The sequence below is a fragment of the Cygnus olor genome, chromosome 8 (assembly GCF_009769625.2).
Source record: "Cygnus olor isolate bCygOlo1 chromosome 8, bCygOlo1.pri.v2, whole genome shotgun sequence".
NCBI classification, from domain to species: domain Eukaryota; kingdom Metazoa; phylum Chordata; class Aves; order Anseriformes; family Anatidae; genus Cygnus; species Cygnus olor.
The window spans coordinates 17,690,327-17,816,539 of NC_049176.1; the positions used below are offsets into that span (position 1 = coordinate 17,690,327).

At 46.2% G+C, this 126,213-nt stretch overlaps 4 protein-coding genes and 1 long non-coding RNA gene across 16 annotated transcripts; 4 read left to right on the top strand and 1 right to left on the bottom strand.

The window, feature by feature from the left end:
• Positions 1-1,512: 1,512 nt before the first annotated feature.
• Positions 1,513-4,105, bottom strand: CCN1 (cellular communication network factor 1). The gene is made up of 5 exons (XM_040565525.1): positions 3,876-4,105; positions 3,562-3,778; positions 2,878-3,225; positions 2,539-2,741; positions 1,513-2,429 (listed from the first exon to the last, which is right to left on the bottom strand). The coding sequence occupies exons 1-5, from the start codon at positions 3,933-3,935 to the stop codon at positions 2,130-2,132; spliced, it is 1,128 nt and encodes a 375-aa protein (XP_040421459.1). The 5' UTR covers positions 3,936-4,105; the 3' UTR covers positions 1,513-2,129.
• A 397-nt stretch (positions 4,106-4,502) lies between these two features.
• Positions 4,503-96,127, top strand: DDAH1 (dimethylarginine dimethylaminohydrolase 1). 5 transcript variants are annotated; one of them, XM_040565529.1, is made up of 9 exons: positions 60,421-61,473; positions 61,965-62,249; positions 62,331-62,396; positions 65,300-65,380; positions 78,020-78,119; positions 79,281-79,354; positions 79,942-80,061; positions 90,988-91,131; positions 91,590-96,127. In XM_040565529.1, the coding sequence occupies exons 5-9, from the start codon at positions 78,029-78,031 to the stop codon at positions 91,704-91,706; spliced, it is 546 nt and encodes a 181-aa protein (XP_040421463.1). In that variant the 5' UTR covers positions 60,421-61,473; positions 61,965-62,249; positions 62,331-62,396; positions 65,300-65,380; positions 78,020-78,028; the 3' UTR covers positions 91,707-96,127. The 5 variants fall into 5 exon arrangements, with proteins under 5 accessions (XP_040421465.1, XP_040421462.1, XP_040421461.1 ...); XM_040565527.1 differs by lacking the exons at positions 60,421-61,473; positions 61,965-62,249; positions 62,331-62,396; positions 65,300-65,380 and adding an exon at positions 41,482-41,854 and having other exon boundaries at positions 91,590-91,753; positions 92,934-96,127; XM_040565531.1 differs by lacking the exons at positions 60,421-61,473; positions 61,965-62,249; positions 62,331-62,396; positions 65,300-65,380 and adding an exon at positions 4,503-5,089.
• LOC121073957 lies at positions 68,559-75,431 on the top strand. Of its 4 annotated transcripts, XR_005822028.1 has the most exons (3): positions 70,633-72,384; positions 72,502-72,609; positions 74,088-75,431. It is a non-coding gene; the product is annotated as an uncharacterized LOC121073957 (long non-coding RNA). The 4 variants fall into 4 exon arrangements; XR_005822030.1 differs by lacking the exons at positions 70,633-72,384; positions 72,502-72,609 and adding an exon at positions 68,559-68,600; XR_005822029.1 differs by lacking the exons at positions 70,633-72,384; positions 72,502-72,609 and adding an exon at positions 70,507-70,613.
• Positions 96,128-98,234: 2,107 nt separating the features above from the next.
• On the top strand, positions 98,235-106,452 carry BCL10 (BCL10 immune signaling adaptor). 4 transcript variants are annotated; one of them, XM_040565534.1, is made up of 4 exons: positions 98,235-98,371; positions 102,616-102,904; positions 104,009-104,407; positions 105,213-106,452. In XM_040565534.1, the coding sequence occupies exons 1-3, from the start codon at positions 98,288-98,290 to the stop codon at positions 104,371-104,373; spliced, it is 738 nt and encodes a 245-aa protein (XP_040421468.1). In that variant the 5' UTR covers positions 98,235-98,287; the 3' UTR covers positions 104,374-104,407; positions 105,213-106,452. The 4 variants fall into 4 exon arrangements, with proteins under 4 accessions (XP_040421468.1, XP_040421467.1, XP_040421469.1 ...); XM_040565533.1 differs by having other exon boundaries at positions 104,009-106,452; XM_040565535.1 differs by lacking the exon at positions 98,235-98,371 and adding an exon at positions 100,244-100,491 and having other exon boundaries at positions 104,009-106,452.
• Positions 106,453-107,205: 753 nt separating this feature from the next.
• On the top strand, positions 107,206-121,988 carry C8H1orf52 (chromosome 8 C1orf52 homolog). 2 transcript variants are annotated; one of them, XM_040565279.1, is made up of 4 exons: positions 107,206-107,521; positions 107,609-107,816; positions 109,492-109,568; positions 121,486-121,988. In XM_040565279.1, exons 1-4 carry the CDS (start codon positions 107,258-107,260, stop codon positions 121,528-121,530), a joined length of 594 nt encoding a protein of 197 aa, XP_040421213.1. In that variant the 5' UTR covers positions 107,206-107,257; the 3' UTR covers positions 121,531-121,988. The 2 variants fall into 2 exon arrangements, with proteins under 2 accessions (XP_040421213.1, XP_040421214.1); XM_040565280.1 differs by lacking the exon at positions 121,486-121,988 and adding an exon at positions 115,767-116,438 and having other exon boundaries at positions 107,208-107,521.
• Positions 121,989-126,213: the final 4,225 nt, after the last annotated feature.

The following is a 126,213-nucleotide window of genomic DNA, read 5'->3' on the forward strand; positions in this document are numbered from 1 at the left end:
AATTTTTAGGAGAGCTGAGTTAGGTTTCTTTAAAGTGGGTGTCATTCAGGTATAGTTGAAAGTGGAGGTGGCCAAGAACGAGCAGGCAGCTCCGCTGTGTCTGGGAACCGTGTGTTCTTACTCTCCGTGCAGTAACCCGACATGCAGACCCGGTGATTCCTCGTTGAGAGGTTGATGTAATGAAGTGTTCGGTGCTAGATGTAAGTCAAAACCAAACAAAAGCGCTTCATTGCGTTTTACACTTTTACTGTCAACAAATGTTGTACAGACAAGTTTAGGTACAGCTAAGACTGGTGGCCAGGTGGTAAATTCCAAAACAGCTGAAGTTTTGAATGCCTTCGGGGAGAGAACTTGACTGAGCAGAAGAGAGACAGCTGTAATTTTTCAGGCAAAGCATTAGGTGCCAGAGATGAGCTTCTGAGATATTTGGCCATCTATTTTACTGAAATATTTATGTCTAATCAAATGAAAAGTGAACTCTTAACCACTTGCGTGTCAAACCGCATGGTGGTGGATGACAGTACTACCAGTCTAAAACCTCACAATCGGTCTCTGCTTTTTCTGAGAAGTACTTTTCTCACTAAAGACTACAGGAAGGCTTCTTGGCAGAGAACTAACCGGTGATGATGAGAAAAAAAAGTGTTGCAGGTTTCTTTTCAGCCTTATCTGTAGTGCAGCTTTATACTAACCAGCATACTACAAATGTTCCATGCAGCTTTCTCAGTTCCTCCTCTAGGTCATTTTTGAAATGCCATTTTCTTAACGCATGCCAGCTAGCTCTCTTAGGGCCCCCTGGGTTTGCTAAATGTCATCCACATCCCTAAAGTGTAGTTACATATTTGAAAAGTGGGAAGGGGAGGCAAGGAAGAGAAAAGATTGGCTGCTTTGCCTTTTACTCTATTGGAAAAGTACTTGAAATTCCTCACATTCTTCTTCTGTTAACAGTATGTTTACTTTTCATCACTGGGTTATTAGGATTAACAAAAGTCATTGCTTCAAGCTCATTTAATTTGAATTTAGTGAAAGCAAACTACCTCCTGCAGACTGTAGGAAACATTCTTCTTCCAGAGAACTCTATTAATTTGCAAAAAGCAGCCACCAAAAAAATGTGAGACCTGATGACCACTTCCACCCCAGTGCTCTACATCGCTGTGCACATACTGCATTCTAATGAAGTGCCTTATGTTGCAAATTCCAGGACAGTTTGAATAATCTGACACTCTAATTAACATTTCAGTCTCTCCATCAAACATGGGCTTTCACTGCCAGGAAACTTTTTCTGCACATGCTTTCTAGAGCATGGGGGGGGGCAGAGTGTATATACCACTTCAATATATCATTTACCCCATGAATTAGACTCAGCTTACTGGAGTTCATGGCTGCATCTGCGGGAGAGCTTGCTTTAGTTTCCAGAGAATCTTGGTTCCTGGGATTCTAAGTGTTCACAGAAAGGTCTTGGCTTTGCTGTAGTTAAAGCTGTTGCCTCTTCAAATGCTCTACGGAGAGTAGTTAGGTAAATATTTCTTTATTAAATGATTAATTCCATAAATAAATTCTTTTAATTCATTGAATATAAAATTAAAATCATTTACAACTTATTCCAGTATTACAGGGTCTGGAAGGGGTTAAAAAAAGAAAAAAGCTACAGTTCGATAAATAAAATACTCAGCTTTAAAACAACTGATTTCTGTTTGCCATTAAACTACAGTTGGTACATAATAGCTGCCACTGTGAACACCTCACAAGTGCCCACCTCAGGAAGGAATGTAACTTCCAACTTGGTTGGGAAAGGGGGGGAAAAGAGAGAGGGAGGGGGGAAAAGCATAGTGTTAAATCGAACAGGATAGGAAGAAGGTTTTCATAACCGGAACAAAACATTTCTCAGATCACTTACAAACAGAAAACAGTATATACGATAAGGTGCTCCAAAAAGAAGCAGTGAAGTTGCTCCAGTACTATGAAGCTTTAAGTATGCTTAAATCTCTGTCCATTAGTGTCCAGTTGCACAGTGCACTCTTGTAACATCTCAATGTTGCCCTCCAATGGGCAAGGCACCACTTCCATCAAAGGTCCTTTCTCCATGGCTGGTTACTTCAGAACTCTGTTTAGCATCCCACCCCCACCACAGCTTAGTCCCGAAATTTGTGAATGTCATTGACCAGTCTGTAGTAGGGGTAAGCTTCGTTCGCATGCGGACAGTTGTAGTTGCATCGGCAGGACTGGATCATCATGACGCTCTTGGTGAAGGTTTCTCCATCATCGCAGCGGAACCTGATCTTGACAGTCCTGGTCTGCTGGGGCGTACAGCACCTGCCATCCACGCAGGAGCCGCAGTACTTGGGGCGGTACTTCTTCACGCTGGAACATCCAGCGTAAGTGAACTTCACTGGGGATGGGGACTTCTTAGTCTTGGTACATTTTTTCCCTTTCTGTAAAGAGAAGGCAATAATATTGTTAGTGGGAGATTCTTGTCCAGCTTTTCCCCTCCATCCAAACCGGTTTGGAAAGAAGAGGAGCACCACAGGAGTCTGTATTTACCTTTAGGGAGGCATAGCTTGGCTGGCCACATGGCCTCACTTCGCATATCCTGGTCTCTTTGATGAGCTTGCAGTCAGGATTATCATTGGTAACCCTCGTGGAGATGCCGGTTCCGCATGTCTTGGAGCACTGGGACCAGGAAGTTGTTTGCACAATGCATTTGGGATTCTCAAAAGCTCGGCTTTGTGGCTCGGATCCAAACACTGGAAAAGAAAAGGAGGGCTCAGACTTAGGTGCGTCTTCCCACTGGGTTTCTTTCTTTCCACTGGGGTCTAAAGAGCCACATAGCTTTCCTCCCCACCTTAACTGTCACCGTTACACAGGCTAGCCCATACTCACCAGGTAGCATCTTCAGGCCTCCCTTCACGATGGCAATTAGCTCGTTGTTCCTGGTCAGTTCGCCTTCAGAAGCGTCCAGACCAAACTCTTTGCTGAAGAAACCCTCCAGCTCATCCAGCGCATCCTTGCTCTCATCGCAGACCCACTCTTCGCAGCACTGCCCAGGGACTTTGACCAGCCTGGGGCTGGGGCAGCCCAGGTTAGGAAGGGAGAGCTCTTGCGGGCAGAGCGGGATGCAGCCCACAGCTCCATCTATGCACGTACACTGGTGTTTACAGTTCGGCTGGAAGCTCTCGCCGTTCTGGTAGATTTTGGAGTTATATTCACACGGTCTCCCCTCGGACTGTGCTGTAGAGAGCAACGAGAGAGAGGAGAGGGAGTCAGAGGTGGGAGTCGCTCCTTTAAACGCACGCGTTTGCTGCCCTGTGAATTCGGTTCGCGGTAAAGCTCCCTACAATCCCCAGGAGACACGGGGCCAGAACAATAACTTAGTCAGGAATCACTTTTCCTTATGTGCTTTTAGCGGAGCCCAGACATACTGAATCGCATTCCAGACTGCTGAAGTCATGTGCCTTTCTGCCAAGCTACCAACAACAAAGCATAACCATACAAGGACTCAAAATTACTAAACTCCGGCGCTCCGGGGAGCACCGCTCGGCCGGGGGAGACGGCGGCGGCCCTTACCTCTGCAGATGCCCTTGGTCGCGACGGGGCTGGCGCCGAAGTTGCACTCCAGCCCCTTGGTGTGGTCGCAGGGCTGCGTCCGGCTGCAGTCCTCGTTGAGCTGCTTGGCGCAGACCTTGCAGCAGCCGCAGCCGTCCGGCACCAGCCCCACGCCGGGGGCGCACTGCGGCACGGCGGCCGGGCACTGGCAGACGGCGGGGCAGGGCGAGCCGAGAGCCTGCGGAGCGGAGATAGCGGGGGCCGGTCAGCGCCGGGGCTACCGAGCCGCGAGCCGAGAGCCGCGAGCCGAGCCGAGCCTCCCTCCCCGGACTTACCAGGCGGGCCAGGCACAGGAGGGCGGCCGCCAGAGCGGGGCGGGTGCCCGCGGAGCCCATGTCGAGCGGCGGTGGCGTCGGGCGCTGAGGGGAGGCTGCCGGCGGCGGGAGGCTGCGAGCGCGGAGCGGGGCCGGCGCGGTCTGAGGCGGCGGCGGGGCGCGGGCCGCCTTATATAGGGCGCGGGGCCGCCGCGTGCGCCGCGCCGCTGACGTCGCGCGTTCCGGGCCGCGGCCGCGGCCAGCGCTCGCGGCATCCCAGGAATGCGCCTGGCGCGCGCCGCGCGGCCGCCCCGCCCCGCCCCGCCCCTCCCGCCCCGCCCCGCCCCGGCCGCAGGGGGGGGCCCCGCGCCCGCACGGCACCGGCACCCCCGGCACCCCCCGGCCCCCGGCACCCGCCGCCTCCGCCGGGCCGGGCCGGGCCGCGAGCCCGCTGCTGGGGCGGCCTTTCTCCTGGCGGCCCTGAGCGCTTCCAGCTGGGAGCGGGCACCCGACGTAACAATATTGCCTTATTTGGTAGAGCAGTAGCCCGCATTTTTCGCATTTTTCTGCTCTGTTATCCAGCCACAAAGCATTCTTGACAGCTTCAGAGGCTGTTAAATATAGCCCTCGCTTCTGTTCCCAGGGCAGGAAATTCTTTGGAATTCCTGTTTTTCACGCAATCTGTCCATCATGATTTAGGAGCGCTGTGCCGGAGGAGCCAACTGGCGCAGCGCTGCCGCTCGCTGCTCGATTGAAAAAAGCCCAGCGCCGTGTGCGACCCGGCGGCGGTACCGCCAGCCCCATTCCTGGGATGCTTCCTGGCAAATGAGATTACTGTGCCCAACACAACTTTGGGGTGGGCTTGGGGGGATTTTTAATTTTTTTTTCCTCACTTCTTCTTTTTTTTTTTTTTTCTTGTTTGCCTTCAACGATGGAAGGTGGAGGAGCAGACGCAGAGGAGGGGAGAAACTGCAAAAAACCCTCGGGAGCGCAGAAAAGCAGAAGGGGAGGGGGAGGCAGGGGAGAGGGAGGGGATGCGGAGAGGAGGGGGACCCGGTTAACCTGCCCGCCTAGCGCTGCCAGGCACCGAGCCTGTGCCTGCTGCTCCCAGCGAGGGGCACGCAGCGAGGGGCTCCAGCAGCACCCCAGCACCTCGCCGCCGGGCTCTCTCCGCTGCCGGCAGGGTTACGGCCAGGACGGCTTCACGGCGACGGACGGACGGTGCACATGGCTGGGTAAGTGCTGGGCAAGGGCTGCTCCCGGCGCTCAGCCCGCCGAGGGGCTGGGGGCTGGCGTGCGCGCACGCCCGTGCGATTTGTTTTGCTTTGTATTTTAATACCAGCAGGAATAATAAGGCAGCCTTGTTGGACCTTGCCGGAGCCGCAGAAAAGGGGGGCTCGTTGTTGTCTTGGGAGCGCTGCTCCTGGGCTTGGCTTTGGCCGGAGGAGTGCGGCGGGGGGACTCGGGCTGCCAGGGAGGCGAGGGTGACACAAGAGGGGTCCCACACAATGGGGGCCCCTGTCCTCGGCTGCACCGCACCCTGATGGCGGGCTCCCACAGACATGCACCGAGCTGCTGCGCCTCTCCCAGGCGCATCCTTTCTGAGCGGGGGGCTGGTGAGGCAGCCCCTGTGTCATCCTCACACAGAAAACACCCAGCGCGGTGTCCCCAGTGCCCTGGTACCCCAGCCTGGCCTCCTGCTGCCAGACAGCCTCTCCCCACTGGGGAAGCCTCCACAGAGGCCTGGGCTGCCCCAACACGCAGCGGCCAGGCCCAGGCCCTGAGCTGGCTGGCCCAGGCCAGGCCTGCAGAGCCTGCCGCTGGCAAAAGGGCTGGTGCCCTGTGGGTGCTTTCCCCCACAGCTGAGTCTTGTTGTGCTTTTCTCTCCAGATTAGATCCCCGCAGTTATTTCGGGTGGTTTGGTGGCTTGTGAAAGGTGGCAGGAGAAAAGCTTCAGGCCCGCTTTGCCCTCAGAGGGCGGCACTGGGTTTCTGCTTCCTTCGTACACCTCCAAACTTGACTGGAAAGGATGATAGTTGAAAGGGAAATCTGGTCTTTAATTATATGCAGCTATCTCCTGAGAATGCCAATATGTACCAATTAGCGCCATTACTGGCGACAGGAATCACTTTATGTGTCCATGAAGAATTGGACAGAGACAGCCGGCGAACTCAGGCGGCTGCCAGTAATGGCGGTAACGACTTTCCAGCCCCACCGAACTGGCCAGGCTCCAGCTGTGACGAGGAGGAGCTGCTTGGTCCTGCTTCCAGCCTCTGAGCTATCCAGTGCTCCAGGCTTCCCTTGGTCTGGTAGGTGTGTGTGTGCTACGGCACTTTAGTTTTACAAAGTCGAACGTTGGCTCGTAGGTGGAGCGCCTGACCGGTCCTTTTTTTTCAAGGTGACATTGTGGCGGTGGCATTGTGATCAGGAGGAATGATTTTGTCGTTCAGCACGTTTTTGCTAGTGACAATTTTGAAAATGTTAGAGCAGAAAGAGCTACCACACCAACGTGTGGTTAAATTGGACAGTTTTGCTTTTCAGGGATTTATGCAAACACTTGTTTGTTTAATTACATCTAATTTAAGGACACGTACCAAGCGTTTTGCTTTGATCTATGACTTTCACAACATTCAGCAAATGCCGCAGGAACAGTTGATGAATGGCGCCTTTTCTCGTTTGGTTTCATGTCTTACCACACATTCACACAACTTTGATGGGAAACTGTAACCGAACCTGCATTTGCTCAGAAAAGGTCACTTCGAAAGCTTTGAAGCACCTTTTAACAAACCTGTCCTGAATTTCAAGTAGTTGACAACGCTCGAGATCAGCTGCGTTTCTCTGGAGCTCAGGTTAGACTGTGAACCTTTCATACGCTTCCACTGCACACATTTCCCTGTCATAAACTGTGACCCCGAGTTTACGTTCCAGGCTGTGCCTATGTCTTGTGGATGGACGTCAGGAAACAGGAAAAAGTTTGGAGTATCTTTCTTTCTTGAGGTTGTATTCAGTATAACATCAAGTTCCAGACCTTTGTTGTCCTAAGGGAACTGGGAAGTGTTCCCAGCTTTATGTAATGAAGGGTATTTTACTGTCTCCTAACTTTTTGTGCCATAGGCAATAATAGCTGTTTGTAAGGTAAAGTCTGCTGAGAGCTTGGCTAATGCAAGGCAGGAATTTGAAACAGTTGGCTTATACACCAGGTATTACAGATTTATTGAGTACACACTGTCATCTCCGCAGGCCTTTATTTCTCCAGGAAAAGGAATTTCCAGAGAGACAAATCAAGAAAAAAAAAATAACTGAATGGTTTATCTTCCTTCTACACTGTTTTCCACAGCTATGTGTAGGGACTCCAGAGCAGCGTAAGGGGATGTATAGGACAGATATTCCTCCGAGAGTTGCTATGTCCAGTGGCAGTAGGTATCCAGCACTGAACTAGGGAACATCAAAAGTTTACAATCGTGTGGATTCTGGGGAAGGTTCTTACTAAAAGCAGCATATAGCCCTTTTTGTACTTTTATTTCCTCTTCCCCATTCTCTTTTTCCTTTGCCCATCCTTTGCTGTGCATTTCTTCCATCTCTCCTTCTCCTTCTTCTCCTTTTCCCTGTTCCAGTCTTTTTCCCTGTGGCCTTTCCTCTTCTAATGTTTACCTACCTTAGGTTGGGCCTCTCCTGCAGCCCCTGCCAGGCCGCCGGTTCCTGCTGCACTAAATCAGTTCTTCCAGTCAATGGCTCCTCTCAGTGACTCACAGGAGGTGCAAATCCAGTGGGGCAAATTAAGCATACCAACACACAGGCAGAGTAACCAGAAGACTTCAGCAGCTAAAATTCAAGTGGGTTCAGATTTTTTTTTCTTGCTTTGATTTGCTCGGAGTTTATGCTGAATTCTTTCAGTATGGCATTTCCTATTTGTTTTCTTCCTCTTCCCTGCTACCTTCCCTTTAGCTATGCTCATGCCTGCCAGTTTTTGTATAGTATGTGCCTTGCCTGTGTTTTCTAATACTTGTGGGTTTGTGCTTTGCAATAGTTGTGCCGAGGCACTTTGCTTTGTAGGTGCACTGATTCTTCCTCTGGCTGCTCTCAAGGTATTGCGAAGGTTCTGCTTCTGTGAAAGTGGAAAGGGAACTTGTGAGTCTCCTGAGCCTGCAGGGGAACCAAAGAAGTTAAATTTGCAGTAGTATTCAGTTGTGCTCATTGCTGCTTCAGCTCGTGAACTGCACCCCATGTAGGTATAAGGGACATAACATCATAACAGAGGCGAGAAGCATCCCTGCTGATGGTCAGTGTGTTCCCATTGAACCTCTGACTGGTAATACATACTGAACGGCTTCTCACCCAAAGCTTGGATGCAGAAAGGCAAGGCAGTTACAGTCATCTTCTGCTTAGTTCCTGCTGTCCATTCAGAGAACCGAGAGCTCTTTGTCGCTGCCGCTCAAGGAGCTCACATTCAGTTTATTTTAGCACTAGCTACTGCTGCACTACTGGGAAGTTCAGTTTTCTCAGTGAGGCAGGTGGATTACTTAGTATGTATTAACCCACTCTCACGTGCATATGCTTCAACATTCCGGTACACTCAGAAGATAGAATTTGCAATCAGGCCCATCCCTGTATCTGAAGTTTGCAGTGAAAAGGCTGTTGGGGGGCTTTGGCGTAAGCTCAACACAAAAAGACCATCAGGTGGTCCTGGCTAGCACCTGGCTGCGCATGAATTCCAAGTCACGCCTATCGTCTTGTGATGCAGCGATTCAACTTGAAATGTAGGCTGAAATCTCTCTTTATGTATCATAGAAAAATCCTTTTCACAGCTGCATTTTGTGAATTTCGCTGAAGGAAGCTGAGGCATCAGGAGCGTGCACAGGTTCTTTCTCAGCATCACAACACTTGCGGGCTGCAGCCCGTAATGGTTTTCAGCTGCTGTCTGCCTCAGCCTACATCATAGCTACACCTTGGGGACAGCTGCCTTCTGCATTATCTGCATGTGGAACTCTGGCCCAGAACGCATGCTCCTCAGTGCATTCAGATTTGTTTTTACATTTCTGCATTTAAAAGACCTGGCAAACTTCTTTCCCAAAAGGCGTTTTGTTGTGTTATAGTTGTTAATCAAAGTTCTGTTTCCTTAAGGTTAGTCTGAATAAAAACTGGCAGAACCTTCTGCCTTCGTTCTGGTGCTTTCACTCCCTCTCTCCTGCTAATGACCTGAGGAAATGTTTTCTTGTCACTGGTACGGGGACATTCAAAGGGCTTGCCTGGCCTTTGGTTTTAAGAACGCATTTTTTGTAGGTTTTTAGTTGTTGTTGTTTGGTTTTGTGAAAAAAATAGCGTTTCTGTTTCTTTGCACACATGTAGAAGGGAAGGCCTGATCTTGCAAGATACTGAAGATGCTTTGCCACACAGTGAATTCTGTCAGTTTTCAGGCTAGCTGCTGTAAATGTCACAGGATTAATTGCAGAATAGTGCCGAATCCCCTGAGGTGCCCGTTGGCTTTGTCCAGAATCATTACTCATTCTCTGCTACATACACAAGGTTATTAAAACACGGTGAGACCGTAGCTGTGTTTGCTGCGTTACTGTTTATTTCCATTCTGCTCTCTCCAGGCTCTTACCCTTCGCCTACCAGTCTGTTACTGTGAGCACCTTTCAGTGGCAGCTAGCTGTGTTCTTTTCTTCTCCTGTGTGCGTTTGTCTTGTGACACCCAGGAGCTAGCTGAGAGAAGGAAGCCAGCCCAGGGCTGCCCTGCTGGAGATCAGCTGCGTGCACTGCTCTCTGGCTTGTGCCCCTCACTTCTAGTCAGTGATAGTGGAGTGCAAAAAATCAATGGCAGACAAATAAGTAGACACGATGTCATCCTTGCAGATAGGGAGGACTTGCAGACAGCCAACAGATCATGTATGTGCTTTGAGAATGTTTCTGGAGACAGAGTTATGGTCCAGGAATGTGCAAATGACTGCCCATCCCAGTCCTACGTGTCTGCGATTCAGGAGAAGTGCTAAACCATCTCTAGACTTGAGTAGCATCCAAATCTAAAAGATGTGTCTTGCTCTATTGAACTGGTTGGGGGGATTTTTTCTTGGGGAGTGAAGAAGAAACGATTTGAATGGAATCCCTTCCTCAATTTATCTCTGCCGGAGACTAAAGGGAAGCTGGAGGGAGCCGGCTGGCAAGACCAGGTGGGCAGCCCGGCGAGAGGCTGCCGTGTTGCACCGGGTCCTCGCGTGGCTCCCTCCAGCAGCCAGCGCCGTGCAGCCCGCCGCTGAGCGCGACCCGTGGGGAGAGGACATCTCTTTGAGTCAGCCAGGAAGCGTGGCTGCTGCCCACTGTTTTCCCAGGGACTGGTGTCCTCAGGAAGTACGGGGTTAGCAGGGCTATCAGCAGACCGCTGTGGTGCGGAGACTTTTTTACGATTGCATTAACGTATCTTTTCCTGTTGTTGTGCAGAAATTATGACTCCTAGTGTCAGTGTTGAGATGAAAGCAGAAACCCTTCCGCGTGGAGCAGGCATTAAAAGCTAGCTGTTATGTTAATCATAAACAAAAAAGTGCTGATTGGCAGCTATGTACTTTCAGAGATGTTTGCTCCTCATTTCTTTTAACTCTTTGCACTCTTCTGCTTCGTATTGTACTCAGCTACCTGCATGTTGATCACTGTCCTCTCCTGCTGCCTAACCGGGGGTCCGATTCTGAAACTCCCACGGACTCAACTTTTAATGGGACTCTTTGAGAACAATGTGGAGCAGCGTGGGTCTTTCAGGTGAGCACTGTGTAATAACACAATGTTTGTCAGCAGTTGTGAGAGGAGAGCCTCTGCTTGGAAGGACTGGGCTTTTTCAGGATGTACCTGTACCATTTTATAACAGTGCCATGTCAAAATAAAAATCAGAGATTAAAAGTGCACCCTCCTTGTGCTGCTAAAAACACTTTTAGATTATACATGCTGAAAACAGTAAATATTTAATGTACACGTTTACTTTTCCTGGTTTATGCGGAGCTCCCTGGGTCTGACAGAGAAGCTAGACAGATCTGTTTATAGCGAGCTCCCCGGGCTGGCACAATGCTGCAGTGTTTGGTCTGCGAGCACCACAGGGGGATGTTTAAAAAAATAAAAGCCTTCCATTTACATTGGGGGAAAAAATCCTGAGAATGCTTCTATTAATATTAACTGGTGTAAAACCCCAAATTCTACATTTCAGGCCTTAAATATTTCAAAAATAGAGGACTAGATTGTGGTCAGTGAGGATGTGGGGTAAGAAGCTTTCCCTCGCTTACATAGCCAGCGAAGGAGGAGGTCAGGATGGAGAACAGAGTTATTATAGAAATGCTCCCGATGAAGGGCCGGTGTGGGACGAGGAAGAAGAGCTCAGGAGCGAGCCACGCTGTGCCACCCCCGCTCCTGATAGCGGGTGCGGATGGACGCGTGCACAAGCATACGGTGCCTTTGGTTTTGTGCAGGGTGGCAGGTGAGCACCCACCGTGCGCGTAGGCTGCTGGCCAGGATGCTAAGAAATACGCTCCCAGATTCAGGATTTCTTGAAGACTTGCTTTGGTTTCGACTGAGGTCTTACCTGAGCACTAGCTTCCCATCTCAGTTATACCGACATCAAACCTGATTTGTCTGATCAAAGTTAATGGCATTAATTAGCACACATTAATTAACTTAAAGAGCTGACACTGGAGTTTCTGGAGAGCTCCCAAGGACTGGGGGACTGCATCAGTGTCTCTCTCATTTCCTCTGAAGTTATCTCAGCTAAGAAGTGAGTCCATTTTGATAGTCTGATTAAACAGCTGGCTGATTTGTAACTCTTGTGAGAGATTAAGGTAACATTTAAAAAGAGATTCTTGGAGTGTCTGGCTAGTTTCTCAGGGAAATCTTCTGTTGAAGAAAAGTAGAGTTAGGGAATGGGAGTCTGCATTGCGGTGGGCTAAGCACTGTGTGATTACGTAGAGCCGCCTATATATATGTGTATAAATGTAATAGTCATCTCAGCACGTGTATAAAGCTGGGAGGCGCGGTGGGATTGTCTTGCTTTCCCACCAGCCACACCAGCAGAGGGGCACGTTTCCCAGCCACATGCAGCCCCCTGTCCTGCTGACACGAAGGGCCAGGCCGCGGGGAGCAACCTAGGCAAGGCGGCAGCTGCTCAGCGCCCCAGCACGGGTACCCTGCCTGGTCTGCAAGCTCCTCCTCTGACAAGTGCTAGGCAGGGTCTGGTTTTTCATCCTCCCCCAGGCTAAGTATCACTGTTTTCTGTCACTAGTCTTGTGGAAAGCCCGCACGTCCTTTAAGAGGTGCTGCTGGGCTGGGTGGTGCAGGGACGTGGCCCTTCCCTCATGGCAGAAGAACGGATGTAAGAGAAGCAGCTGGGATGGATCCGGGGAGCAGTTGTCGCCGTGACCACAGGCAGCAGCTGAGGTCGGCACAGAAAGCACCGGCAGGGCTCTGCCTGAGGGGCTGCAGCCCAGAAACCGGTGTCTGGGCATAGGCGGCGTGGAACCGGCTGAGATGAGGGAATGAAACTGAGGAGGGCCTTGCAAGGAGGGGTGGGTGACTGCCCAGTAAGGGATGAAGGCAGGGAAGAGCCCAAGGTCGACCAGAGCAAACCTAGAGGTTTGCTGGTGTGAGGCTGCCATACTTACTTGGTCTTCGGCATGGGAGAAATGGCAACAGTGGGAGAGAGCAGGCTGGCCGGTGTCCTTTGGAGGGGTGGCGCAGAAGCAGGAGGGACTCTTGAATGTGACGGGCTGAAGGAGCCACCGTCAAGGAAGAAGCTGCTGGGAAGTTCTTACAGTCCAGAGGAGGACAGATACGGACGGGGCAGTACGGCAGGTGAAGCATTGTCTGGGTTGGACTCCGCTCATCAGTGGGAAGGAGGTGTTTGCTGGGCAGACTGGCCATATCCTGCCCTGGAATTGCCCAGCCACGGACCACGTCGGTGGACCCCTCGTGAAGCTGGGGTACCAAGAGGAGGAAACCTATGCCAAGCGCTGGTGTTACAGCTGCAGCACTGTGGGCTGTTGCCCATCCAGAGGGAGAAGTGGTGGAATAATGCAACTCCTTCTTCACACACCGAGTTAGAGGCCACGTTTCGGTATGGCCTGCTTGCACCTCCTCATTGTGCCTTAGCTGTGAGCAGGGATCCACACAAAACCAGCGCTCCTAGACCCATACTGAGATTCATTGATTCCAGAAGCAGCCCTGGCCTGAGGCACCCCGCGCTGCTGCGGCTGCTCCCCAGTGCCCTGTTCCACCGCTTTTATGACCTCCCCTTTGCTGCTGGAGTGGCACACAGGTCTGCAGCAAAACAAAGAAGCCAGCCCAGGTCTCCAGGGGGTGGAAACCCAGCACATTAACCCACTGTGTGACCTGGCAAGGGCTTGTGACTCTGGATTTTATGGCAGGATACCTGTGCCCGAGTATTGCACATTTAGGAGCGAACACAGTTGCTGCACAGTCAGCTCCTGAAGGGCAGCTGGCATAATGACAGTAGGCTTAAAAAATGAATGAATTGTCAGCTTCAGTCTGGATGTCACCATCATTTTAATGCTAATGTGCTTTTTCCTCAGCCAGCCTCCTGCCTGAATGTGAAGCACAGAAACATCGCAGTATTTATGGGATTTTAACTAGGTTAGTTACAAACCTATAAAGCAAAGAAAGAGACAGTTCATCCAGTACTGGGGAGGGGAGTGTTAAAAATGCCACCTCAGATAAAATATTATGGGAGTTGAGTAACTGTAAATAAGAACCTTGCCTATGAAATAGCTTCTTATGTGAGCTTGGGATGAGGGCCAAGAGAATGTCTAGGGCTTGGGGAAATTTATTAGCCCAGATCAACAGGATTTCTGGGACTCGGGAGATGGGGTGGCAAAGAATTTGCCTGCTGGAGTCTGCACTTCCTCCATTCATGCCTACAGCAGGAGTTTTACTTATAAAACTTTCAAGATGGCTCATTTGCATTTTTTGAATTTTCTTGGTTCTCATTAGCAGTTGCAGTTCTGGCCTGGGACTTGGGAGAGCTGGGTTCAAGCTCTGGGTTTCACAGCCTGCCAGTGTGGTCCTGGGCAAGACAGGCATCCCTCTCTGCTTGAATGCCCCATCTGTAGAGAGGAGACAAATTCTGTGTCCTGATTCACAGGGATGGCGTGGGGGCGTGCTAAAGACCGGGAGGCATTCAGATGCCTGAAGTAGGGGTGAGAGGACTGTGGATGCTTACTCACGGATGGCAAGAGCGTGTGCGGAGCAGCCACAGCACATGGGGTAATGACCTCTGTGGGAGGAATGGCATTTTGGGGACGACGGGTCTTCCCTTTCATCCCAGTCATTTCGTCTAATTGGTCACAGCAGGGATTCTCCCTGCTCATAGACTGCTCTGTTTTATACCCTCTGCCAGTGCAAGCCACCTGTCTGACAGTGTTGTTAGTGTCCAGAAGATGTTAGGGTCATCTTGGCTATGTGTTTGCTTAAATAAAGGGCGTGTGCACATCAGTAGCACGCATCCTGGGGACCCACCGCCTCTTGTCTCCCCTTTTCGTCTCCCTTATTCCCACTGTCACCCTTCTGGTGTCCCAGCCTGGCTTCCTTATTCCTTACTTGTATTCAGCTTTCTGTCTGGGTTCTTCTAGCTCGTGTCTCCCCTTCTGCATTCACTTCGGTATTTCTTTCTCGACCTCTTTTCTCACTTTCACGGTTTGTCCCTGTTTTATTTTTCGTGTCTTGTTTTTTGGAATTTGTCCTTAGCCTCTCCTATGTATTTCCCTTTTCCTCTCTCATGTTCCAAGAGATTTTTAGTAAACAATATCTGTATCCTATTCTGACTCACTCTCCACTGGTAGTGGAAAGATTTGATCACGCAAGCAATGCAAAGATCTTCCATTTGGGTGTGCAGGGCAGGTCAGGACGACCTCGCTTCTGCTGGCAAGTGAAGAGCCACAGGGTCTAATTCCTCAGTCAATGCTTATTTGCCAATGTATCTCACAGACGGTTAAGACTGTTCGGTCGTTCTTAGGACACACAGCAGCAGACACACATATATTCCTTGGCTGTGGAGCCTGTGTGCATTAGGGGTGTGCTGCATTGTGCCGTGTGTCATCACACTCCCATATGATCGCCGCGAGTAGCACATCGGTGGCTGTTGGTAATGTACTTAGCCAAAGTGTGGGAAAACTCTCAGACTTGAACTTAGCTTTGTATTTCCATGCCATATGAAACTCTTTGAGTGTTTGTCCTTCCCTTCACGTGGCTGCTGTCTGCTCTTGTATTGCATTGACATATGTGAAACGTATTCTGTCCCCTTTTTAATATGCTGCTTACAGTATAAATGCAAAAGCAGACAGTGCTTCTGAAGAGAAACAAATGTAGTTGTGGTTGTTGTTATAAATAGTGCAAAGGATTTAGAAGCTGTTTAATCTTTCAGGCAAGAATCACAAGAGTGCTGTGTAATATGATCTTAAAGCTCTCATATTTAGCATTGAAGTCTTCCTAGTTGAGATGGGCCAAGTTCACTCATTACAGTTTGGCTTCAGTGCAGGATGAGGATGCTCTTCTCTTCATGGGAATGAGGCTTAACCTCCAAAAATGTGGTATGCTAGATGATGTGCCCAACCTGTACATGCATTTAGTGCAGTTATTCAGGCAAGTCAGGAATTTGCAAGCGCAACTGGCCCTTTTGCATGAAGAACTGTGGTATTTCAACACACAAATTTTTGAGGTTGGTTCCTAAAATCAGTACTGCATTTTTCCTCTGCTGGAATGAAATACAAATATTTATTTATTGACAGAGCTGGAGCTGATCGTTTTCCCTGTCCAGGTCTGAGTTGTCTGTTCCATCAGATGAAAACAAGTAGTATTCTGACTTCTTTTGAAAATGCGTTTGTTCATAACTGGCTTAAAAACAATTAGTGCCTGCTCTTTGCCAGCCCTGGTAAAGTGCTATATGTGTGTGTGTGTGTATATGTATATCAAAAGGGGCTGAACGCCCAGAAATTCTCTTGGCAGCCCTGCTGTCTGGTTAGAAAAGGAAGTGAGCTACGAAATTTGAACATTCAGTTCTGAGACTTGAAAGCTTTCTGGATTTTATTACTGACTCAACAGGGTTTTCATTATGCATGTGGCCAAGAGGAGAGGTTTACGCAAGAGGAACATATTGTAGTTGAATATGTTTGTAATTTTACACATTGTTAAATAATTGAGATAACTAGATGTCTCCTAAATGAACAAAATAAATGAAGTGTTAGCAGCACTGTCACTGTGGCACAGACAAGGAAATACAAAAGAATGGCTTGCCCCCCATCTGAAGGCTGATTTCCAGTGCAGAGGGGTCCTGATCCAGATGCTGACTGACATTTTGCTGTAGATGTGAATGGGAGCCAACTTTCTCTGAGCATATCTGGAAGTCTCTTGCTGCCTTTCAGTCTCTTCTACTCCAGAAACTTTCATCTACAGCTTGATTTTTTTTGTGTGTGATTTTTTTTTTCTGCTTTTTAGTAACAGTGCTATTTAAACAGCAGTTTGAGGCTAAGCTTTTTTTCTGCTCTCATTTTCATGTTAGTTTTAGGAAGGAAAATATTTCAAGAAGCAGATTATCATGCAAGGAGAGAAGGTGTTGGGTGCGTGGACTAAGCTGTAAATGCAGGTGGAGGCTCTGGCCCTATGTCCTGGTTGCCTCCTTCAGCAGGGAACGTGCTCCGTCAGGTCGCACCCCGTGTCATGCAGCTCCGCCACAAACCAGCACCAGTGCTTGAAGTCACAGCAAAGTCAATCCTGTCCCACAGACAACATGCCCCTAGCTAATTTTGTACTTGTTCATGTGGAGGGTATTTATTCTTCGTTGTCTTAAAAAGGTATTTATATTTAAACCTCTGTGGTCACTGGTGCCACACAGTCTCAGGGTATGTGTTCTCTTGAAACTACTGTGAGTGGGAAATGCTATCCATGTATTCCTCTGCATTTTGCACATGGGAAACCATGGCAGAGCGAAAGTTCAAGATCATTGGATCATTCAAGTTGGAAGGGACGTCAGGAGGTTTTCTTATTAAATGCAGTTTTTAAAGTCACTTTGGCCTGTTGGTTCCCCCTATGGTTTTTGAATCCATCAGATCGATTTCAACCCAGCATAAACACAAGGGATTTGTTTCAGAGAGATGAAATCACGGGCAGAGTCCAGGAAGGTGAGCAGCTGTGGAGCTGAGGGAGGCCCTGCCAGTGCCCCGGGAGATGCTGCTGCCCAAGCACAGCTCCACCTGGGTGCTGGGGAGCCCCTGCAGGAGAGGCGCAGAGCACCCCTACTGGAGAAAGCACCTGCTTGGAGCTCCTGTGCTCCTGGGACACTGGAAAGCCCAACCACAGAACATGGGTCTGTAGGAAATACGGTTTCATGAGTCCCACTGCTGACAGAAGTTGTTAGCTGCTCTACCAGGGCTTCCAAGCGTTTGCTTTTGGTCAGACGGAAAGTGGACGGATGTCTGCCCTGAGTCACCCTGAGCTTCCACTTCCCGAGGGCCTGGATGGGTCACGGGGCTGTGCCACCCAGCTGAGCCCAGCCTGCCCCTCATGCAGCCCCGGCTCCCATGCTGCAAAATCCAGCTGGATATTTTGTGCTTTTGCTGGAGATCTTACTGACCAGGAGAAATGTGGCGTTATAACAGGGCTGCGCTGGTTTGTTGTTCATGTCTCCTCCACAGAAGGAACAAGCCAGAGAGGATGTTTTAAACGTAGCTCCTGGTCAGGGCGGTGTGGGGAGCGCTAGAAGCCAGGGATGGTCTGGCAGCAAAATAATTTCCCCTTTTAAAACCACTGAATAGCCCTTGTTTCTCCACGCTGCAGCGGGTTAGCCGGGCCGTGCAGCCCGGGCTCAGAGACGTGGCCTGATCCTGGCAGCGCTGGGTCCGCGCTTACCACAGCCGCCTGTCGGCATCGGAGGAGGCCTCACGGTGAAACACCCCCCTTTTTAAGAAAGTAAAAAATAATAAAATTAAAAAAATAGCCTGTCAGGATCATTGCTGGGGAAAAATTGCGTGAGTGCTCGAGCAGCTGCTGTTCAATGCGCAGTAAGGTTCGAAGTGCCGCCGGTACGAACATACACACTGTTTGAGGATTTCGTGGAGCCAACCGTGCTGCCAGGCCTTGCTGCACGGCCTGCATCACACTGCACCCTGCCCGGCCCCAGGTAGCTCAGCAGCGCCCAGACACGGAGTTGTCTGAATATGGGACATCTCTCCAAAGCTGTGCTCGAGTGAGATCACCTAGCGAGGAGCCAAGCTGCTCCTCTGGCCCGCAGATCAGCAGGTGGGAGTCTCCCGGCCTCCCTAAACACGGCGTCACTCCACAGCCGCGTTTCTGCTGCGGGGAGCTGCCACCTACACCCGTGGTGCAGGGGGTCCCTGGGGACAGGGCGTTTCAGGAAGCAGGCACTGGGTGCAAGCAGGGCAGCGGGCGAGCGTCAGGGCAAGGATGACTCGAAGGAATCCACAGAGCTGGGAGGAACTGGGCTGAAATGCCAGCTCAGTCCTGCCGCGCTCCCTCCCCACCTTCCTTCCTCCCTCCCCTGTCAATGGGCTCCTTCTTGCACCGGAGGGGAAGGCAGCGCTTCTATATGGAGTCCAGCCTGTTAAAAATAAAATGATTAGGGAGAGCTTTACCTCGGCTGAGCCCACCTGTCAGTGCTGGAAGCTTTATTATCATATTTTCCAACATCTTCCCAGTGTTTTTCTCTCCTGTGTTGCTGTACACAGAGGCAGAGGAAACTTGCCTGTGCAGAGGAAAAAGTGAAGCAGACTTTCTCAAATGTTCATAAACAGCCTGAAAAAGCTTTACACATTGACCTCTCTCCATTTTAGTCATCAGAGGTCTTATTTACAACTGTAGCTTGCTTAAAAAACCAAACCAACCACAAGCACCATAGACCCTGCACCTTCTGTAAATACTGGTCATCTGTCTACCTGAAGAAAAATCCCCAAAGAAAATTAACTTCTAAATCATATTTTGTTTTCTTTGTTTTTAATTATTTCTTTAAATGTGCATATTGTCCTTTGGAGAAGATGGCACCGTTTAAAAATGCCAGAGGAGTGTAACAGCTGGACTAGCACACTGTGCGTGTTGCCTGGCCTCGTTCCATGATGCTCATAAATATTTGAACCCTTTGCTACATTAATCCAGTATTCCTTCACGGCAAAGCTATTAGCCTAGAAGGGCTTCAGCCATCTGAGACCCCGTGTGATAGGTTTGATGCTTCATGTAAGGATTGTAGGGTTTGATTTTTTACTTATTTTTGGCAAATGGGGGCAAGTGGAGGTGAAGGAAGCGGTGCTGCAGTGCCGGCATAGCGTTAGGTAACCGCCTCTCCTTGGCAGAGGCTCGCAGTGCTCTCCTCTCGGCCATTGCCAACGGCACTTGATATTTCTTGTTTACTTCCACTGTTTGAAGGCAAAAATTGAAACAATTTCACTGGGGAGGACTAAGGCAGGGTAAGGTGGGAGCCTAGGGCAGGACACAGGCCTCTGATGGGCACTTCAATGGCATGGCAGGGAGGGTTACACAGCCTCAGCGTGATTTAGAGCAGGCTAAGGCTGCTCTCAGTTATTCAGGCTATTAACAAATCCTAGGAGGTACCATCCCGGCATTTGGGGTCCAGCCAAAGCCGCCTCCTGTCCAATGTGTTGCTGGCACATCCCCTGCCCGACCACAGTGTAGGGGCCCCTGTGGCAGAGCATCGGTCCCGGGCTGGCCACACCAGCTCGTCCCTGAAACCCCCTGGTGGGGAGAAGGACACGTGTGTCCTCTGGAACAGATTTGTTCCAGTTGGAGGAAACAAAAAAGGTCAGAAGCCACATGGAAACGGAAATGTAGCATCTCTTAAAAAAAAAAAAAAAGGTACAAGGGTGAGGTGATCACAACATGTTTGTAATCATCAGTCACACTGAAAAAATCCATAGTTGGAGGCCCAGAGCAGAATTATATGCAAGTGTTTTACTTCATTAGGAAAATCAACATCTAATCCATGTGGGAAATTGTAAACTTAGTTTCCACAGAAGTCCTGTTTTTTTATTTATTTATTAGTTTGTTTGTTTGCCATCATACACATTGTTTTAGTTAAATAAAAGTATTTAAGTTAAAATATGACGCAGAAGATTCAGGGTGCCATTTTATAAACAATGGGCTGCAAGTTGTCAAAAAAAAAATAAAAAGGCAAGTCTGGCACACGCTGAATCCATTCCTTTCTGTGGAGGAAGAAAAATAATAATTTTTTTTTCCCATACAACTGAACTCTTTCACAATCTGCATTGCTCAAAGATGGAGTAATTGCCCTGAGCAGCAGGGCTGTTGGTTTGAGACCTCGCCCTCCCCTCGGCAGGCTCCTACGGTCCCCTCACCTTCGCACGAATGGCTCCGGGAGCAGCGTCTGCCCGGGAAAGGAGCCCCTCATGCCAGGCTGGGTCTGTGGCTCTGGCTGTGCAGGCAGTGCGTGAGGCACGGGGTCTGTGCCCTCGCCTGGGTGGCAGCATGCAGCTGAGGGGCGAGTGTCCCGTGGGGCTGCCGCAGAGGGCACCACGGGGTGGCCGCAAAGCTCCCGGTGACCCCGCGGTGATGCGCTGGGCTAGCAGCAGTCTTGACTGAATCCTGATACGGGGCTAACCAGTTTTCCCTCCCAAATAGTAGTGGGCAGCATCTCAAACACATGGAGTGCTTTTCCATTTGGGTGAGGTAGACTGCTCATGATGCTCTTTTGGCTGGAGGTTGCGTACATGCCTCAGATGCCTAAAATTAGTTGTTTTACAGCATTACTGATTACAGACTCAAGATGGTGATACAAACAGTACAAAGTTTGGCTCTTATCTTTCTGGCTCATGTTGGCTGACAAGTTAATCTTAAAATAGCAATTATCTAATGGGGAAAATCCCACAGATCTAGGCAAGGGGATTATAAAAATAGCCACTGTCACTTCTAAGATTCCCAAAGTCATTTTTGGACTTTGCTCTTGCTAAGTGTCATGGACATATACCTGTTATCAAACGAAGGAGGAAAAGGCTGGCAAGAATTTCCTTTTAATCTGCCTGGCATCAGTAAATATCTGCAGGTCAGCAAAAGATGTATTTTTAGTTGTAACCACATGAAGCAAGAAAGCCTACGCTTGCCCTGTATTTTTCCATGAAAGAGGTGAAGTAATTCAGGGTTTGTGAATAGATCACTGTTCATGGACCTTCTTTTTTGACCCTGATTCCCTTTATATAACAGTCTTCTGTTCTTCCTGTGGATATGTGTTTTTGCCGGAAAGTTATTTTTGGAGTGATGGTGTATAATTGATGTTAAAACATGCAATAAGGCTTTTATACATATTCTGTATATGCTCACGCTTACTTTATGTAATTGCCACCAAAATTCATCCCATTTGCTTTCAATTTTCTTTCCATGTTTATATCTGCTTTTGTTTCCTTCCTATTACAAAGTTTTTTTATTAAGCCACATGATTGGAAAGCAAGGATTCACTGTCCAATTCAGATTCTAGGACTGCAATAATATCTATTCTTTTAGTGCAAAAGAATTGATGTCTTAATAAGTGAATTGTCATATTACATCATCTACATTGGCTTGCTCTTTTTTTTGGGGGGGGGGGAATGCTAGTGGGCTATTTTAGCATATTTATGTGTTCTCAGAAAGGCAACATAATGAATGTATATTTAGGACTTACGCTGTTTCCCATTAAACCCAAGAGGGGAGGGGTAGAGCAGGGAAAGAGAATTTTTTTGTACTCAGTTTGTGGTGACCTAAATCTGGCCTTCCTACAAATAAAGACCAGCAATCCCAATCTTAAAATACCTATGTACTGTACAGCTGAAACTTGACCAGATAGTGACTTCATAGCATGATGCCACATTGTTATTATGTAAGAGTGCTCTGACTATCTGAGTTCCAAGACACTTTCAAAATCTAGGAGTGAAAATACTTTCTGTCAGAAGGATGGAGACACTGAAAACTTCTGTTGGGCGGGTGATGTTGAATAAGGAGTGGGCGTTTTTGCACCTTTTCTCTACTTTGCAAAATAATCCAATAAGGCCAGTTTTGCTTAGGGAACACGTATAAGGTGTGTTCTTGCAAAGGTTCTTCTTCCTTACTGTAAATTGTACCCACACAGGGATGGCTGCCACTGTTATCACATGCTCCTGAAATCTTTCTTAGGCATTCAGTCAGGTTTGCCTGGTGTTTTGGAGGTGTTAAGCATGTAGGTTTTCTAAACTCAATATAGGCCTGATCCTGGAAATGAAATGCATGGAAGGCTCCGTCTTGCTCCTAGTCAGAGGATTGCCTCATTTGAATAAAATTAGGTTCAGTAACGCACAGTTGAAAAAGCCCTCAAAGCTTAGGGCGTAGGTGACTCAGCCTGGGGGTGGATTGTGCTGGGGCTCACGTTGGTTTTCTTTAAGGAGTATTTTTATCCTTATTTTGTTTCACAATTCATGAGCTTTTTTGTGAATGAGATAATCTGTTATTTTCAAAACTACAACTAGGTACTTTTTAGAGTGCTGATTTTATGCCATTTTTGGTACCAATTATGTCTTTCCTGTAACCCATTCCAAGGTCTGAACAGATACTCTTGAACATGTGGTAAAGTAATTTTGTCTCTGAAGTGTATATAGATCATCGCAGACTGCATCCCAGAGCAGGTGTCCATGGATGGGGATGACCATTTTCCATCTGTTTGTTTTATTCTCTGGCTTATTTGTCACTTTTAAGTGATTACTTCAGTGACAGAACTCCCAAAGTATGCATTACTGAATTTCTATTTCAGCCGGAAAGCAAGATGATAGCTCTTTGGCACGCACACAGCTAAGGGAAGAAAAATATGAACAAAGCGAGGCTTTTAGTTCCGGTATCTCTGCGATTTTTTGTAAAATAGCCTTGTAAGGCTTAGTAAGGAGCCTCTACTAAGGCAGGCTCAGCTGTGAAGCCGTGAGGTGAGATGCGAAGTGGGAAGAGGGGCCAGGAGAGGGAGGGCCAGGTCGGCGTTTGCCCCTGACGAGCCCATCAAGGCCCGGGCTGGGGGCTCGAGGACGGCCGGGTGCTTTGTGGGGCTGCAGGAAGGGCAGCCGAGGGGCTCGCCCCGGCCGGAGGAGCATGTACCGGGGGAGGAAGGGGGGTTGCGAAAAACTCAAGGGAGGGCAGTGAGTGCTGGCTCAGACACCCCTCGGTTCAGCCCGACGTGTGCATTCAACTGGACACACGTAATTGTATTACTGAGCGCTGCTTCGGGCTTGGCTACCGGTACTGGGTCAGTTAATAGCATAAGCTTTGTAATGTATAAAGCCTATATTTATTCCCCTGCTCAGTTCTATTCAACTATAAATATTCCACAGCGTTACATAAATCCCATCGGAAGCTGAAGTGCTGCTATAAAAACACGGTGTTATCAGGGGCACACCCCGATCCCTTGTCCCTAAAGGCATCTGGTGCTCCCAGGGCATCGGTAAGAACGAAGCAAGTGACCAAAACAAGCCTGTATCAGGTTTAAGGAGCGAGCTCTGGATGAAGTGTGACACATCCCTGAAATTACCGGGCTGCGGGTTAAGACAAGCCCAGGCAGGCCACCGGGCTGGCCGCTCAGTGCTGCATTTCCAGCGTGTGTGCTAGGGCCGGGAGATCAAACGGCCGGGGGCTGGAAAGGGGCCACTCTTATTTTTAGGGCCCTGACTCAGCCTGGCCTGGAGCGGTGATGGCAGGAGGTGCCGCTCAGGGCCGTGGCCACAGCTGGTTTTGGACCAGGAGCAGAGCAGCCGAGAGGGGCACCAACTCGCCCTCTGTCCCAGCGCATCTCTTGCACCCGGGGTGGCGGTGCCGGTGTCACAGAGCACCGGGTGCCGGTGTCACAGAGCAGCAGGAGCTGCCGGTCTCTGCCCCCCCACCTGTGACTTCGTGCTGTACATCTGCTTACGGAGGTGTGTTTTTTATAAATCTTAGAATTTGGAAATCACAGTATAAAGGTCAGCCCCTGTCCAGCCACCTTCTGTGTGAGCCTCTCCAGTGCCCCGATGCAGCCCCAGAGCTGACGGTGATCCCCTGAGGTGGGAAGGAAGGAGCCAGGCCAGGACCTGGGCCTGGTGGCACACATCCAGAGCAGCCACATCCCACACTTCTGCTGGCAGAGCAGGGAAACGAAGAAGCTGTGTTCCTGGCACACTGCATGCTCTGAACGGATGGCACTGAGAGAAAATTCACCCAGAAAGGTGTTTGCACAAAACACCTCCAAGCCTTTCAGGCATTTTTTTGAGGTGGGGACAGGAAGGCATTGGGGGAAAAACTGTGGGTTGGAAATGTATTTCCAACTATTTTTAAAGTAAACAAATTCCTTTTGAAGTTGTGGGCTTGTTGCATAAATTGTGCATTTGACAGAGTAAGTGGTGGGATGTTATGGTAATTACTAATGTCCCTTGAATATTTGGTTAACCACTGTATGTAATCCCACATGCAGTAGCCTTTCCAGGGAGAATTTAGATTTACCCTTTGGGCAGGATTAACTGTTAGTCTCTTGTTTCAGCATCTTTTCAATTATTTGATTCCAGCACAAGGAGTTTTCCATTTTGGGGGGAAAAAAAAAGAAAAAAGAAAAAAAAAAAAGTTGTCCTTTGGACGTCTGACTTTTTGAAAAGAGAAGAAAAAAGTTCCATTCTGTACCTGGGCACGATGAGCTGTGAGGCGACTGCTTGGGCCCAGGGGAGGAGCAGTGGGAAGTCTGTCCAAATGCTGGAGACCCCAGCTCTGTCGCAGAAATTGATTTTATTTCTCTCCTTCCTGGATCCAGTGAAACATACAGAAAATACATTAGTGTAAGTCTGAACTCTGTGTTTCAGGTCAGATTCTTGCAGAGATATTAACATTTGAGAAGATACGCATCCCTAATCCTCTTCTCTGACTGGTATCCGAAACGCCCGCACCGCCCCACCCTGCCCCCAGATTTTTTTCTTCAGCCTGTTATTTTATCCTCCCCTTCCTTGTAAGCTCTTCCTGGCAAAGTCTCCCTTGATTTACACCCTGGAGCGTGCACACACCCGGCGGCATAGCATCACGGCAGGAAGGTGACCCGCAACCTCTCAGCTCAGTTTTCTCTGCGGGGAATGACACATCCTTGGGCTATCACTTTGCGAGCTAGAAGAATTGCCAAGCAGTACAGGATCTCTGTTCTGTCTTGTCACTTACCTTCATTCATCAGATACTTCTGAGAAGGGTGAATCCTTCCAACCCAAACAGTGTCTAGACAGATGGACACTGCTGGGCCGAGAAAGACTTCCTTCCCTAGGCAGGAAATTCTTCAAGCGTGTGTTTAAAGCCTTGTTGTCTTCCGTGGGATTTCAGCATGAGCTTGGAGATAGAAGCATATGCAACTAGTTGATCTCCTAAATCGGAGGGTTTTGTACGTGTATTGAGTACAAAGGTACACCTGTGCTTTCAGAGGAATTTCTAGTCTGGGTCAGATTGCCTGGATAGGGTCTGTAAGTGGTATCAGCACCTCTCTGCCTAGCTGTACAGCATGCTTTCATAAATTTTATTTGTATCCAGTTGTTATCCATTTTCAGCTCATTTTTATGTGGTTGGGATGCTCGTCTTGTTCGTCATTACTGTGACAGGGCATGTCTTACCGTTCCTCTAGCCAGAGCTCCACGGTGGTGTGGTTTGTGTGGGCTTGGAGCACTCTTTGAATCCTGCCTCGCTCACTTTCCTACCGCTGATGCTTCCCTTTCCTGATTTCCATCGTTGTGGTAGTTTCTCATATACGCGCTCAGGCGTCACTGGCACTGCTCTGATACCAGAGTAGAAAGCAGACTCTGTAATTGCTATCTTTGATACCTTCTGTTTTAAAGATATTAACTGCAAATAAAATAACACATCACAGCCAACAAGAAATTTCTTACCCACAGAAATCCTTATAAGCAAGTTAAAGTAAGATCTTAGCTCATTGGAGTACAATTTGAAGCTTAGGAAAATGTCAGATGTTAAGCCTTTGTGCTCTTCTGTATAAAATAAGTCTGGGTCTGGTTTCCAAAAATGACATTAAATACAAATTAAATACATATTTCACTAGAGATGGGCCTTTTTATAACTCGCAAAAGTTAAAAGGACAAACTTTGGCCAGCTCTCAAATGTAGAAACCATAACAATAGCTGCGGTGCCTTTTTGGATGTAGGAATGGGATAGCAGCATGGCATGAGTCATTTTATTATTTAGATCTATGCAATAGAAATCCAGTAGCATAAATATTTTACAGTATGTATAATTTCTTGATTCATCTTCCATCTTTAGCTCACATGCAGTCTGCTAGCTTTGGCCTTTTAAGTTATTTACTACTAATCACACTGTAGAATAAACTGGGCATAGGAATTTTGTAGATCTTAATCCACATCAGTAAGCATTTATCAAATACTAGAAACAAACGTTGCAAATTCCATTCATTTTCATCCTGTTTGGCAATAGAAATGGCCTTCCCCGTGGTAAATTGGCACTGCCCAGGGATTTGCTGGGTGCTCTAAGGGAAATTCTCTTATTGATGACAGCCCAAGTTTCCTGGCCAGGGATCTTAACAATCCAAACTTAAGCAAGACCAAAAGCTGACTATTTCCAACAGGACTGGGGACAGGGAGTGGGGGACAGCAGCTTCGAGGTCTGGGCAGCGGTGCAGAGTGGGGTCATCGTGCACCGGGTGAGCAGGGCAGCTGCGGGCACTGGCTTTTCCCCTCCTCAGATCCCCGGTGTGCAGGTCCGTCCCGCCAGCCCTGCCTTCCCCTGCCAGCCCTGGCTGCAAGCCGGTGGGAGAAGGGTTAAGTTGTATCGCAGTGTGACATAACGTCCCGAGAAGCTATTGCAAATAACTGGGTATTACTTTGTTTGCATTGCGAGCGGTCTGGTGAGAGTGAGTTTGACGAGGGATTTAAAAGAGAAGCAGCAGTAAGCTGAGCAGAATTAGCAAAACATTTCCTTATGGAGATGTGGCAGAAGAAAGAGAAGAAAACATTGCTCTGGGAGAGCCTGAAAGGAGCATCAGGGATGTGTATGTAAGAGCAGTATCAGAGTCTGAAGGGACCAGGGATGGGTTTTTAAAGGAAGGGCAAGGGGCAGATCTGTGGGTGGTAGAAACATTGATCCTGAAGTCAGAGGGACCTAGGACGGCTCCCGCCAGCTTTGGGTTGCTCTGAGAAGCCCAAACTTGGCGAAGAACTGTGTGGAGGTCCAGTTTTGATGGATCCTTGAGTCAGACGGCTTCAAAAGCAATGCTTTAGCAGGCTGTAGGGGTGGCTGAGTGCCGGGTTGGCAGGAGGGGCACTGTACTTGCAGCCCAGTGCAGATGGCCAGGTCAGCCCGGACTTGTCAGGAAAGTTGTAGAGAAAGAAACGTCAGAGGCTCGACGCATTTTGGGAGGACGGAAGGAGTAAGGAAACGAAGGCACCAGAGGTTATGGGATGCTGAAGGCTTGCATGGAAGGAGGGGCGGTGGCACTGCTGACATGGATGGGGCAGGAGGAAGGGGCTTCGGAGGAAGGTGAGGATTGAGTCTGTCCTACTGCGAGTCCTGCGCAAAGTCAAACGCCAGATCGAGGGCTGCTCTTCACTCCTGCCACCTTGGTGGGGAACCCCCCAGGACACAGAGATCTCTGTGAGGACCGGCATAGCTGCTGGTGCTGGCGGGGGAGGGAGGAGGACAGTACGCAGGGATGTGGGCAGCCCCAGGGGCTGCTGCTGCAGCCAAGAGCGTTGGTGCTGCTTCCCACTGCCTCCAGAGCAAGCTTTCTGCAGCGGTTGTTGGTTTCTGGCTGTCAAGTTAAAGCATCAGCTCCAAGGCCAGTCATAAATCTTAAAATATATTACAGCTCTTAAGAGGAAGCAACCCTGTGCCACTCTTTCTAAATATTTCTAACTTATTTCCATAAAAATGACAACTTTACAGTAAACCGTTGGGGTTCGGGCACATCGTAAAGGAATTGGTCTCACCTAAACTGGTGTGCACAAAACCCAGCTGCGAAGGAGCTACACCTTTTGGAACAGACATCCCTTTTGTTTAATATGAGACGGTCACATACGTATGCCAGCACCAGGCTTACAGGCTCCTTGTCAGACAGTATGTTGAGCACCCAGACACTCAAAAGTTAGGAAGACTCAACAGAAAATAATGCAACAATTTCTAAGCAATTCTTAATTCCGGGTTGGGTGAAGTAGGCTCATTTACATTTAAATACCATAAGCTGCTGGAAGAGTTTGAACTTTTCATTATGTTTGGAAGAGAGCTTTTGCTTTTTTTCTGTATCTCATCTTATTCTCTTATTTACAGCTGGCTCTTGTCTTTTCGCTGCAAGGCTTCTCATTCATGAGCTGATCCTTTGCGTGAGGTGCACTGGATGATTCTGTGTCTTTCCTAAGCTGGCCTTCTGTTTCAAAAGTCCTAGACTTTTCTGTAAGCTCCTGCACCAAGCTATAGCCGTGAAAAGTACCCCAGATGTTCCTAAACCTTTTCAAGAGCTTCTCATCACTTTTTCCTGTTTTGCTACCATTTGTTGTAGATTAGAGTAGCATTTTGTGGGTGGAGTGTTTATCAAGGTGGTTCATTTGTGATACGTTAATTCAAGTTGCTATTTGGGTTTGCCAGGATGATTTTGTGTAACAGGTTTTTGTTATAAAAAACATAGCTGACCTTTAAAGTCCAAAGGCCGTATTTATGAATGACTCATCTGCCCTCAGAGAGGCTGAAGATTACAGTATGCAAACAAAAGATGAAACATACTTCTCCCATGTAACTTCTTGAGAAAGCAGTATTTGCCTATGGCATTCACCAAGGGAGCTTTCCCTTTGTGTGCAGGATGAAAATGGGGCAGGCTACAATAAAAGGCATTGTTGGTCCCAGCATGCAAAGAATGATGATCCAAGAACCAAAATAATAGAAAAGTGTTGGGAGGGAATTTAGTTCCCAAACATGTCAGGATAGCTTCAGGCTTACTCAAGTTTTGATTCAAGCTTCTCATTCTTCTTAAATTCTTTCCAGGCCAAAATGAATTAAATAGTTGCTAATCCTCAATCATGCAGTGTTTCGCTGGGATCAGTGTCTGAGGACGGCCTCGCCGGGCAGCGATTTCAGGCTCCGATTCCTCAGTGACAGCAGACCCTGGGGAATCGCGTAGTATGTACTTTTGTGCCGTGATTATGATCTGTCCCTTCAAATTCCACCGCTAAGTTCTCTGCAGGAGAGGCCTTCGTGCTGTTTGTCCTGGAGAGCATCTGTCATGATAGTCAGCAATATGACAAAGTTTTGCACCCGACGTGTGTAATGGGGTATAAGCTATCGCCTTTACGGAGCTGGTTTCCAGACTAGAATGTTGCCTGACAGCTGCGCTTACGAAGCATTGAAATTAGGAGAGGAAAACCGGTCTTGCTGTGCCGTACCTAGACAGATAGTGCCATCCCCAGACTTAACACAACTACATAAACGTATAAATTGTCCTTTTTTTTTCTCTTGCTATCAGGATGTTGTCCAGTTGAAATGATAACTCTATTAACAATGAAATAACAAGGATAACAGTAAAACCTTTCCACATAGGACTTTTTTCCCCCTAAACTTCTTTGTAAAAATAACGTCTCCTAAGAAGTTCAGAACATGTCTTTTTCTCCTCTTGGTTATCCCTAGTGAAAACCCATAGGGTCTGATGCCAGACAGGAATTTGCGGTAGCAGCTCAGTGTAATAACTCTGTAATTTATGTCCTACGGCCCTATCAAATATCATTACAAACCATGTTCCTAGTGCTGCAAATTACACAGCATTCACCAGTGTGGGAGATGGCATGTTGCCTATTGTGAGAGATGATCCCACACCTAGAAGTGACTGGCAGCTTTTATAAAATAGCCAAGCATCCCTTTTGTGCCTGGCTGGTGAAGGACAGATGGTCTTTTTCTTCTTCAAGGAGAATTCCCATCAGGCTTTATTTGCAATAGTTAATGTGCATATGAATCATTTGTAGTAAAGGAGAATGAATATAGTATTTATTTGCAAACTAAAATGCATCTAGATGAAGTGAAATTATTAACTATTTCTTGTACCAAAAGTAGTTCTGGTTGTTCAATGTTTATTTTTTCTCTGACAATGGAGATAATTTTCATTATCTCTAAGGCACCCCTGTGTTTGTCTGGCAGCATAAAGCCATTTATACCTGCCTCTGAGGCCTCACTGCCCTTCCAGAGTGGTGCAGCAGACACTGAGGATAATGAGAAAAAAAGGCATAGGATAAGTTAATATCCTTAAATGTTTGTAATAGTCAGCCTTCCTCCTCCTGGGAAGTTCATATGTAGATTGGAACGGCCCAAGGGGAATGACTGATTCCCTTTTACCCTTTCTTGTCTCTTCTTACCTTTGATGTATCCGGTAGCTTATTTGTTCTTTGGTGAATAAAGTTGAACCCTGTTCAGCTAATCTTGTGGATTAATAAAAATAATCTAGCCTCTGTGCAAACACAAGGTGATTTATACAGCACAATGACTTGAGCATTGTGGTCTTGAGCTGTCAGGCTAAGTGGGATGGTATTTTATCTTTGACTTTTTAGAGCTTTTAGAGCCCTTGCTCTTGGCTCCACAGGTACTTAATGGGTGTTCCCACTTTAATTCGTAATAAAGTGATAATCATGATGATAAAAGAAGAGTCCTGAGCTTTTAGTGGCTTTTCTTTTCAGTGTGCTTTGCACAGCTTCACTAATTGCATTAGATTCAGATCTGAATTATTGAAGGCTTCTGAAAACAAAAAAAAAACATGTTTTGGTCAAGGACAATTAGGAGGCGTTCCTGGAAACTGTTTGCACCACTCAAGTTCAGCTGTCCATTAGGTACTATTATTTATACAGTACGAAAATGTGCCAGGAAAATTAAAGAGATTTTAAAGAATTTTTTTCTGTATTGTTCCTAACAAGAGAAGTAAAATCTGCTCTTTCCTGTTAGAATCCCAACCTGCCTCGGCTCACAAAGGCTGTATGAACAAAGTAATGCCAAAATACATAAAAGACAGGGCTTCGTTTCCAAGAGAACCAGGCAGGTCCCTGGATGTCACAACGGAAGAGCTCGCCGCTCGCCTTTGAGTGCTCTGCGCGGTGTGTGCAGCTGATGCCGCGCCGTCCTGGAAAGCTGCTCACCTGCTCACGCGGACGAGCGGGCAAAGGAGGCACCCGCAGGTGCTCTGCATGCACAGTCCCGCACGCAGATGCAGCCTCACTTTTAAGCCATCGTTTTATCTCCGCACCGGCCTGTGCTGCTTTTCACTGCTTGTAAATGCTGCTCTGAAGGGGCTTGCAGTGCAGAGCCCGGGCGGTGAGAGGGACGGCTAAAGACAATCCGAGGTAGTTCGGTGCAATAAAACAAGTGGCTGGTGAATGAGCAGGCAGGAGAGCAATTCTTCATGGAAATTCAGTAGGAGGTGAAAAACAGTAAAAATGGAGTGGGAGAGATAAGACGTTGCCTGGATGGGCCTTGTGAAAATCCCGTGTGGTGGCTGCCTGGCCTCTGCAGGGGGGCTGGAGGCAATCGTGGAGCATCCACTGGCCTTTGGGTGGACCGCTCACTGGTGGAGCCAGGTGCAAGCAAGGATATATTTAGATAGATAGATTGATATTAAAGAAAAAAAAATCAGTGCTAGCAACAGCAGCAGGTATGACTGTAATGACCTTAATGAATGTGGCCCAAGGGATGTTTCAGGTAGAAGGAGATACGTGAAATTTCTTGTGTGTGTAATTAGGACACTTGGCAGCTGGGTGAGCTTTAATTGCCATCCAAAGCTCCCGATCTTGCCAAAGAATGAAGAGAGCTATTGATTTCCATCTGGACACACAATTTACTTCTTAGTGCTCATCAGCCCGATGTGTATCTTCATTCTCTGTCACTGCTGTGTGCAAGCTAAAGCTGCTTTCATCTGCAGATTTCAGGTGGGGGTTCAGCTGAATATGTGGATAGAATTGCAAGGAGTTAATTGTAAAATAGCCTTTCTAACCACACTACCAGTACACGATGTGCTGTCAGCTTTGGAGAATCTCCACGTCTCTATGTCCTTAGATAAAGCATCTCATTGCTGTAGTGTCCAGTTGCTTCCCAAAAATAAAATGGGCACAGAAAGATCCTTCTTCTCTCTGGTTAACAAGAGCAAGGCACTGTTTATTTTATGACGTGTGTTTGTTTATAAATGTGGTGTTACTGAGTGGAGGACTAGACAAAAGAAGTGGATTGTGCATTTCACTTTGAAGACACTAATGCCCATAGTCAACATGATCCCTTTTGTGGGTGACTTCCAAATTTCATGGGCTAAATGCCACATTTTTGCCCTGTAGTTGACAGTTTCATTGTTCCAGGGGAGCACAGCTGGTGCAGGTTGCGATCTTGAAACAGAGATATGAGAAAACTCATATGCAGACACAAAGTGTAGCAATTTAACTTGGAAAAAAAATAGGGGGAATGTTGCAGGAAAAGGTTGAGAAGGGAGCAGGAGGTAGAATTGCCTTTGCAAAGCTACTGAAAATACAGATTTGCTGTGATTTACAATTCAATCTGCAAATAGCATCATTATGCACAGTTTCAGATAACTAATCCAGCATTGTACGTGTAATGGAGATTGGTGTGCCTGTGCTGGGTGAATGTGTGTATGGCTTTCTGAAATTAAAAAAAAAATACAGGTTGGAATAATGAATTCCCTTCTGTTGAGGAACTGATAATTAGTAAAATGCTACATATTCAGCAGATACGCCTTACACATACAAGGAATTCCATCGTATAGCGCCCCAGGCAATTGTGCTCTATACAGTAAAAATAATCACGGTCAATAGTAAAAATTGTTAGACGTACCCGATTCTAGCAAAATGACTTTGCCCGTGTTTTCATCTGAAGTGACTTTACTGGAACAACTCTTCTCCTGACAGCAATGATAAGGCAGAATCAGCCTCCAGATATCTAAATACCGAGGAAGTGTGCCAAAGTTAAGTGATGGTTTAGAACTTAAGATGAAAGTGATACTTGACTAATACCTAAAAAGGAATCGTCTAAAAGTAATATTGTGTAATAAGAGTTTTTATGTTTTAAATTTATCTTTTTTCTGACTTACCAGGAAAGAAATGCCTACCTTGGATTAGTACAGTCATTCACTAGTAATATCTCACTTTTTTGTGTGTTTGTCTTTGTTTAAGAAAGATTTAATCTGAAGCAGTAGGGAAAAAATCATTTCCAAATTCAAACATTCTAGGAGACAATGATTTATTTACATTTGACTTTAATCCCATTAAAATAGCCTGTAGTGGAAAGCAAACCTTGTACACGGACAAGATAGTGGAGGTAAAAAAAGGCAAGTTTTAGATCCATACTTGCCAACTTTAGAATAGGAAAATGATGCATTTTCTGTTGGTTAGTTAGATCTTGAATTTCATCTTGTCCTATTAGAGTATTTTTAAATCATGATGTCACTTCTGCTTTACTTTCATGTATATATATCTCCCTTTCTAATCAGGAGATGACAGTATGCACAGCACAAGTAATCTGGTACCTCAGACAGCTGTTAAAATACAACAGCTATTGATACATCTCCTTTGTTATTCAGTGTTGGATCATAGCCTCATTTTATACTCAAAGTAGTTCTACTGTTTGTAACAAAATACTTCCCACATGACACTGTCTTGTCATCTTCACTGTTTCTAGTGAGATTTTGAGAAATGACTCATGGTGTGGTGTGTCCTACTTAGGATACTTCAGATGTTGCTTTTACCGAAGCGCTTTCCCAGGCCCTTGACTTTCAGGTCTTGAAAGAAGAGAACCCAGAAGTGTAAATGCCTGAAGTAATTGGTTATTTTTAAAGATAGGTCTTTCTCTTGTGAAAAATATCTAAAAGAATGCTTTTCCCTCTGCTATTAAAAAGATGTTTTAAATTGCTTTATACAGTTCCACTCCTGCTATTTAATGCATCTGTGGAAGTGAGCAGAGAATTATACTTTAGGTCTATATATCCTGTGAAACTACGACCATAATCATTAAATAATTATATTTTATTTAGATGCACAATAAAATTCCTTCCATTCCCACTTAATGTGCTCATTACCATATGGTATTTCTTCTCTGATCCTGTATGGATTAAGAATATGAGCATTTTGTGGTACTAGTCTAGATATATTTATAGCAGTAAGGAGTAGAACTGGCAAAATACACAAAGTATACTTTTCTGTTGCTGCTTTCGGAGAAATCAATATGAGAGCTAACTGCTTTCAGTGCTGCCTTTGTCTTTGCAGTTATGTTGTGAAAGGCATAACTGGTCCTCTACACTTCATTTCACAAACATTTCGAACAGACCTGAATTTATGTGGTCAGCAAAGCTATTGGCAAGCATACTCAGTATGTGAACTGATTTCTTCTAGTTGTTTATTAAGACAACATTTATTCCTTTCAAATAATGTGGCTGGCAATGTTTGTATGTCTGCCTAAAATTTTAATGGTTGAATTTCTGTAAAATACTGAATTGCTATCAAATGTAAAAGGATAGAAATTCTGAAATATCGAGAGATCAGGCCAAAATGTGAGCAGCAGTACAGAATATTTGCAGCACGTTAATTTACATGTTATCAGAAGTCCTCAGGATTTGGGGGAAAAAAAGAGTTGTAATCATCAGTTTCAAGACATCATTAAGAAAAGGTGAATGAGATCTTTAACTGGTGTACCTGCTTGTTCTTTGGAATACGCTGAGGTGCAAATCTTCAGTTTGGGTTGTGCTGATCTGTGGGATAATTCAGATGGACCCTACAAAACCATCTTCATGAAGGTCAGTAAGAACGCAGCTACTCAGCAGTGCTCTGGTTGTAGACTGTCCGTGCAAACTGCTTGCAGGACAAGCGAGCAGGAAACATTTACTCAAGCGATGTGCATAAGGAGAAACGATCCTAGTACTGAACACGGCGAGATGGTTTCTGATCTGGTTACTGCCATTTGGAAAGATCTTGAAGTTCGGTAGGTGCTTCAGCTCAGCACTTCCTCAGAATCAGACATTAGGTGGTGTCAAGGGTGCCTCAACTCCTGCTGCTCTGTCAGTTTATTGCCTGAAGCCAGTGCTCCCAGCGCTGCCTCCAGACCCAGCTGTGTGCCGTGGCTCTGCTTGCCAGGGAACTTGTGCGCAGTGGTCGTTACATCCTTTTCTGAACTGCACCTTAACTGTTCCATCTCTCCATTTTCAGCTGGTGCATTAGAGGTATCCAGAAACCTCAAAATTAAGTAATAAAGAACAACACAAATTAAAATGGAACAAGCTGATCACCCAGTATCTCGTCAAGTCTTCCAACCAGTGTCACTCCCCTGTTTACTACCTGCTTCCTGTGGAAACACTACAGATTGTTATGGTTTGGAGGGGCAAACAGCTATTGAATATTTGTGTTTGAAGAAGAAAAGATTCTTTTATGTCTATTCTGTGACGGATTACAGCAATGCTTATTGCCATAAGCCTGGATACATTAATACTGAAGCTAATCCGTGCATCTTTTCATGTTTTGTAGCTTAACTCTGACACTTAGGACAGTATATTAATAAACTCTGTAAAAAAGCATATTGGAAACCTTTTACCTTCTCAGTTTAATTTGTGATGTATTAACCTGTTTGTCTCTAACACTAATCTTAGTGCCAAAGGAGCTGGCAAAAGACCTGCTTGTCCTTTGCAGGCATGCCAGAGAAACCACAAAGTTGTTGACTTATGTGAATACATTTACATATATGGATGTATATATAGGTGTGTGTGTTTATATATACCAACACATTTTCTTTCTTGAGGATACAAAAGCTAATTCCACTTTACCATCTTCATGTGAATATACAATTTCATAGTTGCATTTGCAAGTTTTTGACCAAATCAACACCAAAAATGTACCAAGCATTTACAAACCGAGGTAAAAGATGCCAACGTGACAAGAAAGGCTGGGAATTCATTCTCAGGCAGCTGGCCACTGGAAGGAATAAGAAATGCAAACTAAGAAAAGCAAGAAATGGTACAGCCAAATGTCATTGCATCTTACTGCTGAGCTTGCAAGGGCTTTTCAGGCAATGAAATGGAAGGACAGCTTGCCACACCTGCGGGGTGCTGCCAGCTGGTCAGCTGGCTCCATAGAAAAGGCAAATGGAGACTTAGGGTAAACATTAAAAAGCCACTCAAGTCACTTTGTAAAGGGCTTGGGTCCTTTAGAAAATATTAACCTGGATCAATCAGCATTTTTAGGCTCTTGGGTTTTTAGGGATTAGAGATATATTTTTGCTGGAGAACTGACGGAAAGAAAAAACAGCATGTGCATCACCCCTGTCATATCGTTGCTTCCCTGTTTCAGCAGCTATGACTTACCGAAGAGTTCATCCCACCTCTGGCAGCCTTTTTGTGCTGCCCTTCCCAGCCCATGGGGGCACCTGCAGCGCTGCTCAGGCAGCCACCCCACAGCAGGCATTTTGGGATTTGTGAGACACACTGAAAATTAGCTGCGTAAGTGCGAATGGCATGAGCCATCCCTCTTTCTACTGCTGGAGATATTCCCTTGCCAAGCTGATAAAAAGCATACTTTATTAAAAATGCCATCTGATACCAGGAAAAAGTCTTATTGTCTAATTTTCCCAGGGTAGCCACAATGAGAACAAATTACAAAGCACTTACGCTAGCCCTGTCTCCTCTTTCTGGCTGGCATAGTATTTCTGGCGTATTGCTGGGAAGTATATCCATCAGGGAAACAAATGGTGTCTTCCTATTCCTTTCTGTAAGAGAGATGTCAAATATTGTAATTCAGCACAAATTCCCACAAATTACTAGTCTTGCTTTTTAGTGCCTGTTGTCTGAAACTGTGGTACCTAACCCAGGCTTTATTTATTTATTTATCTATTAATTGAACAAGAGACTTTCCCCCTACAGAGGAAGGATGGCAGAAGTGCATGTAAGGCATGGTGCAGGTGAGGAAACGTGAGCACGGCACATGAACAGAACTGAGCAGCTCCCTCCCGAACGATCTGTTTGCTCAGCCGAGTAGCTGATCCTGGTGGTACTAGTGCAACCTATTGTAACAAAACACGTGGGAAGGCTATAAATGCTAAGAATGCCCTGAGCCTCTGAGTTTTGTCCAGGCTCTTTGGTGCCGTGTGTCCTGGCAACAATGCTGCCAAAGCTGACTTTTAAAGAATCACCCTTTGACAGCATTGTCCCCCAACAACTGCTTAGCTGTCAGCTCAGGGAAATTCCTCCTTCTCCAGAGTATGCGAAATGCCAGCTGAGAACAGGCCCGGTTCATCAGCCCATACCAGACAAAACAAATATTGTGTTTCTCCTGAACCAGCTATATATAGAATTAATCTGACCGTGGTAAGGCTGTGAGATAGCTCGGGTTCAGCTCAGGCGAGGGAAAACGCTGCTCCCCGCACGCTGGCAGATGCACTGCTGCTTTACACCATCCAGAGAGATTGGTCCCTCTTCCAAGAGCAGCCTGTTACACAGAGAGCTAAGTCTGTTCAGCATTTGGAAAACATAAAAGGCTCTGGAGTTTGTCCATGTGCTGGGGCAAAGTTAAGAGAGGTGATACGTTGCCTAAGGCGCCCGGCCACTTACTTAGTACAAATACTGTTCAATGGACTCATGATGTTGTTTTGCATTACAGTACCAGAGCCGAAGTTGAAAATTAGTCATCTAGGCTTTTTAAGCCCTTTGAATGACTTTTCATGTATCCAAAGGATGATTAAAATAATATTTTCTTTTTTATGGCTGTAAGACCCAATCCTGTACCTTTGCTAAGAGAATGAAAGACCCTTGGGTCATAACGGGAGCTTTTCCTGCAAAGTGTCTGCCCCTGTTCATAATGGTGTTTGGCTAGGAAGTAATTGCACGGGTCTTGTACTGAGGTGAGGAATCCCTTAAACTTGTACTCCTTTTAAAAAGTGGAACTCGGCGTCTCTCCATCTCTCTGGTACAGCTTCAACCACCACAGCGGGAAGTGCTGATGTCTGAGGGGCTCGGCGGCCTTCTAGTCCGGGGTCTTCAATGTCTTGAGTTTCAGGTGGCTCTTAGTTATGGTGTGCGAGGTTGTCATTAAGGCTGTAGACCCAGAGATGTCTTTGCAGCCTTCTGACACGTCCGAGCAATCAGCCCAAATCCAAATTCTCTGTTGTCATTGTCCCACAAACTGTTCAACAGCAGTGAAAAAAAGTATCAGTCATTTCCAGCGTAAAAATGATAAGAGAAGCCCAGGAATGGAAAAGACCTCCTGTCATCCATCCTTCTTCCCCAGCTCGAGCTTTCTGCTCCTGACAGATACATTTTTAACTTCTTAAGAACAGCTGGTATGGCAGCTGCACATTGTTCCCAGGCAATCTTTTCCTCTGCTCCTTATTGTTAGAAAGTTTTCCGTACTTTTCCTTGCAGTAATCTAAGTCCCATGCTTGTCTCCAACCTTGTGGGTAAGGAGGACAAATTATTCCCTTCGTCTTTGCAGCAGCTTTTCACGGAGCTGCAGGCTGTTCTCAAGTCACGGCTGTAAAAAAATCTTATCAATATGCTGCTGGAGATTTTGTCAAATGGATGAAATTTTGCTCTGTTTATTGATGACTTTTCTGTCATAACTTTTAAGCCATATCTTCTTTTTCGATATCTAATGCTTTCTCCTGCAAGTGAATGCGCTGTTCACATGTGCTTCCTCAAGTACATTTTGCAAGGCAATTTTCTTTTCACTGTCATTGCCAGCAGATGACTCTGTGTAGTGTCAGTCAAAAAAAAAAAAAAAAAGGATTCGCATTCTTTTCTATATTTTCTGTATAAAGTGTTTTCTCCTTTCTACATACAGCTTTCTATGATAGTGCTTGAGTGGTCTGCGTTATGTCTTCTGTTACCAGCACGGTTTTCTCCTTTTGCCTGAATTCCATAAGGTGACACAGCTTTTTTCTTGCTGGGAGGCAGCTTTGTTCTTTAACAGCAGTTGCTCCAGCAGGACAAAATTACCAGGAAAATACTGGCTATACAGCAAGGCAGACGAGAAATACTATGTAGATGACTGTAGCTGACCCATTTTGTATTATTGCCTATGATGAATTTTAACATAACTCCTGCAGGACTGTGTGAACACATTCCCTTATGTAACACTAATTTGTGAGCAAACTGATATTTTGTTAATCTTATTACAAATACGCAGTTTTGCTCTGACTGCATCTGTTCCTAGATTGCTGATGGTGCCTTTCTGTTCAACATAAATAATTGAACAATCACAATCAGCAAACAGTTCGTCATTTGTATGTACACTGCACCTTTTATAAATTGGTGGAGCTAGACAGGGCTTTGTCTTTCTACTGTGGTAATTATTTCTGCATAACCTTGTCTAAATAGGTAACGTTTTATGTTTCCAAAGCACGTTACATTCTCTGCATGCCGCTGCCCGTGAAGAGATTCTCCTTTCTCCAGCCCCGTCCCCCACAAGAGGAAGGCACGCCGGAGATGCTGGCTGTGGTGCTTGGCCAGCTCCCGCGGGCCACCTCAGGTCATCCGGTCAGTGGCAATGCCTCCAGGGCAAACTGCACTGTCCTATCGTATAATATGCAGCCAAGATGAGTGCGTGGCATCTCTCAGTGAGATTTAAAAATTGTCAGAGCATATAAATTCGTAAGGTATTTATGAAAGTCAAAAAATCTGTATTGACTGGAACTTTCCGATTGAACGGCTGCAGGAACAAGTCTTTTCAATACTTTTTCAGATAGGAACTGGCAATTTTTTAAATTGCGGAAAGATAGTAGCATTTCTTCTTCCAGCTAAAAGTTGTGCTAACAAAAAATAAATAAATAAATAAATAAAATGAAGACTGACAATGGCCAAATCCCAAATCTGTAAGGTGTAAAAATCAGCCTTAATGATTGTGGAATGACCACATGTTATATATACTCTATGAGCTATTGAATACTGTATACCAGAAATGGTATAGTACCATTTGTAGTTGTTTCTCAATAATTTAAATTGTCGTAAATGATAGCAGCTCAATTGCCTGACCATTTGTTTAAGGAGAATAATATTTGCACATGATTCAATGAATCACAGTTATTCAAATAACTGCGCCTATGCACGTTAAGTAAAGGCAGCCGATACAGTGTATTTGGAGAACGTGTGAAAAATGCAGATGAAAATCTAGTCAGCTGCCATTTTAGAAACACTCTTGATATTTCCTTCATGTTACTACTCATAAATCATATCCCCAAAAGATGAAATGTGCTTGTGTCCACGACAGCACAACCAAGGCAGGTGCCCGGGTTTTCTCTGAGCACCAGAAGGGAGCAGGGAGCCGTGTGCTGGGGGAGTTCAGTGATCAGAGGGACACCCGAAACAGCCTCGCCAGGAAAAGAACAGCTGGAAGGCAAATTCATGTTCCTCCTCTCTTCCCATCTGCTCTGGTGAGGAGAGACTTCGAGGTACCCGGGAGGGCACCTCCCTTAGCGCGAGGCCTGGCGCGGAGCCGAATCCGCTCCCTGCCTGCGAGCCAGAGGTGCGCGACTGGAGGGGCCGGGGAGGGCTGGGCCTCCTGCAGGGTGACCTCACGTCAGGATGAAGCCTGGGGAAAATCCAACGGGGGGAAGTAAGGGCTTCTTTTTAGGTGAAATGATGGAAAGTCCTCATTGATTCAGTCTCCAAGGCAGAAATGGAGCAGAACACTGGTTTCCCTACCACCCTGCAGAGGTGGAGACTTTGATACCTTAAGGGAAGGGAAGAAGGTGGACAAGCTGTCCCAATGAATGGTCCCATAGGAAGGCATGAAGAGTGATTTGGTTTTATTTCCTCTGGATTGTATCTGGAACTGCCTTCCTTCACGGGAGGTTCTCCATTTGGCTTTATGGATCAATCTCCCAGCCACCTGCCCAGTCCCAGGGAAACAACAGGCAGGAGCGGACAGACAGCGCGGCACTTGGGCGTGACAGAGCAGCAAGCGGCCTTTCTGGGCCGAGCCTGGCTGAACGTAGAGGCGCAGGGAGATGCAGGAGTTTGGGCATGGTCGGTGTAACTCCGTGGTTGGAAGAGCACTGCACGCCTGGAGCTTGGGTTACAGGAATGACCTTGTACCCAAGTAGCTCCCCGAACTGCTTGGAACAGTCAGCGGGCGCCTTGTGTCGGACTTGAACAGGCTGAGGGGCAATCAGCCTTTTGGCCCTCGGGCTGGTGCAGACACGGCACCGCCCCGATGCCGGGACGGCCGCGGTGAGGGGCAGAGCTCGAGGTCCATCTCCCACACGCCGGGCGTCGCCCAGCCGGCCTTGGGGGTTACAGGCCGGGCACGGACCCCCCAGCGGGCGGGAGGGCGCGGGGCCGCCGCGGGGCCGTGCGGTGGGGCCGGCCCCCGGCCCCCGGCCCCGGCCCCCGGCCCCGGCCCGGCCCCGGCCCCGGCCCTGGCCCTCGCGGGGCCGCCTCACGGCGGGGCGCGGCCTCGCCCCCAGCCCCACCCGGGCCGGGCGGGTCCCAGGTAAGCGGCGCCCGGCGGGGGGCGGCCAATGGCGGGGCGCGGCCGCCGCCGCCAGCCAATGGCAGCGCGCTCGGCGGCGGCCCCATGGCGCCGTGCCCGCTGGGCAGCCAATGGGGCGCGGCCGGGCCGCGGGCGGCGCTTTATCAGCGGCAGGGCCGGCGGCGCGGAGCCGGTCGCGGCGGTCCCGGTGCCGGCGGCGGTCCCGGCGCGCGTCCCCGTGCCGCGGCCCCGCGCAGCATGGCCGGGCTGGGCGGCGGCCCCGGCGCCTTCGGGCGCTGCACGCACGCCGTGGTGCGGGCGCTGCCCGAGTCGCTGTGCCGCCAGGCGCTGCGCAGCGCCGCCGGCCCCGAGGTGGACTTCGCCCGCGCCGAGCGGGAGCACCAGCTGTACGTGGGCGTGCTGCGGGGCAAGCTGGGGCTGCGGGTGCTCGAGCTGCCGGCGGACGAGAGCCTGCCCGACTGCGTCTTCGTGGAGGACGCGGCCGTGGTGTGCGAGGAGACGGCGCTGCTCACCCGCCCGGGCGCGCCCAGCCGCAGGAAGGAGGTAGGGGCCGGCACCGCCTGCGCGACCCCCGGCCCCCCGGCTCCGGCCCGCAGGTGCCCGGCCGGGCTCGGCCCTTCCCTTCCGCCGCCGCCCGGGGGTCGCTGCCGCGGCGCGGCTCGGCCCCGGCCCCGGCCGCCGAGCGCGGCGCTTCGCGGAGCTGCCGCCGGTGGTCTCGGCCCCGGCCTCTGCCCCGGCCGGGCGCGGGAGGTGCGGGGCGGGGCGGGGGCTGCAGCCGGGCTCCGGGTGCTCGCGGGGCGCCTGCCGGGCGCGGTCCGGGCGGGTGGCCGAGTGCAGCCCGGCTGCCGCATCCTCGGGGGGCGAGGAACCTTTCACCCGCAGCCTGGAGCTGCGGGGCTGCCCAGCTGGCCGCTCGCCTTCCCGCAGGTGTGTCCCGATGCAGCCCTCTCCTGTCTCGCAGTGCCCGTCCTCCCCAGGGACAGGACTCGCCCCGTCATCCCCGGGCACCTGCTGCTGCCCATTGTCAGTGAGTGCCCCTGGCCTGGCTGGCAAGTACAGCGGGGAGTGGTCTCCGTGGCCTTGGCATCCGTAGTATGGGTATGGTGCCCTCAGTCTAGTAATAAGGCTCACTTGAGTGTTGTCTGACAGTGAGACCCAGATGGCTCACAGCTCTCGCACGCATGCACCTCCATGTGCATACACACGTGTGTGCGCTGCTTCAAGTGCATCCCAGTCCTCTTCGAGGCAGCAGCACCAGAGCGAAGCTTCCAGCAGTGGCTGTTGCTCAGCTGGAGCCCAGCTGAGCTTTCTGTGGCCGTATCCCGTGAGTCACTGGTGTGTGTCGCCATGTGTGCTCCAGTGGCCTGCAGGAGAAACGCCTCTGTCACTGACTGTGGGCTTTGCAAGTAGACAGGAGTCTGTGTGTGGAGGTGGGGGTCAGCTCTGGGTGGATGTGCTTAGAAGGAGCCTGGGAAGCAAGGGGTGGTGGCTTATGTTACCCACCTGGTGACAATTGGTGGCACTGGCAGGAGGTGGGAGACACGAGTTGCCACCAGCTGAAAGTAAAAGGTGGTATTTCTTTGCCTACTTTGAGGTCTCAGATTATGCAAACGCACAGTGAACATGAAGAGATGAGATACGGCAGAAGAACTGAATGCGATAATGGCTGTAACTGTTTGCTCTATTTGAGGTGCCATACGGAAATGAAAAAGCATGAAACAAGGAAGCAAAGGATGTGGGATACTTGCTTCTTTGTTTAAAAAACCCCAAGTTATGTCTTCCTCTTCATTCCTTCCTCTTTGTTCTCCTCCCTTCAGTGTTACTAGCTATTCTGGTTCCACGAAGGTAGTGGATGAAGATGCATAACCCAAGGCTGCAGGGGTAGTGAGGGGGAGTTAGTGATGCTTGAAGCTGCTTGGCCCTTGAGTGAAATAATGTTGAGTGCAAGTACCTGATGGCATTAGCCATCTCCTGAGGGTTAACAGCAGCAAATGAAGTTCCATGAGTTGTATCCTGCTTATTATAAGAATCAGTCAGGTAAAACAGTCTGTTTTCTACCCCATTAACAAAAAACAAGACATGACATTTACTTACGTAATTCTAAATATGTTAAATTGTTTTAAATCATAATTAGAAGTTGCTCCCCAGCATCCACAAAATAATTAAAAAGGATTGTGCTGGAGAGGATGCATATGGTAACAATTTATCATTGAATTATGTAGTGTATTGTCAGAGGGTAATACAAAGTTTGTTCTGTTTATATTCCTTTTTGCTGGGCTAGGTTTCTTATTGATCAGCAGCAACTACTTTGCATGAAGTAGTAACTCAGACATGATTTGAAATAAAGCCTGAACATGGTAAACTCTTAGCAGAAGCAGCGGAGCAGATTTACTTCTTTCCGTGGATGACTTGTCCAGGCAGAGTCACAAATCAACATGACAGGAAGCTTTGAAGCACAATTTGAAACTTATTAGTTTCCTTGAATGAAGGGGCAATCACTCCCATGAGCTTTCAATGAATTAAAAAACAAGCTATAAATATCCTTCAGCTCCTCAGTACCTACATGGAGGTTATCAAGAGCACGGAGCCAGGCTGTTCACTTGTGTGGCAGGAGGACAGGAGACAACAGGCTTCGGTGGAAGCAGTATGTTTTAATGGGGTATAAGGAGGCTTCTCGCAGTGAGGGCAGCTGAGCAGTGAAACGGGGGCCTGGAGAAGCTGTGCAGTCATCTGTGGAGGCTTTCAAGACCTGACCGGATAAAGCCCTGAGTGACCCGGTCTGTTCTCATAGCTGGCCCTGTTTTGAGAGGGAGGACAGACTAGAAACCTCCTGAGGTCCCCTCCGACTTGAATTACTCTGGGGGTGAAGCCTGTTGTAGGTTAGGATACTTGGAGACGGGCATTGTCAGTTAACGGTCATGAAATGACCTGGTCTGCCTGCCCAGGACGTGGACAGTCACTAGATCTGGATGGCTCATGGTCTGATAGATCCACTGCCAGAAGGACAAGGCCCTGCGAAACCAGTTTTCTTATGCTGTCTCTGGAGGACTTTGCTCCTAGCCCAGCTGGCCTGGCCAGCCCGGTACAAACATGACCGGGGCTCATACTGTCAGCAGGCTCGCAGAGGAGGGAAGGCGGCGGCTGCGGTCCACGTGCAGTACGGGTTTCTCAGAGCGCAGTCTTGCTCTCTTTATGTAACACAGGCGTAACCCCATGAGTACTTCAGCAGTGCGGCTGGCGCTCGGCTTAACCCAGTTAACGCGAGGGCCTTGCGCTGAGCACGCGCTGTGGCCGTGCCTCCTGTGAGGCCTGGAGCTGCTGCGCTGGGCACGGCCTGCTCGCCTCGGCCCTGACCTGCAGGGCTGCAGGGCGCTGCTTCTGTGAAGTGTTAATGGAGGAGGGCTTGTGTCCAGGCAGCTTGCCGGGAGGCCTGTGGTGGGCCAGGTGCTGAAGCCCCGTCAGGACGAGGGGAAGATGAAGGGCCTGGGGGCTGCTGAGGTGGGGCCTGGCTGAACACAGCTGGAGCTGCTCAGCCCTCCCATCTGGCAGGCAGCTCATCAGGAGGCACTATCTCTGTCCTCCTGCACTTCATGTTACTGAAAACCGTAATGCAATATTTAAGAACTGTTGCAGCGTGTTCTTTCGCTGACTAGACTCCTTATTAAGAAGGCTTGTTATCAATTACTGCTACGCTGTGCGTAGCAGGCACAGTTCTGCAGCAGTCTTTAATAGCACTGACTGAGCTTCCAGGCTGTATAGATACTAGTGGTTCCCCTTCCAGCACCGTTGGATTCTTTACTGGTTGTCTGCCTGGAACAAAACCCAACAAAAACCCCAACCCACAGATTATTTGTTCTTGCTCCAAGTTATTGTAGGGAGGAAAAAGAGTTGAATTAAACTTGGTCATGTTCAGTCAGTACTGGGAATCAGACCAATATTTTTTTAGTAAAGTAGAAAAATTGGTCATGCATTTAATGATTTCTTTGCAAGAGGCAGGGGCTTATTCCAAGGCATTATGTTTGTGTTATCAACTTCTGAACTTATTTTAAAATTCATAGTTTCTGGAGAGTTTTGGATTTAGTAGAAATGTGAAAGCGTTTAAAGTAAGCCAGAAGTAGATACCTAATGCGGATAAGCTGGTGTTTTGTTTAGCTGTGTGCAGTCACCAGTGCACTTAATGTTCAAGTTGAGTAACTCTAATGGAAATGTTGTGATCACTGATCAGGTTCCAGCACCTTTTGTTCCAGCAGCGTGTTCTCAATTGCTTATTCCTCTAGTATAAACGCTTCACGTCACCTTCTGAACACACCAGGGTTAGATGCGGAGAAGAGCGCTGATCAGCACATTGCTCGTACTGCATAAGTTGTCTTAATGTGCTTGGGATAGCACAAACAGTGCTTCCACCATTTCTGTGCTTATGCAGGCAGATGGAAATCCAAAAGCTCAGCGAAATATAGCCCCCGCTAACCTAGCCTCTTCTTTTCAGCTGCTGCATTGGGAAGGGAGAATGGCTGGGGAAGCTTCAGGGTCTGCTGCAGAAGAGATCACTGAGTGATTCTTCCTTCAGAAGTCAAGAGGAAATGTCAATCCAAGAGCCCTCTTTCTTCCCCCCAAAACCCATTGGGGACCAGTCTGTGGGGCTGCATTCCTGCAGCATGGGGAGGGAAGACAGGCAATGAGGATGGGGTGAATAACAAGGGAATGTGCTTATCATGTGCTATCTTCTCAACAGGGTTTGGAAGAACCTCCCAGTTGCCCCTTGAGCATCTCTGGGTTCTTCCTGAATCTGCTCACCGGGTGGCAGGGCCCTGTGCGCAGCCGTGGTCCTGCCAAGCTCCCCACAGTGCTGGGCCATGTAACCTGCTGCTCAGCACCAAGCAGCCCCCTGCACAGCCACCTCGTCCTGCTCGGTGTGCTCCCGTGGGGCTGCATGGAGAGGTCATCCTGGAGCTCGTGCGTGCGCTGGGCTGTGGACCTGGCTGCAGCCTGGTGCTGCCAGGAATGGTTCGTGGGCTGGGTGGCCGATACCTCTGAGAAAGCAGAAAGCAAACAGGTGAGGAGTTGCCTGCATAGGCAGGTCTGGTTGTAGTGCAGCTGCCAAATGACAGACATCTCGTCTGTTCCATCTGTAGACCTCAGTAGTTCTATAGGATAATGTCTGTTGCAAAGTAATAGAAAAGCTTGGCTCTAGAGAAATGTTTCAAGGCTCTGCTAGCTCCTGAACCTAATTAGGCTATGGGGGATTTATTTTATAGCACATGCTAGGATGCAAGAGCCTGTATTTGCTGACTAATCACTTAAACCAGCATCTTTCTGCACAACTGGCAGAGACCTGTCTCATTTCCTTGGAGGATTAGCACTTGCTGATTGTTAGAGAGGCAAGAGATTTAAAAAAAAAAAAAAAACACCAACTTTAATTCATAGTTCTGTAAATTGTCATAGCAGATTCTGGAGGTCTTGTTCAGTTGCACTGGCTCCTTTGCGTGCACTTACTGTGCTTCACCCATGATGTTACTGATTAATGTTCTGCCTAGAAAGCTTGGGAGGGAGTCTCAGGGGTTACCCCTCTGTCATTGCTTAGTGTTTAAACCAGCTGGTGAGTAAACAGGGGCAAAAGCTTTGAGGATTGACAAAACAATTAGAAATGGTGTTAGGCACCTTTCTGCCCTCAGGCTGTGTTGTTTTTTTCTTGAATGCCTTTCCCATTTTATGCTGAAGCATACACAAGCTCCTTTGGCCTATTCCTTTCAGTGTTTGCATTCTAACTTCAAAATCAGAAGTGCAAAAGATACTGTCGATGGTTGTCACTGCTATCTGCAGCTGTGCTGAAAACAAGTCAAGAAGTCCCAGTCAGATGTAGGATAAGATGGTTGAGATGGATGCATACCTGGGCTGTGCTCGTCTTTTGCAGAGATGCTGTGTTCTCAATGCTCTCCACGCATAATTGATGGAGCCAAGTGCAATGATCTTCCCCAAAGTGTGTGCCATGTGGAGGTGTGTGCTGGGGCCTGTGCTGAGGGAAAGCAGCTTTTTCCAGGAGCAAACAGGTGCTGCCCATTGTGGGGTACAGAAGGCAACCAAGTGGCTCTCAGAATCTACATCAGTGCTTCCTGCAATTGGTTTCATTAGCTGTCATTTCAGTGTTTCGGTGTTAGTGTGTAAAATAACTGGAAAGCACCCAGCGGAGAAGTTTTGTCTTGAACAGTGTGCAGCTTTCCTCTTAAAGAGTACTTGAAGTGAGATTTAAAAAATCACTGACAGCATCAGACCTGTATCAGGAGCCTATGTAATTGTAGTCTCAGACACATGGAAGGAATGTTTTAGCCTCTTCAAGCAGCCTGCTTCAGAAGCAGGTTGTATTTGTTTCTGTGACTCTGTTCCTCCTATCTCTTTGCAGCTGGAGTGTTGCCTTGTGGTTTGGGTATGTTCTGCTTTGGTCTCAGAGTTCGTTGCTGATGTAGCTCTGACCCGACATTAATAGGGCTGACACTTCAGGCAGATGGGTCATGCCAAGAACTACATTCTTTGATTTTTCAATTTTGCTGCTGTAATCACAGATTTAATGAAAATATTAGGAAGCAGCTTCTAGTCAGATCAATATAAGTGGACTGTATTCATTATAATTGCTTTCTATCTATAGAACTGTAAAACCATCTTTAAGGATGGTCTAGGAAAAACCATCTTTAAGGATGGTCTAGGAGCAAGTTGAGTTCAATGCTCTTCTACCAGAGGCAATGTTTAGACTTTAATAAATTGCTACATCAAGTTTCTCAGCAATATCTGAGTTGCTGACCAAAAGATTCAAAACAAAAAGGCAGAAGCCAAATTAAATGTCTGCTTTTAATATCCTGTGAACACCAATTATTATTTTGCAAGCCTGATGTCAGCTTTTGTACCTTTTTAATCACCGCTTCTTTAGCTGTGATAAATAGTCCTTGGTGAGCTTATGGTTCAGTGCAAATGCTAAGTGGTTAAAGGTTCCAAATAACCTTAAGCATTTCCGTAAGGAAGTGAAAAGAGCCTTTTCTACTGTTCTGACTTATCCATATGGCTCGGAGCTACCCTGCTTCTTTCCCAAGAGATTCCTGCCCGACTGTCAGGTTGAAGCTAAATCTTTCTCTTTGGCAGCTGCCTTACTTAAAAGCGTCATAAAAATTGGTTTAACTCAGTCACTGCTGGAATCTTGTTTTGGAGTATAAATGCGGGTTCCTGACATCCCCAGTTGCTTGATGGATACATTTTTAACCTCACACTCCCTACAGTCCCACAGCACCCTGTGTACCCTGCCAAGGCGAGGGTTTGTACGTGGGCTGCAGCGCTGCCTTGCTCGCGGTGCGATCCGACAGCACCATCTGAGTGCCGAGTGGGATGCAGAGGAGCTGCTGTGCTCTGCTTCTGCCTGCTGGCTTCTGAGACGCTTCGGTGTGGGGAGCGAGGTCCCCAGCTGAGCTTCCCGAGCTGTACCAGTAGCACAGGCAGCAGCTGCTCCCAGCGCTGTGCCAGGACACATGCACAGGAAGAAGTGTGTCTAGGTTTCCCCCTTCTGCTTCTTGCATGCTTCCAGTTGCAAATTCAGCTCTGGTCTGCTGGTAATACGTGTGTGGAGTGCCTGTCCCACAGGTCAGATAGGTAGGTGCCTGTCTGTCACTTTGACCAAGTTTGTGAAACTTTTGGCTATTGTAAAATATACTTACGGCTGATTGAGGAGCATACACGTGGCGAAGGTAAGGCCCTCTGGTTTGGTCAGATGGGATTTGGGGAGAGTTAGTAACAGGTGCAGTTGTCCTTAATGAACTCAGTGCCTCCAGTTGTCTCTCTTGGTGAGGGCACCAGAGCGTGCAGCATGTCGACAAGCACTACTGGTGTAAACACTGACCTTTTTAATTAAAGCAAGCACACTCGGGCTTGCATTTCTGCCAATACTGTTCTTCTGCCCTTGCTGGTTTCCCAGGAGTGATTCTGGAGAGGCGAGTCTGGTACTCAACCTTGGCTGCAGGCACAGCAGGACTGCGCTGAGGATACTATAGGAGGTGACCATACAGCAAGCTTTAACTTGCATTACTCTGTTCTATTGAGCATTTGGTGAGATTAGTGGTACAAATTAATCCAAGAAAGTGGTGTCTGTGCTTCTGCATTGCTCAGTTTTCAGAGGATTTCTTGTCTGTCTTAATTCTCCTGGTAAACAGTGCTGGATGAAGAACGGAGGCTAGACTAGTAAATGTCTGACCTGAAACACAAGTCGCCTATACAGATACAGAGCAGGAGTCTCCATTGCCCAGAAGTCATCCCGGTGCATAGGCAGCTGTGTACAAGCCCTTGTTTTTGGAAGGCCTGCGGAGGTTAGTGCCTGCAGAGAACGTGCTCCTATCAAAAAGTAATTACCATGGTCAGTAACTACTGATCAATTTTTGCTCAAACACCCTATTTTTACACAGGAGCACACCTCTCTTCAGTCAAGGCTTATGCTGTAAGAGTTTCACCCTGGTGTCTGATCTGGCCAGTGGTAAGAACTGGTCAGTCACTGCTCTAAAGCGAGGTGAGTGATGTGCTCACAGCATCGGGTCACGGTATCTTTTTCGCTGCCTTTCTTTCTAGTAGTAGTAGCAGTACCTTCTTTTAAGGAAGTGTTTTATGGCTCAGATGTATCTGAGTCAGGCCTTGCTTCCATCTAAAGCAGCTGATAGCACACAATTCGGCTGCGTCAGGTGATGTATTCTTTCTGTTACTTCGCACTGATAGCAAAACCAAACAAGTACATCAAAAATAGCTTGTTTGAGACTTGCAGAATTCATTTTAATTTCAGTAGACATTCAATGCTTGGCACTGTCTTTAAAAAAAAAAATTGTGCTAATTTGTTTCTGGAAGGGCTGTATGTGTTAATAGTAAAGGAGCTGGCTCTCTGCCTGCTTCTGAATGCCAGCTGAAGTTCTCTGGCAAAACCAAATCGTCTGTCTCAGCTCAGTCCCAGCTGGCCACTGCAGCAAGCTGAAACAAGGCCTGCCACAGAATTGGGAACTAGGAGCAGAGTTGTGATATCTTTCTGGATTTCTTTCCTTTTATCTGTAAAGAGGCTTAACCTAAGAGTTGTCATGGAAGCTGGATGCTGTATGTTTCTTCCCACACCCCATGGGGGGATGTTTCAGGACAAGAGCCCTGCATATACCGATGTCCCTGCATTTCCGTGTAGTTGGTGTCCTTTGAGTTGCAGGCCAGCAGCCACGGTGAGGTCATCTCCTTCCAAGCTCTTATGTTCAGCTAACTAGAAAGGTGAGTGTTTTAGAGAGGGAGCCCGGTTTTGGCCTGCTGTCCAGAAGTAGCAAGCTGTTGTTTTAAGAGCACTTTAGATGTTTAGTAGTAATCCAGGTTATGCCTCTTTGTAAAGATGAGATGTTTACCAGTCCTTCAGGAGTTCGTTTTGCAAACAATTTGAGTGATTTGGAGCATTTCATCTACCCAGATGGCTGAGTGTCTGACATCACTGTGCTTGAAACAGTCAAGGTGGTGGCTCTCAAGCACCTCGTGTTCTTCCAGCGCTGACCGCACAGAGGAGCGGAGCTGTGGCTATTGCTAGCCACTAGGTTTCCCTGAGGCTTAACGCTAGTTTGTGGCTCACTTTACGTTAAAAGCCTCTGAAAGCCTCTGATGGGAATACTAATGCCTGTGCTGACAAAATGTGGTAGTTAGAGCTGAAGTAAGCAGTGCTGTTGAGAGGCAAATAGAAACTGCTTAAAGATACCGCTGGAGGAGGATATGAGTTAGATAACTATTTCTAGGCTTCCTTGACTGCAGGGCTCTGTATTAGGATGTTCCCTTCTGAATGCGCATTTCTAAAACTTTTTTTAAAATACTGTATACCTCCAGTATTGCTGAAAGGCCACTTTTTGGACAGGATTTAGATTAATTATCCACCTGGATAAGAAATGCTGTGTGATGTTCTGGTTACCCATCCTGGAAACGCAGCATAAGCAGAAAAGGTAGGGGTGGATGAGAAGACCTTGCTGCGGTACAGGACTGCTTTTGTGTCGAGTGGGGCTAATTAGATAAATGCTTTCATCTTAAAAAGCTATTCTGGGGAGGGGAGAAATAGGAGAGTTCTATAATATCTCAAATGGTACAGAGAAAATGAACTGGGAATGATAAAACAACCTGATGACATCCAGAGAAATACCCAGGCAGCAGACTTGAGCAGAAGGAAGTACTTTGTCATGCAATGCACAACTGAGCTGTCAAGTTCATTGCCAGGACGTTGTGGGGTCCAAAAGTGCAGCTGGGTGTAAATTAACAAAAGAGATCCATCAATAGCTGTTCAACACTTTGATCCAGATGCAATATCTGGCTTTGGAAATGTGTACACTGCCTCTTACAATATAAGCTGAGGAAAATTATACCGGAGACAGAATCACTCTATACTTGTCCTTTCTTTTATTGTTTCCTTAAGCTGCCAGTTCTGCTGGAATCAGGCTACTTGGATATCCAGGTCCCTGTGACCCACTTAAGCAGCTGATGTATTATGAATAAGCTGTAATACTGATAGCTGTTTAGCAGCCTCATAATGAGTCGCTCGCTGTTATCCCGAAGGTCACAAGTGGTTCAAGGGGTGCAGTTTGGGACACACTTCTCCACTGCTGCCCTGTGTGAATCCTGCGGTCATCTTGCCAGTGTTTCTGTCCTGTGGGGCTGTGGGAACCTGTGTTCAGGCTTAGGGTGTCAGGTGGTGCTAGGTGGGCTGTTGTAGCACACACGTGGATGATCTGAGGTCAGGTGTTAACTTTTTGTCTTCTCTGCCTCTATCCATATCCGTCCTAGCACAGGTACTAGAAAATGGAATGATTCCACTATTAAGGCAGGCTGAGATATTTTATGTCAACAGTATAAAAGGATTTTTTTCTTCCCCCTACCAAGTCAGATTAACCCTAAGAAACAGTGCATACTTTGTAATGCAGAGATCTCTCATTGGGAAATGTTGTTTCTAGCTTTTCCACATCAGCTGTGAAAACATATTGCCATCCAAGCTCTGCAAAATCTTTCTTAGAAAGGCCTAGCAATGAATACTTGGCATACAGAGGTTTGATGTATTGAGAGCCAGGCTTAGTGTTGTGAAAGAGTGTGTCCTTGAGGAGGCTTGGCAAAAAGGTGCTGTGGGGAGGGTGGTCTCCCCTGGGCTTTGAGGTCAATATTGTCATGGGGGAGCTGATGGCAGCTGATAATCTGCCACTGTTGGCTGTGGAGATCATGGTCAGGCTTTCCTGAATAGCATGATACACATAGTGAGCCTGAAAACATCAGCGTTGGTGGTAGGAAGTTCTTTCTCAGAGCACAAGGAGCCTTTTGGAAAAGGTGTTGCTCTTTTCTGCACTTATACCCCTGCTTTACAGGTAATCAAATTTTTAAACATCTGCAAAGCAGAATTGATCTTATGCCTGCAAACAGCAGTCACAGGAACATTTTCAGGTAGGTCTGATGAATGGCAGAGTGCCAGGAGTGGCATCCATCTTGTTATCTGAGATAATGCCCTTTCTGACAGCAGAGCATCGAGCTTGGCCTGCAAAGCCTCCTGCTTGGCCTGCTCCCAGCTGTGAGCCCTTTCCACAGAAACCTGGTGCGGACCCACGGCCTCAGTGGTGGGGCCCTCAGATGTGGGCTGCGTGAGCCTGGGACCTGGTGGTGTGTACCCAGGCCCTTCTGGGCAGGAGGAAAGCCGGAGGCTGCATCCCTGTCTGCTTCAGTGCCACTCGTTCGGCTGCAGTGTGCTCCCTGGGGCTTGTCTGGCCTGGTAGCTGGAGCTTCCCTTCAGCCCCTACTGCCATGGTGCTGTGCAAAGGCCATGCAGGAGACTGACGAGTAGCAAAAATAAATGCCAGGGAATATGAAACTAGTATGAAGAAGAGTGCTGCTATCCAGGCTCTGACAAAGACAGTGAGTTTGTGGTACAAGTGGGGAAAATACTGTCCTGACTGTCCTGTTCCATTAGTAGTGCGCAGCTCAGGTTGGGGCAAGCGTGTCCTCTCCCTCCATGGGTTTTCTGGTTAATGATTCAGCTTTGATATTTGCCAGACATGGCTTTATATTTCTCATTTCTTCTTACATAAGGGAGTTTTGGCATGAATCTCAGCAGCCACCAGAAACTGCAGAAAGCTTCTGAGCAGTTGAAATGCTATCGTGCTTGATTTTTTTTGGGACTAAAGGCACTGCTTGTAGTTTTGGACCAGGCTTCTGATTTTAACTGAGTTCTGCTTTGAGTTTCTTCACCCTCTCTACAAGATTGCTGCACCCAACCAGAGGCCTAACAGGAGCCCATAAAGGTCTGCCAGCCCTTCCAATGGGCAGCAATACTCCCAAAACTTCTTAAGAAATGTGTTTGTATTGCTTGGGGATGGAATGTAAACAAAGAGCTGTTAATAAAACAGTGTGTAAGGTCTTACTGAGATTGTGTAAATACAAAGTCTGTGGCTAGAAATAGCTCTGGTTTGCATTCCTGAAAGCAAATTCACCTACATTGGCTGCACGTGAGGTGCTGTGCTGCTAACAAACCCAACCTCTTGGGGCAGCATGAGAGGCAACTTTAATTTTATTACCTTACAAGTTGCATATTGACAGTCACTTTAAATATGAGTGCACAGAACAGAGCACAGCCTCAGTATCAGCAGGAGGGATCTGGGGTGGGAAGCGGCCCCCCTGTGCCCACCACAGTGTGAGGCTGACCGAGCGTGGGGGCTGCTGCGGCCTGTTGCCAGGGTGGCTTTGGGAGCTGGGGGTAGGCCTCGCCCACGGCTTCAGCCCAGGGTAAAGACAGGCAATTGGTGTTCAAATGTAATATTAGCATTCAAGGAAGGGAACTCTCGGATTTTAAGGCCTGTCTTATGTCTGTGACGCAAGCTTGTAGGTAGTGAGGGCTCAATCCTGCAAGGTGCAGTGCTTAACACGGAGCCTGTAATCGTTCTCCTTAGCTTAAAGCACTTAAACTTTCTTGTGCTGTCTGCTTACTTACCCTCTCTCTGAGCTGATCTCATGATCGTGTTTTTCTGTAGTGGAAAGTCTGATGTAATGTAACATTTGTCAAAATGACATGGCTTTAGCTTGAAAGTTTCTTAGCCTGAAATGTTGACTAGGAGATTTTAGGCTATAGCACAGTGCCTGCAAGTGTGGTTAATAACACAACAGAGCTTGGAATACTAATGTTAAATGCTGTGTGTAGTAATATTTAATATATCCTGTGAGTTTTATGAACAAGCTAAATCCATATGTAGCACACATCTTTAAACGCTCAGTCTGTGTCATGCTTTCTGTGTGCTCCTCCGGGGATGGGGAAAGCCGTCTCTTTGTTGGTGATGCATAAAGCACCTGACACATCTCCCCTGAGTGTTGGCTGCTTTAGTAATCAGCCTTTCTGTAGGTCTGTCCCTTCATGCCGAGTAGAGAACAGACGCAGTTGTGTAGCTTTTGAGGGAGTGCTCCAGAGCCCAGAGGGGTTGGGGGTGAGGAGGCTGCTGCTGTAAGCCCCAGCTCTCCTTCAGGAGGAGCAGAGCTCACCTCATGCTGTCTGGTGCGAGGCATTACCTCCGCCCCTGCACAGGCACCGAGTAGGTGATAACTCTCACAGATGAGATCAGCGGCAGGGTCTTTTTAAAAGTGTTTAAACATGCCTGGATAACAGCTCATGCTGTGCTGAGTGTCCTCTGACCCCTGGCCAAAGCCTGGGATGGGAAGTCCAGGCGCAGCATCTCTGAAAGGCAGGGCTCTTCGCTTCTGAGCCTAAATGGGATTTAGGAGCCCAGCCCAGCTGTAGGAGCTTGTACTGAGAAGTTTTGGCTCCAGTTTCTAAACCGCCCCTTAAAACTTGATCTGCCAGTATGCTGGGAGCATGTTGCCACAAAGGGACCCTCTCCGGTGTCCAGCGTGACCATTACATTGGGCCAGCAGCATGGGCGTATGTTCAGGCTGTCCTGCAAGGTGAGACCTGACATGAGGAAAGATGTCTGTGGGCATCTGTATGTGGTCTGAACTCTGCATTTCCAGCAAGGCTTTACCCAAGCCTTGAATGACCCAGTCAGTCAGTGGGAACTGTATTGACCCAGCAGTGATGCTTAGAAAGATGCTTCCTGAAGTACAGATGTGGGCTGCAACAGCCTGCAAGTATCCAAAGTATTTACTGTGAGATTAGTCACTGAGAAATGGTGTTGTCCAAGTGGAGTGCAGGCTTGCACAGTTATTTGGTGAAAGAGCTCTTCAGTCCCTCATGGGTTGCACTTCTTAGGACTTAGGAACATCTATCTCTGGGTCTTGCTTGAGGCTCCTACGCAGTTTTCACCAACTAGGTCATCTCAATCAAAGCACTTGCTGGAAATACCCAAGGACTTGTGGAAACACAATTTATTGTGCTGGGAGGGAGGGTCATTCATTTGTTCTTTCCATAACACTTGCGTCTTTGTACTAAACTGCCATGATGTCCCACTGTGATGGTGTCTTACCAAGCTGGTTTCTGGGAAACACATTTTTGGTGATACCTTCAGCACTGTAACTTCCAACTCGGTTCATCTCAGTGGAAGCCACCCAGACACCCACTGCAGCAGAGAGAAGAGCCAAGTTATTTTAAAATTCTGAAAATTAAGGTTTTTTTCACTTGCATTCCAGGGTCTTGGCCTGAAGAAGGAATGGGAGTGCCAAAATACCGCGAGAGTGTCTGTTGTTGCAGTACGTCTGGCTGAACCAGAAGCAGGAAATTCTTGTGAGAGCCTGTCTCATGAGATTGCCAGCCAGCTCCGAGGCTGGCCCTGTTGCTAGCTATTAGTGCAAAATGGTGAGGTGGGGATGTAGCTGAGAAGGAAATAGCTGAAGATGGGCAAAATGGCTAATTAGAAATGATGGCAGTGTGTATGGGGGGAGGCAATGGTTTTCTTTGTAAAAGCAATGAATAAATGAAGGAAACTTGCATCATGTCCCTTGCTCCAGTGGAGGAGGACATGGGGAAGCTCTCTTTGCAGTTTGAGAGCTCCTCCGCTGGAGCTGGTCTGGCACTGCTCTTCCTTGGGGCCTCTGTCTGGTTCAAAGGGGGCCAAACCCAGCACTTCGGTTCACGACACTTTTCGAACTTGTAGGTCAGGAATTTTTCCTTCACCTGGGCTAGACTCTGCTCTAAAACTTTCCGCACTGTCGTGTGCGGAGCTGCCTGGGCGGAAGCTGAGATGCCGGCACTGGAGGGAGGGAGCCGAGCTTTAACCTCCGTCCAGCAGACTTATTCCACCTTGGCTCCATTTCAAGACAACTTTAAAAGCTGTATCCAGCCTATGCTGCCGTTTTTGGCATTATTGCTCCTGGTGGAGCTGTAATGGTGGGGAACTTTAAAGGAAAAGGACATAATGGAAACTGATTAGAAAAGTGGGGAAAGTCTTGGGGTGCAATAAAGCCTTGCCCAAAGAAGGGAAGGGGACAAGGGGAGGCCTTAAAAGGCATGCATTCGATCACAGCAGGGCAGGAAATAGCTTTAGGAGAGTTTTTCTTTGGTCCATTCATAACCTGGTTTGTACCTCATTAACTTTCTGTTAGTGCATTTTTTCTTCTAAGATCCAGGGTAGTTTATTCCCACTGAAGTCAATGTGAGGAGTCATTCAGTGCCAAGTGCAATCTCTCCTGCAGATTAAACAAGAGAAGCTCCCAGCATTGCTTTCATCCGAAAGAGATGAGAAGTGTGTTGAGGATGTGCTGATGCTGCATGCTTTATTTACTCCATCTCCATGGAGCTACAATAAGCTTCCTGGAGGTGCTTTTCTAAGGCTCTTGCACCTTTTTTCTGTAATACATTGAATGTGCAAGTGACAACCCCTGTGAAACCAGTTGCAAAGTTGCTACTGGCTCCATTAAGCCTGTTAGGCTGCTAGAAACTACTGATATGAAGGAATCTCTATAAAAGCTGCATGGATTAAAAAGATGCCTGTTTAAGATTCTGAAGATTTTCTTCTGTTTCAGATATTCCCTGCTTACCTCAAATTCATTTTGCGAACTGTTGTTCTGCAGTGCTGAAATTAGATTCCAGGTAGTTTAAACTGTTTTGTTATATCCCTTAGGAAAGACAGCTGGGGTTTTGTCTTGCTGATGAAGCCTGATTTGAATGACTTTACTCATCAAGTCCATTTAAAGATTCATTATGTTCTATATAGTCCAACAGTAAAAATACAGAAGTATCCCATGGGCAGCCAACTGCTGAAAGGGAGGAATTAGTTACAGGAGATAGGGTAAGATGATGTGGGATTAAAATGCAGCAAGCAAGATTCTGGTTTGATACTGGTGAAAAATGAGAGGGATGGTAAGGGATTAGAATAGGCTGTGTGGGAGTCTGGGGCATCCAGCCCTGGATGGCAGGGGAGGTGAGCATCTGGGCTGAGCTCGTCCTGCCTGCACCTCTTCCTGTGCTCTGCAGCCCTCTCCTTCTAAGAAGGCTTGCCATAGACAGCACAACAGATAGAGGATGGGCTCTTGCAACCTTCTGGGTGGTCAGCAGTGCAGTGGGTCTGTGTCCCTAGTGAGCAAACAGCAACCCAGAAGATGGGAAATCCATGAAACAGCGCACGAGGTCTGAGGTGGTGGTGCTGGTCTTACCCCAGCTGCCATGGGCTGCCCAGATCCTGTGGAGTGACGGTAGGCACCGAGCCAGGAGGACGGGTACCGGCTAGTCCAGGGCTGTGGGCAGGTCCCTGAAACTCAGGGAGAATTAAAACTAGGCAGCTGTAGTTGGGAAGGTGCTGAATGTTGTCCAGATTGGACATATCTACCAGGTTATATTAAGGACCACTTGCTTAGCTTTTATGGAGCGCGCAGTCACCATGAAATACGCTGAAAAATGAAGATGCCTTATGTACTTAGTTTGGCTTTGGAACACAACTGTGTTAAGCTGTTTCTCCAGTAGACATTCAGCAGCAAACACTTCCAAAGAGCTGCTGCAAAACACTACTGCCGGGGTCCTTGGGGAAGGTCAGCTCTGGGCTGGAGGAGAAACACATCATGCAATTCCCCAGGTGGCACAGGAGTGCCCCAGGAGCATCCATGCAGACCGAGTTGTAGCTCCAACTTCTGTTTCCTCATCGAGTCGTGTATTCATTTTTTTATCTTGTTTCGGTTTTGCTTGAAACGAGGATGGGATTTGATGGGTTCTACTTCTATTTGTATGAATAGGGGATCTTTTCACTATAAATCAGACAGAAATTCGAGGCAAATCTCAGGAGTCTGGAAAACATTCCAGGCTAAACTTAAAGCATTTCTGTACTCTTTCTGAAGTGCTTGTTTATCTTGTTTGCTCTTCTCAAGAGAACATCTGAAATGAACAAATAAGCTGCCTGAACGTCTGGCATCTCAGGTCAGAGTTGCAAGGAGCCCGCTGAAAGTTGCTGCTTGTTTTTTCAGGTCTGAGTTCTTCCTGTCTAAGTTCAGTTTTTGCTTAATCAGGTAGGATTTTCTGTACCCAGAGCAATTAAGTGGTGGGCACGGGTCCTTCTCCAGCATTTCCCTTCTCAGGGCTGAGGTGTGCTCTGAGCAGTCCTGGCTCTTGTCCTGCTGTGGCTGTGGTGGTGCCTGGCCCCTTTCGGGCAGGGCTGTGCCGTCTGCCCGTGGTGGGCAGCGAAACCCTGTGCTGCAGAGGTGAAGGGAGGAATCGTGAACTCCTGCAAGAGCGCTTGAAAGCCGTTGTTCAAGTGTTTGGTGATTCCACTCGAGGTTTCAGTTGCAAGCGAGAACAGATGTGTAATGTATTCAGCCTGAGACTCCAGGGGTGGCTGTCAGAGCTCCTTTGTTGAGTGCTCCCACGCGTTGGGGTATACCCACACGTGAGACTTGTTAGGCTGATTTGTCATTTAACAATTAGCATTTAACCCCAGCGGGTGGCTAGGTGCTGCAGGCAGTGGCTCCTGGCACCGCGTGCCGTTGCTTGTGCCTGGATGCGTTTACAAATGTAAATACTGCAGGGCCTGGTTCTGCTGTCCTGTCATGTTAGCAGTGTTCCTTAGAAATCCTCCCGTGGAGGGGCAATACGTGCTCCGCTAGGTTTGAGTTCCCTTTGCAGGAAAGCTCGCCGCACCAGCGTTCATCCATGTAAATCCCCTGTGCCATACAATGGAATAAAACATATTTTGGGTTTAGCTTTGCTTCCTGGTGGATCCCAAGGTGCAGAGCAGCTGTTGTACCTGCCTTCTCTGGCAGAGCTGAAGGGTGTGCCCAGCTTCCAAGGGGGCGTTAGGATCATGGAACGTCTGCTGCTGTTGCTTGAGATTCCTGTTTCAGGAAATACAGAAAGTGAGGGAATTTTATTTAGATTGCAAGGGTTGTATTTCAACCGAAGATGTGAATTTTTAGTAAGAATATCACATACATGTACAGATGTGTGTGTGCCCTTAATATGGAACTATATCATAAGTTGCATACTCCTTTTATAAAGGTTACTAGTTCATTGGGAATGATGCTGCAGTTTTTTATTACTGCGGGGAACAGCTCTTACATGGTAATGCCTGCTGAGGGTTGGTTGAGTTCATCCCCGAGAAACATTTCCAGTCTCAATCTAACCAGCTTTTAAACCTGGCCCCCCAGAGGCAGAAAGCAGAGCTAAATCATGACATTAGCAAACGCTCTGAAACAGCATGGTGTGTTTGCTGCCCACCTTTCTCTTTCATCCTTCTCCCTGACTCTATTCCAGGACATCTTGTGGAAAAAGGAAAAGCAGTTTCCTTCAGAACTGGCTGTTTTTTTCTTCCCGTAGACCTCCCCCCCTCAAGTTAAATGGGCAAACATAGTATGCGGTATTTCTGCTGCAGAGTTAAATATTGATGAAGATTAAGATGCATTAAATGACTGAGGAAATTCATGGGACAGGAAGAAAAACAAACAAAACCCAGAAAATTAAAGAATGTTCAAGTGTATGAATAGCTCTTTCTCTCTCCACCTTCTGCGTGACTTCCAATGAAACGTTTCAGCATCTTGATGCGAATGTTCCAGCTTCCCGGAGCCGGGGACAAGGAAGTGCTGTACGGCAACAGCTATGGGGGGGAAAATGTTCTGTGCTGTGTTGCTCTTGGACTTCCTCGGAGTATTTTTGTTCCAGATGTTAAACTGTTATTTTTTCAGAAGCCTTGCAGAATTGCCAGAACGCTGGATTTTTTTTGAAGGATTTTCCGAACCCCAGCTGATTATCACAACACACAAGAATCCAAACTCGGTCTTGGCTTCGCGGTGCTCCAGCAGCTGCAGAAAATCTGGGGGAAGGCGCAGGTTCACGGCGCTGTCACCGGCTGCCCTTGTACGGTCACAGCGGGAGCGCGCAGCCCTGCTCCCCTGCCTCCTGCGATGTGGGATTCGTGTCAGGCTGTGAGCCACGTGCCCCCTTCCAGAGCACCCCAGGCAGGGGCACTGCAGCAGCGTGCTCCAAGGCTGCAGTGGGGCAGCTCAGGGTGGAAAAATTACTTCCATCTGCCTTCGTTCCAGCAAAGGGTAGCTTGCTCTGAGGCAAAATCAGCCCCTAGCATGTTTTGTTTCTAGATGCAATGATATTTTTTTAGCCCGTGGTACATGGTGATGCTGGCGGTGCAGGCAGATCGAGCGCTGCTGCTCCCCACCAGAGTGCCAGTGCCCCGGCTCTTCTGCGGCCCCGCTGCTCGCATTCTTCTGAGCCCTTTGATCTAATCCTTGTGGAAGCAGATGGAAAAAACTTCTGGGCTCTGGTTTGTCTATTGAGTGCTGTCCTACTGACTTTCAGTGAGACGTTCTCTCTACAAAAGAAATAACTGTAGAAGCACCTTCTGTTTTGTACCTGCTCCTCTCTTTATCTGCCTGATTTTTGTCCTTGTACGCTTACAGGAACTCTCAGCTATGGCACCTTTGCACTTAATGCATCTCCCCAACACTTGCTGCACCTCCCCTGCTGCCTTTGCTGTGCTCTGAAGGCTGACAGCCCTGTACAGGCAGAAGCCTGCAGCCACCCTAGTGTTAAGGCAGCAGGGAGCTCTGTGCTCAAATTCCTTCCCCTGACCACAGCCTCCTCCTAGAGGCGAAGTCTGCCAGCCGGCCTGGGTGCTCTGCTCTCCTCTGCCAAAGAAAGCTGCGTATTTTGCCAAGCTCATCTGCTTTACCTGGAAGAGGGCGGCTGCTGCTGGCAGAGCAAGAGCCGTGGGCAGCTGAGGCAGACGGTGAGTGGGCTGGTGTGCTGCAGCTGGTGGTTCTGCCCTGGGTCCCGGGCTGAAGCCTGGTCGGTAAGGACCGTTGTGGCGGTTCCCTGAGTGGCATGGGGGCACCACGCTGCTGCTGTGCCTGGGCTGAGCTGAGGGCTGGTGCCCCACCGGGTGCTGGGCTGCTACCCCATGGCAGCAGAGAGCGGGAGGGCTGGAGGATGGGACCCACTGAACAGGTGGAGGAGAAAGGAGGCTAAGAGATGCCTCTCTTTGTATAGGGTGTCTCTTCAGTTGGTACGAAGTGGGTGGCAGGAAAAGCTGTGCTCACTAATCGTGGCTGGAGCAGGAGGGGAAGGGGCTGTGACTTACCCTCTGTGCCTTGGTGCTCTTGCAGTGTGGGACTGATCCCAACAGTGCTCTTCCTGTGTTGTTTGTTCTTCATAATATTTCATAAAGATTTCTTTGAGTTTGTTCTTGTGTATTACAATTTCCACATGGTGTGTATACAGGAAACTCTTCTAAAGCAAGAGATGAAGTGTGGAGTAAAACCGGGCAGTGAAGGCAGAAGTTTGGCTGGAGAAATACAAACAGCCTCCTCTTCGCAGGAGCAATCCTCCCGAGGAATTGAGCTGGATCCTTGACCATGCTTTGTGAGTGGTAAAGCAAATGCAGCAGTGCCTCAAGACTGCCATTGGCACCCCTGTGCCACCTCCTGCTGCTCCGGTGGGGCTGGCAGGTTGCACGGGTCTCTGAATATGCGAGGCAATGCTGGGTCTGCAGCAGCAGGCATGAGGGTAAGCCCGTCTCTTAATCGGCGAGATTCTGGATAAGAACCTGGAGGACACTAACGGGGGTTGTTTCTCTTCCCGTTTTAGAACAACAGGAACGGAAATAGCAGCTCCCTGTTCACACTGATGGATTTTAGTGGTTCTCTTTGAAAGGTACCATTATTCCAATTAAGCAGAAATAACCCGAGAAGTATTGGTTATCATAAAATCAAGATGTTACAGTTCAATTGTATTTCCAGACTCCGACAAGCTGCTGGAATGCATGCAGTTTAACTTTCCTCTATGATATAATAGTTTAAAAGAGATCAGGGTACATTTTACCATAGTGTCTAGCAATGTGCGTTTATTCAGACTTTTGGCAGGCAGTTCTGCACACTCTTGCTAAAACTGTGAATCATCCATTGTTGGCCGATTGCACTCCAGTTGCTAAGAGATCTGTCAAGTGCATACTGAGGCTTAATTCTACATTTGCTCTAAGAAGGGCTGAATGTATTAAATTGGAACATGTCACATCCTTCCTAAACAAGTAATTAAGGCACTGCTATGAGCCTGTCTGAGGGAGAGAAGAGAAGGAGCTGGGAACAGCTGGAAGATGTAACTTGGGCTGGGGTTGGTCCCCTCTGTCTGGGAACGCGAGGCTTACTGCATGCTGAGTTTTCACAACTTGATGCAGAGTGGAAATGGAAAGAGAGGAGGGAGATATTTAAAAAGAAATTGCAAAATGACTTGTTTTTCAGTGTCCTTATATAAACCTCTTAAAATGATCTAATGCTATTTCACGAAGTGTAATTTTCAGTAATGGAAAGACAAGACGTCAGTGCTTCCCGGGCTGCCTTGCCCCCTGCCCCTCCCAGGCGAGCTCCCTCTTGGTGCTGCTGCTCCTCCCCGCTTGCCCAGGGCCTGCTGCGGGCACGGGGCGGTTCGATGGCAGGCCAGGCCCTGTAACATCCCTGCTTGCCAGCAGAAGTGCCAAGTAAGAGGTGCTGTCAGGTACCTGCAACCACCTCACCCATCCAAAATAACCTCAAGGAGGCCTTTTACTACCCACAAAGAGAAGATTGATCTGCTTGGTAGCACAGCCTAGCACATCATCTGTTTCTGTGAGCACACGTCTGCCTGTGTGTGGATGTGGGGCAGTGATTAAAAAAACTGTGAAAGAAAAAAGTTCCTTAGTTGAGACATTTGGACTCATCTGTTCCTCAGTTACCTCCTGGGCACTGGCAGCAGTCTGAAAGGAGCACCTGCCTTGCTCGGCACCTTCCTCCCCCTCACTGGGCGGGGAGGAGATGGTGCCCAGTCAGTCTGCCCATCATGGCTTGTCACTGTGCAGGCACACGGTGGGCTTCTGGTTCCAGCCTCTTGTCCAGCATTTTCTCCCAGACCGGGCAGCCTGCCGCAAGTTACCTGAGCGATGGGTTGCCTTCCTTTTAAACATTTCCTTGTGTAGGTCTTTGTGAACACCGCTGAAGCCCTCTTTTAATCTACTCCAGTCAGCAAAATAGACTGAGCTCTGACAACCCTGCTTTGTCTGAGGCTTCTGAAATGGCGCCCTCCTCCCCAGCCCTTGGTGCTGGCTGCTGCCACTCCCAGTGCAGGGACGCGGCCCTGGGCAGCGGCGGTGGCACCGTGGGCACTGGGCTGGCTGGGTTCTGCTGCTCCTGGGGGTGCCCCTGCCTGTCTGTCCAAAGGCCCCTCAGTCCCGGGGTCGTGGCGAGAGGCCCCATACAGGTGATGATTCTCTGCCATGGCTTAAGTTGCAGATTGAAGATGACCCCAGCTGCTGGCCTGAGGTGCCGCAGGGCTGCATGCATGGGCTGTCCCTACCTGCTGCCACCTCCCTGCTTGTGGCCTGGTTTGTGTGCTGCTTTGTGCTCCTGTGCTCTGAGCAGTGCTGGCTTCCTGCTCCTCGTGTGCTACTTGTGTAACCACTCACCAGTGGGCTTCCTTTTGAAACACACCTGTTCTGCAAGGATTTCCACTAGCATGACATCTTGAGACTAATATGAAAAAACTTTATTTGTATACCTACAGCTGCACCCAGTCTTAGACATCTCAACCTGACATTCAGCACCGTCATTCCTATTGACTGGAGTTATCCTCTCACCTAAAACTGTACCAAACTAGGCAGGATTGATTTTATGTGAACACACGCTGATTGGTATCAGTTATTGTAACCTCCTGCAATTCCCTGTTACTCCCCTGTCAGTCACTTTGCAGTTTGTTCTGGCATCACCATTAGGCCATGAACACCGCGCAACTCCTCTTCAGACAGAGATCACCCTGACCTGCTGTTTTAAAAATGACTTTCAATATCTGCTATTTAATGTCCTCCTGGGTTACAGCTGGATCAAAAGTGACTCTCCATGAAACAATCTGAATATTTAACTGACTTTTTCCAAAACACAGAGCAAAAATATTTATTTAATGCTCTATCTTTGTGTGAATATTGAAAAATTCACCTTTCCAGCTAGTAATGAATCGGCACCACTGTTGCTGTTCCTGTTGTTCCTCAGATAGAGAAGCAAAGCTGAAAAAATGTTCTGAATCTTGATTCTGCTGTCCAGAAGCTTTCACCAGGCCTTTTGCTTTCATAAGTTCCCGTAATTCCTGATATATTGCACTGTAACTTATTTCTTACAATTGTTTTGGCTTTTTTAACTGACTTTAATTTTTCCTCTACGCTGGCTATAAATATCCATTATGTTTGCTTCTTAATCTTGCATGGTGCTCTTTCTCACATGTGCGTGCAGGCTTTCTGGACATTTAGTGACATTTTCATAAAACTGCTCCTGAGCGTGCTTATTTCTAGCATGCGGATTTGCTGCTTAATGATTTGTCTTACGACTATTTCAGCTTTGAGAAAATCATGCTTGCAAACATTACTCATTGTGTAGCTGCTTTTGCTTATTAGAGACATCTTGTCTATGAAATCTGTCACTTGTTCAGTGGATTTTACCTTCATCACTTTCTATGTAACTGGAAGAGCATGGAGTATTACCCATATTTGGAACAAAATAACAGGCTTTATAAACTAATATCCGCTAACTGTGCATTAGGTTTGTCAGGAACACCATCTTCCTGGTCACTGTGATGAGTGATCTCTGGAGGAGAAGCTGTGTTTCCCCCCCCTAGCTGAAGTGAGTATTGAAAAGATGTGGTGCATTCCAGCATGTTGCAGACATGCTTGATGCCTTCACTTTCTTTTTAACCTGTTAATCTGCTGAAGCTCAAGATAAATAAGCCAAAGAGAAGATCGTATTCTTCCTGCTCTGACCCTCCGGACTGTATGCGTTTCTGCAGCTTTTTCTCTCTGCTGTTGTGTAACTACACTTAAAACTCATCACCAACCAAAATGGGTAGGAAAACAGGCTTCCTACCTTTCTCTTCAAGCACTTACTGCTCGCAGGACATCAAAAGCATTCAGCAGTAGATGGAGACGAGTTTTAAAAACACTTGCTAACATCTACAAATTATATAGCTGTTATCTAAGTTTCCACTTTACTGTTTCACCCATGTATCTGTAAGCATGTGTGATGTGGAGATTCACCAGCAGCAGAAGCCCCTTGTACTGTGGAAGGTAAAACATTTGCCATGTCACACATGCTCCTCTGGTTCTTCCTGAAAGTAACCCGGTGATGGTGAGAAGTGAATGAGGAACTCTCGAGCAGTTTAGCTTCTTGGTGGTATGTAATGAGCAAGTGTTGGGGCATCTTCATTTTCTCTGGCAGGAGGTGCACTAAGGGCTTGATGCAGCAGTCACGCACAATCATTGTTAGGCCAGGCGATCCCAGCAATTCCCAAATGCTTGCCCTGTGATGCAGGCACTATTTCCCTCCTCCCAATCCAGGCCATGTGTGCATCCAGGGCTGCAGTTCTTGATGGGCTTAGCTGCCCAACGCAGCAGCGATATTCTCCCCTGGGACAGCAGCTGCTCCCAGCCCCATGGCTGAAACCAGAAATACCCCCTGAGGAAACATGCTCTTCAGCTCCTCCGTGACACATGAGCACATGAAATGGTTTTCATTTAACTCTTGTGAATGACCCTGCTCCAGCACGAAGCTTGCTTTTTGTTTGCTCCAGGTCCTGCAGGTACGTGTGGGCTCTGGCATCGCCGTTGTCTCGGCGTGCTGCAGTTACAAGCTGTTGGGTTACTGCCGCACCTCAGGCGGTTTTGATAACAGCTGGTGAGGTAATCGTTTCCATTTTGTTATGATTTTATAAATTTCAGCCTTTCCCTTTATTTCTAACCAGCGGCGAGTTTATGTAGTGCTGCGTGGGGAAAGGAAAAGCCATCAGGCAGTGTGCTGCATCATCACCTCCTGGCTGTTACTCCAGCAGATGTGCTCCCCCTCGCACCCGAGCCTGGACAGGGGCTGTTCCTGCCTCAGGTCTTCATGCAGCGGTGGGCTCGAGTCGATCTCGTGGCACAGTCATAGCCCCGAGCAGGGGACGTGTCGGGGGGCTGAGGTGGTTGGAGGACAGGACTGAGATGTGCTGGCACCCAAACATTTGGGAATATCCTGGTCACTCAGCAAAAAAGGAGGTTTGGATGCTGTGAAACGTGGGCACGTGCTGCCTCAGGTACAGGGGGTATAATAAGGAAATGTGGGTCATCAAATTTAATTAGCCCTGTACAATCTGGCTATGAGTAGTTCTTTCTAGATCTGCTCCTCCTTCAAAGTAGCTCTTATTAAATAATACCTTAGCTTAAACCCTAATTTCTAATGTGCATTTAAAAGCCTGCACAGAGAGATTTCCCTTCCCGAAGTAACTGCAAGACAAAGTGGTAGGATGTCTAGGGAGCTGCATCTCCTGCAAAGTGCACCATGAATGGAATTGTTAAGTACGTGAAGGGAGACAGCTTTGCAAAGCACATCTCTTTCTAAAGGAGCACGAGGTGTGGTGGTTTCCCTGCATTTAAAATCCATTTGCATTTTATATTTGTACAAAGCCAAGTCCATACAGCAGCACAGTGCAGCAGTAATCCAGTTGCAGGCATGTCAAAGAAATTATTCCCATCAAAACCACAACAGCCCCCTCCCCCATTTCCCTGCTCTTTCTAGCAGAACGTGGCATTTAGCACCATTAAAAGAATATGGTCTTGCTTGGTGGGGAAAGGAGCACCTGTTAGTGCCTGGAAAGTGGCTTCCTTATAGGAATGCTGATATTTGCGTTCCTGCAGTGATTGTACAAAATATTAAGGACAGCTTGAAGGGGGTTCTGACCTCGCTGGGGTCAGGGTTTCACCCTGCCACCTGCCCAGGGTTTGTGTCCCACGTTCAGGTCTGACCATCCCAGTTCCCACCCCTGGCAGATCCGCGTGGGCTTACGCTGGTGGTGCTGGCAGGGGTCCGGGCAGCGTCATCCTCTGAGACTTGAAACCGGAATGACTCGGGCTTACAATCAGCTGCTGCCGTGAGCGTCCCGTGGTGCGGCTCTGTGCCCGCAGCCTTCCCGAGCAAAGGCCTCAGGAAGGCCGGGGGCACGGCGTAAGCGCGCTGGTTTGGAGGTGTGACCCCTGTCTTGTGCGTGTAACCTTCACATAGCCTTTGTTACAAAATGATGCAGTCTGCGTGCGCGTGTTGGTGCTTTTAAACCAGCCCCTGCCCGCGGGCTGTACAGCTCGGCCCTGCAGGTGGCCACAGGGGGCCCTTAGCGCGATGCCCCCCTCGCGGAGGTGCGGGGTGCGGAGCAGTGCCCGTGGGGCAGCCCAGGGCAGCACCGTGCCTGTGGGGAGCACCAACGGCAACTCGGGGAGCCCCGGGCTCTTCCCACGCTGCTGTCAGCCTGCCAGGCAGCACCCGGCGGGCTCGCGGGGAAGGGGGTGTGTGTATGCACGGCTTCCTACCTCGTAAGTGCGTGCAGTTGGGGAGAGAACGCACCAACCGCTGTGTTTCCTCGCGTGCTCTTTGCTTCTGTGCTCACTGCTCTATTCTCGTCTCCTCTTGTTGCTGGCAGCCTGTAAAAGCAGCTCGTGTGAGCCGGGCTCTTCCTCCGCCTCGGTCGGGTTGAGTTGAATGTGTTGTAGCCAGAGATGGGCAGTTACTTACGCTTGCTGCGAATTTTCTTCTAGAGCCTAAGCATTTGTTAAAACCCGTCAGCGTTGTATTAGACCACTTCAGGTTATTTTCAGGTTGAAGCGTCACAGCTAGCGCTGTGATGGCCCATTTGTTCAGCGGATCACTTCTAGTTTACTTACTGGTACCGAGGTACATCGATTTTTGACTACTCTGACTGTTGTTATGTCTTTGAGGATTTAATTCCGTTTTACGTGTTTCAGCAAATTTCTGTATTCCTTCTTGGATGACACTTCTCAGGCAGCAGAACCTTCCTGGAACTCTCTGGGGAAGGAAAATGGTCAGAACTCACATTTTCTGCTGTTATTGTGGTTATCTGTCTACACACTTCAGGGCACTCTTGCAGGATGTGTTAGCGCAGCTAAAATAAGACCGTCAAGTCAACTTCAGTAAAAGTATGAATGAAACCTATTATTAGAGGGGGAAAAACACTGGGTTAGTATAACCTCTGCCCGTGGGGCCCTCGTTATAAAATAACAAGGGAGCAACCGGATGTTTCTCAGTGAAAGGTCAGTTATTGAGTGAATTCAATGCGAGCAAAAATATTCTCTTTGCCTGGGGCGATGGTCATTGCTCCTCCTGGGCTGGCTCCAGGGGACTCTGCTTCTCCTCGCTGCCATCCGCAGCACGTGGACCTGCCAGTGTCCACTGGGTCTTCTCTGTGGCTCCCCACCAGACAGGTGAGGTAGGGCCAGATCTTCCTGAAGATCCTCTGCCATTCGTGCAGCTGAAGTCCTCGGAGTGCTCGGTGCCTGCCTCGTCCGGGTGGCGGGAAGAGGATTTGGATCTGGCTGGGAACAACTGCTCCAGGGCCCTGCTGGGACAGAGCTGGGTGGGAGCCACCTCTCAGCAGGGTAACATTAGCTAGTATAAAGGGAAACTTCTAAACCCTCTTCTGAGAAGGAGGTTGACATGCTTTTAGAAGTTACAAAATTTGGAGTCCTCTTGGCAAAATGACACGCACCCAGCAAGATCAGAAGGCAGTCTGCCCACGTCTTGACAATTAACTGTTAGGAATCTCAGCAAAATCTGTTCTAGTGCAAAATAAACACCCTTGGAGTTGTTTTTCTTTTCTTTTTTTTTTTAAGTCTTTTATATTTATTTTGGTTGTTAAAACTAAGATTCGGTGAAGAGAGGAGGAAATGAGTTGCCGAAATGAAAATGCAGACGAGCAAACCTGACGGGGCACTTGGGAGCCCCAGAGGCCATTCCTCTGCAGGAAGCCCCAGCAGTATTTACTACTGCATCCAAACTGGGAGCACCTCATTCAAGAAGTTACTATATGTATGTAATATATATTGTCCTGGTTGAGGCGTAATTATTTTTCACTTCTTTAGTGTAGATTTTCCTTTGAAAAGAGTTCCCTACCTTAAAATAAGTGGAATATTATCCTTGCCAGAGATCTTTCAGCCTCTTTAGAATAGGGCATTTAGATGGCTTGGGACAAAGCAAGCATGGTGAATGCTCGGTGTCAAGTCATGAACAAATGGCACAGAAACATTAGTACAGTACAGAGTGAAACCTGACAACTCGCCGTTAAAGGAAAGGAATGCTACTGTATGGTTCGATTGTGATCAACTTATCTTCAAGTGGGTTTATTAGCAATTTAATGGAATATTGGTTATTCAAGAGCCATAATAGCCCTGGCTGAAATGTCCCTTCTGCTCGGTTTTCCCATACCCTGTGGAATGAGCAGAATGTGACAGTCGAGCTTTCAACAGCCTTCATGAATTTTAAATACTTTTCAGCTGTGAAATGGGGCACATGGCGTGTGGTCAACAGTGGACAAGAAGCTGGCAGCCGCTGTGGGTATTATGGGATATTGAGTGTCTGGGAGATAATGAATGCTTGGCTTATCCAGGTGCATTCTTGGCCCACTGTGCATGTCCAGGCAGAGTGGAAGATATGTCTCTGTCCAACCTTTAACAATTGATCATTTTGTAATTGTAAGCAGAAAGTATTTAGAACGTTACTTTCTCAGCATGCCTGTGTACGACTTAAATTTCATGTCATCATCTTTATCCAGCAAAATCTTCGCTGCTTTTCTGTGGCAATGCTGCTTAAACTTTTCCACTAACCTGATTTTATGCTTAGTAGATCTTAGCGAGCCTTTTTTTCTAGTGACTTTAAATCTCCATCTTTTTAAGCATTCTTTTTTTTTTTGCTGTCAACAATTTATACTCGACTGAAATTATTTTCACTCGCTGTGGGTTGAAATTTCAGCCTTTTTCTAGTAAGTAAGCAGATCGCTGGCTCCTGTCTTGTGGGAAATGGTGTCCCTACATTTCAAAGGGTAAGTGTTGTAAGAGAAAGGGGAAAGCCAGGTGTCCTTTACTACTGGTGAGCTATGTAGAGTTGTTCTCATGTGCTTCAGTTCTCCTTAGCTGTTAAAACATGACACGCTTCAAGGACATCCCATTTAGCGGTGTTTTAACTGTGTGTATAAGTCTAACTACAATGAATTTGTTGCAGATCAGTTGAATAATAGTGGTCGAGGGTAGAGTTTTTCCACTGTGTGTTTCATCTCTTGTCTATGTAGCAATTTGAAGGATTTTTGGTCACTTTACATCTACATAAATCTATTTCTATAGGCATCACGAAAAACAGTGTAAAACAATCAAGTCCCAAATGGATTTTTAGTAAAGTTTTAAAATCATAAAATATCAGTGAAGATAGAATATCCAGACTATTGTTTGTTTATTATTATCAGTTCATCCTGTTGCAGTTTCTCTGCCGCAGCGTGGGCATGAGATTAGATGATGCCTGCTGCACTGGTGAAAGGTTGCATTTGTGTGTGTGTGGGCGTGCGAGCAGATGTGGCCCCAGCATTTGGGGCACCTGCAGGAGGAGGTTGCCACAGGACCTCCTGAGATGTGCCGGGTTGGAGCTCTCCTGATGTACAGCTGAGGAGACTTCAGTGACATGAAGCCCTGGAGGCCACCTTCTACTTTCTGCTCCTCCTCCATGAGCTGGCCCCTCCCGGTGCCTTCCATGGTCCAGTTCTTTGGATATTTCCTCTTCCCTGGCCATTCCTAGTCATGCTGTGCTTAACCTGATCTCAGGGTGCTCTAAGGGCGATGGACATTGAGCACCAGGTACATCAGTTCTAGGTACACAGTTTGAGACTATTTTAGTAGTAGTGGATTTGGATCCATAATAAGCAGTGTGTGGGCAATAATGAATGGGGTAATTATCCGTGTGGCCCTTTCTGAACCCCGTGGATCAGGAACTACCTAAACCCTGCCAAAAGCTGTACCTGTACCTGGTGGGCTTTGTGTATTGGGAACAATGGACAAGATTTTCTGCTCGAGGACATAGCTTGGGAATACCTCCGTGTTCCTTCTTGTCCCCACTGTGGCTTTGTCCGTGTGAGGAGAAGTGGTCACGGGTGAGGGAGGGGAAGGAGCCCACGTGCAGGCCTGGCCCCACAGCTCCACGTTGCTAGGGCACTGAAGGGGCAGGGTTCACTAAAACCCCTGAAAAGGGAAAGCCCTGAAAAGGGTTTTCTGGGTGTTCTGAAGCAGCGCCGTGTTGTCCACACACAGCGATGTGCGGTCTGGTTTGGGCACGTTGTGCTCTGAGGGCTCTGAACTGAGCAGTTTGGGTGGGTTCGGTAAGGGTGCCTCAGGCACACGTACCCCGTGTCACCCCGTAACGTGGTGCCAAGCGGCTAGCTGCAGGTCTTCACCTCGCCTTCCCTTCCTGAAAGAGGAGGGGGTAGACACAAAGGCCCTGCGTGGGTGGAAAGGGCAATGAATCGCTTGCCAAGGCAGACTGCAGTCCTTCAGCTGGCACGGGAGGCGATGGCAGGTACAGGGCAGCCTTACCAGGCTGTGCTGGAGCCTGTTTGCTGGGACGGAGCTGATGTTACTTGTCTTGCACATAACTCTTCTGTGATTTGATCTGCTTCGAAGAGCAGCTCTGGAGCGTCTTGTTCTTCCACTGCTTCCCGGCTGACGTCTCAAAGCCAGGGCCTTTTCTGGTGTCAACAGAGCTGGAAACAGGAGTCAGAGACTCTGCCATAACCCACATCCCACTGATTTGTGAGATCAATACGCACTAGGGTGTGCATCTGACCTATTTAAAGCAAGAAAATAACCAGTACTGGGTTATTCTTAAAAAAAAAAAAAAAAAAAAAAACCACTCAAAACTGTTACAATGCTGCTTTATTTTCTTTGAAGCCTCTGGAAGCCCAGAATGGCAGTGCTGATCATCAGGGGGAGACAGACTTTCCTCATGTCCAAACAGCAGATTCAGACAGGCGAGGATCTGGATCAAGACCAGCACTCGTATCTGGTTTTGCAAAACTGAAGTCTACCCTTCCCTGGCCCCGGATTTGTCCCTCTCTATTTATAGTCCTCACTCAGAGCCTTGCTGAAAAATGCATTATATATTGACAGTGGCACTTCGTGAACTCGGAACTAATGGCTCCAGAAATAGTCACCTCAGAGATATCATAGCCCAAATTTTGCATATATTGAGTCTGACATTTGCTTTGCATGGCTATAAGTGACAGTTTAAAGCACAATGAAGTGGAGACTGAAATCCAATAATTGTGATTTACCGTGCTGAAGAAATTGGTGGTGGATGTAAAATTTCAGGAGACAATGCAGTAGTGTTTCTTGGGCTGCGAGTCCTTTTTGTTAGGGCTGCGGTCTCCAGAGAACCGAGCTGTTAGCACTTAAAGCTGAACTCTGCTGTTTCAGAAACCTAATTTAATCTCTGGTTCATTGGATCATCTTCTGTTTTCTGAATCTCTTTGCATCCTTTCATTTGAAATGGATCTGCAGACATCTCTCTTTCACTGAGAGCTCGGAGACAAATGCAGACGGGTAATTGCAGTCATTAAGGAACGCTTCATTTGGTACCACGCACAGCTTCTGCCCAGATCCAGCTGTGCCCCTGCACCCAGTGGCATTTCAGAGCCTCAGGGATGCGCTGCCTAAGTCCCAGCACCCAGCCCAGGTGTTAGCCAGGCATCTTTTCTGCTGGCCTCTTTGCTGGGATGAGCCATGGTTCGTAGCGGAGTGCTCAATGCTGGCTTCAGGCCCCTCTTGCAAAATCATTTCCTTGTTTCCACTGTCCTTCAAAAAGATCATTTCCTTCTTATTGTCAATAACATAAATCTCATAATGTGGTTAGCGCACAGAATACCAGTAAATAATTAAGGAAACAGCCTCTGTTTGGAGTGCATCAAATAGTAATATAGAGAAGGAAAAATCCCAGCACATCAGTTACAGTAATTGGTGGAACCAGCAGTCCGGCGGGTAATGAGCTCCATTTGTAAAGCACGAGGAAATTAGATTCTTATAAATGTCAAGCGCAGTTATTGTCCTCTTTCCTTGAAACAGAACTGAGCTGGCTGAAGTCCATTGTCTCTCCATCAGCTTTGTTATGGATTAGACACATCCCGTCTCACACCAGGAATGTGCTTATTAGAAAAAATATCACTACACAAAGCATACAAGCTTTAACACTCATCTGATGTACTAATGGCTACATTTACAATAAAACCCAATATTGTGTTACAAACCTTAAGCTGACCTGAGATAATACGATACAGGAATCTTAAGCGATACAGATGAGTGTTTTCTTTGTGCGATACAATTCTGACTACCTGGGGTTTTATTTTTCAAATAAAGGAGATAAAGTGAGGGAAGGTGACTTTTCTTTTTGGCTATTTCGAAAAAAAAATAAATGATAATTCTTCCTCATAGTGAATACGCTTGTAGTCAGTTCATGTCTAAACGCTTAATGTATTTTACAGCTGTCTCCTGGGTAACGTGGCTTTACAGAAGACTTTGTCCGTCTACCTTTCTTCAGTTCTTTCCTGGGAAAAAAAGCAAGAGGTGGTTATGCATTCAAAATCAAAGCTAGCTCCGTGACTTAGTCTTTAATTCATTGTAAAATCCCACCAATATGCATTAAGACTTCATGCTTCAGAAAAACTGGGCTCGGTTGCTTTGGGAGAACAAAACACAAGGAGGATAGAGGGCTCTGTACGAACCAGTTTCCTGCATCCCTATTTTTAACTTTTCACTTGAGGATAATGATCGCTTGTCCCTCATCAGCTAGAGATGGCACCTCGTGTTCTCTCTGCGCAGGAGCTGCACTGAGAAGTGACACAGTCCTTCCTCATTTGGGAATGCTTTCACGAAGGCTCAAGGATGGAGCCAAGCTCTTGATTCCCTTTTGCAATAGTGAGATACAGACTCAAGTAACTTGCATGGACTTTACCACCTATTAACCCCGTCGCTGAGTGATGCAGGTCATGTGTCTTTGGTGGCGAGCACTTACACTGAACATGCTGTATTGGAGAGCCTGCTGGGGACTGCAGCGTTGCTTTGAAGATGTCAGTGTGGTGGGGGTGATGCAAGTCTGCGCTCTCCCCGTGCATGAAACTCAACTATATGCGAAAGCAGAAGGGCTGGTCATTTTTGGTTTTGTTTTTCCAGAATCCTGTATTTACAAATCCTCTTTTCCCAATAGTCTTTTTGATAATGCTAAGTCTTCCCTCTGATCTTCTGTGTCTCAGTTTGTGCTCCTTCTTCCATTTCTGCTTCTACTGAATGAAGCTCCTGGTGTTGTTCACATAAAAAACCAACAGTAACTTGAGACTTCTTTTTATTTTATGTAAGCTGCGGATATTGAATGAGATTCCTAGCACATGTCACCAGACGTGTGAACAGCACTTTCCAATTAAAACTCTAGGAAATTCTACTGGTTGCTTAAAAACCCCACAAAATAGAGAATCATAAACTTGAATTCATAAACACCCATGATGGGAAAAAGATCCAGCTATTTACATGGCAGTCATTTTATTTATTTAAATTTGGTTTTGTAAGTTAAAATGAGCACAGCCCGGGAGAAAAACATCTTGAGCATTTTATGTGTATCTGCAAGGCTTGGAACAATCACAGAGCAAATTAAACTGGTTTTCAGTGATTTTGGACAACTTACAGATGTGATAACTTTCCTTAATGTCTGTGCCACAGCTGCATCAACCCCTGCAAATTAAATAAAGAAACAATTCGAGGCATCTCTGACGTAGCCTGGTGGTTAAATTGTAATCAGCACCTGGTAATTAAAACGCACATGGCTGAAATGACAACTCTGAAGTCAGTATTTACCTTTCACTGTCCTCATTAGCTGGGCCCTTTGCTTAATTGGTGCTCTAGCAGAAGGGCTCCGAGCCCGTGCTGGCGCAGGGCCTGGGTGCTGCTGCCTGCCCCGGGGAGCTGTGGACACGCTCCGGCCTCGTTGCCTGCAGCCACCTCCCCGCTCACCTCTGCGAGGTGACTGCTGGCGTCGGGGCTGCTTCTCAGGGCAGTGCAAGTGTTCGCATCGCTGCAGTGCTCAGGTCAAATTCCCACCTGCCAGGGGGAGCCCAGGTGGAGCCCTGGTCTCAGATGCACCCACCCTGGGTCTTTTGTACCCCCTTGCCTAGTCAAGATGTGTGCTGCTTTGCTCTCCTCGTTAATCTGTCTCCTTCTGAACATTAAATGTGTTAAAACAATGGACACGAGCTTTCTGCCAGCCTGCCTTGCACCAAGGCTCATCCAGCCTGTTCCCCCTCTCTGTAGATTGCACAGACGTTGCCCCTCTCAGATGCCTTTCTGTGGCAAAGGGGAACTTCTGCTTTTGGCTCTCGCTGCAGAAGGGAGGTAGGGCAGGTCTGTGCTCCTTAATGCCCGGCGTAGTTGTGTGCGAGGGTATCCTCGTGCCCAGCCTTTAGTTGGCTGGTCCGCTTTGCTCTGGCACAACGCAGCCAGTTTGCGTGCTCTTGGCCTGGGAGCCTTCCTGTAGCATGGCACAACTGTATTATCCCCTGTATTATCCTTTCTTCTTTGGGGGTCTTACGGTTCGTAAGCACCAGCATGGTACACACAGCTGGGCTTCACAGGCAAAAGAAATCTTGGTATCAGAGAGCACACGGATGCTAAGAAAGGTTGCAGGTTTTGTACAACAGACAGTTTTCCAATTGTAACTCAGCTGCTTCCCATTGGTTTTTAAAATACCACATGGGTCTAGTCCTCCTCTTAAACCTAATTTTAAAGATCACTGGAGATGGAGCAGCAGGACCAAGAAAGGTGAAGCTTGCTGCTATGCCTGGAGACTCGAGTGCAAAGATGAAGTCATTCTAGCATCAAGTGAAAGACAGGATCAAAAAGAAACATTAGTAGCTGTAAAGGATGTGCCTCAGGCTCGCTCCAGACTGCGTGACAAAGCAGGGAGGACAAGTCCCTCGCTCTGGGGAAGCTCCTGGGTGCAGCTCTGTGTTGCCGTTTAACCTGTGAGCGTGCTGCAGGTGGCGCAGAGACCTGCCTTCATCCCACTCAGCCTCAAACCGAGCCTCGTGCTTCAGCAGTGTGCTTGTGCTTTGTCTGTAAAGTGACTGGACAGTGCGAATGGGCTGGAGGAAGAGGTACCTGCAAAGAGCACATCAGATCTTTGGTAAGATGCCGACCCCGGTGCATCCCTTACGTCCCTACGTCAGCTGCCTGGCAATCCCTGCAGACCAGCCTGCTCTGCCTGCGCTTCGGGGCTGGTGGGGCGACACAGGTGCCACATGTCTGAGTCATGGAAAATGAGCAGCAAAAGTGGGCTTAGGTGGACTGTGGCTGCCCCTTCCCTTATTCCCTGAAGTCAGCACTGCTCTTACAAAGGCCCGACAGCCGTGCAACGTGCTGCAATTGCTCTAAGACTGCTTTCCCTGCTGTGACAGGCGTGGCTGGGGCGCCCAAGTCGCAGTGCTGCCAGCATTGCCACTGTTGGTGCATGGTGCTGCAGGACAGCTACTGTGTCACCTATTTTAGCTTCCCGTGTTTCGTCTAGAAATGCTTAATGTATCGTGTTAAAAAGGTAAAGGACATACAAAAATCAGCGCTGTCTAACAGGCCCTCGCTGCATCTTCCACATGTTAATGCGCTGGTTAACCACAGCGAGGAGGTTTCGCTGAGCACGGAGGTGCTGCTGTGCGGGACCAGAGTTTGCACGTTCCTGTGGATGAGGCAATATTCACGTTGATATTTTGCCAGGCGTAGTCATAAGCTTTGGTGAGCTGTTGGTTGTGTGTGGGCGCTTCTTTTGGATTACAGGGCACCAAGACAATGGTGCTTGAACATAACGCGCGTTAACCCCTCTTACGGGTGGCCAAAGACATGACACTGTGGGAGCAGCTTCTGCACGCAGCATCCTTAGCAGCCCTCATGGGACAGAAGAAACACGGGAAAGCTGAACTCCCCAGTTCTGTTACGGACACCAGTCAGTGGGAAAAGGGCTGGGGCAGCCCTGGGTTTCCTGCCACGCACACGGCCTCGCAGCGAGCAGCCGCACGGACAACAGGCAGAAATGAGAGATGCACAGAGACACACCGAAATGACAGGTCTTGCAGTTCTCTAGTGTGGTAGCTTAGAAATGCAGAGGGAACTAGTTCTCAGGAAAGCTGGAAAACTATAGAGAAAATGGACACTTAATGATTTCAGTCTTTTTCTCTGACTGAAGGGAGGTTGACACAAGGACACAAGGGGCTCTGCTGTCCATCTTGCTCTTGGTGTGTTAAAGAGCTTTGATTTTTATTAAAGACACGCATTTCAGGTAGGGTTTGAGTTGTGTTTGTTTTTTGTGGTTTTGTTTTGTTTTTTTAAGTTTTTTAGTGATACAGACAAAGTCTGATCTAAACACCTTTTTCTTACACAGGTTGAAGCCATGAAGAGAGTACTAGAAAGTCTTAACCTCAATATAGTAGAGATGGTCGACGAAAACGCGACCTTGGATGGCGGAGACGTCTTATTTACAGGTACAGTGGTAGTAAATTTGCTGTTTAAATATTCCAGCTGCCTAGAAGACAGCATGTTATCTGTTGTCTGCATAACAAAATGTTGTTCACGTGGCTTGTTAAATCAGTTGTTTGCTAAATGACACACAGGTAGCTGAGAGATTAATTTTCAGTGCAACCCTCAATGTCCTGCCTAATGTCTGAGTAAATGAAGTAGCAGTACACACAGTACAAAGAGCAGTACTGTGCATACAAATCTTATTTTAGCTTGTAAAATGCCAATAAGAAAAATGCTTTCAATAGTCAGCTGCCTGCAGTTGTTTCATATTTCTTATTACAAGCAGCTATGCTCACACAGACTCATTTTCAGGAATTGTGAGGGCTTGATGCAGACAATTGTCACTGGTTCAACGAATCAAATACAAAAAGTGCATTTTAGTTTATGCAGAAAGTGGCGGAGTTGCCTGCCAGATGTCATGTGCTAGACAACTTATATGCATGGTTGACTTCAAGGATGAAGATCCTGACAGTGTTTTTTGTGTCATTAAGCCCATTAGGCATTTTCTCACATCAGCTGCGTGTACGCTTGCTCCCCACCTGCGCTGAATGAGCCTGTTCATTTTGATCAGCATCACAGCAGACTGGCTGCTTGCCTTAGCTCACAGAGGGGAAGGAAGGGTCTCAGAAGAGGCAGGCCAAGAAGGAAGGCCTTTCTAACGCAGCGCAGATCCAGCACCGATTGATTTCCTCTGGAGCTTGAGGGTGCCAGCATCTGCAGAGCTGCCTTGAGACCAGAGGAAATCTCAAAGGGAGGGGGAAATGGTCAATCAGCACTGTACTAATCCAGCCCAGCTGCTCTCTTTCCTGAGTCAATGACCATTGCAGGGCTTTAGGAGAGGAAGCTATTTATGCTTCTAGCAAAACACATCTTCTGGAAAAAGATAATTGCTTTAAATTATCAGCTCACGATTGCAGGTTGCATACGTTTAAGCTGAATTTTCAGTTTTACTATTCAAGTTAAGAAGAGAAAGATAGGAACTTATATTAAAGATTGCCTCAAAATGTCTCTAAAGTTGGCCTGGTTTTGAAATCTGCTTGTTTGACAGAAGAGCTGATGTGATTTTTTTTTTTCAGCTTAAAAAAAAAACTGTAATTGTTTTGTCCTTCATTTTTTCATTCCAGGCAGAGAATTTTTTGTGGGTCTTTCCAAGCGGACAAATCAACGTGGTGCAGAAATTCTGGCTGACACGTTTAAGGTTTGTAAATTCATTCATGCCACAGGAAATACAAACTATCATCCGCTGGATCAGTTGAAAAATTATACTGGGCAAGACACTTGTCATACTCTTAAGTGCTTTGTTTAGAATTTCTTTTTAAAAAATGCAGAAGTTAATGAAAAGGTTTGAATGTCCTTTAAAGAGACAGATGATGAAGTTAGATCTGAAGTGTGGGATCACTGCATAAAAGTAATTTGGAGAGTGGGAAGCTGTTATTATCTGAGAGGATATTGACATGTTCTTAATGTTCTCATGTATCAGCACCATGTTCTTAATGCTCGTCCCTGGAGAGTTTTTATGTACATACTGTTTAATTACGTATTCTAATGCATTGCTTTACAGTTGCAACAATAGTATTATGAAACATGTTCTGGATTTTACTCCAGTGCATAAGACACGCTGGTCCAGAGGGGTATGTTGTACTTAAACAGTTGACAATGTGCCCTGGGATATGTTGCTATTGTTAATTTGCAGAGAGTACAATTAATTATGGAATGTCTCAATATAATTATGGAAATAGGACAAATTAAAAACAATTATAGCAACCATTCTTTGATCCCGTACAGGATTATGCTGTCTCCACAGTCCCTGTTCATGATTCTTTGCACCTGAAGAGTTTTTGCAGCATGGCTGGACCAAACCTGATTGCTATTGGATCAAGTGAAGCTGCACAGAAAGCCCTCAAGGTAAAGCACGTAAGAAAATTTTCTTTAACCAGCAAACTTGGTTTGTTTGTTTTTAATCACTGCTCAAGGTTGCTGGAATTTTAAAATAGATATAGATCAGTGAAATAGGAAATCAGTACATGTTTATATCAGGTAAGAGAACAGTGACATTAATTTAGCTTAAGCTATCTACATTAATTTATAAAATGGAATACACAGGTTATTATTTACAGTTTTGTTGATTGAATGTGACAGGTTGGTGATAGGAGGGAGGAAAGAGATACTATCAAGGCAGTAGGAGATGCTTGAGCAACCTGGTCTAGTGGAAGGTGTCCCTGCCTGTGGCTGGGGGTTGGAACTGGAGCTTTAAGGTTCCACCCAACTCAAACCATTCTGTGATTCTGTATTTACTTCAGATGTTGCTGTGAGAACATGTGGCTTTTAAAATTGCCAGAAGAGAAGTAAAAGGTTTGGCTTGAAGGAGGAGGGAAAGGGGCATGGTCCCTGTTGTAAAGGTGGCCTGTGTGTACATTTTTTCAGTGTAGGATTTCTGGATAAAATCAGTACGTAACTCCAGCCACAGGGACTTGGGTGCAGGACTCCCCATCCCTCCATCAGGTGGCTGCAGAGTCAGGTTCCTTTCTGCTCACTTTTTCCTCTCTGCTCACATCAGGCTTTCGTAGCAGGATGGCTTCAGCAGAAAGGGAGTTGTCATCCGAGCCTTGTCATTCATGGAGTCTCTGAACACTTCCCTTTAAAGGAGGAGGGGTGGGTTTGAGCCTTCAAGGGGGCCTTGTGAATCTGGGTCTCTTTGCTGGCAGACTTGCTTACCTGTTAGGTTTTGCCAAAGCCTCCTTGATGCGATGTGATCACTAACGCATGGAGGAAGCCAGCTAAAGATGGGGAAGGGTAGAGATAGCTCTACTTAACTATAGTGAGAAAGCCCTCTGAAGTCCTTTCAGTTTAAATGCAGCTTATCTCTCTTGCTCTGATTATAAAGCATAAATTATTTGAAGGAACAGCACTGCTATGGGTGCCCATGGCTACTGATCTGTATCTGCTACATGCAGTACATTTACTATGGATGTAATAAATAACTCTGAAATCTTGTTCCGAAAGAGCTTTGGAACCCGTCCTGCATGTCTTGAACACCTTCTTGGCTTCAGCAAGCTAGCGACACCAACTTTAAAACGTGACACTGACTTAAAAATGTCCTTAATTGTCTGCAAGATGGAGGCCTGTTCTCATTCTTAGTGCCATGCAGAGATATTTCCTTTCACATTTGCTCTTCAGGTTTATATAGATCCTCTTCGTGGGCATAATCCCAAGACTTTACATTTCCCAACAGGATCATTTATTCTATCAGAGCTCAGCAGAGATTTGTTGTTTGTTTGTTTCTTTTCCATCTTGTGATAGTTCAAGATTTAAAATGTCTCGGTGCCCAGCTGATATAAAACCAATGTTTCAAATCTGCTCAGGATCTCCCCTGCTGGACGCTGCTTGAATTATGGAGGGGAAAATGCAATCCTGGCTGCCTTAGATTTGTAGCCTGACAGCCATGGAGGGAATAGGGTAGCACCCTAACTGCTTTGATGAGCATAAGCTTAGGGGAGCTGTGAAACAGGAGGATGGTCCCTTGGTTTCCTACACGGCTCAGAGTGGCTGTAAGTCTGCTCGTTCATTTAAATGACCTCAGGAAGTTACTGTCTCATTAGAAATCACTGCGTGCAGCTCTAGGAGTGTGTTCCCAGCCACATCGCCCTCTGCTCTCCCCTGAGGAACTTATGACAAATGGCTTTGGTTGAAAAGGTCTGATGTTCCTGATGCCGTGAGATTGATTTAGTCTGGGATGGAAAGTGCCCTGTGTCTTTCCCAGTGAAATATGCACTATCCCAAATATTCAGGCTCAGACTCAAAATGCCTCGTGAGCTGCAGCCTGATGAAGTTTGCAGATATCCAGACAACCATACTCTTGTGTAGAGTGTTTATAAACATGAGCAAAATTCAAGTACAATACTGGTTACTCAGAGCTGCAATTTGAACTTGAGCCAGGACTAATCTGAGAACTCATCAGTGTGATTAAAGCCTTTTGCACAGCTCGGCTAATCGTGTTGCAGTGCATAACTTCAGCTATTGTAGCCAAACATATTTTTTGTATAAGCTGATTAAATGATGCTGATAACTAGCCGTCAAATAGAGCAGATACCACCATTAATCAAGGCGCAGTGAAAAGCGGATACATTTTGAAGAGAGCACCCTAAATAACAAGGTAACCTAGCAGTTTGTTGTTTAAAAGAAAATCAATTATGTCAGTTTTCAGTGTATTTCTGTGCATCAGAGACTGAGCAGCATGTTCACGTGTGTGTAAGGGTTATATTTGCTCACACTCTGTGAGCTGGGTTTCTCTTCAAAGAAATTATATGAAAAGAAGTGAGTAAAGCATCTCCCTCAGAAATGATAGGAATGGTCGTGCTGCATATCCCCAGCTTTGTCTAATGTTTGAATTCTTGCTTTTTGACCTAAGTGATTTTTGTATTTATTCGCTTCCCTCTGAAGAAAAAAATAATCAGTTGGTAATCAGTGTCTCACGCCCTGGTGGAAATAAAACTGCCTTAGGACCTCTGTGAGGTGCTGATCCTCGGAATTAAAAGCTGCTGCCTGACTTTGGGCTGATTGATGGAGCAATAGCAGTGCCTGTCCGCCTCTCCTCGCAGCCTGTGCGGCCGTGCAGTCCCCTGAGCTCCTAGCAAGTCAGTGCCTGTGGCAGCCCTGAGTGCTGCTCCTTTAGCTGGATGGCTCCTTGTGTTAAGCCTCGGCTTTGTCGTTGCCATTCTTCATGTCTGCTCTGGAAATGCTCTTGTACAAGATGATGATGTTTCTGAGCACCTGTGGTAGTCCAGTTGGTTTTGTTCTGTAGGGTGTCTTGGTGGGCAACAAGTGAGCTGCTGTCATGCTGAGTCATGCTAGACTAACATTTTATATTTAAAATTGGATTTTTTTTTTCTACTAGCAGTCTTGTTTGAAAGACAGCAGTTTTTCTTGATTGTTCTTGCTGGTGCTACTCATGTATCCATATGATTCCATAAAAATAAAAAAAGAAATGACATCTGGTGCTCAAGTCTGGCAGAGTGCTGTTTATCATGAGTGTAACGGAGAGCACTGCAAGTGAACTATAAAATGAGTGTACAGGTTTTAGGATTAGAGAGCACATGCTAGAAGCAGATAATAAATCAGGAGTGACATTTTAACCATGAAATCCACTTCAGACTCTGGCAAGTACAGAATATTTATTTGGGCTGCAGCTGAAAAGAGACGCTTAAGGAAACTGGGTGAAAGAGAGAGACAAATTAACTACAGAAACTACCGTGGCCTGTCCTGATTTCACATCTGAAATGTTAACTTCCCTCTGCTGCTTGCACCATGCATTTAGTTCCTTCTTGCAGTTAACCCTGTTCATAATTCTGTCACTGAATGTTTGCCGTGGTTGTTGGGCAGATAAAGCCTGGGGCGATTTTTTTTCTGTTCCCTCGGTGAGGCCAGGAGTTCTCCAAACGTGTCACCTTTGGGCTCCGATTCTGCATTGCTGGAGGTTCTGGCTGGGGCCCTGACCATAAGCGTGAGGAATCCGTGTCCGGGCTGGTGCCAGGCAGTGCTGCTGGTGCACGCTCTGCTCCCCGCTGTCGGCACCCAGGGGCGCAGTGGGGGCTCTGTCTGGAACAGCAGAGGAGCGGGAGCCAGCCTGGGGCCCAGTCAGGTCCAGTTTCAGCAGCGAAGGCAAACGCTAGGATTGCAATGGATCAGTGCCCCAGTGTGTGCTGACACTCCTGTCTGTGCTCTCCCCGTATGCTAAGTCCTGAAAATTCTCCTGCTGGGAAGTGAGGTTGCCCTTTGCCAAGCGCGAGGCAGCGTGGCTGGGCAATGTCTGGGCTGTGAGCAGTATGGCCGGGTGACAAGGCACAGCAGTGAGCACGGCCAGGCTCACCTCCGCTCGCTTCCCCTGGCAGAGCTGCCTGTGTGGGACCCAGTGTGCTGGAGACACCTGCATGTGGAGCTGCTCCCTGGTGCCCCAACCTCACTAGTCAATGAGATTTCTTTATGATCAGGAGAGTATCAGAGTAGGTACAGTACTGGAGTACTCTGACTTCAGTAAATACCTGTCTTTTTTTCTCCCTTTGAATAAAAGATTGGACTTTATTGCTTTGCCTTGTTATCAACTCTTCCGTTCAGTGTCTTCTGTGGGGAGTGGAGCTGTTTGTTCATCTCCTGGAGCGTTCCCTGGAGGACGCTATTACAAATGCAGCCCCTCTGATTTGACAGAGGTCAAGGAAGTTGTATGAAAACCACATCGTAAGCACACAGTAGAAAGAAATCCCTTTTGGGCAGCTAGGCCAACTAGTCTGTATCCAAAGCTACGATCACAGCCATGCTTTTAAAGACTTGGGCACAAGAAGTTTTTATAGCATTGGCAGAGTTGCCCCCATCCCTGTGATTAAATGCCTTTTTTTCTTACTCTGTCTTGGGTAACTCAAGTCCCTGCAGCGTGTGCCAGCTTTAAGAAGCAGAATGCTGTTTGCGTGCACTACAGCAGGGATGTAGTGCCTGCATAAAAGCTTTGGACTTCCCAGCTCAGCCACAGAAGCGTCTCCAGAATGGGCACCTAGAAGAAAAGGTCATATATCCCGTGTGCTTACAAAGCAGCCCGTATTCCCTGGGCAATACTAAAAGGCTCATCCAGAGCTGCTCCTGCTATTGTCTGTACAGTGGCTTTCTTTGCTAGTAATGCAGAAGTTTGCATGAGCACATTATCTCTTATTCCTTAAGAATTCATCATTTGTGCCTCTGCTTATTCCCTGCATGAAGTCATAATCCTCTATTTACGATATCACAAAGGGTTGCTGTGGAAATGATTACTAATATTAATAACCCAAGGAGGATGACTTCAGGTAGGGAATTAGCAGAAAGTGCAGATGAATCCTGACTTGTATAATGCAGCAGCAAAGAAGTTAGTGAAATCCAGAGAACAATTGACAACCTGCTCCCTAAAATAATTAAAAAAAAAAAAAAAGTCGTGTGCTCTCAGCCTTATAGGTAGGAAAATTAGTCAATTTATACGATTCTGTGCACTTTCCTTTAGCTCATATTTGCTTGCTCTGGATCAGGTCCTGTGAGACATTGCATGCTTTCAGCTCCTGATTTTCCATTACTTCATGAATTAAGGGTGTATGGCGTCTCAGAGGACACAGGTCTTCACCGGTACCGGATGACCTGCTGTTTTGAAAAGGCAACTACGTGTGCTTTTCTTTTAATTAAGGTTGGATGTTGTAATGAATCTGCTGCGCTGAACTGAGTGTCAGTGTTGTTCAATTTGTATATAGGCAGGAGAACTGAGTCTTTTGTAAGATACAGACTCAGAAGCGTATTTATAGAATAACGTGTTGTATTTGATGTTGGTTTGTTTTGTTGCTTTTTTTGTTGCTGTTTTTTTTGGTTTGTGTTTTGTTTTTATAAAAGGCGAGGCAAGTGTCACTTTACGTATGCGTTTGTCATCACCAGGAGCTGGGTCAGAGGCTGACAGACGATGTCATTTGACTTGCGTAAATGAGGACTCGCATTCCTATGCCTTATTTTTCCTTTGCCTGCTCTCTCCCTGGGTTCCTGTCCCAAACGACAGGATGTTCGTCCTGCAGGCGTCTGTCTGAGAGCAACAGCAAAGGCTAGCTTCTTCCTCTTCCCTACCTCAGGACACAGCGGCCCTGAGGTGCTGCCGCAGGCAGGGGCCGGGGTGACTGCGCCGCGAGGCGCTGTGAGGGGCCGCGAGGCGTTGTGAGGGGCAGGGCGGTGCCACGGGTGTGAGGTGAAGGAAAGGGTGGCCCGAGCCAGGCCACGCCGTGGGCCAGGGTGGGAGAGGTGTCTTAGAGAACTCGGCGTTCTGGAAAAGATGACTGGGAGGGCGCAGGAGGGAGGAAAGGGCCCAAAGCCCAGCTGCCAAGAGCATGTGGGGGCAGGCGGAGATTAAAGCCACACGCTGGCTGCGCGCCCACTGCAGACTGGGTGCCGTGGCCGTGGCCGACTGGGGGCATGGCTGGTTTGCGTGGTGTGCGTTTGTTCTGTTGTACTCGTGGGATCCTGTGCTTGCATCTGCAGGGTTTATTTTTATATTGTATTAAGTATATTATATCTCTAGGGAGATGTATGTGTTCCTGACAAAAACACCCAGATCATTTCTAGTGTGATCTGCACTGCCCAGACTGGCTGTGCTGTCCCCTTCCTACCGTCGTCCCTTTGGCCCCTCCACCTTCCTGGGGTGATGCTCCTGACAGATCCTGGCGTTTGAACAGAGCACTGGCTCCAACAGCTCCTCCCTCCTGTCCATCTGGTCACAGTCGCTGTTGTCACTGCTGCATTCAAGGAAGCTCTCAGAAAACATCGAATGACATGGTGCATGTGTAGGCTGGGTGCCGGCACCCAGGCGAGTAACACCGCGGCATGGCTCCCCAGCCCCATTCTCCTGTTGAACCCCAAGGTTGCTGCTTTCTTGCTCCAGTGTCAATTATTTCTTCCAAATGTGATGAAGCGAACTTAAAAGGCAGAGACAGGGCAATAAAACAGTGAATGAAATTCAGTGTAGATGAATGTAAAGTGATGGGGCTGGGAGAATGGTAATGTGAACTTCACGTATGAAATAATGTGCTCTGACTGGTCATTACCACAGAAATAAGATCTGATCAAGAAATTGAGATTGTCATCTGAGCTGAAAGACAAATGGAGAACATCATTACGCCACCAGTTAAAGCTGTGGTACGTCTGTGTGTTGGCTGTTACATGCCTTTTGCGTGCACCATACCTTCATTAAAAGAAAAAAAAAGCAGAACTGGAAAGACTTGGAAAAGGGTAATAGATGGACAGATACCCAGAATCTTGCATAAAGAGACAAATTAAGCAAGCTGTGACTATTACCTGGAAAAGAGACAGCTAAGAGGGGATGATAGATGCCTGTAAAACCAGGAATGGTGTGGAAAAGGAGGCTGGGAATCAATTGTTCTTTGTCTCTTCTGGTGCAAAAAACAGAGTAACTCTAAGGGCAAGGAGCTTCATCTTGCTTCCTCAGAGTTATTTTCCTGGTAGTGAGCAATGATTTATATTCCTAGACAAGTAGTTCTTCCTCCAAGCAGAAGAGAAGCGCGCTGTGCTTCCAGACTGCCCAGCCAAGTGAGGGAGATGTTACTGCCTATTGCTGGGTTACTCTTCTCTTCAGCGTTGGTCACCCTGCACCCCAAAAAGCACCCGATTTGCACCCCAGTTGTCATCATTGCAGACAAAGACTTGATGTAGCTTAATCTCTTCTCACAGCTTTCAATCTCTTGGGTTAAAATCTCCCAGTTTGCTCTGTACCCCAGGCCAAATATTTCTTATGCTTCAGTGTAAAACAGGCAAAACTTTGATATGCTTGGAAAGAATGAGGAGAAGAGGGATGGAAAAAATATCATAAATAGTTTTTTTATAAGAATACCGTGACTAGAAGGGTTTAGGAAAGGTAACTGGATGGAATGTAGAAGGGGAATGATCCTGTGGGTATGGAGTTACATGCACTTGAATTGGGCTTAGGTTTGTGGGTTTTTTTTCTCTTAAATGGTAAGGGCTAGGGAAGGAGGGCTAATAAAAACTAAAATCAGAGCCTGAAAATTGACAGGTTTTTTTTCTATTAACATGATGCAGGCATTCTTACATACAGTGTTTGCTGTCATGTTGGAAGAAGAACAGTTGCTGGGTGTTTGTCTTTGCTTATGGGGTGCTGGAGGTAAAAAGGCGTGGGGCTGGTCGCTGCCTCCCATAGCTACCGGCATGTGAGCAGGTCCCAGATGGCAGCAGGGCTCCAGCTGGGGCCTTCCTCCTAGAGGGACAAAGTGTCTGGGCCTGGCCTGCCTTAAATGTGCATGTGGTCATCTCAGCTCAGCTAGCGATAATAGGCCCTGAACACATACGCATTTTTCCTTCATGCATAATGCTGCTTCATATTTAGGATTATTTAGCTTATCCATTACCTCAGTTGTCTGAGGACACACTGTAAAAACTATAGAAAAGGCATTTTAGGCTATGCGAATGACTTCAACATAAGGAAAGCATGACTAAGGGCTGAGAGAATGTGCAATGAAAATTACCCTCTCTGGGCTGAAGAAAATTCCCAGAAAAACTAGGCATGCGGGAAATGCCTGACTGTTAACATAGCTGGTCATATGTTTGTGGGCAGAAAGCCAGCCCAAACGCATTGTGCGAGGGCTATAGTCTCTGTAAACTAGCCATTTCCAAAAAACAAAATACGTGTTTTGGGGGTATATCTGATAGAAAATATGATCAAAGAACCTTGCTTTTATCTTTTTCTCTGCCTTGTAGTCCTGTCTGGCCAGGTGCACGTGCTCAGTGACTTCATGCAGTGAGTTTATGTCATAGAGATAGGTAAGACCCTGGGTCAGGTTAAAATAACCTGATTACATTGTATCAGCATATTTCTGTTGGATTCGGAGTCTCCCTGTGGCACAGGTCTGGGGTGTTATTGCCTGTGCACGCTCGCAACAAATTGGTTTTTGGAATTTTATTTCAACATGCAGACATAGTTATAACAGGGATGAAAGCTTGCAAATATGATTTCCTTCTTATCTTAAAAGCCAAGGAAGAGAGTAATTTTATATTGTCAGACTGCCAGTTACTAATAAATGCTTTCTTGCGGCAGTGTTGTTGCTAACAGAACCCATCCCCACTACCGCAGCTGGGTACTCAAAATCCCATGCTTCTCTTTCTCATTTTTCTACTCATTTTTTCTCTTCATTTGTTCCCAAATTAATTCATCCACCACTTCTGTGCTTTTTAATCTTGAAAGCAATCCTCCTAACGTGCCCTCGCCATCATCTCGCAGGTTTCCTGAAGCTGGTTTGTGTCTGCTGTGGCACAGCGAGAGCCTTGCACTTGTTCTTCATTTCTGTTCACTATGGGTGTTCCGACTTGGAGCGTTTTGTGGAGGCAAATGAATGGGAGATGTGTCCATACTCTTCTGTTTGAGAATTAATTTATAATTTCTTATGGAAATGTTTCAGAGTGAGTTGCAATGTATTTCTGATGGCTGAGCTGTTCCTACAGAAAACTCGTAATATGGGATTCTGTTACCAACAAGGACTGGAGAAAGCACAATTGTTTGGGAGCGGAGCGAAATCCAGGCACTGGCTTTTTCTCTACCACTACGTGTATTTCAGTGTGGATTTAATAAAAACGTTTCCTTAATCCAGACTTAAAAAGATTATTTAGGGAAGGGAGGCTGTGGGTAGAGGACGAGTCTGCAGACTTGTTACCAGGGACAGCAGCAGCAGTGGGTGCAGGCGTGTCACCTGCTGCTGGATGCCTACGGCATCGAGGAGAGCTTTAAAAAAATACATCATGGCAATGGAGCGGAAACAAATTCATAAATAGGGAAGTCAAACATGGTAAGTGCAGTAATAAAAATACATCCGGTAAGGGAAAGGTGCAAGGATTTTTCCCCAGCAAAACACATTAACCTTTTATGGAGGTAGATGTAACCTTGGGAACTCAGCAGAGATTCATAACTTAAGAAGGAACAAGAAATAACAATCTGATAATGCTTCCTCAAGAATGCATTGCATTCTTCGGTACGAGTTTCCATGTTCTACACGGGATGTGGATGACTCAGGCTGCAACACGAAAAATGCACCCAGACCTATAAAGGAATTACTGTAGCTGTGTGGAAGTGTGAGTTGTTTTGGTGCTTCACAATATGTTGGAGATGCAGTTGTTATAATTCAGTTCCATATGGCATTTTTTATGAATGAGTAGTAGTACAAATGACCTTACCAGTAATTTGAAGATAACTGTGCCTAAGATCAAAGTTTGCTCTCTGCTACGTGATGTAGATCTGCGGGATTTCCCTGAGAAGGAAATTTAGCTGAAGTATTTTGTGAACAGAGTGCTAGTTTATTTTTAACATAATTTTAATGTGAGTAATTTTAAGCTGAAAAAAAAAAGCTTAAAAATCTGTGTGGGAATGCAGGAGAGCTAGGAGAGAAACTGAAACGCTTGAATTTGCTTAGGCTCTGGGTAGGGCCAAAGCTTTAAGCTTTGTTCACTTCTGCATTATTCGAGGTCTCTGTCAGAGAAGCTGGTGTAAAGCTGGAGTGATACAATGGGGAGCCAGGCTTCTCGTCTCCAGGCTTTTTCTATCTTTAGTAAAAAGTTGAGCCTAATCCAAAACTCGCGATCTCAGGCTTCTCGTGTGCTGAGAGTCTCTGTCTCGGAAATTCTGCCAGGATCCAAATTTGAGTATGAGCCCTATATTTATAAACCAAACTTCTGAAAACCACCCGCTCTACTGTTCTGACAAGGTTATTGTGTCGTCCCCTTGGGAACAAGGATTAACTCAGACGTGCCTTCTCGCGCCCCGGCACAGGTGCCTAGCTAGTGAAAGAGTAACTGCTTGGAAAGCAGAAAGGAGGTCCTTGAAAAGAATTAAGATTGGGCCGATAGCCAAGCTGGGAACCGTTCCTGTCCTGTTTGTGTTAATTCACGCTCGTTTTATAAATATCGAATGATGGCTGCTTTTCTCAAAGGTGCTGAACACCTACAGTTTCTGTCAAAGCGAGCAGGAGGTTTGCATACTCAATGTGCATTCCTTCAGGAAAAGCCCACGGACTGTTTGTTGCTTAATCCTGCCATTTCCAGGAACCATTTGACAGAGGTTTTCTACTGCTCTTTTTGGGTAGGGTTAGTAGATTCTTCCTTGAAGGCAGAGATAAAGAGAGATCTCCTTACTTGCTGCATAGCAAAATGGCTCTTGGCTGACTTGGCAGTCGTAATTAGCACTTTTTTGAAGGCTCTGTTCTTGCATTTGTTTGGGCCCCTCTAAAGCATTTGGTCTAAATGGCTGCACTTTGTGTCTCCTGGCAGACCATGCAACAGATGAGTGACCACCGCTACGACAAGCTGACGGTGCCCGATGATGCTGCCGCAAACTGCATCTACTTAAACATTCCCAGCAAAGGCCACGTCCTGCTGCACCGAGCCCCCGAGGAGTACCCGGAGAGCGCAAAGGTGAGAGAGATGCTGAGCATGGCTGGGAGACCGCCAGCATCCTGGCCCCTCCAGGAAGTCGCTGGGAGCTGAAATTCGGTGCTTTCCAGAATGGGTTATATCCTGTCGTGGAAAAAATCAGAGGGCAAAAGCACTGGCTTCCAAAAGGTGGCAGGCCTGGGCTCTATGCTCGTCTCCACTACTGATTTAATTTTGTCTCTTGTGCCCCTGGTGGTACTTCAGCACAACTGGGAGCAGTAACAGTTCCCCTTGCTGCGGTATTGTTGTTTGTGAACCTTTTGAAAGCTGTAGACAGAAGGCCACATACACCATAAATGTTAGTATTGATTACAAATGATGAGACAGCTTAGCACCCCCTGATCCAGCCATGCCTATTCATTCTGAAAATACTTAGAGAAAAAGGAAAATAAGGAAGTGTAAAATGTAATGATTTCTCTTCTATTTTCTCTCCTAAATAGGTTTTTGAAAAACTGAAGGACCACATGCTGATTCCAATAGCCAACACAGAACTGGAGAAAGTAGATGGGGCACTCACCTGTTGCTCTGTGCTTATTAACAAAACTTCAGAATTATGAGTTTACAGAGTCCCTCCCTTGTAACTGGCAATAACGTTACACACAAGGTAGACGAATCTGTATCCACACTTCTATTGTTTTTATTGACAATCTACTGTACCACTGTGCTACTAACCCTTGTTTACAAATTTTTTGCTTTGTGTAATTTTATTATGTCCTTGCAGATGGTATTTAAGGTGGATGTATGCTTTTCTTGAGGGACACATAACTCTCGAGTATGTTAGTCCCATGGGCTAGCAGAAAACAATTATAATGGCTAACCCCTCACGTTAGTGATTTAACTTATCTGTGTGAAAATTTTATGAAAACCAACTAATTCTCAACACTTCAAGAACCTCTGTTGTCTCTGTACTGTTGCCTTCTCCCGTCTTTTTCCCTTGCTTCCTTGATCTGCGTCTTTTTTTCCTTCTTCGGTCTTTCATCTCTCTTTCTCTCTTTTCTTTCAGTAATGCAAGGTGTCAGTGAGGGCTGAAGAAAGTTCAGGGGGCTCATGAACTTGGTATCTTGTGTGGTTGGGAAGCTGGAACAGTGGGCAATGTACTGCTCACTGTCTCAGCCATATCACATTGCTGCTGCTGGGCAGAATCGTGCCCAGAATCAGTTTCAGACGCCAGGTAGCAATTTTGGAAAAAGCTTTCTCTGACAGGAGCATTCAAGGGCAATGTCTGCCTGGGAAACTTGGATGACAGAAAAAGAAATCACAGTGCAGCATGTCCTGCAAGTTCAGGTCCCGTTTTGCTGCTAATGCTCTGTCTTTCACTTTAGTGAGAATGAAAGACGAGTTTTTTTTAAAGGCCAGATCCCAGGGAGCACCTGGACCACAAAAATGAAAAGTTCAGATGCTCTTGGAAAAGTTAAAACTATGAAAGTAAGCTAAATTGTTTTTTTATTCTTTTGTTTACTTTTTGTGTATTTGTCCCTCTGTTCTGCTGTTTTCTCTTCTTTTGGAGGCCACGTACTAGCAAAATTCAAAAGGAAAGGCTGATAGAATGAGTTGAAGGACAGTTATTCCTGGATTATGCTCATGAATAAGGGAAGCTATTGTTTCCTGAAAGATTGGCATGTGTACTTTATCTGCCCTTGGGGTAGTTTTCCTTGGAACAATGACCATCTTATTTTTTTAATTGCATGAATATTTACTGTGGTATTCAGTTAAAACAAATACAGTTTTTGTAGCAAATTCCACAACATGTTTACCCACTGAGTCATACTTTTTTTTCACCACAGTAAAGTGAAGCATTCCCCATTGTATTCACATGCTTCTTGGTAAACCATCTGTAAACTAAGGATGGAGAAATTCCCAAACAGAGGCAGCAGTGGGAACTCTCCGGAGACTGACGAATAGTCTGAACATGTTATCGACTTCCTAGGCACCTCCTCCACCTTTCCTGAACCACTTGTGGCGTGTTTCTGAGGTACAGTCAGAAGCGAGCGGCGGGAGGGGGGTTAGTAATGCGTTCTGTAGCACAGCAAATAGTATTAACCGAGCGCACACTTTGGTATGCTTTGGAAACCCACGTGATTTTTCACACAATCATAAGGTTGGAAACACAAGTACATATATCTATAGGTTCTCCACAGGGCATCTCTCACCCCACATCAGTGGCTAACGTGGAGTAAACATCCTGGCAGCCACCAGGATGCATCTCATGTCTGGGTGCACTGTACGTTGTGATGACACGAGGCACCGTGAGGGAGAGAACAATGACGAGCAAATAAAATGTATGTGGAAAGATATGTCCCAAAGGAGGTCCTTCACCAGCCAAACAGCAGCTGTTTTTGTGGCTGTCCCAAAGGATTCTCCTGATGTTTCTCCTTTGTCTCCTCCGTTTCCATGAGCTACTATTTCAGCCTGACCCACATGATCAGGCTCTAGAGATGTAAATGTTGCAGTGGGAAATCTCCATTCTCTCCTTCCCTCAGTGCTTTTTATGTATCTGGTACAGCATCTTGCGTTTTAAAATGAATTGATACTAAACAAAGATCTTGTGCCAAAAAATAACCCTGTAGTATTTAACTATAACTTCTAGAGCCAGGCTTTATGCTTAAAAACATCTGTATCTGGGGGAGCTGTTGTACAAAGCCTGAACAGAACCCCCTGACCTGTCTGTACTCCCCTGGCCCCTTGCCCCATCTATCTGCTTCAGTCCCTCTCCATCATCTCAGTGGGGAGCAGGAGCATCCAGCTGGCCTGTGCCAGTTAGGCTGTGGGATTTCCATTCAATTCACACCACAAACTTCTTGTTGCATTTTTCCCCTCTCTTCCTCAGACTACAGCTTCTTGTTTATGGTACAATAAGCACTTTTCTGTTTTAACTCGAAGTGGATTTTCCTTCTGTTGCCTCAGTTCTCCTACTTCAGTCTTCTTTTTCTGCACTCCTGTCTCCTTGCTGTTCGCTTCATAGTGAATGGTCCTTAATTCTCTCCCTCCTCAAGTAGGTGCCAGGTGGGAGGAAAAACTGAGGTGTCCATTTTTACTCTGAGGGACTGAGCTGGAAGGATAACTGTCAGCAGGGGCTGTACATCTAGAGAGTGACAAGGGAGATGACTCCTCTTCAGGATTGCTCCAGAAAAGAGAAAAATGTGGTGGACATTGTTCATACCTTGTGTCCCTGAAAGCAACAGAATAGGTGATAATAGCTTTCCCAAGGAAGGGAGAGGGGAGAGTGGATCTCAGAGCTGAGAAACACCTCATTTTCCAGAGAGGTTGTTGGTCTTTCACCTATTGCCGTTTAGGTTTCCTTGCCTTCAAGGCTGTATTTTGGCATACAGAAAGAGTAGAGGAGTGGCTGAGGGATTTGAATTCCCTCAGGTGGTTATTTCAAATTGTACTCAACCTAACTTCAGGTGCAGAATTTGGGTGCTCTAAATCACATGTGCTTTGTTTCCATTTGACCTAGTTTGTCATAGGTGTGATTGCCTCCTAATGTAGATGCTCTAAATCAAATCTTCGATGCCAAAAGTTACCTAAACTGGTTAATGGGATTGCCATCACCTCTCTGCTTTTAGCATTATGCTTTGTTATCACATTAAAAAGCAACAACGTTAAAAGCATTTCATTTTGTGCATTTACAGTATGGTACTAAGAACTAGAGTCATGCCAAATGCTGCTGCTTCTTGCTGTTTGCTACTTTTTCTGCTGCCCAAACAAAGAATTCAATTGCGAGGACATTTCTGCTGTAACACATATACATCTAATGGGTGTCCTGTGCATCTTGTCACTAGAACATTTCTCAGATGTCTGATGTGAATCATCATCCTTGATTAATATAAATAATAAGATGAAATCCCAAACCAAAAAAGGAGATGAGACACTGAACTGCCCACATAAAGCATTTGATAACAACTGTCAGGCTGTATGACATAGAAGGTCAGTGCAGAAGATCTTGTGGTTAATAGCTCAGCAATGGGGTTTGAATTACTCATCAGTATTTTTTTTTCTATGACCAAGCAGTTTAGCTTAGATCAAATGAAGGAGCTGCAATGTGCATTGAAGATCTTTCACGGTTATTATCTTTACTATGAGTTTAGAAAGATCTGTGTTATGTGGGTTTCTCTCTTTAACAATGTGAACACAGTATCTCTCTCTACAATGAAAATGTGAATGCATACTGTACTTCTAAGGTAATCTTGAATTCTTCCATTTCTGCATTTTTGTCATTTCCATGCTAATATAATCCTTTCTGGTCTTAAATAGATGCCACTGTATGAAGCTGTTCTCTGATTTTTTGGGTGTTTTCCATGTAATAGGTACAGAGGTCATAGGCAGCACCATGTCCAGTTTTAAAAATAAATACTCAGTGAAATGCAAAACAAGGAATCTGCTTTTTCTGTTTGTTCACAGCAAATTGGGGATGAAATATGGAAAAAAAATCAGCTTTTGATTTCACTCATCTTCTTAAACATTATATCAATGAAGTCAGAGCCAAATTACTTTGATAGAAAATACTGGTATTCATGTAGAATCATTTTGGGAAAATAATTTACTATTTAAGATTCTCTATTTTTGTTTTTATCAGTAAGGAAGCTGAAAAGATAAGACTGCTTAAAGAATGGTATTTGTTAAGTGATTGTGAACAAAGTATCGTTGGACCTCGTGTATTTTCAGAAAAGTTTTAACTGGACGTATGATGTAACTTGTTTAGAGTTGCATGTGAATCGTGTTAGTCACTGTTTTACATTGTATTGTTCTGCAGTGCACAAATATGACTACTGAACACAGAAGTGTTACATTTCATCAAACTTAAAATATTGTTGCAGTATATAGTTTCCCACTTTTTGTGCCAAAAACATCAGTACATTCCATAATCTATTCTAATAGAGGTTTGCACTTTGATTTTTTTCTTTCTTTTTGTGATCCTTGCAGTTTCATTACTATATATCCCCATCACAATGGAATAAAGTGTCAATTGTACTGTGAACTATGTAGTTTTTGCCTCTTTCTTTTGAAACAGCAAGCACGTGCATTTAATTTCATACTGTTCCATGCCATCTTTTTATTTGGAAGCTTGCTACATACCTAGAAATAAAGCCAGTAATAGACACAAGTACTAAACCTTTAAGCCTGTTAGAAGAAATCTTGACTCTTTAAAAACAAATCATGATTTCAGACTTTAAGAATAACGTAGATAGAGGAGGTACTGGCTAAGTGTGCTAGATGCAATGATTGCGATTGATGTTATTCTTCAAGATAACTAAATAGATGTTATTGTAGTACAGTATTTTTCTGTGGTGTGTGTGTTTACTGCAAGTTACAACAAGTGAAACGACAAAGGTATAGTGGCATGATCATTGTTTTAATTCTTTATGTAGCTCTTATATCTTTTCCTCCTGCAAGATGTAAAGAGAGTTAACAGCGTTTCAGGCATTGCTTTGTGGTAATATGACAGATGGCTGCGTGTTTTATATCTAAATACCACTGGTTGCGTGCTGCAGATGATGCAGGTGGGGCTAATCTCTGCTTGTACTCTCGTGCTCTAATATGACTAGACTGATACCAGGAGTAATGATCTTAGGAGACGCGCAGTTACACCCACCTCCACGAGGCCTACGGTAAGTGCTCGTAGGCCTTCAGTGCCACCGTGTGGCAGTCAAAGTTTTAATTGTTTAGGGCTTCGGTATTGTTGCTTCAACTCTTTATTTAGGAAACCCAACATAAAATAACAGTACTGGAGCGAAAGAATTACATCAATTCCAAACTGTACAGTTTGGCTAGTAATAGGACTTTAAACAGACTATAATCTAATAGAGCCTCCTGCTGGAGAAGCAAGGATGAGGAAATATTTTGTTTACGGCTGATGTAAGTATAGCCTTTGTACTAATTTACAGGAGTTAAAAGTAAGATTTTTATAATACGGTATTTAAATTGGTGCTACCTCTACTGTGGTAGCTTGGCGCAATTACTTAATATAGTAAACTGCATCATTTATACGCACCTTTGTGTACCCATGTCTACAGGAGAGAGTTGGTACCAATTTACTTGAATTTGTTTCTAAATGGCAAACTTCTTTGACTCAGAAATTTATTCTATATCAACACGACATATATACATAATCATATAAACCAATGTAGTGTCCAAAATCTTCTCACCTCCCTTTAAAAAAAGTTGTAACTCACTCCTCATTGAAGCTCACTTCTCAATATTGAACTGATGCTAACCTCCTGAAATAAATTTCATACTGAGAGTAGTCTTCCTCCAGCTGCCTGGACCATTAATTCTTTTTTTTTTTTTTTTGGCAGTAAATCTGCTAAAATCTATTCTATTCTCGTATTCTCTAACCACATGCCCTCCTCCCTGATTGCTTAAGTTAATTCCTTTTAGTTTGCCTCATGCTGGCCTACATGGCTGAGGAATCCAGAAGCCCAGCTCTCCGGACGGCGCATGGCTTTGAACTGCACCTCTTGCTGAGCAAGGTTATTAGTAAATACCCTAGGTCCAGAATGCACAATAGCTATTTTTATCAAAGCGTTGTAGAGAGCCAGCGAAGCCTACGGCAGCATTCATTCGCCTTGGAGAGAAGGAGCCAGAGGGCGTTTGGTTTAACGGGCAAGGATGGACTCAGGAGCTGGGGGGCACCGGCCTCTGCCTCGGCCGTGCCACAGCCACCTCGCTGGGAGCTCCGCACGGCCTGAAACCTTTCCGAGCCATTTTGGGGACTGTGACGTTAACGCTCGGCTCTGCAGGGATCAGCTCTGGGCCAGGTAAGAAGGGTGAGTATCCCCTGTGCGCGTGTAAGTGTTCTGAGCGGAACCAACGTGCTTTCTGGGGAGCCGGATCAGCCGGCAGCGTGAGGCTGACACCGGCACGGTTACGCCTCGGGTAGCGCTGCAGCGGCAAGGCAGAGCGGGCAGGGACGGGCTGTCCCGCAGCGGGCGGGCGCCGCTCAGCCCCGACCCCCCGCGGCGGCCCGGCGCGCGGCCGCCATCTTGTGAGGGCGGGGAGTGACCGCGGCCCCGCCCCCCGCGCCCTGCCCGGCCGCCATCCGCCGCGGGGCGGTGCCACCGCGCATGCCCGGCGGGGCGGGCGGGGCCCGGGCCGGAAGCGGTGCCGGGGGCGGCTTTCCGCGGCGGCGGCTTCCGCGATGGAGGCCGCGGGGTCGGGCCCGGCCTCGGCGGCGGCGGGGCGGCCGCTGACGGAGGACGAGATGGCCGACGTGAAGAAGGAGGTGAGCGCCGCCGCGGGGCGGGACGGGACGGGACGGGGCCGGGCGGCGCGGCCCGGGCAGGGCCGAGCCGCTGAGGGCGGGGTGAGGCCGGGCCTCCCCTCACGGCCCCGCCGCCTCCCCGGGGCTGTTTGTATGACTTTTTTTTTTTTTACCGTCACATCATCTTCCAGTTCGGTAAAGAGCTGAGTTCTGGCTTCTTAATACCATTATGCATATGGAGTTTTCTTTAAACGCTTTGTCAGAGCTCCGTGAGGCATGTTTTGCAAGTTACTACTCGCTTCTGTAGAGCCGCAGGGTAACGCTGCAGTAGGCAGCATCCCGTCGTCACAGGGAAAAAAGAACTATTAAATCAGACCAGCTGTGTAACACGATGTATAAATCGGTCTGAGCTAGTGACTGAATTCACAGCTTCTTCTCAAACAAAAAACTCCATCTGTGTCGCTTCAGCCTCAAATCTTACAGAGTCTCCTTCAGTAATTGGAGGGCTTGGTGGTAACTTACTGCGTAGTAAGAAATACCGTTAGGTTTGTCATCAAAACACAATACAGTAAATCTGACTGCAGAGATCCTCCCCTCAGGGAGGTTCGTTGCTCACTGCAAGCTCACGTAGCTGCTCCAAAATTGTGCAGGTGGCTCTGGTCAAGTAACCTTGTCAGGGTGAGCTTGGGATCCAGTCAGGCGTTGGCCTCTTCTCACAGTCGGCACGACACTGCTGTGAGTTGCATGGCAAGATGTGCGAGCGTAACAGAATGAACAGGTGTCTGTGCCTCGGGTAGATTAAACAATGAACAAGACAGCTAGGGTATCAGATACGGTGTAGACCCAACTAATCGTTGTGAAGGCATAGCTGTGATAAAAGTTTAACTGCTAATTAGCATCAATAAACAATGTTCATGTAGATTACACTTAAAATAAGAGGGCGGACTGCCTCAAGTCGCTCAAACTGATGCTTTTGTTAAAAGAAAATGTAAATCTTTGTATCCTAGGTTTAAAAAAAAAGACGTAGTTAAATGTATTTGTGCATAATTTCTTTTGTACTTATATTTCTTCACTTGCACATTGTCGGGTGGTTATTGCTCGTCACTGACAGCTACGTTGCATAGATGGCTAGGTTAAAATGTTTTGTATTCTGTCTGCGTCACTCCTTATGTTCTGCTCTGTGCACTAGTCTTAAAGCCGTCAAAAACAGGGTGCTGTATTAAAGCTTTATTTCTTCTTGGATATAGGTGTTATCTTCGTGAAACTGAAGGTATGCTTGCTTAGGGTTGAGTACATTAGAATAATTAAAACATGGTATGTTTTATGTAGGGTATGCAAGCAGTTTCTGCTATCTTTTGCTACAACCACACAAGCACTGTCAGGATTTGTTTTGGCATCTGAGATCAAGTAAACTAGCACTTAAATAGTTTTCCCCAAAACTTTCTGTACCTTTTCCCTACTGTTTTGTCATATCAGGGAAGACTTGAGGTGACCTTACCGTGTGTTGCCTCCTTCTATTCCTTACTAAGTGAACTGTGAAGGAGAAATGAGGCAACAGCAGGAATTCTCAGTGTGTGGTGTGGCAGCATACCTCAGCTGTCTTGCAGGGGTGGTCTGGTCTGAGTAAACTTGTCTTGAGGAGAAGTTAGAAAGGTTGGAATCTCGCCTCCTCCGGCTGGGAAGGAGGCGGTGAGCCATGCAAACGCATCGATACAGAGCAAAGGGTACTTAATGCTTGTGCTCTGTGTTTACCCTTTCTGTCCTTTACAAACTGTTACCCTCTGAGGACAACGCAGAGGGGAATTCAGGACCGAAGCGCTTCATGCAGTGTAAGACTCATTACAGGAGGATGTTAGTCAAAACACAATGCTCGTTCAATTGAGTAACAGCTCGCTATATTCTTCTAATGCTGAAAAACATACTGACTCTTCTGCTTCGGAGTTCGTTGATGGATCCCTCTTGGTGGTAGGAAGAGGTTTCTGAGAAGTGAAAGAACACAGCACTGCTCGCAACACTCGTAGCCAAGCAAGCACGGGCTTGTTGCACTTGGATACTTGATAGGGATGGCAGAGAAAAGTGGTGGGAGTTGTGCTGTTGCCTTTTTCTGTTCCTCCCAGTCTGCTGTGCCAGCACGGGGCCAGGTAACTTACCAGCTTGTGGATGGATTCCTCTCACCTGCCAGAGCCTGAGCGAGGGTGGGAACAGGGAGCTGCCCTCAGCTTGATGTAGGCACCCTGCAGCCGCGCCCTTGGGGTTTGGGTTTTGTGTTGTATTCATTGGTGATGGTCTGCTGCCAGCAGCCTTCCTTTCTCTTCCTTGCATGCCCTCCTGATTATTCCTTTAACTGCATAACCACAGGCTGTTTATTGATGGCTTGCTTTTGTTGGACCTCTAGGAGCGGAAAGCTACAAGAGCACATTCCATTCCTCCTTTGCTGAGCTTGGTGAAGCAGTCCAGAAATTTTTTTCTTTAATTGAGTTATTGGTGCTTGCCACAGCACAGGACGCCAGGCAGTTCTATTGAGCTAGTAAATTCCTTTAAAGCAAAGTCGTCTTCATGCTGCTTTCATGGGATATAATCAAAAAACAAGAGGATATTGGAAGACTTTCTTCAGGAAAAAAGTTGTGATTGTTTTTCATCTTATCACATCTCTCATATGTAAAGTTTTTTTTTTTCTTCCCCTTCTAGCTCTCAAGTAATTTACTTTTGTTGAATCAAATGAGGCAACTTTGGGAGGAGAGGAGGGAATGCTTTTTCACATCAGTGACTTCCAGCTAGTGTGTATCTGACTTGCATATTTCTTCACAGGAAAAATTGTTGGCAAGGGAACCTGCCGATTCCGTAGTGTTGTACAAACTGAGAGTTTGTTTTTCAAGTAAAAAGGTACTTGTGACTGTCATCTTCATAGAGCAGTAGATTGGTTATTGAAACCAGAGTTGTGAACGCAGGCATTAGTTCCATTATGATGTTGACATCAAGCAGGCCTCTTAATGTGCAGATTGAAATAAGGTGAATGTCATTGATGCTTTGGAGGTGCTTGTGTGGACCCTTTGAACAAGGGGGTGGAGGTCACCTCTTGTTTTGCTAGGTGTCTGAGCAAATCCGTCAGTGTAAGAGAGGACACAGGATCCTGCAAAGCAGAGTTCAAAGTGGTGATGCTGCTCCTCTAAATTACCTCTGCAATCGGTAATCGCGTGCTAATTGAATACGGTTAGAAAGGACAGCGCATCTCCCCAGGGAGAAATGGAGGGAAGGGACGGGATACTAGGTGGTGCAGTTCCTGAGGATGTGAAGTGCTCAGAGCAGGCTTCTCTGCTTCATCTTGCCCCATGTTCACTGACTGCGTGCGAGGGTCTGTAGACAATGGATGGAATCCGCTCCCGGGGCAGATTGTTGCTTTTTTCCTTTTTCTTCTTTTTCTGGTTACAGAGAGGATTAAGCAACCAGCTGACACTTGTTAGCTGAAGTTACGCTGCGGGGGGGAGAGGCATTTTACTTCTGCCAGAGTCATCAGAGATGTACTAATTCTCAGGGGTCAGTGCAGCATATAGGAAGCGTACAGGGTGCTGCAGGTGTTCAATATAAAATCTTAAACCACCAGAAAGCAGATTGGTAAAGAAAAAGCGGCCGGTCAAGTTGTTGAGAGTAGGTACATCTGTGGAAGAGTGTGCATGTATTGGGGATGCCGGTAATCTGCTGGTGAACTCATAGCAATGTCTGTCTAATAAAACTTCTAACCAGTGAGTATATGCACGCTGTTGCTCTGAGACCGCTCTTACTGAGTGTACAGAAAGCATCAATAACAGCAGTGCCACGGAGCTGTGCCTCTTGGATACAAATAACATGAAAATGTGGCGGTTGGGTAGTGAAATGGGAAGAGTGGGGATGCATGTAGGCAAAATGAGTAGTTGCTGTTGTGTTTTATTTAATTTCATTTTTACTTGGCGACTGTTCTGAAACGTGATAATCGTAGACCTAATGTAATATTTTCAGTAAATATTTGCCTTAATTACTTAAGAGTCATTAAAACTTCACAGGTCACTCAAAAGAAAACTCCTGAAAAGGATAGGTAAATTAAAATACTTTAAAATATATATATATATTATTTTTTTTACTCAGTTGCGCTGAGAAAATTCTCCCCTAGGTAACATGGTGGCAGCTTTAAAAACTGTTTGACTAACCTGTAACAAAAGCATCAAGATGTCTAATAAAGGCTTCTAAATGAATGGAAAGATCGGCTGATACTAGTTTGTTCTGTTTTGCAGGCGTTAGAAAGGATGCGACCTTACTTGTGTGACAAGATTATAGCTGAGCGACACTTTGATTACCTACGTTCAAAGAAAATACTCACCAGAGAGGACACAGAAGAGATCTCTTCTCGGTCTTCCAGTAGGAAAAAAACTGGGAAGTTGTTGGACTACTTAGCAGAAAACCCAAAGGGACTAGATGCTTTGATTGAGTCTATCAGGCGAGAAAGAACACAAAACTTTCTGTTACAAAAGATAACTGACGTAGTGTTGAAAGTCAAAAATGAAAAACTTGAAGCTCTTAAAGGTAAGAAGTTTATAATAAAATCTTGTAAGATAGAAGTTTTACTTTGAGGGTCTGCAAAATAAAACTCGCACAGTTCCTCAATACATGTTTCTTATTGCAGATTTTTTCCTTTCTCTAGTGTTTGGGACAGTGTTCTTGGAAACTGCATCAGTTTGGGTTTAAAATCTCAGGACGTCTTGATAGCTCTGCCTCCTTACTGTCTGAACACATCATAAATAACAAAGTAGGGAGAGGGGGGGAAAACCACAAACATACCCTGTTTTGTTCTGATGGATAAGTCTTTTTTCACACTTCGGTTTTGCTTTCTATGAGGTTCTAATTCAGAACGCAAAATAAGTGGTTATCTTCCATCTTGCGTTTCTCTTGAAGCTATTTACTGCAGTGGCAGGATGCTCGGCTTTTGTTCAACTTTGCACCTCAGCAGAGGATAAGCCCACAAATGCAGTATTGAGGGGAATTTTCCCCAAATGCTTTCAGTCCAAAACTTAAAAATAGACTCTGAATGTATTGCTTCATACAATCAGAAGTTTTGCTGACACAGAAAACATAAGTTGCTCTATGTATTCCCATCTGAAGGCAGAAAAAGAAAGTATAAGCTTTCTAAACCAAAAACCTTACTTCCCCTTCCACACCCATCTAAAGAGCAATAAAGAAGGAAGAAGGTACATTTTTGACCCTAGACAGGAAAGGCCTGAAGTTTTCTCCGGCTTCAAGTGCAGCAGCCTTCAAAAGCAGTCCAGTTTGGAGTAGAACAATGTGGCTGTAGCTTTTAAAAGGTTCTTTAAAGAATACAGTGAGAAAAGTATCGGAAGATAGGTCAGGTTGCCTGTACAAGTGGCGTCCTAAAGTGAAGCTTAAATTACAGTGCACTTTGTCAACTAGTAGCTGACGTAGAGGAATCATGCACGTGGCTGATGAGATGACCTGCATGTATTTTCTAATTTGTCACAACTACGTGGACGTCACAGGTGAGACGAAAAGGACAGCTGGTTAAAATTACAGACAACTGATCTTTGACAATGTTACTGATGCTAAATCAGCACAGTGTTAAGAATGCATCATACTGTAATTACATTTAGTTTCTGTTTTTTTTTTTTGTTGTAGGTCTAAGCTGCAGCACATGCATGACCTCGCTGTATGAAGGAACGAATAATCTTTCTAGATCATATTCTGATGAATCTAATTTTTTTGATAAAACAAAAGACAAAGAATCAACCCAGATGCATCATCCAGAAGAAGATTATAGCACTGCTGCGTTTATGTCTGCTGTCTCTCTTCATTCCATGAATTTACCAATTGCAGAGACAGGAAATGCAGAGAGTGTGGTGTTCTCAGCCACCCTTCCAGGCCCTGGAGACCCTGGTGCACCCCCTCTCCCACCAGAGCTCCAGTCAGAGCAGCAAGAACCATCTAACAGTTCAAGTGACAATTGCTTTTTGCCTCTAAGATCACGTTCTCTTCAACCATAGTGAACTTAGTGACTTTTGTCTATTCATCCAAAGGGTATGGAAACAACATGTGATGTCTTATAAGGGTAAAAAAAAGTTTTCAAACTGTTTATTTGTGAAATCAGAGGAAACAGTCCGTGCTATTTACTGTTTTTAACAATTTTAATTGATGATCGGGTGACTCTAGCTGCTTGATGTCATGTTATTTAGGAAGCTTTTATTAGAAAAAAAAATCATGATACTATGCCAGCAAAGTTCTGTTTTTTTTGTTTTTGTTTTTTTTAACCAATATATTTAAGATTTCGTGTTTAGTTGCAGACACTTAAGCTGCAGTTTACAGAACAGTAACTAACAAACCTGGTGTTCTTAGCCTTTCTGTGACAGGTGAAAGGCAAAGATGGTTAGGAAAAGTACTGAGTATTGAAATTAACTTCCTGAACTAAAAGCTTTAGCTCGCTTGCAGAAAAGCGTGACCTCATTTGCCAAATTAAATATTTCTCTGTAGGATAAAGTCTGTCCTCCATGTATGTATATTATGTGCAAAACGTATTTCCATTTGCAAAGAACAAATCTGACCAAATCTGTTTCTACGCTTATTTGCAAGAAGTCTCTTAATTTTTGAACTTTTTGTCTACCAGTACATTGAAAGGCACTCAGCATCACGTATACTTCCACAAGCCTTAGCATATTATTCTTGTATATTATTTAGAGATTTGTGATTTGAGATGCACTTTAAATATAAATTCTCATTAATACTGGAAAAGGAAAGTAAACTGCTGTAACCACATCATGTGGGCTATGAGAAAATGCTGTTGTATAATGCTGTTAAGGACTAATGCTTGTATGTTTTGTCCCAGTAGGTAAGTAGAGAAGTCGTGTAGCAGGAAAGCATCCTTAACTGGAGGATTCTTGGAAATGTTGCACTTAAGATACCTACTCCTTGAGGCAGATAGACACGTTTACATTTCAGATTGCTTAGTCAAAGGTATTTAAACCATTTGAGCATGGGAAGGTTCTCATATTTCTTGACACAATATAACATGCTATATTCCTCTCATACTCTATTCTTGAGTTGTAATCTACTTTTTATGAAGGTGGCCTTTAATCACTTTAAAATTACTAGACAAAGACAAACTCTTCCTTGGAAATGTGTACAGTTATGTTCTGCAAAACTACACTTCAGTATTTTCAGTATATCGAAAGGCAGGTTTGTATTTAAGGTTTTAAATTATTTAGGCTCTTATACAGTTCTGTAGCTGTGTAATTCCATTCAAATTCAAAGCCAGGGTAATAACCCTAAATTGTGCTCTCTTTTTGAGGTCCTGCAGAAGGCCTCTCTAAATTTTTATTTCATGATTGCTATGGTTTTGGAAGTAGGTTAAAATAAACTGGGCTGTTCAGTTATACTCTGTATTCAGTATGTGAATAGCTTACATTTGCTAAAGATGTGGGCTTCTGTTTAGTGTTTGTAAAATCCTTGGTATGCATCTAAGGTGATAGACTGTCAGGATATGATAGACTGTCAGGATGGTGCAAATGCTTGTAAATGAAACTTCAATACAGAAGGCACTCTGGGATTTAAGTACCTAAATCCAAGCAAAATCTTGCTCTCTAACATGAATTGGAGGGTAGGTGTAAATCTCTCTTCCACTAACTTGAACTGTAGTCGCATGTACTCAGGATGTATAAAAATTTGTTTAAATGTCCCTTTGTTCACTGTAAACCACTTGAGTTGCACTTGTGTTCTCAAATATTTTTTCTCTCCTTGTTTTAACCTCCTTAGAAGCTTAGTTTTGGGTCTGTTCTTGGATTCCTCATAAATGGAGGGGAGAGAGGGAGGGAGAGCAAGCTTCGCCTTAACTGAAAGAGCATCGGCTCGAGGTAAAAACCGTGTTGCAGTTCTAAATTGGAACTTGCATTGTTTGCTGCCTGCCACACAGCACAGCGTGCAGTAGGCCTGCCTATACAGGGATTACTCCTGCAACGGAGCCTGTTAACCTGAGACTTTAAATGAATGTATTATCTTACCAATGTTTGTAAGGTGCATTTTTTTTAAAAAATATTTTTATCACAACTTTTGGAATAAATTCTTTTGTACAATTGCTTGTTTTCTGTCTGCCTTTATCATTATTAAAATGTATAAGTTCTAAGTGCAGTTCATGCCAGTGTCTGGATGTGGGGTTTTGGTTTTGTATACGAGAGAGGCTTTTGCTGTCTTTTTAGAGAGGTTTGTCTCTGGTGGAAAGACTGACACTGTGAAACACCTGTGTCTGTAGGACTGCGTTCAAGAGCAGCGTGTAGGGAAGACATGCATGTGAAATGAAGACCTCATCTGCTTAACTACCCTTTCTGTGGTTCATGACTAGTATTGCTAACCAGATTCTTGCTGTGATTTTTTTTTTTAATGATTTGATTGCTCCACTTATAAAGATGTGAGAAGTGTTGCTTCTGCCTATGCATATATTGACTTCAGTCTCAAGACTTCTTTGACTAGCGGGGGAGAACCAAAACCTTTGTGCATTGAGCAGCATGACTCAAAAGGATTCTCAAGTGTTGCAGGGACTTCAGTGCTTGTTTTCCTTGTACTGCGTGTAGGGTTTCTTATGTTTTATGGTATGTAATAGGAGAGATCAGCTGGACCCGGTTTACTACCTCCCAGCAAGGAATTTTATCATCTTATACTCAAAGGCTGCTTCCTAGACCTCTGGCCCGTTAGAAGAAGGCCCTGCTTGCCGGGGCCGGCCCCGCTGTTCGGCGGGGTGGAGGCGGGCGGGCGGGCAGTCAGTCAGTCAGGCGGGCAGTCAGGCAGTCAGTCAGGGCCGGGCCCGCCGCCCGCCGCCTCAGGCCGGAACCCCGGGCGCGGGCCCGGTTTCCGTGCGGGCCGTGCGGCGGCGCAGGCCCCGCCATGGCGGCGGAGGGAGGGGACCCGCTGGGCTTCTTCGCGGCCTACGGCAGCTCCAGCTCCGACTCGGAGGCCGACGAGGCCCCGGCCGACGAGAGCCCGGCGGGGGCCGGCGCGGCGCCGGCGGAAGGCAGCCCGGGGAGCCGGCCGCGGCTGCCGCCGCCCGACGAGCTGTTCCGTGAGGTGTCGCAGCCGCCCGCCTTCCTCTACAACCCGCTCAACAAGCAGATCGACTGGGAGAGCCGCGTCCTCAGGGCGCCCGAGGAGGTACGGGCCGGGCCGGGCGGGGAGCCCGGGGCTGCGCGGGGCCGGATGGGTCCCGCCGCAGCCCCGGGCGCTGTGTTCTCTCCGCAGCCCCCCCGGGAGTTCAAGGTGTGGAGGAACAACGCCGTGCCCCCGCCGGAGGCGTACAGCCCGCCCGAGAAGAAGCCCCCGCCGCCCCCCGCCGTCGACATGGCCATAAAGTGGTCCAACATCTATGAGGACAACGGCGACGATGCGCCCCGGCAGGCCGGCAAGGCCAAGTTCTTACCGGAGGAGGAGCAGGAGCCCCCCGAGTCAGGTAGGGTGTCTGCAGGGCGGCCGGGATCCTGCCCTGATGGTGGCCTTCGGCCCGTGTTCAGTGCCCTCCTCGTAAGGTACTGTCCTAATGCAGGGTGCAGAAAGCCTTGGCAAAAATTCCCTCTGTCTGCAGAAGCGTAAGGTAACTTAATAAATACATAGTTACAGAGAGATTAAGTGAAACCACAGCTTTACATACAGTACTGAGTGACTGAATTGACAGGAGATGGTTTAAAACTGTTAATGTCTGAAGGGTTCAGTGGTTACAACTTGCAAGTTCTTGGAGGCTTATTCAAGATGTACTATCTCCTGTCGTAAACACGTAACAAGTGATGCTCTTGCACAGTTTGTAATCTGTTCCTTTCCTGTGCAGACCTGGTGTGCTTTGCACAGACACGTGCTTCAAATTCGTGTGCATAAAGAGCAGAATTGCCGGCACGTGGTTTCTGTGAGTAGCTTGTGACTGGAGCTGTTCCTGACGAATTCAGAGGAAATTCTGCTGGCCTCTTCTACATCTGCAGCTGCTCAAGGGCAGAGTAGTAACTGGCTGCGGTGATGGTAACCCAGTTCAGTGTGTGTCTGTTCTGGTGTTCCTGGAACCAACTGAACATGGAACCTGAACCTGGGTTCCTGAACCTGGAACCCATCAGGAATTTCTCTGATCCCCTTCCATTATCATTAGTGGAAGCAGGGAATGATTAAAAGGCATTATAGGGCAGCAGTTATGAGAGACCGACAGGTTCAGGACTTGCTGGAATACAAAGAGGAGTGAGAGCTTCTTTTCATACTGCTGTCTCAACCCTAGATGCAGATGCATTTGAGCAGCAGGTCAGATTATTTTTATGTTGGCAAAGCTTGGGGTCCAAGGTGGAAATTAAAAAAAAATAAAATGCAAGTGACAGATTACTGAAGAAAATACTTACTGTCCTTTTCACTTTTGATCATGGTACAAACATTAATGGTAATCTAGGAAATACAGAAAGAAATATTTGAGAGATGGAAGGAATGATTTTATTTAACAAAAATAAAACAAAACAACAAACTAATGGAGAAAGAGAACAGCCAATGACGAACAGGAGAACAAAACCAGAAGAAGAAATTCTGGACTTCCAGAATGTACAATAATGTTTTGGTTCACCAGTTAAGTTTTCATCAAACCTTTTGCAAACAAAGTTTGTTCTTTTTGCTTTCTTGCACTTTTTCATTCTCTGCGTTCCTTTGTTATTTTGTCTTTGTCTTGCTTTATTTGTTCTATATGCTGTTATTTTTCCTCCATGCTTCCTTTCTCTTAGGCTTCACCCAGAAACTAAAAAGATAAATTATTAATTTACCTTGACTTTACTTTCTGCTTCTAAAATGTATTTCCTAGCTTTTTATCACATCTATTCAAATAATAATTTTTTAGAAGCAGGTACTGCACAGCATAACTACTAGCATAACAAGGCCTTTTCTTAGTTATGCTCCATGATCTGTGGTAGTTAAAACAGCTAATCAACCCTATTCTGACCACATGTTGTCCACATTCCAAAAATGAGGATGTTGTTGGCTAATATTTCTGTGTCTCTTTTCCAGGCATCTCAGGTGTGGCTAAGTCAGTTGCTCTGGGATGAGGATGGTGTTTAAGACAAAAATACTGGTTTTGCTGACTTTGATTAATTCTGTCTTTTTATTTAAAGATGATGAAAAAGACGACGAACCAGCTTCTGCTAAGAAACGTAAACTAGACTCTGGGGAGCACACAAAGAGGAAGAAGGTATAAGCAGAGTATGCTTGATTTCACTATAATGAGAATTTCAATGAACTTGGATTCCTCTGCTGGAATGGGAAACAAATACATGTTTACGGAATTTCTCTCTCCTGTTGGGTGGGGAATCGTATTTCAGCAGTATGCTTGCCTTTTGGAAAGCACAAACTCAATGGACAGTGTTGTGATAGAAACTCGGCTACTAAACAAAATTTAAACCAGTTTATTTAAAAGAGGTGTCTTAAAGCATTGTGATGGGTACTTGTGCAGGTTACAGGGTTTCCTGGTATTTTGTTTATCGAGAAACCTGGTAACGTGAGCTTTTCTTGATCTATCTTTCCATTGCGTCAAAGCCTTTCATAAAGGAGCATATACTAAAAATTCTTTGAGTATTGTACTGTGATATGTTTGAATAATGCTGTTTTGGAATTTGTGTAAAGACTGTAAATAAGCCACTGGAATAAATCTACGTTTGAAAACATCTGTGGTGTAAGTATTGCACTGCATGCTTGATGAATAGGAGGGATGGATTCCGCATTGTATGCTTTTTGCTGCTGTATCTCTAATGTCTCAGCAGGTTCCTCAGGGTTTTGTTTGTAATAAATACACAACTGCAAACCGAAACATGGACCTAAAAATGGAGTTTAACATTGGATGACTGATTTTGATGTTACATGATCTGCATCAGTGAAACATGAATCTTAAGTGATAAAAGTATCGAGGCATTTAAAGTGTTATTCCTAAAATTGAAAATAGCAACTGTGTATTTACATGAAAAATATTAAGGCAAAGCTGTGGCAGTCTTTGCTGTCAAATTGTATCGACTTCAGTACTAACAATAGTTAAGCTTCTTAAAGTATCACAGGCAGTGCACGTTGCATTTGTGATGTGCTGCCGCATGGAGTTTTGGGTCTGTACATGGAAAAGTAACAGCAAACTTGTGGGGGAAAGGGAGGGTTACCATAGGTTTGCTGTCAACTAAAGCATCTGCACCTTGGGAAGTGTACAGTGAGATTAGGCCTACTGATTGAAATTTAGGTAATTAAGCAATCAGTGTAAACACTGGTATATTTTATTTTCATAATTGCTGCAAGGAGAAACGCTCCCTAATAATGATCTTGCTGAGTGTCAGGTGGAGTCAAGAGCCCTTCACAGCAGTTTATCAGCAGCAGTTTATCCTCTGCTGAAATGGAGTTTTTACTAGGTGGGGAGCCAGCACAGTGCATCTGTTCAGGAACTGCAGATATCTGCATTTTGGTCAGCTGAGGGACTATACTCGTATGCCCATACTTCATTTCTTCCTAGAATGCTAGTGTAAATTTCCCAATATCCTAGTAATTGTGCATGAAACTTTATCTAAAAGTTACCATCTAAAGCATATCTGTTCTCTTAAAGGAATACCTGTCCCCATGCTTGTAATGCAGGTTTAGATCATCCACTTCAGATTGTCATAAGCTGCTAACGCAGCTGCTCGCTAGCTTCTGTGTGAGATCAAGTGTTTGAGCGTTGAGTACGACCTCTCTGAATGAAAAGGCTCACTGTGATCTGTTTTTTTTTCTGTATCTGCTGTCCTGATGTTGCTAGCTTGAAGGTGCTAGTCCTCAGAGAATGCAGTAGGGGAAAAAAAAAAAAGTGTTTATGCTCCTTTGTTAGTGGAAATGTATTTATACTATAATTGATGTAGAGACCTAAGAGTAGGAAATAATAGCAAACTGCCTTTCACATGCGAAAATCAGATATTAGGTCAGTTTCTCAAAGGTTCAGCTTGTGGCCAGCCAGCAAATTGCAGATTACCTTGTCTAGCAAGATACTTTTGGAGAAATCTGCCTGTTATGTACCAAAATTATTCCAGGTTTATGTGGGTTGAGTGGAAAAATTTCTTGAAATTTGAGGGATTTGACGTAAGTACAGGGTTCAATGGACTGCCCCATTCAAAAAACTTCTAATAGTAATGTCTGCTACTGACATGCTACTTGAAGAGCGTTACAGCTGGAGGTTAATGTCATTACCTCTGGAAATAGGATGCATTCCCACGATTGCCATGACCAAGGAGGCTTTTGTCCTTGCATTGTGTGCTCTGCTATTCTATGTGGCAGCTCAGGAAGCTACCATGCTAATCATGCCTTTTGTTTTCAGATAATACGAAATACGTGGTGTCCGGTTGTCTTGAAGCTAGCACCATCTGATACTCAGTTTCCAAGGAGAAAACCAGCATGTCTAATCTGGGAGAAGAATGATTAATTGTATTATTTACACATTCAGGGAAACTCCATTGTAAGCAGTGACCATGGCAGCATCCCTATTCAGGACACATGGCAAAAGCAACTATTCGTCTTTTTCTTAAGACGTCTGAAGCAAGGCTGAGAGCCTGAATGAGGTGGAGTTACCTGGGTGAACTGCTGCTGTTGCTGGAGGGATTTTTGGTAGAGATGCTTCTGTCCAGAGAAGCTCTGGAGTTGCAGCTACTGAAGCAAGTCAGAAGTGTTCTTGGGTGTACAGAAAAGCCTACAGCGGAGAGTGGACTGTTTCCTCTGTGTGCTTTTTGGGTGACTAGGTGGAGTGACACTGATTTACAAAACAGGAAAGTTTGGTAATGATACAGTGCTTGAGAGAAGCAGATCAGGCGAGTGTGAAGAAATGAGCAGTAAGATTTTCCCATTTGATTCAAAAGTTGAAGAGGGGAAGATGAGAAGCTGAAAAGCAAAGCTAGCTTTGGGCAGCTCAGAATGAAAATTTGGCTACTCTGCGACAGGATCTGTGAAGTGCATAAGTGAACAGTTATTAAACTTAAACTGATAGCTCAGTTCAAAAAATGTCTAGAGAACACTTTATTCCAGAGTGTCTTTCAAGAGGAGACAGTGGCAGGGAACATACATCCCTGCTTACAAATGTGGATTATTGGCTTTGAAAATTAGCCCACTATTAACTCATCATTTGCATTGTTTTTACCATGAATCAAATGTGATGATGATCATTATGTGTAACAGGGAAAAAAGGCAGTAAAAAGTCCCTACAAGTTTGATTTGAATTCTCTAAAAAAATTGTCAAGAGTAGAAAAATGGTGGCTGGAGGGCAATTTATTTGCAATGAACACATGTTGCCTCCAGATGCTGGCATAATAGCAGCTACATAATGTAGCTCTCCGAGACAGGCAGGATGATCTGGAGAAGAAATATTCAAGGCAGTATAAAACTACAGCTGTTTAGGATAATGGCTTTCGTAGCAGGCAGCGTGTCCTCTGGGAAGTGCTGATGGAGAGATTGCTGCAAGGCATCCCTCTGTCAGTCTGCTTGTTGTTCTGCTGCGAGGGCTCGATGCATGCGAACACTGTCGAAGAACTGATTCATTTACAAATGGTTTGTGATAAGCTTCAGGCTGCCAATCTGAAATTGAAGCCGGGGACATGCAGTGTGTTCCACAAAGAGTAATTTATCTTGAACCTGTAATCAGCAAAGGAGGAGGATTTTTTTTATCAACAGAGAGAAACAGGAGCTGTGTGGAGCTGGCTGACCCTTATTTCACTGATGACAGGAAGCTCATTTGCTGGTTTGCTAATCTTGCAAAATCTTGGCAGAATTTGGATGAAAAGATGTAATGCTTTCAGTCACCAGCAGGATATCATCTGGGTTTTCTTTTCAGGCTTGAAAGGCTCTTGTGACCGTTTCTGACTTAGCTTGCTGGTTTTTCCACAACCCTTTTACTGCTGGACACAGACGCTTGTGCTTTTGGTTTGGGTGTAGGTTTGATGTGCGAATGACACAGGACTGTCTTGAAAGCATGTTTCAGGCTAATATTGCAGACAAAAAGACTTCTCAAAAAGAGGACTTGACTGGGATGTTTTCAGAAAACACCTTGGCAAATGGAGGCACCTTGTTAAGGAATCTAACTCACTCCGTTACTGCCAAAGGCATTTTCTGGGTGCATTGACTAAGGTCAAATTTAAAGGGTGATGCAACAAGAGGCAGAGAGTAGCTAGGCGTTCTGTGGGCTTGTCAAACTTTCAAAATGGAAACAGGCAGAGAGTAGCTAGACATTCTTTGGGCTTGTTGAACTTTCAAAATGGAAATGTAAGCGGTATTTCTGTATAGCAGGTGGTTGCAAAATACAGAAAATTGCTGAGAGAAATGCCATGCTTTTGTTGTACATGAGGCTTCCAGTGGGACGCCGGAATCTCAGTGAATTATTTTCTTCTTGAGACAAACCGTCTGGTAGCAGTGGACTATTTATCAGAGCTTGTGAAGTCATATAATTAGGAACCAAGAAATAGTGGGAATAACAGAGGAACAGAGATTCAACATGAGTAAGAACTAGATCACAATAGAGTCCCTGAGGTATCACAGGTCCAAGGGAGTATTCGTACGAGTGCACTGAATTTGTCGTTGATAGACATGTAGACTTAGATCAGTTGGACTTGGAGGGGGGAGTTGCATTAGAGATTGGAATGGGTTTATGCTCTGGTTCCTTTGAACTATTTTCTTCAGGGCACCTCTGAAAAATCAGGAATTTTCAGGGAAGCCAGGACCTGTGGAGCTGGATTGACAGAAGAATGCAATGAATTCAATGAATGGAGATAAGCATTTTTGATCCTTATCGAATACTTTTATCAGTGCTCTTCATTTAGAAGATGAAGTGCTCTTCATCTTTAGAATGCTTTCATCTTGGTAGTTTCAAAAGATAAATCACACCTTTGCTCTGCTGCGGCTGTGAGCACCAACACAAGTGCTCTGTGTTGTGCTGCCTTCTGACAAGGTGAGCTTATTCCTGGGTGCAAACGTTGATTTGCCATCCCTTTGCTCAACTTCTCCAACTGTCTGTTTTGGCTGTAGATGGATTGATAGAAAAAGAAATACAGAATGGATTAACACAGAGTAACCCCAGGAAAGTATAATGGGGAGTGAAAGCTAAACCACAGGGTTCATCAGGAGAGGATTAACATCCTCTCCTCAAAACAAACCAACCAAACAACACCCCCCGGCAGCAGGCTCCTAGTGAGAGTTATCATGAGCCTTTTAGTTGGGAAGCAAAACATGGGCCAGTTTTGTTAAACTTCTCCAACACACTGTGATAAGAGATGCTTGAGGAACCAGCCCTGGTGCTGTGAGAGACTTAGTTCATCCCTTTTGTAGGAAGGAACACTGTTACTTAATAAAGAGATAAAGAAGGTTCAAAAAAAAACAACCAAAGTTCTCTCGGTTAGGCTTCTGGTCTAGAGAAAGTATCCCTGTCTGGTATGATAAGATTTCTAAAACAAATGCACAAATCCCTTCCTTAGGATTGATAAATCCTAATGTATATTGTGAGACTAACTGAGAGCTTTATATATGTCTGAAACGTTTCAAAGACTAATAGTACTTAATGTAGCTGTAACAGGGGTGATGGCAAAAGGTTGTTTGTAAACATACTGTTTAATAGTTTGGCATCCTGATTTTTATACAAGGTCCAAGTTTGTACTTGCTGTTAGTGACTTGTAAGTGGCATGGTCTCAAAGGAGCCTTGGTGCCCACCTCTGGGATGGTCGTAAATGTGCTGTATCTCTGAGACAGCTTCAATAAGCTACGTCTTCATGATCTTTGACATTGTAATGAAATGCTGTTTACATCTTTCAAACTGAAAATTTGCGAAGTATCTGTATAGGTATGTATCCAGTAGAGGGCGCTTTCGTTCACTTAGCAGTACTACTTTATGCTGTAGAGCCTGGTTTTCTTTGATTCAGCCTGAATTAAGTGTCTCTTGAAAGCGTGCACATCTGTTTTGTTTGCTTTCTTGATACCTTGCTCTAGATTGTTTTTGTGCAACAAAGGCTTTTCAAACTGCAGTTATTTGGGAAATGATTTTAGCCAGGTATGTTTGTCTGCAACAAAGCAGTGAAAATCAGTATCAAAATAATAAATGGTTAAAACCGTACCAAACTTCTACTGAAGGCAAACGAATTCATGGGTTTCAAAGTTTCTGGGTTAGAAAAAAAAGACCAAGAACAGGGATTTTATCATCCTGTAATTGGAATAGTAATGGTTGGATTAAATTCAAGACCACTCAAAAAGCTGATTTCTTGGGAATAAGAAAGTGAGGAGGAATTGGCTTTTGAAAGTTTTATTTGCCTAATTTCCCATGCAATCGTAAGCTTCTTGTTTTATTAGGAAAACAGGCATGCTTGTAACTTGAGTATTAGGCAGCAGTTTTACAGATATTTTTTCTCTTCTTTCATAGAAATTACAAAAATAAAGCTGTCATGTGCCTTCGCAAAGGCCATCCAGCCCATCCGCCCGCCCCAGGCCAGGCCAGCCGTACCCACGCCATTCCTGGCAGACGTCTCCGCTGGAAAACAATGCTTCCATGGAAGGCAGCAGTGCAGTGAGCACCACCAGCACGTCTTTCGGTTTTGGCAAGTCAGTACTTTAATGAATCTGTAGGAATCAGCAAAAACATGCATTGAATAAGGGGGTGGTTGACACCCTTCTTCTCCGTTTTGGGGAATCATATAACCCTCTCACTCAGCTCTGGGGTTTATAGTCTTGTGTTTGCTCAGAGCAAGGCCTCCTGTGTAAGCACAGGGGTACGTGGCTCAGGATGACATATTCAGAGCTACCAAATGTGATTTATCTCGGGTTTCGCTTGGTTCTCTGCTTGCGGCACAGCCGGGAGAAAAACATTATTTATGTCAATGAACCAATTCTAAGCTCAATGACAGAATTTTAGCAATTTCTGAGGGCATTTTGTCTGGTCAAAACAACCTGGTAATGCACTGCAACCACGTTCCCTTGGAGCAGGCTTCTGCTGACAACTGTGTTGCTGATGAAATGGAGGTCCTAGAGGTTGGAACTGACCCACTGTATGTATTCAGTTTTTTAATTAAAAGACCTCATTTAATATTTCACTGGATTTTGGCTCTATACTGGAAGTTAATGATCTTGTTTGCTGTGGAAATACCTAATATGATGGGCTTAAAAGGCACAGGTTGCCATGAGCTGAATGTGTCCCATGGTAGGTGGAAGTTCCACTTGAACTACAGCTCCATGCATGCCTTCGCTGTCTTCTGCAGGGTGCAACACAGGTGTCTTCACTGATAGCTCTGAAATTCAGCCTTCGGTAGGTAACATGCCTTAAATGAAAGTCATTTTTATGATGGGAATATTTTGCAGACCTTGTTTTTTGTTTTTCCTTCTCATTCTGCAGAAGTCCCACATTTAAATAGTGTTCCACAGAAATTATCCTGAAAAGCTATCACATTTAGTAACGTGTAGCACTAATTCCCAGGAAACTCTCTACAATTTTCCATCAGTGCTGTGTTTGTATGCCAGACTGGGATATAACACTTGAACATTTAGGACCAGAGAGAAAAGCTGTTGGGAAATTGGCTCTCCTGGCGCTTGCTAATCCATTTCAGAAGGTCAATTCCGTCTTAAAAAGCTGTTTGGTTTCCTCAGTTATATTGCATATGAGTTTTAATTGTTGAATAAGTAGCTCTTCTGTTTTTATTGCAAAATAAGCAGGTTTACTGACCCTCCTTGTCAATACTGTAGGGTTGCTGGGAAGCTATATGTGGTATAACCACTTTAATTCTATTTCTGATATCATGCTACAATGATGCTTTTCAGTCTGTGGCTACATTTACTTCAGTAAATCATTTGGCACAATGGGAGAGTATCCATAATGTGAAACAGTCAGTGCTGCAGGCTAGCTCTGCTCTGCTCCCATAGCCTCGCCACCCAGCAGCAGCTGGAGGGCGTTAAATGCACTCCTGCACTGCATCTTCTGGTTTGGGTTTCATCCGAAAGGAATCCAGCTGGTGCACTCTGAAACCAAAGCATGATCTGCCAGGACGATGGGGAGAGTCACTTCAAAAGCACGCTCCTGACCCAAACCAGAATGCTTCTGCTGCCACAGTCAGCCCCTGTGAGCAGCCCTGTCTCTGGGACACGCCTCCTTGCCCAAAATTAGCCTTGCTGGGGCAAACACGACTGTATGCAGATTGGATTCAAGGCTTGTGCTTTTGGTAGCATGCCAATACTGACTTCTAAACTTAGCTTTTTCCATGCTTTAGATTGTGGTGTGGGGTTTTTTGTTGTTGTTATTGTTGGCGTCGTTGGTTTTTTTCTTTTCCTATTAATGGTTCTGATGTTAATTAAGCACAGGGAATGCTGGAGAAAGAGAACTAGAGTTTAAGCACTTATCCTTGCTTCCTTGTACCCAGACTGGTAACACTTCTCCTTAGAGATGCAGCATTTGTTGCTGCAGCACTTGACATGTCTGTGGAGCTCAGCTATGCATGAATCCCACCACAGGCAGTGGAAAATCTTTGTGTATGAAGTAAATCACATGTGAATTTATGCTGCCGGGGCCATAGCACTGATCATCTAATTCTTGATAGGGACTGAAGCCTTGTTATACATCTCACAGTAGAGTAAGGAAAGTAATTTGTTTGTTTTTTTTTTTACTCCTTGAAAGAATGGATCCCTTTCTCCTCCCTATGCTTTCTTCTCTAGAAAACTTACTAGCATCTGAATTTAGCAAGCTTACAAAAACATTTTTTCATTGCAATATAGTTGTCTTAAAAGATGAATTTCTCCCTGAGGACGTTTGGGCAAGGTGGAGAGAGAGATTGATCATTTCCAGATGCTCTTTGCTGGCAGGCAAAGAAAAACTCTGCTTCAGGTAACACTTGTGAATGTATTTCAAAACTATCCATGTTGTATGCAAATCTGGCAGGGAGAGTGCAGGCCAGTATGAAAGGCATCCCAACAGTGCCTGAGATGCACCGATTTGCATTGCCATGGCTGCGTTGGTACGATGGGGCTCACCCCTGCTGACTGGGCTAAAAGTCTTCGGAGCTTCCCTCCCTGTGTCACCTATTTCCAGGCAGAGGATGGATGTGTTTTTCCTGGAGAAATACAGAGGCCGCATTCGGCGTGCTTCTCATTAGACAAATGACCCCGCACTGCTTGCTTAGAAGTGGAAATGGTCTGATAAGGGTCCATCACTCACCTTTTAATTGATGCTTTGGGTACCTTTCCTGGTAGGCTTCCTAAATACTGCATGCCCACAGGACACAGCGAATGACAAGGAATTTGACAAGGGCCTTCTGGGGAGTTCCCTGAATTACAGAAGCAGGGAGAGCGGATGTCTTGCGTGTCATCGGCGATGGGAGACAGTCAGGGAGAGTGACGGAGTGACTGTGCATTTGCATCCTCTTCTTCGTACGCTCCGTTTCGCTTTCCTGCAGAGCACGAGCAGGACTCACGCAGCAGCAGCTGGCATCACTGCTGCTTTTGCCTGTGCACAAGAAGCCGATATTTCCTTTGTTGCTGACTCTTCCCTGGCAGCAGTGTCCTGTCTCTAATGGCTACAGTATGCTGACGTCTTAATGGTGAAAACTGAGAATCAGCCAGGTCTGAAAGAGACCCCGATAGCTGGAAACAAAAGGTTCTCCTCCCATCTGTGCCTGTCTCTGAGGTAAGAGCAGTCGTGGCTTTGAGCAGTGGGAGTGGTGGGGCTCATGTCTGTCAGAAGTGAAGGAAGCGGCTCCTTAGTGAGCAGTCCTTCACGTCCCCCCATAACCTCTGTTGTCCTTCTCCAAGGGTGTGTGGGACAGAAGAGCCGGTGCAGACCGAATGCCTTCATGAGCCACGGGCTGGTTGCTGACTCGGCGGGCAGAGGGTGCGAGGGCAGGCGGTGCAACGGCACGTGCTGCCTGCTTGTGCGCACCGAATCGAAGTGAGCAGCTGCTGTAAGCCTGCCTCCGTTCACATGTTGGTCCTGAAGCTGCTTTAACTGGCAATCAAAATGACAGATAAGCACATTTTAGCACGTGCCCTGAGGCAGGGGCCAGAAGACCCTGTCCGGTACTGGGGGAAAAGGGAGTGCCAGGAGCAGCAGCACCACAGCTTGTGCCTCTTCTACCCAAGAGCAGGCAGCGAGACAGGGCTCTGCTCCTCTGCAGTGGCAAAACCCAGGGCCCTGGCAAGCATTGCTGTCAGAACCCTTCTGTGGCCAGAGAAATTGATGCATGGGGTCTGCAGAGGGAAAGACGTCTAGAGCTGGTGAAAACCCACTTCAGGCAAACAGATCGGTGGAGCTCTGTTCTGGTACTCGTCCCAAAACTGAGCAGCAAACTCAGCTATGATGTAGTAAGTGAGGAGAATGAAGTAAAGAGGGAGAAAGGAGGTAAAGCTGGGGGTAAAGGGGAAAGATGCCTGCTAATAGGTTTTTAGAGTGTTTTCTGTGAGAGCAGGATGTAAGTAGGAGGAAGGGCAGGACTGGGAAAGGAGATGAACCTTGCGGTTTCTGTCATTAAAGAAGGAACATGCTGTAGGAAAGAGCACTTTGAATCCTAAGACAAGGTGCTAACACTTTAGAGGTCTTGCAGCTCTGAGACTTGATGCTCTAGTTGGTAAGGTGCCAGCTGTATGGCTCCAGCAGTGTTGCTTAAATGCTTCGTCAGCTTGGGGATGTTTTATAGAGGGATTCTTTGGTGCTTTTTTAAAGTTATTGTTTTTCCCTTAAATATTTGATAGCGAACATGTATGAAGATCTGAAGAAGCATTTCACCAGGTAGATTTGTGTATTTAAGTACTCATGGCTACATGCTGCCATAGACGCCGTGTGTGTGTGTCTCCAAAATTTTCCTTCCAAGGCCTGCAGGCTTTGACCTGCCAGTAGCTGCCCAGACGGGGTCCTGTCTGTCACGGAAGGACACGCCATGTCAGCTCAGAAGGGCTGCAAAGGCGTAATGGGGTCTGATCACGTAGTTTGGCCCCTGATACCTGATAAACCACACGCATGATCCCATGATCAGAATGGGCTGGGTAGAGAGACCTGTTCCAAAGGATGCTAAAACTGGAGGCTTTACAATGGGACCTGTGTTTTCTTTGTTGTTGTTCGTAAAGTTAGAAGCCTCCGTGTGGTTAAAATCTCTTTTGTTGTGTTTGGTTGGTGATTTTTTTGAGGAGGAGAGAGGTAATTTTAGGTCTTCAGAAGTAAAAGTTAGATCAAAATGCTGGCAACTGTTCAAGATAAATGAGCAACCTCACCATAAAGGCTTTTCTGTCACCTTGGAAACACCGTTTCAAAAAATGAGTTGGGAGTAATTTTAGTTTCAGACTTCCCTCTGCCCTCCTCCCTCCCATGCAAATTCTGTTTTTACACTTGGTATATCCTGTTTAGCTGTGTTTCTTTTCTATATAAACAAGGGAATCTGCCAGACAAAGCTGGAAGAACACTGAAAATGACCTTGCATATGATGTTTCAGAGCATGAAACCAGTGTTTGGAAACATACAAAGTTAAACCCTTCTAAGAATAGATTAAAAGGAAAAAGCAACCAGACATTTTTAGATCTTACAGATAAGTGTAAAAGAAAAACAAACCAGAAGTTTAATTTTAAATGCTTATTTTTTACGTACTGCAAAGTCTTTTCCTTCTGCAGAAGAATATGGCATTTAGGAAATGAGTTTTAGTGATGAAAAGAAAGGCTGGGGGGGGGATTAAACAAGGAATAACCTAATTTGAAATACGGATGTAATGCAGTAGACACACAGGGTCTGTGAGCATCGCCAGTGCTGTGCTGTACCGCAGCGCTGAGAGTCTGGGCAGGCGTTACCCAGATTACGCTGTGGCGTGGCTGGAGACTCAAAGTAATTAGGGAGGAGATTAGGATAAAGTAGTGCTTCTATCCACTAAAGAATGTAAATATTTTGAATATTTTCAGCAGCTCACACTTCTCAATAACAGACCTCATCTGAAGAGCACCCTCGCTGTGAGGGCCCACTACAGAAAGCACAGAAGCCTTTGTAGCCTTCCCCGGCACTTGAAATGAGCTGAGGTGCATGGATTTTTCGCTCTCACTCAGAAAATATTTCAAAGTGAAAAGCAAATTGTTTTTAAATTATTTGAAAGATTAAATTGCATTTAAATATCTATTTCATTGTCCAGGTAATACTCTTGGAATCCCAGAGGAACCCGTGTGGGACTGACTGACAGTGTGCCAGCGTCCAGTGCCGCCTCCTCCTGCAGGACTGCCACAGGCTGTGCGGGGTAGGAGCAGATGCCACGCAGGGCCACGTCATGGGCACCACAACACAGCAGCAAATGAAAGCCAAATGCATCTCGCTCTGTGCAACACGTTTTACAAGAATATCACGCTATCGTTTATATATATAATATTGCTGTGCACCACAAGAGACATGGGTTTTGTGATTACAGTTGTACTGCAGGTATTCCTGGCTGTAGCCAGCTGTGTCGAGAGTTCTCTCTGCTGGCTCGGCGTTTGTCCTGCGTCCTAGCAGTGCCCGGACAGCACCTGGGCTGGCCACCCCATCAGTCAGTGCTTGTGTACTTTCTGCCTGGCAGTGACCACTGACTCGTAACCGCAGACCGAACGGCGAGCCTGCGCCTCGCAGCCGAGTGCACGAATTGTTAACACAGCTTAGTATATATTTAATATGTTGTTTGATTCTTACATACTCTTAAACAGTTACTATGTACTGTCTTTTCCTCAAATGCTATTAATAGACTAATGACTGACATCTAGTTTCCCCTCCTGGTTGCTGTTTTGTTGCTGTTGTTAGTGATAATTCTGTGTTTACTCAAAGCCCGCTCCTCGTTCTGGCAGCACTTATTGTACATGTCATGCTGTAATGCACGCTTCACATCAGGAAAGATAAGGTGGCATTTAAGATGTGCTTAGAGCCATAGGGTGCCTACTGCTTGGGATCAGGGGCAGGGGCGGCTGTCAGCACTTCCATCCCGGGAGCCTTTTTTTAGTAGTGGCAGTGGGTGAAGCTAAAGAAGTCAAGCACCGAGCTGAATTTGGACAAAGTGCAACGTCCACATTTGGCGATGATGTTAGTGGCAGGAGGTAAGAGCCTGTGGTCTAGAGAAGGGGCCACACTGAGGTGTTGTTCTGAATTGGGTCTTGCAGCGCACTTTGAGTCAGTGAAATTTCACAGCGTTTAATCCAAAACAGAATTTGAGTCTAAAAATAGCCAAACAAACCATGGCAGCACATTGAAAGGGGTGGGACAGTCTTCTACAAGTGAGACCAGTGAGGAAGCACAGAACGCTAGCAGACCGTTACACTGATGCATCACATGAGATGTGACTGGACACAATAGCTGACTAACGTTTGGTTTACATTTTTGGAAATGTTTCCTAACCACGTGACTGGTTAGGCCGTTGAGATGCTAGTAGCACCATGAAGCTTGAGATACTTATAACTAGATTGGTATGAATATGAGCAAACAAGGAGATTTATGATTGAGGGAGCACAAATGTATTTTTTCACCTTTCTTTTCTTGGATTCTGTTGTGTCTTCCTGGGGTGAGTAATCATTATAATGGACACCAACAAAAGAAACTTGACCGTGCTGCTTCCCCATCAGCTGCTGCGCTTTTGCCTTCCCATGTTATCACAGGAATGAAGGAGAGCTGGGAGCTAGCTGTCAGCAGAAGGTAAGCAGCAACCCTGGCAAGTTTGCAAATGAGGGAATTTCCCTGCATCAGCCGGTCGGATCAAGTACTAGTCTTCTTTGCTGGATTGTTCTTTACAAGTCAAGAAAGCCCATCAGGTCAAAACATGTGCTTCACCGTGGCTGGCCTAAACAGGAAAGATTTTTTTCTCCTGTGAAACACTGATTTTTCTCTGTTCCACTTGGTAGGTACACTCCAGGAGATTAAAAAAAAAGAAAAAACAAGCCCACCACCCAGACCCAGGGTTCATCTGCACAGGCAGACAAGAATGCTTTTTTAGTTTTCAGTCACCCTACTGAAGCGGTGCTGTTCACATTCTGCAAACAACTAGGCGTGAGCACGTTAATGCATGCACAGACTTCATTGTAATAGTTTCTTACTAACAGCTTCTCTGACTGCTCCCTTTGCCGCACACACAGTGAAGAGACAGAAGAGAATGGTTCACATATAAAACTCTGCAGATCGTGCAGCAGCTTGAGGTGGTACTCTGGGTTTCTCTGGCTTTTTTTTAATTAATTTTTTGGCTTCGCAACATACAGGGTAGCTATTGTGAAACGATCATACATGCAAATACATAAAGTTATTTGAATAATAAAAGTATTTAACTTAAGAGAAAAATAGACTAGGTGCCTTCAATATGTGAAAGCCATTTGCAGAATTTGCCTACAGAAACAGCATCAGTTGCTTAAAATTGAAGACCACACATCTGTGTGTGTATCTTGTGATTATCTTAAGTACTTTGAGCACAGCACAGTATATTCAGTTCTTAAAAAGGATCAGTGTTCCAATTTAAGGACCTTTCAATTTTTCTTTTTAAATATTGCCTATCCTTCTACAGCATTTGGGTCCTTTACACTTTGCTCGGTCTTGAAACTCAGAGTTCTGAGGCTGACGATTAAAGAAAAATTCCCATTCCTAATGGCAGAAATGAAAGAAAGGAACTTTAAGGAAGTGGAGTCTCCTCAGAACACGTTCATTAAATGCATTTTCCCAATCTGACGCACTGTTGGCTGTTAATAGGTAATTGGAAACCATTCAAAATATTTTTCTTACAGTGTTTAAGTTTTGCAGGATTTTTAATTAAATACATATTGCATATGGAGGAATTTTTAGGACCCTATGCATAAGAGGATTTGAGGTAGGTGCACCTGGCAACATCTGATGGACTTCACTGTGTAGGCTGGCAGGAAGAACAGTGGCTGTGCCGAGGGTCTGCCAGCCGGTCTCATGTTCCGACAACGCTGACAGGCACTGCTACAGGACACAGCTCAAAAACTCCATGGCTCCAGCTAGTTACAAGATGAGTTTCTAAATTTGGGCTAATAGGCAAATACAGAGAGAAACGGGATGAAGGCAATGACTTTGTGCAGTCACAAGGCTGAGGAGAAAGACCACAGGCACACTGGTGAGAATCCTGCTCTTTCTTGTCCTCCTTGGGCAGAAATAGCAGGAAAATGCTTCTCGTGACTTGTAAATATGGTCCTGACCAGAAGCAGGTAGGACAGAGTAGGCAGAGAAAGGATATTTAGTATTTTCAGTTCCTTTGAAGAGGATCTTCTAATGTTTTAAGCATAGATTTGAATCTGTTGTTCTTTTGCCTAAACATATTACGTTCTTGTTTGTGGTGTTTACGTTCACTTCAGCCAAGGTGGAGTGTCACTGATCTGTTGTTTTTGTCTCCATGTTAGGAGGAGGTAATGGTAATGATGGTCATTATACCAACTATTTTTACTGTGTGGGTAATGCTTTGGCTTCTTGGTAGCCAAAATACTTTGGTATTTTTAGCATATCTGTAGGGAGGCTGGCATCCTACAATAGCACTCTCATGCTGTAAGATTGCAATCAGAGGTGGTAATGACAGCGCTGAAGTTCAGCAGCATGGTTTGAAAAGCTCATTGGGATGTTAGCTTGCATTCCTTAAAAAGACAAACACCAACTTAAAAAGCTAAGTACAAGATACCAAAAAGAGCATGAGCTACTGTCTTATTTCTGCTTAAACAAAGCACAGAAGGCAGAGCCATGAGTACACTTGCTGCCTAACTTAGTTATGAACAGAAGTATTTCCATCGCACTGCTCATTTGAATCTATACTTACCTTAGACATTTTTTTAAATTCTCTCCTGTTTAATTTTAAATTCAGCTTAACAGAGCAAGTAGACCATTGGCAGCTGTATGAACATCCTAGGGTGGGCTGTCACACCACGTGCCTCTTGGGAGTGTCCAGGAGTTCATGGCTGCTGTCCAAAACCTGCACCGAGCATAAGTCTCAACAGCAGTGCTTCTTAGAGCAGTTTTGGATTAAGGGGGCTTTTGGCAAGGATGTGCTGGAGAAAGGAGTCACTGGTCTGAGCCAAACACTTCGCTGCTCTAAAAGTCTGTAAGATTTGCTTTTAAATAGTGCGACCTCAACTGCAAATGGGGCCAGAGACCAGGGAGTTGATGGTGGAGCCATTTTGGTAATGAACACCTTCGGTTTTGTCCGGCCTCTTGTCTAGCAGCCTCCTTAGGTCTGGAATACAAATGGCTTATTCTCCCATTGGTTTGTCTTTGCAAGAAGATAAACAGCTGTATTACAAACTGTTGGAGCCACTGGGGTGCCTCGTCTGGCCCATTCAGAATAGGGTCTGGGGGTAACAAAGATGTGGGTGGCTGGAGTGGTGTCTGCATACGCAAGAGATCAGTCGCTCGGCGGGCTGGAGATAATGCACACTGCCATTAGCTGGCAGGTGTGGCCGATAGAATTTCATGAGACTCCAGTTTCAGTCCGTTTGGATGTCAGCAAGGCAGACGCTCTCAATAACAAGAGTGCTCAAAGATTTTATTGGGTCATTCAACTGCGTCCGGTTCCCAGCTGTCATCAGCTCCACTTTACTCGTATGATTTTCGCTTTATCCCCCTGCCTGTGACAGATTTTGAGAGAAGAAAGATACTGATTTGCTAGGCTTTAATGAAAAGGGGACTCACGCCTGTTTCCAGACACTTTTATTCACGTGAATGAATCCCACTGAAGTAAAGTTAAGTGTATCTTTGCACAGTTACATCCTAAGTTAATCTTTAACTTTCAGTTCAGGTACACCTGAGGACAGCTTACATGCTATGAGACGGAATTTTCCAAAATCATACCAGAGCAGTGCAAAACCAGCCACTGAGCCCGTGTAGAAATGGAAGCCTGTGTACTTAGGAAAGCACGGAC

Excerpts from the sequence above, each read along its gene's own strand:
- CCN1 (XM_040565525.1), bottom strand. The coding sequence starts at position 3,935 with ATGGGCTCCGCGGGCACCCGCCCCGCTCTGGCGGCCGCCCTCCTGTGC. Across the intron at positions 3,779-3,875 it reads TCCTGTGCCTGGCCCGCCTG|GCTCTCGGCTCGCCCTGCCC; the intron begins GTAAGTCCGGGG and ends TCCGCTCCGCAG. Across the intron at positions 2,430-2,538 it reads CAAGCTATGCCTCCCTAAAG|AAAGGGAAAAAATGTACCAA; the intron begins GTAAATACAGAC and ends TTCTCTTTACAG.
- DDAH1 (XM_040565528.1), top strand. The coding sequence starts at position 41,549 with ATGGCCGGGCTGGGCGGCGGCCCCGGCGCCTTCGGGCGCTGCACGCAC. Across the intron at positions 80,062-90,987 it reads CTGCACAGAAAGCCCTCAAG|ACCATGCAACAGATGAGTGA; the intron begins GTAAAGCACGTA and ends GTCTCCTGGCAG. Across the intron at positions 91,132-91,589 it reads AGTACCCGGAGAGCGCAAAG|GTTTTTGAAAAACTGAAGGA; the intron begins GTGAGAGAGATG and ends TCTCCTAAATAG.
- BCL10 (XM_040565532.1), top strand. The coding sequence starts at position 100,918 with ATGGGATATAATCAAAAAACAAGAGGATATTGGAAGACTTTCTTCAGG. Across the intron at positions 101,005-102,615 it reads TTCATCTTATCACATCTCTC|GCGTTAGAAAGGATGCGACC; the intron begins ATATGTAAAGTT and ends TCTGTTTTGCAG. Across the intron at positions 102,905-104,008 it reads AAAACTTGAAGCTCTTAAAG|GTCTAAGCTGCAGCACATGC; the intron begins GTAAGAAGTTTA and ends TTTTTGTTGTAG.
- C8H1orf52 (XM_040565279.1), top strand. The coding sequence starts at position 107,258 with ATGGCGGCGGAGGGAGGGGACCCGCTGGGCTTCTTCGCGGCCTACGGC. Across the intron at positions 107,522-107,608 it reads TCCTCAGGGCGCCCGAGGAG|CCCCCCCGGGAGTTCAAGGT; the intron begins GTACGGGCCGGG and ends TTCTCTCCGCAG. Across the intron at positions 109,569-121,485 it reads AGCACACAAAGAGGAAGAAG|GTAATACTCTTGGAATCCCA; the intron begins GTATAAGCAGAG and ends TTCATTGTCCAG.